General features: G+C 46.9%; 1 protein-coding gene and 1 pseudogene across 1 annotated transcript; one reads left to right on the top strand and one right to left on the bottom strand.

Moving 5' to 3' along the window:
* Window positions 1-3,816: 3,816 nt before the first annotated feature.
* On the bottom strand, window positions 3,817-4,552 carry LOC120846306 (pleckstrin homology-like domain family A member 1). Its single transcript, XM_040218028.2, has 3 exons — window positions 4,334-4,552; window positions 3,943-4,188; window positions 3,817-3,888 (listed from the first exon to the last, which is right to left on the bottom strand). The coding sequence occupies exons 1-3, from the start codon at window positions 4,508-4,510 to the stop codon at window positions 3,817-3,819; spliced, it is 495 nt and encodes a 164-aa protein (XP_040073962.1). The 5' UTR covers window positions 4,511-4,552.
* Window positions 4,553-14,670: 10,118 nt separating this feature from the next.
* Window positions 14,671-99,614, top strand: LOC115329096 (annotated as a pseudogene).
* Window positions 99,615-121,896: the final 22,282 nt, after the last annotated feature.

The following is a 121,896-nucleotide window of genomic DNA, read 5'->3' on the forward strand; positions in this document are numbered from 1 at the left end:
GCAAGCCACTGCCACAAGTGCTGTCTCCGCGCATGACCCATTGGTGTGCCAAGCTCGCAGCTTATGATTATGAGCTCGAGTATAGCCCGGGAAAGAGGCAACGGAATGATGATGCATTAAGTCGACTTCCTTTACTGGACAGTGAGGACGAACCCTGCCCGCCCGGAGACGTGCTGATGATGAGGCGCTTCCGGCATCACCGCTCACGGCAAAAAGAATGGCAAGCATAACGCTTCAAGACCCCATCCTCTCCCAGATTTTAAACGCGTTACAGCAAGAAAACTCCGACCACCTTAAGGGATAACGTTTTTCCAATAAAAATATACAAAAAGAAACTGACCGAACTCTCGACTCAACGAGGATGTGTCATATGGGGCTCACGTGTGGTCATTCCATCGTCACTACGTTCAGAAGCCATGGAATTACTACACGCTGGGCACAAGGCAGGGTGTCAATGAAAACAACAGTTAAGAGCTACTTATGGTGGCCTTCAATCGACAAGGACATCGAACGTGCACCGTCGGAGACTGCTCGATCTGTCAGGAATCCAGGCGCACACCGGTGAAGGTACCAGTTCCTATCTGGAAGCACGCCTCTCAGCCGCGGCATACGATACACCATGATTTCGCAGGACCGATTGAATAACACATGCTCCTCGTTGTCGTGGATGCATGCACCGAATGGCTGGAGGTGAGAATGATGACTTCGACAGCCTCCACAGCTGTTATTCGGGAACTGTATGCTATTTTCGCGACTTTCGGCAGGCCACAGAAAATTGGGTCAGACAATGGGAGCGTTTTTGTATCAAGAGAGGTGCTCGACCTTTACCACCGAAATTGAATAAAAGCGGCGACAAGCGCATCCTACCATCTCGCCATCAACGGCCAGGCTGAGCGCGTGGTTTATGAACCGAAACAAGCACTTCAGAAACACAAAGCTGGTAGCTTTTATTTATTTATTTATTTAGAAATACCCCCAGGGCCAAGAGGGGCATTACAGAGGGGAGTAGTGGTTTAGTACGAGGCGAAACTTCGTGTTATCTGTGATGGTGACGTTGTTATCGGGAAGGCCATTCCAGTCCACAACAGTTTCGGGTAGAAGTGAATGCTGGTGGGCTGTAGATTTGGTCCTGGCCCTTGGGTCGGGCAATCTTGCGTGTGTGGTGTGCGTGTTGGTGAGACTGGCAAGATTCCTCTACTGGCAGCATCCCACCGTTACAACCTCGACAGGGAAAATGCCTGCACTGCTTATGTTCGGTCACGAACTTGTGTCAAACGTTAGCCAACTAACACCAGAGCCAGAAGCAAGCAACCAGAAAAATAGCGAGGGAGGAAAGGAACAGACAACCTCTTCACGCCGCTTTGTTGACGGACAACCAGTGTTTGCCCTGAATTTTAGCGGGAAGCCGAGGTGGATAGAGGGAACGCTTCTCAAGCAGCTTGGCCTTAGGTCTTGGCTCCTGCAAATGACATTTGGAGAAATCCGCAGGTACGTGGACCACATCCGGAGACCATCGTCTTGTTCTACGTTTCACACGTCTGTTTCCCCTGAGTCCTTCACTAGCTGCTCGTACGAGTCGTCGGCGCGAGCAGCGTGATTCACAACCGCGGAGTCTGAAACTGCCACTCAAAATCTTGCTACTGTGAACCTGCCTCCAAGTCTACAACAGGTGTGTGACGCCCGCTGCCGGGTAATGTGCATCGGCCCATGCTACCCAGGGTCGGTGCACGACTCCTTTGCCTGGCGCTTCTCCTGGCTCCGCGACAACTTCGAGCAAGGCCGGCTCATCGACGATGGCAGGTTCCTGCTTGGTGAGCATGCTTAAATTGTTAAATTTGTGCATGTCGGCTGAGCCTGGATTATAGGCTACAATACTGTATAAACTGATGCTTCTAACATTGTTACTTGTGCATACACTGTGTACGTACCCAGGAAGAAGTTGCTGCGCAAAGGTGTTCTTGTTTGGCCTTTGCAGTAATAAAATTAAAAATAACTGGTGGATTAGTTGGTTAAACATGATGTGAAAAAAGCGCTGTATCCTGTCCCCTTCTCTTCCTAACCATCTGCGCTTTTTCACATCATATCAAACTTCCCAGTAAATAAAACAATATTAGAACATTTCTTTGTCTGATTGCGCAGGAGACAGCGGCTACGCCTTGGAACCTTGGCTCATCACCCTGTCCCTGGGGCGCACACAACTTCCACCGCCAGCGGCCGGTTTAACAAGGCACATTCCTCGATGAGGTCCGTTGTGGAGCGCTGCATTGGGCTGTTGAAATCCAGATTCCGGTGCCTGCAAAGGCACCGGGCTCTGTATTACCATCCAACAACAGCCACCACCATTATAACGGCGTGTGCAGTGCTCCACAATATATGCCTTGCATCGATGGAGCCAGAACCGGAGCCAGATGCCGATTCTGACAGTCCAGAGTCGGACTCTGGGTCGAGCTCGGACGGTTCTGAGCCGGTGGCGGGTGCGCCTGAGAAGGTGGCGGGCAGGTTCCTGCCCACCTTCCGGTGCGCCTCTCGGACAGGGGGAAGGCTCTGAGGCAAGGCCTTGTGTCCCAGTTCGAGACCTGCCAAAGCCGTGCCGTCGCGGGGCCCTCTGCAGGCCGCTCTGGCAGTTCCTTACGCCAGCAGCGGCGGCGCCACCAAGGAGTCCGTCGTCGATCTAGCCTCTCTGGCAGTCCTGCCGTCCAGGGAGGCCAGCGACGACAGGGAGCCCCTCGTCGTCATCGTCGCCACCATGCCGGCAGATCCGCAAGGGCTGAGGTGCCGTGAATACCCAAGGCCCTCATCAGCACCCTTGGTGCCAAGGGAGCTCCCCGTAGAAGTGCGTAAAACTTTTTCCAGTCCACAGGCACGACGGTTCATGAATTGCGCAGTCTCTTGAGCTCCTGCTCCTCACAGTTTTCAGCACAGTCATTGTGCCACCCTCGCAGAAGGATGGTGCTGCTTCTGAAATATGTATTTGGGGATTTTAAGTGTGTAACGGTGGTTCCAAAGGTGTACCTCTCCATAGAATAACCTTTTATTTTCCAACAGATATGAGATAATGTGTATCATGTGTCCATGATCGTAGTTGGTTAGTTGAGTTCATATGGCAAACACAGACAGGCCGCCTCGTTTTCCCCACAGCAAACTCTGTTATTTTATGTCATGTATTTCCTCGTGTGTTATCGGATATTGACTTGTGTAACAGGTATGACCAAGTAACCTGGGAGCAAATCATTTTGCCTCTTTATGAAACGATCTCATTTTTCCCTGTGCTCCATTCTTTTCTTACTTCCCAGGTGTGCCACATTTTTATGTATTCTTTGTGACTATAGAATTTCGATATATTTTTGTTGTTTACAAAGAGGGTACACATGAGTGGATTGTGACAGAGATATTCTTTTAGCAATAAAAATCTTTGCAAACATTGCAAATTTCTTCCTTGCACAAAATGCTACTACACGTTGCAGTACAAAACTATATGTGCAAGTGAAAACAAACTTCTGTTTTTTTTATGTGACAGTTCGACGAAAGATGTTATTGCAGCCACTTGAGGCACTTTCGTATAAAACAGTATATACAAATAACAGCAATCTCCAAGGAACATAAGTTGACAGTTCACGAAAGACGTTGCTGCGGCCACTTCAGGCACTGTCATATAAAACAATATATACAGATAACAACATTCGCCAGAGAACATAGATTGACAGGTCATGAAAGATTTTATTGCAGCCACTGGGGGCATTGTCATTAAAAAATATATACAAAATAAAAAAAAAGATCCCCTTGGATGTGAGAAAAAAAAGGTACAGTAATCAACACTTAGTTGTTGTGATCCTCTGGAGGTTGGGCCAGGTGCTGGGCCTGGGGCTCGGCCTGGGGTTCGGCCTGGGGCTCGGCCTGGGGCCCGGCCTGGGGCTCGGCCTAGGGCTCGGCCTGGGGCTCGGCCTGGGGCTGGGGCTGGGGCTGGGGCTGGGCCTGGGGCTGAGGCTGACGCAGAGCGTGGCTGGATAGCAGGAGGATGACCTCTCGCATGAAGGCAGCGTTTTGCTGCATGGAGAGGACCCCCTCCTGGATGTTGTCTGCAATCCGGTCCATGCTCTGCGCCTGCTGCTCCACGTGCTGCGCCAGCTGCCCCACGTTCTGTGCCAGCTGGTCCAGCCGCTCCAAGACCTTCCCCATGCCGAGCGTGATCTGAAACATGATTTGCAGATTTCTTGACTTCCAAGATCTCATACAGGTTACGAAGACTTTGCTGACACCAACTATTGGTGCCTTATGTGTGAAGTAAGTCTGTGTTTAATCATGTTACTGTGCTTCAGGGATTTGTCAACATTACCTGTCCCTGGAACCTTTCGTCTCTCGTATCGCGGCCTGCGTTGGCGTCGAGCAGGCGCTGCTGGTTAGCCACGGCCGAAAAGGCCGCCTCGTCCCGCTGCTCCTGTCGAGAGACTCGAGGGACTCGACGAGGCAGCCTTGGTCGAACCGTGGCTTGCCGTGCTCGAGGCCGTGGCATTTCTGCAGGAAAACATAGTTTAGATCAGTAATAAGTGTGGTCATGTTCATGTTGCTGACGGTTTTAGTTCCCCTTAGTCAAGTCAAGTATCTTACGTGTTGAGGTAGATGCCTCCTGATTCGCGTCCTCCTGCTCCTCCGCCTCCTCCTCGAGCACCTCCCCCGCATCCTGCGAAGCTGGGTGCTCCTCTGCCGGGGCGCCCACAGACTGTGCCTACAAGGCACATTTATCGTTACGTGTTTGCACTGCATGCCCTGTAACATGTGCAATCTCTTATGTTTTTTTATGGAATCAAATGGAGCTATGCTCCAGCTTTACATTCTACACAGGTTTGCCCCTGTAGTAACTTTTGTAGTTTGCTGTAAAAACAATACTGCAAATGAATGACTTGTGGTAAACCTCTTGTGAGCGCCAGGCAAGTAGCTGCTCCCTGTCGTGTGCGTATTACTCTATAAGAGTTGTACATGTTGCATACTATCGGGAAAAACAGATAAGTAGATGATTCATTGCAGCAGCTGAATGTAGCTGGTAGTGCTGTGGCTGACGCTAGGATGTACCACTCCCATTTACATGTCATTTCAATCACCTTTTATGTAAACTAACCACCTTACTACAGCTCTCATCAATGTTTCTAGGTCTAAGCAAAGTTGGGGCCGAACCCAGGAAAAGTATTTGGCAGTCCATGATGAATTTTGAAGCTCAGACTCCTCCTCTCCTGGATATGGCCTTGAGCCCAGGAACTATTTACATACACGTCCCATAGTTTTTAATAGTTATCGCACGTGCAGTCCTTTCAGGGTTAGCCTGTACAGGGACAAGTCAATTTTCCCTCTGTACACCCTAGAGTTGCCGGGATTTTGAAAGGGACCGATAAATAAATTAACTATTTGTTGCTCATATTTATCACTTTAAACAATGACTATGGTAACCCACCAATAAAACTATCAACAAATGTTCAGAAAGCTTAACCCAATTTTGGGACCACGTAGGTAACGAAGTGCCAATCCTGCTTTCTTCACTTCTTTCTCTGGTAAGTTCATTGAAATTTTAATGCAATGCTTCCATTAGTTTTAAAATACAGATTTAAGCGTTCACTTCATACACTTGCCCCGCCTCCTGGAACTCTGCAGAAATAAGCAATACATGTAGATTGTTGTGCTGTTCCCTGGTCAAGTACGTACCTCCTCCTCCGGAAAGTAGGGGACACGAAACCCGGGGGCGCCCAGGGCAGAGTCTACACCGACAATGCACAGGATGCGGGAGTAGGTTGATGAGAGCCGCGCCCGGGAGGAGCCTCCCCCCGTTTTGCGGCTGTGAATACAAAATATATATCAATAACTCTGTCCCGAGTATTTATCTTCTGATCTGTCTGTCTTACTGATCTTTCTAACTTACTGATCTGTCTATATATCAATACAATACAATATCAATATACAATATATATATATATATCAATATCAATATCAATATATATATCAATATACAATATATATATATATATATATATATATATATACAATATATATCAATACAATACAATATCAATATACAATACAATACAATATCAATACAAAATATATATCAATAACTCTGTCCCGAGTATTTATCTTCTGATCTGTCTGTCTTACTCATCTGTCTAGCTTACCTCTCAGCCTCGACTACTGCGCACCGCTTGCGGGCTTTGGAGACGCGGTTCATCCAAACCCTCTTCCACCGCTCTGTGCTGCGCGGCGGCCCGAGGTGGTTCAGCCGGCAGGTCAACTCGGCCCACAACCTTGCCTTGTCATCTCTGGTCAGGCTAGGCGAGAGGTCAGAGGCCCCACGAGCCAGTTCGCGATGTGCAAACATAAAATTGCCCATTTCTTCTTTTTGTAATGCATTGACTGGCTCGCAGGGCTCTTTCTCGCTTGCCTGATCAGACATGACAGACATGATTGAGGCGGTAAATTGTCGTCTGCTATCAGTTTTCGAAAAACGCGCGCGTCCGCATCCCGCAATTGTTGCCGGCAGCTTTTACATCACATAACTTCGGTTTCACTTTTCTTTTCAGTCCAACTAAAGAAAAACGTGCTAATTTCATCAACATTCAAAGTTTTTTTATTTACGACGCCGTGTAAAATAAATTATATGTGACGGTGAGCGTCGCACTCCCTTGGCTACTGTCGGCTCGATGCAAGTACAAGAGTCGTTGGCTTGGTTCGCTCGTTTGGCTTCGTGTCTTCACGGCCGTGCATCGGAAGTGTGTCGTAGTTAATTACTGCGATGACGTCATGGCGTCAGAAGGTGAGTTTCCACGATCCGTGGTGTTGCTAAGATACGTTCAGTCACACTTACGTCACTTCCCTCTCCCTAGTCTCCTGGGAGTGCAAAAAGCGCAACACAGCCCCCCTGGTCTTTGCATCAGCAACACGATGACAAAAAACAATACACCAGTTTATTGTTCCTCTCACCATTAAAAAAGTGAGAGATTTATTGAGATTTGTTTGCCTATTTTTCCTTATTATTTCAGTACCGCGTTGTTTCTTTCGCAGCTATTAAGCGTGCAGCTCAAGTGATAGCGTTGCTGAACGACTTGTCAGCACTGGGAAGGGGGAGGGGGGAGTCGATATTAATCAAATGATCTCCATCAAAAACACGCGAATAATAAAAGTAGAGGATAGCACACATTTTAAAGGCATTACTGAAAAGGAAAACCTACAATTTTTCACATTAGCACTTGTTCTGCTTTGCGAGAGAGACAGAGAGGTGACGCTTCATTAAAATATTTGGGCGGACTTAGCCTTGCCGATTAGGCCGGCATTGTCCCGCCCAGAAATACAATGAAATAATGAAATGAATAAAACTAACTGAAATAAATGATGATTGAAAAAGAAAAGAACACATTCACACACGCACACAACACAAAAAAAAAAGAAAAACAAAACTTAGTGTTTGTCTTGTTTCGAAGATAAGTCTCAAGTCCAGTCACGCACACTTCCGGTCTTTCAAGTGTTGATGGCACTTAGTATTTCATTCTATAGTCGTGCTTGTAGTCCAGTCGCCTGGAGGAAGTTTAGGAAAAGGGTCTGTAGTAGCTTTCTTTGAGCTCTTCTTCCAGTTGGATATATTAAATCTGTAATGTCGTTGATCTTGAAGTTATGCCTGTTAAGTTCTTGAGCGAAGGCCTTTCGATGACTCTCGAATTTATTACAATCACAAAGCAGGTGATTTAAATCTTCTGTAACACCACAACTGTCGCAGGAGGCTGAAGGTGCCTTACCCCATTTGTGCAAAAGTTGTCTGGTGCGAGCGGTTCCGGTGCGAAGTCGGTAAAGTAGAGTTGCCTCCTTGCGGCGTAGTATTTTTTGCCTCCGTCAAAGAGCCGAGATGTTCTTTGACACGTATGCGGAAAGCTTTCGGGTCGTCAGGTGTGTGTATTGTTCGCTCTTTATTGTGTGCGTTCGTAGCAAGGTTGTCCACTCTTTTATTTCCGGCGAGTCCAACGTGGGCGGGAATCCATTGAAAACATATTTTGAAACCGGAGTCCTCAAGGGATTCTGTCGTGGACCGAGCAGCCACCGCGATTTCCGATGTTCCTTGTATATGTTTTAGCTGTTGCAATGCACACCGAGAGTCTGTGAGCACAACTACTTTTTGCGGTGTAAATCTCTTAAGAGTATGGAGTGCTTCCACAATTGCTATTATTTCTGCGGTCGTGGAGGACACCATTTGGTCGATACGGCCGCTCCACTGAAGGTTATAGGCTGGGACATTATAGGCGGCTGTGCTACTTCTTTTATGAGGATTTACAGAACCATCCGTGTAAACTTGCAAAAAATCTTTAAATGTTGTTTCAATGTACTCCGTCGCTGTCATTTTCAGCACCACTTCGTTTGATATTTTCTTGTTTGGTATACGCGGGATCTTCTCATTGCATTTTGGGATGTATGCCTCCCATGGTGGCTTAGGTTGGTAGTCAAAACTATCTGGTCGCGCTTCTGATTGCCACCCTAGGTGTTTCAGAGTCTGTAAAGAAATGTGAAAGCGCGAACTCGTCCTTTTCGGTAGTCGTTGGAGCAGGCTCCTTCCAGTAGCTGTTTCGTGCAAGCGGAGCTTCTGTAGAAGTAGGCGTTGCGTTGCCAAAAGAGGCAGTGGCAGAGCTTGTGCCTCTATGTACACCAGGTCATTTCTGGTAGAACTGGGGACACCAAGGCTTTTACGAAGTCCTCGTCTGTGGATGCGTTCGAGAAGTTCAGTGTCGGACCGTGATAACTTCATATAAGGGAGGGAGAATAAGATGCGGGAAACTACTAATGCTGAATGGAGACGTAGCATAGACCTTGGAGAGTTCCCCCACGACTGTCCTGCCACCCTCCTAATGGCATTTCTCACTACTACTGTGGACTTTGCCGTAGCCATTGCCTGTGAGAGCCAATTCAGCCGAGAATTGATGGAGAAGCCTAGAAATCGATGCTGCCGGACATGACGAATCGGAGTTCCGTTTACCTGAAGATCTATTCATGTGCTGTTTCGATCTTTTCCGGGAAAAAGAATGAACGCCGTCTTCTCTGGTGAAAACTGGAGTCCGCACTCAGCTAAGTACTTGCTCGAGGCTTTAATCGCAGCTTGAGCAGCATTTCGTAGACCGTGATGCCTGAAGCCTGAAGTCCAAATACAAATATCATCCGCGTAAATTGACATACTAGTAGGAAGAGTGTGCTTGAGGAGTGCTTCTGGTAACTTTGACAAAAGGATATTAAAAAGTATCGGCGATAGTACACTTCCTTGGGGCAGGCCACAAAGGGATTTACGCTGCGAGCTCACTGCTCGTCCCAGCCGAACTTGGAGCGTTCGTCCAGCGAAACAATTCTTTAGGAAGACCTGTAAATGACCCGTCATTCCAAGTTGTGTTAGCTTTCTCAGAACTGCGGAATGCTGTACATTGTCATAAGCCTGGCTGATGTCAAAGAATATTGCCAGAGTTGAGTTCTTGTTGTAGTGATTATGCTCAACAGCACTCAATAGGTCAATCACACTATCCGCTGTTGAGAGGCCTTTTCGGAATCCGGTCATCTCTTTGGGTAATAGTTGATATTTCTCAAGCCACCACGAGGCACGGGAATGGATCATTCGCTCCATAAGTTTCGCTACGCATGACGTTAGCGATATAGGTCGATATCAGTGTTGCGGAGTTGCCACTCCGGAGTTGGAATGATTCCGGAATCATTCCACACTTTCTCGACCCCGGATTGGAATGGGAATGGAATGGCGGCAACGTTGAGGAAAATGGAATGGGAATGGAATGGGAATGGAATTAGATGCCTTTGCCCGGAATGGAATGGGAATGGAATGGGCCAAGTTTTTTATATTTTTATTTATTTATATATTTATTCATTTATTTACGTTCAGCTATACCGAGCCAGTCAGCGAGTCAGTTCTTCAGAAATAAAATGAGAGAGAAACTGGGGACCCGCGTAAGGCCCTAACAGACTTTTACGCGAAAAAAATGAAATAAAAAAGCGTCAAAGCAAAGACAAAGGGGGGAGGGGGGGGGGGGTCGGGGGCGAATTTCACCAGTGAAGTTCAACACATATCCAAATGCGTCTGCGCCTGTAACATTGCGCGGCGCAAGGGTACGTCATCAGCCGACGTGAACGTGACCCGCAGCTCTGGTGATCCGATACCCAGGAAGGAGGCCAGACGTGGCCTCGCTGTGCGGACACAGACTTCGTACACCTGCGACTCGTCTCGAGCGCGCTGTTTCCCGGAGGGCTCGCATCTGTGCCGGCCATCTCAGGTCGCAATCCACGAGGTCTCTGTTTGAATGATGCTAGGCGAAACTTAAAGACTGCCATTCATGCATTGGAGGCGGAGGGTCCGTCACAACAGGGATGCCACCGTATCGATTTTTCAACCGTAACAAAAGATAAGACATGTGCTTCTGCAGGATGCTTCAGGTGGTCCACTTTTCTCGAAAATTCCAAATGCAACTGCCTGCATGGTCTTCAACGAGGTAACCTATAACGAAAGTACGTATACTGTCCTTTCATACAGCAGCGTGGGTAAAGTTTCATGTTCAAGGCAACACCTACAGATACAAGAATACTAGCAATACTAGTTCATCCCACCGTGACGTCAGGTGATCAGTGCTGACAGGGGCGCCCTTATTGAACAGGGAAGTGGTGATGTTTTGATGGAATTTATTTAGAGGTCAAAGTTTTTTCGCGTCACTGGTCAGACAGACAGGATGCCAGGGAAGGGAGCGCGGTCAATCCTTGATGGAATGTTTGTGAACCGATTGAGAACTCTTCGTCCGGAACCACTACCTTCAAGGCGAAGTGCCAAGCCTGCGGGAAAGTTGTTCCGGGACAACAAAAAAACTTCCACTTCAAGCTTAAAGCCTCATCTCAGTTGGTGTCTCAAAGAAATTTGAAAAATGTATTGCATTATGGGTATTCATGTTTCTGCCCTCGCTAAGTGTATTCTTGTATTTGTATTTCGAAAGACATTTCCCTCTTTTTAAAACGTATTTCGGATACGTATCGCGATACATTTTTACAGATATATTTGAGACTTGAGTATCACTATTTTAGCAACTTTTTTCATTTATCCCAGTTTTTGTATTTTCAAATACATTTTTGAATATTTCTGCCCAACCCTGCAACGCAATGCAGCTTTTAAGTGACACTATTAACGTCCAGGAATTAGAGGAATGGAATGGAACGATTCAGCCATTCCAGGAGTGGGAATGGGCCCAGTTTCCCCATTCCTAGGAGTTGAAAGGAATAGAATTATCGCAAACTCTAATTCCCCGGAATGGAATTGGAATGGAATGGGGGTGCCCGTTCCGCAACACTGATCGATATGAAGATGATGATGTTCTCGGTTTTCCCGGCTTGTGTATAGGAACAACCCATGCTGTTCGCCAAGTTTGTGGTATGTTTCCCGTTGTCCATATGATATTGAAGGAATTCAGAAGTTCCTCTAGTCGTCCGTCAGGTAAGTTTTGGAGCATCTGATTTGTGATCCCTTCAGCACCTGGTGCACTTTTTCTGCGACACATTTTTAGTGCAGCGGCTAGTTCGCCTGCGGTGAAGAGAGCGTCAAGAGGTGATTTATTTTTTACCGCGTTGCTTTCCGCTCCAACCTCACTTTGAGGCGTCGAAAAATAATCCGCAAAGCTTTGTAGTGTGTCTTTTAGATTTTCGCCCAGACGAAGTGCCATTGAAGCATAAGATGTACGCGTCTCGCTTTTCCCCGTAAAGCAGTTCAAAATTCGCCAAATGTGGGTTCCAGGCTTGTTAGCATCGGCCGACGCTGTGCTGTCATCCCACTGCTTGCGCTTGGTCTTTTTTGCATATCGACGGATGATTGCATTTATTTTATTTAGCAGGGTTTTTACTTCACGTGTATAGATTCGCTGAAGTTTTCTTTTTACTTGTCTACGTTGCGCAAAAAGCTTAAATAGTGTCAAGTCGGGCTCGGGATAATGGCTTGGAAGGCGCATTCTGATTGTGGCTCTTTCAGCACTAATCACTATCGCCTGGTCTAGGGGTTCCGGTGATGCTGTGAGATCTTTTCTGTAATTGTCCCAGTGAATGAAGTGTCCAATGCGTTGCTGCGTTGAGCAAACGCCTGCTAACTCTATAAATATGGGATAGTGATCACTGCCCATCGTATCTAGATAGGTTCTCCATTGTATGCTGAGGTCTGACGAGTATGCCGTGATGTCTATTGCACTGTATGTGTTAGGTGATCTAAAAAATGTCGGACTTCCGTCATTTGCTGTAGCCAAATCACAATCCTCAAAAGCCTGAGCCAGTGCTTTCCCTCTAGCATCATCTTTTGCACTCCCCCAGAGGCTGTGATGCGCGTTCCAGTCACCGCATAACACAATAGGGTCTGAGCAGCGTTTGCACAGTTCGGCAACCGCACTCGCAACAGTAGCTTTGCCCTTCCCCGGACGCACATAGGCTGAGCCGATGCATAGTGGATGTCCACCTACGACTACATGCGCTGCTATCAGTTCGAGATGTTCTGTGCACAGGTCACTTGTGTCAATCCTATGTTGGGGAAGCTTTTTTCGTATAAATAACGCCGCAGATCCTTTCATTGTGGGATTTTTGTAGCATGTGTATCCGGAAATACTACCATTATTTGGTAGCCCTGCTTCACTAAATGCTAAGATTGGTATTTGGTAAGTTTGTAAATATAAGGACAGTGCCACCAATCTTACTGGGAGGCTCGCACAGTTCCATTGCATTATTAATGGCACATTTTTTTGTTTAGGGGGCACTGTTGATTGATATTTTGGATCCTGGGCCATAACTACATCCATTTTCGGATCATATCAGCAATTGTCACTTCGAAAACCATAATTCCTTGTAGTACCATTTTTAGATGGCCTGGAGGTAGTTGGGCAATGAAGCCTCGTATGGCAGAGAAAAGCAAACTTACTATGTCGTTGACATTTGATGTCCCAGGCAGATCAGTTTCTCTCTTTGGGTGTGGTGGGACATTTTCTGTCGCTCTACTGTAGAGGCGTCTACCCGTCGACGAAGCCCGGTGAGCTTGGGACACGTTGGGGTCTTGCGATTCCCTGGGTGGTAAGGGAGGAAACTCCTCCTCGAGTAGCGTCTGTTTCTCTCTTAGATTCTTACTGGCGCTGTTCGTTTTCCTATATTTTCGTCGCCCCTCCTGTGGTTTCATGCCAGATGTTGTTTGGCTGTCTGTAGGTTTTGACATGGCAACTGGTGCAACAGGTGATTTCTGCGATGCGGCCGTATCGTTGACCTCAAAGGTCTCCACTGGCTTCAAAGCCTGTCGTGGTCCATTGACAAAAGCCTTGCTTCTTGCGAGTGCTCCGAGGCGCACTTTGCAGTTGACGTAGCTTGCGGGATGGTCCCCACCACAGTTTGCACACTTCATGGGGTCTTCTCCCTTGCAGTCTTTGGTTGCGTGTGGTCCTGCGCACTTTTTGCACTTGACAGCGTTCTTGCAGTATTTGGCTATGTGTCCGAGTGCCTGGCAGTTGAAACATCGGGAGGGGGCTTCAACATAATCGCAGACCTCATGTATGGTGAACCCAAGGCTCACTCTTACTGGGCGCTCTGTGTTTGGCCGGAAAGTTAGAACAACTCGGTCAGTCGGTTTAGCCACTTCGCCAACCTTTGCGCGACGTTGGTAGAGTCGGCGGGCTGCGATCACACCAGCCGGTTCCAGGAATTCCGTTAGCTCGCTGTCCGAGTACCAATCAGGTACCCCTGTCACGAGGCCGTTGTTCCGCATGTAGGTCTCCGGTATGGTTGCTTGGACCGCAACTCCACAGAGAGAACGAACCTTCAGCAGCTTGTTCACGGTAGCAGCGTCTGCAACATCTACAAGGAGACCTCCCCGAGCAGTGAAATGATGTCTCACAAGAGGGGCGTCTGCCGCTGCCGCTATTTCTTCGCTTAGTTTGAGCGGATTCTGTTTTTGGAGTCGTTGGTCATCTTTGACTGGGGTCAGTAAAACTGGCACACCAGTTGTTCACTGACGTCGGTGTGTAACGAGTATGAATCCCTCCAGGTCACTTTTCTCCTCGTCGACGTGCATGGTAGAGTCTGATGTTACTTCAGACGCTCCTATATCCTCATCTTGGTCGTCATCGTCAGGTTCGTCGTCATTTTCTCCTTTGCGTCGCTTGACACCCTTGAGCGCTTGGCCTGATGTTTTCTCTTGGCCTGGCTGGCCGGCTTGATCTTTCGCTAATGCCGTCACCGAAGGGCCTAATTTTGGTCTTCCATCTGATGAACGCTCTCCATCGGAGTTTTCCATGATGGAAAATCCGGGAGTACCTTGGTAGGACCCAGATTTAAAGGGTCCACGTAGCTGGCGGCCTTCAGGAGTATGATTTGTAGGTCCGGGTATAAAAGAGGCTTACTTCTTTCGTAGCGAAGGAACAGATCAGGGGGGCTATGTTGCGCTTTTTGGACTCCCAGGAGACTAGGGAGAGGGAAGTGACGTCAACGACACAGCAAACGCAGATTGGGTGTTGATTTCGTTTTCTTCTGTCAACATCCAATCTGCGTTTGCTGTGTCGTTGACGTCACTTCCTTCTCCCTAGTCGCCGTGGGAGTCCAAAAAGCGCAACATAGCACCCCAGGCTCCAATCCAGAGGCGTCGGCAATCTTTCAAAAATAATGTGGAACGCAGAAAAAGGATCGACCATCTACAAGGTGCTTCTTCTTCTTCTGCTTTGCGAGAAGCTCCAGTCAAACCACAGTAGTACACGCCGAGCAGCGCCGACGACGAGGCTGACGGAGGCACGTTCCTGTAGCAATTAAGGACGAGACGAGGCCATGTCTGCTGGGCTCGCTGGGCTCTAGACATGAAGCGCGTGTGTCGCCGGCGCTTCATTCTTCTTTATTCAAGCGTCTTGCCACAGTTCCTAGGGCTCAGAACAGCAGCGCTACGGTGTCGTCTACGCGCAAAATCTTCACGCGGTGGCCGCCGCTCTTGCCGCTACAACTCTCTAGAACACTGTAGTGGCGCCGACTGTGCTATGGCGACATTTTGTTTTGGTCGATTTCTTTGTATTTTCCCCATGAGCGCGTGCTGTCAGCATCGAGTACTACAAAGGGTGGCATCACCCTAAACAGAAGGACATTGTGGCACCCTAATTCAAGCAAGCCTGCCAAGATTCCATTTGCGATAGATTTTTTTTTTTCTGCTAGAATCACGTGAACACCCCGCGGGAGTCACTGGATTTTTTCCGATTGCATCGCGCGACTCGCGATTTACTAGAATCACGCGACTCCGCCGGCAGAGTCCCCATATTCTATATATGATGAAGTCAGACGACTCCCTCACTAGAAATCACTGAATTCCTATTTTACTAGAAATACGCGACCCTCCCATGAAACTCCCCGGGATATGAAGACATCCAGCATCATGCCAGCATCTAGGATGCTGGCGTGATCCTGGATGCTGCACGGTCATCGTTGTTTGAGTAATTCGAGCGTCCGTATATTGGTCGCACCCTTAAGAAGAAACCAAACAGGCCGGGAGCCGGCCTTTGGCCCGTCGCTCTGGAGCTGCCATGAGGGCGTTGTAGACAAGCTTCCTAAAACCAACAGAAGCGTAGAAGCATGGCACCGGGGTGCTCAGTCTTCGCTCGAGTTTCAACATCCTGTCCCGCACCGGCTCATCGAGGCATTGAAAACGAGCAAAGCCTCGCCCAGCAGAAGATGTTCAACGGTCAAAGAGAACGCATTTCATTGGGTTCAAAGTCATACGGGAGAATCTCGCAAAGACTAAGGAACGTCCTGCCCCAGTATGGCACACAACCCCTCATTGGCACTCTTTTGGACGGTCGCTTTCCTACTGCATGTAAGCTATGTAAAACAAGAGTGCATCTCTAATAGCCTATTTATTTAGCAGTTCCACTAAACTCGTCAATTGTGATATTCATTCTTCGTTTGGGTAAATAAGGAACCGCCTTTGTATCGATACAAAACGCTAAAGGATTAATAATCAAGCAGTCATTAAAAATATGGCAAGCTTCATTGGCTTGCGGTGGGAAGGTCTATTACTAAACATGCGCTTCAATGGTGCTCTTGAGATTCACATCTTTTGTCCTTTCCTGGTGTTCGTACATGCATTTTTTATTATATGTTAGGCATTGATTATGGAACATTTATTACGCTGATTGTGTTTATATGTATATATGTCATTGTATAAGCAATATATATGGTTGCGATCTGTTTCTTGTTTCTTATATGTATAGTTTTGTTGTTTGCATGTACCCCGCACCTGCAGAGGCCTGTTCAAGGCCTGCAGTACGTCTAAATAAAAAACTATAAGTAGGTAGTAAAATACAACGGCGCACGTAATAGTATAAAGTTATATGTAACGATATGACAAAGCGTAACTGCAATACACGTGTTCTGCTGAACACGTTAGCAACAAGTACTTTATTTAGACGCGTGCTGCTAATAATGTGTCTTACGGAATAAAAACAGCATGAATTTAGGTGTGTGTTCTGCTGCTGTATTGTTTTAACACGTGCTCTTCTGTCGTTCTGCTGTTTTGACGCCGTGCATTGTTGTCGTGCGCTGTTCTGTCGTGGTGTCCCACATTTACCGCAACAACCTCGCTTCTTTCCCGCGCGCGTGCGCGCACTCAAATCCACATCAAGAGCAAACGCGCACGAGAGAGGGAGAAGAATACCCGCGCAACAAGTATTAGGGGTCTACTTTTTTTAGAAAAAAACAAAACAAAACAAAAAAAAAAAAACATGACGGCGTTTGCGGATTGGTTTACACCACTCGCAAATCGTGGTTGAGTTAGCGACTTTTTGATGGCGCAACTGAGCCGCCACATCTTGCGCGCCCATGTGTATTCTTAAAACGAAAAAAAAAAAAAAGACAGGCTAGACTCGCGCTTAACGCCTTCGACGAGTGCCATGGAGACAAAGGCAACTAGCTGTAGGTCTACCCAGTAACTATTCCAACCAGAATCGGCGTTCTCACATCTCCTCCTATCCCTCTGTTTCTCGGCGGATAGCGGTCACTTTTTAGGGCCATCCGTGTCGGGGCCTGTCCATGTTCTCGAAGACTCACCTGACTGCTTCCTTAGAGTCGCTTGCCCTGCCGTCTCTTCTGTTTGTCCAAGGGTATTTACCTTAGCCTGTAGCAGCACACGCTGTATACAAGGAGCGTGAACATCACCGAATGCATAAAGAAACACACGAACGTGAGAATTTCTGAACACCAGCTTTTTATTCTTTTGTAGTGTGCTTTCTGCCCTTCCGTGACATGACTGTACATGGTTCTCTACATGAGGTTAGGTCTGACAGGGTTCGTGTTAGTGAGCTGGACACGTTCGCGCGCACACACATACACACACGCACGCACGGGAAGAAGGAAAAAAAACTCGCGCCGGTTTTTAATGCAACGTTTGTGACGCGACGGCGAAGCTCTGGAAACGTTATCTGGGGAACGCCGTTGACGACACGAGGGCACGCTCGACAAGAATTGAACACATCTGGTGTGTCGACATCTAGATGCAGGCCTACGGAGAATAAAATCAACTGGACTAGAGTGCCTCAATGTTGCCTGCTAGCTGCGCCTTGCTAGAGTGGCGATCTCCTTTGGAAGGGCAAGCGCCGCTTTTTCTTTACCGCGGCCACCATTTTGCCTCCTGCCTCCAGACCAGTGTCAAAAACAAACGCATACGTGACATTGTGTGCTCTTAAAGTTACCTCGAGTCATTTCACAGGAAATAATGCTCAATCACTGTGTAAGCAGCTCACAAGCGACTGCACAAAGTGGGAAGCAAAATGGACTCTCTGCTAGCAGACACCATAGTTGTCTCTACTCCGGGAGGGCCGCCAGCCAAGCAACATGGAGGCACTTTAAATTGGGCGAAAACTAATCGTTGCCAAAGGTGGGTTCACATCCTATAAGTGGCTTGCACTGACGTCACGTGGGCGGCCGTTATGGTGGCCGTGGAGCTGAGGGCGCATCTGTTAAAGGCACGCCTTTCGCACCAGCGAATTTGTGTTCTTTGGCAAAAACAAAATACTTAAGTAGGGCCACCAGAATTGTGCGATGACGCCGACGTGCAAGCCATATATACTCACTCAATTATTGGGCGACTTACTCACAGACTGACACAGGATGCGGGCACATCAGCAGGTCCAAGACCTGAGCAAGACAGCTTCTTGGCGGCAAGGACATGCCTCAAAATAGTTTAAAACAACGCAGTTTTTTTTTTTTGCAGGAAGATGCGTGCGTGACGCCGCAAAGGCGTCATCATACCCGGCGTTCTGCAAGAAGTAGCATCATGATGATTCTCGTGGGCCGCCGCAGCCGTGTGTCTAGCAAACCACCGCACCACTCAAATTGCCTTTATATCGGTGCATGGCTCATTCACAAATGCGCTTATCGCGAGTTCATAACAACCCCCCCCCCCCAGAGAAGGGCCAAGGAAATGTGTTCGTGGTTTTCGCTGCTCATTCTTTGGATGAGCGCCATACGCAAATTAGCCTTAAGCTTTTTTAAAGCGCAGCTCTTAGGCGCCCGTTTCCGGCTTGAGCGCCGTCGCCGTCGCCGTCGGTGTAGCCGCGCGGTGCATTATGGGAAATATCCCATAATGCACCGCGCGGGGAGGAGGTGGAGGGAGGAGGAGGGGAGGACGAGGGGGAGGGGAGGAGGGGAAGGAGCAAGAAGGAGGGGGAGGAAGAGGGAGGAGGGAGAAGAGAAGGGAAGAGGGGAGGAGGGGGATAAGGAGGAGAAGGAGGGGGACGAGGAAGGAGGAGGAGAGGAGAGGAGGAGCTTGAAGGATGAGGAGGTGAGGAGGAGGGAGGAAGTACACCCTCCTCTCAGTACCCTTCCCTCCTTCTCCTCCTTAAGAGCTGCGCTCTAATTCGGCGTTACAGGGTGTTGTAAACGGCTTTCATTTTTTTCATTCGATTTATCCTGACCACACTACAATGTGAACTTTGTTGTGTTTGCGATCGCCGCATTATACAGCATCTCCACACGAATAGATCCCTGCTCCATTAATCGGCCGTATGCCCTCAAGACAAATCTTTTTAAACATTTTCTATTTGTACGAAACATCACACAATGAAAACTGTTATTGGCGAAAATAATGTGTCGCGATAATGCTGATATTCAGGTGAAAGACGGGGCGCGCAATAATGTCTAGAAGGCGTCGAGGGTTACAGACGCATGTAAAAATAAATCTAATTAATAAATATTACAGAGTTGATTCGGTGTTGGCCCAGAGTGCGCCTAGATTAAAAGTTAGTGAGGACTGTGAAGGCCTGAAATAAGAAAAATACAAACTAGCGCAGATAGGAGCGTGAACATTTGAATGCGTCTTTCTCTGTTCGTTGGCGCTTTTTTTAGTAGGTTTATTTAATATTCGACTGTACGTTACACTGTACGTTAGAAGCTAAAGAAGTTTGTTTCCCCTTGATGGGTTAGTGAGAAGGGTCACCCAATATATGTGGCGGACCAAAGTTACCACTCAATATGGACATTCCACAACTTTAAATTAGCGGAAGCGACATTTATTCTTTATTTATCAATGTGCTTATCACGAGAAAGCATCCCGTTGACGTGCCGGTTATGTCGTGTTTTTCTGGAAAACCGAGGATTATGCTAGGTTAAAGAAGCAACACTCATGAATACATCCACTGCGAGTAATTTTTATGATGTCCTGTTGGTAACAATTGCAATTCCAGTGACTTTCAGCGATACTTATAGCTTTACTATTCTGGGCAACCTACATTAACACGTAGAAACCAGTCATTGGCATCAAAAGAGATACTATTGTGGCCGAATTCCCAGAATGATTCGGATTTCCGGTGTTTTTCTCCTCCCAGAGTATACGTTCAATGGCTTGGAATCTGCTTTATATTTAGTACTGCCTAGTCGCCGTTTTAATTTTGTCACTATCAATTTTGTCACTGAGGCATTGCCTAGTTAAGACAGTAGTATGTTCAACCATTCTGTGCTAAATGATTGATGCTTTAAAGGTATTTTAAACTAATGTGGAGCGCAGAGTTACTAATTGAAGCCGCCATATTGTCTGACATATGAGAAAAAACTTCGAACAAGTTACGCTCGCCGCGTTTTCGGGTTGGGTGAAGACTTGCACGGAACACAATACACACAGTGAAATTACTTGTGACCAATTTCTGTCTGGAGCAACTTTGTAATTATTTTAATACACTTGGTATGAAGTAATCAAAAGGGCGATATGATTTCTTTTTGAAATATTAAAATTACTCGTAAGTTGTAACAGTTAATATTTTTTCCTAACCTTTCCTAACGACGCCCTTCGCTAGCACGTGTTCTCTACCAAGGAACTATCGAACCAAAAGTCTTCGACAGGAGGATGGTTTACTAAAATTGGAGGAATAAGAAGGTAAATAATTAATAGCTCGGTGATTCTAATCTAGTAATGGACAGCATAAAAGACCCGTTTTGAAACCGGCAGAAAATCCTCTCGTTTTGAAAAACTGAAGTATTGGGCAAAGTAGCGGTTATACTCTTGAAGTAATGGCCAATTACTTATTTGCTGAAGTAATAGAGTCATATAATTGAATACGTTTTAATTGAGAGTAACTGTAATTGTAATTGATTACTGTTTTAAGCAACGCGTGCGAGAATGGCCCTTGGGTGTACGGGCCAGGTCCGAAAAAAACCTTTGGGAAGTGCTGGACATCAGGCTGTCAGCGCGTCCTCTTCTAGCCCATCAAAAGCAAACTATGCTGAGCGCAAGTCCTTCTGCTTCTTTTGCAGGGGGTCGCGGTGACGTCAGAACGCCGAGCTCCAATTGGCTCTGAATGGAAGGACAGTGGGTGGATCTCAAAACAAGCTACCTTGAGGTCTGCCCACTATCCTTCCATTCAGAGACAATCATAGGTTGGCGCTCTGAGGTCACCACAACCCCCTCAAAAGAAACAGACGGACTTGCGCTCCACATAGACACTGATAGCCGAAGAGACGCAGGGCGCAGTGAGTCAGGCGCATCTCATTATCGCTTTACAGCCAATGAGATCGCAGCGTCAGCCGATCAGAATGGCGAAGGACGAATCGCGAAGCAAGAAACAAGAACATTATGATCCGTGCCCTGCGTTTTTTTGAGGTGTCAGTGACCAAAGTGTCGTTCGCTGCAACGCTGCTTTTTATGTTATTCCACACCAAAATATAAATTCTAAGCCTGCTTTCTCCTAAAGTGCACACTTTCACCGCCAAGGATCATCGTCGTGATATGTGTGTGTATCAGTTAATAAAGACACAAAAATAAAAAAAAATAAAATAAAAAGACTACACTATCGTATATCGCACATGTGTAGTTTATCAGGAAGCCCATCGATTTCACGAACGACAGAAAGACTTGGAAGTAGTGACTCTCGTGAGTAGGTTTTTAACGCTATGTACAGGTCAGCTCTCGTCGCCGTAAAGATCATCGTCGTTCCCAGTGGTTCAGATGCCCGAACCCCATGCTCTACAAGCTAGGTTATGAGTTGTTGCCGGCAGCCGTCTTTGAACAACGCGGCAGACTAGCAAAAGACAACCGCACTCAAAGGGGAAACCCAGATGCTTCGCGCTGGCTGGGACAAATTATAAGAATCTCTCGGAGCCTGAACGATCCAGCATTTTGAGACCAACACAAAGTACTCGTAAAAGGAACTCAACGACGGAAGGTCGGCGATTCGTCACAACGTAAGCTTTGGGGCAGAAACTTCTTCGGGGGCGGAGCGGAGGTGTCAATCTGAGGAAGTGTTCCTGGGTACCGGCGGCGCTCAGATGTTGTTGGAGGCGGGCGGGTCCGGCGGAGAGCCCGCCCGACTTAGGCCCAGTCTGGAAGACTCCAGAGGCCCGCCGTACCAGGAGCCCCACTGGTCCTTTGTCGCTGCAAGACAGGGAAGAGACACGACGAGTTTTAGACTCCGGCCCAAGGGAAGCTACGGAAGGCATCACCGAAAATTGGACCCTGGAAACGTTAGTATAGAGAAATACGTGGGTTCTCGCGTCTGTGGGAGAAGGTGAACAGAGTACAGAATGCAGCTGAAGTAGGTTATTTGTCTCAGCCCCCTTTGGATGTCTTATAATAGAGCCACTGAATCGGCTATTTTTTCAGAGTAACGCCACTTCAGCCAGCTTCTTACTGCTTACAATCATGGTTGTTAGTTACCTGAACCTTTATTTGAAATTGCGGAAAGTGCTTCTCCGTCCTCCAGAAATGTTCAAACTGTCCGTGGCAGAGCGAAACAGTATCGCCTGACCTTTTTGACACTGCATATCAAACTCAGGAAGTCGAATTTTCGAATCGAAACGATCACCGATTACGCCAGCTTCTCCGGGCGCCAGTATGGCGGAGCCGAGAAGATAGTTGGGAAATCGGGGTGCCGATAATCTGAGTGTAAATTATATAGTAGATTACACGTCATCTGTCATACACAATCGTCCACATTTGTCGGATTCCGTCGTAGGTTGAGAATCCGACAGGCATCGGGTACCTTTGACGGGTGGCCGATAGTGGATTTAATAATAACCTCTCTTTTTTTAGTTCTCTCGTTCCTCATGACCAAAGGGGTGAGAAGGCAGCGTCATAAGCATAGCAGAAAGTGCTCGTAGACGGCAGTGCCGATTAGACATCTCTGACTATTAGCGCACACCTTACCTGGCCGTGCCATTACCCATCCTGATATTCGGAAGTTATCTATACACCGAGCAAGCGTTCCCAAATGCGTCTTTGGCGCAGTGGAACGCCAGCAGGGGCACAGACGTCAAACATAGAGAATGCGCAGGGGGCTATCGATGACGAAGAAGCCAAGTGCATGCCGTCATTGGTCGAGGTCGGGGGGAGGGGGAAGGGGGGGAGGACGGACAAAAGCGTGTGATTCATTTGCGGGTTAAACATATGCGCGAGGTTCTATCAAGAGGCAAACGAACTTTCACAGCGTCGTAGCCTCCTGTATACTGACAAAGCATGGCAGATTGCCACGAGAAGCGGCCGCCGAAATGGAAAAGGTGGAGCGGCAGACAACGGATGAGAAAAGAGCCACGTGACGCGCCCCGCAGCGGCGAGACGCCGAAACACACCTCTCCCAAACGAACAAGTGTGTTTCGGGTCCTCGCCGCTGCAAAGCTGTGCGCTGACGTTAAGGTTCCCCAAGAAATGGCTCTTTGATGCTTTGTGCTAGCCAAGCCTCGCGCTCCAAATCTGCGCCCGGGCACTCTATGGTTCCGTTGTCGAACTGCCAGGGTTTTTGAGCATAGAGGAGTTTGTGACAGCGTATACGAATAGACACCGAGGGAGAGGAGGAACGTCCCCGCGCGCACTCCTCTTCCTCTGTTTCTGTTCGTTTACCGCATTGCCAACACACACGCAAAACAGGGCAGGATGGGCAAGAATAGTGCGCCTCGTTCACTTGCGCAAATATCCACCTCTCGAATCTAGTCGAGTCGACGTATTTATACACTCGTCCTCATACTCTTGCAAGGATGAAAATAAATAAATATATATGTTGAATTTTTTAATTTTTTTATTTCGGTCTTATACTCTTATATACTCCGGTGTTGCCGAACCTCGACCAGCTTAGGCGAAAATCGGTACCCGTAATGGGTAGGAAATCCCTTTTTTACGACTTTAAAATAAAACCTGGTCTTGTAGAGTACGTGCTGTATTGGGAGCGCCAAAAGGTTATAGGAAAAATCAAACGCAAGCCCTGCGAAACGGTCGACCTTTCGGCTGTTTTGAATGTTTCACGATTGAACGGGTTTTAATTGGGGTCTTTTATTGCTTCGCAAAGGGAGATGAGCTCCCAATCAATTCTAACCCCGCCCCCTTCCTTGCCGTTTCCAATTACGCCATCGAAAATCCCTGCAAAAGTTGTGGGCGCCACCACCGCAACGCCCCTCTCCCGACGTCCGTTCGGTTCCTGAGAATCCTATAGGCCTTCATTTGCATGTTTATAAGCTGCCTCAGTGTCCCGCCCGTAAGCGCGTGCGCCTTCAGCTGAACGGTCTCGAGCGGCTGCATCCAGGCAATCCCACTATTTTGCATCCTGACCCAACTCCATCAGAATTCTCCACATGAAAACTTTGGGCCTTCGGTGAGAAAAGAGTACCAGAGAAGAAGCGAGGTGCTCCAGAATCTGTTTGCGAAAGGAGTTTTGGTCGCAATTTGCTGCTGTGTGAGCGCGATTATCAATTTGCACACCGGTGGCGCCGGTGTGCAAATAGTTCTTCACAGTTCCGCTTCTTAACTATGGAGGGCGGTTTTCGTAGCATTTGTGGGATCAAATCTACACGTTCTCTTCGGAGAGCGGACGTTTATAGCACCGTAAGACGTAATTCATTCTGTTAGGGCGAGAGAACGAAGCGTAAAAAATGAAGAAATATAAACGGAAGCGGAAGTGTGCCAGGGTCATCCGATAGATGGCGACACTGAGTTTGTTTGCCAAACAAAAAGGGGCAATTAGTAGATATGGGCGTCTTACATGTAATCCTACTTCGTTGAGAGCTTTCCAGTAGTTTTCCTGTGAAATTGAGTTATCATAGAACGGCTCCTCCCAGTACCTTTCATGGAATCTGCATTGCTTATAATTATAGTATAGGGGCCTACCGCAACCGTACCTTGTTGCCTGCTTAGGACGTTCACACTTTCCCATAAATCATCTTAATTCGGAGTAAAAGAGAAGGGAGACAAGAACTGTGCAAACACAGCGTTGTTGGACGGAGAATCGTGTCAAATAGAGGGAAACGTAGGGACGTTCCTTTTACCTTTATGAATTGGCGCAACTGGAGCAGCAACTTATAATTTACTTTTAGCAGACCGTTACCGCATTCCGCCTGACGCATTACCGGAGCTCTTGAAGCATGCTTGTAAGCGAGCGCCCGGGTGCATGACCGCGGGGCACGAGCTTAAAAGCATGATTCCAAGACTCGGGCGGTGCGATACGCGGAACACGGTAACGGTTTGCTAAAAGCCCCCATAATGTGCGAAACGGAAAAAAAGAGGGGCAATATTTCTTTTGCAAGTTCTAAACTTGGGACAAGATTATTGTAAAAAAATGTCAGACATTTGTGACAAATTGTTTTTTAAGTACCCATTACAAATATTATATTGTCAAAAACGCAGAGTGAGTTGAAAAACAACAACTACAACAACTGGCGAATAGAGGTTTATTTCGGCGACTTTGTGCCTCTAAATAGTGAGGTATTGAAGAACCAGCGTCGGTGACAAGGTGCACATTGTCTCTCTTTCGGTAAGTCCTGGCTCTAGCTGCATCCGGCGGCGTTCGAGTATAGTCTACGTCTGAAGACGCCTCTAACTTTGTGGCGTACAGAATGTTCCAGAATCGACAAGGTGTCTCAATTTAAACCCGTGCCCAGGGAATGTGAGATGAGCGTCTACCCGCCTGGGATAGACGAACAAAACTCGTGTAGCAACATTCCGTGTCATAACCACTCCTGTAAGTGTAACGTATACCACTATACAACTTTATCAATTTGAATCCTTGCACACGTTACTAAAAAACAAATCTACCGCAGTCGATTAGTACCGAACGTCCGCGAGAAAACTGAACCCTGTTTTTCGCACCGCAAAAATAAACCAGACGTCGCGGAGAGCTCAAAATTCGTCAGAACGTAGCCCCAGCCGTTCGAGCAAGATGCCGAAGTTTCAGCACCAAACGTTATCTTATTCGAAAGATATAAGCGATTTTCTCAAAATTTCAATGGAAAATTTCGGCCGACGGAGCTTTCGAATTGATGGAGCTCCATGGCGTCAGAAACAAAAAACGGGCGGAAATGTGCCCAATTTTTTCATTGAAAATGTCAGAAATTCTCTTATAACTTTGGAATAAGATAGCGGTTGCCGCTGAAACTTTGGCATCGAGCTCGAACGGCTGGGGCCACGTTCTGACTGAGTTTGAGCTCTCTGCGATATATTAGCCCCGTGCGCGACCGAAAGCGTCGCTGTGGTCGGCTTTCCACGATTGGCCGAACGCTGACTATGACGTAGGAAAGGGGATTTATCATCGACGGAAATAAGAGGAATGAAAGAACTTTAATTTTGACGGTGTTGGCAGTGTTGCTCTAAGAGCTCAATGATTTCAAGCTTCCACCGTGCTATTTACAAACACCATCGAACTTGTTGTTTGCAAGGTAATGACGTCACAAAGGGGAACCGTAGGAGGCCGCCACCAAAACATCTCGCCGCTAATAGTTGGGGATCGGTGGACGAGTGGGCTAGCTCGGAGCATGTGGAACGAAAGCTCGCGCTGCAAAACCCCTGAGTTTAATCCCCCTATACAATCCCAACCCCTGCCCGTTTTGACCTGGATGAGCATCGTGCCCGCGTACGGTCGTGTATCACTACTCAGTGGTGCACGTTAAAGACCCCAGGCTGGTGGTTGTACTGCATTGGCTAAATTTCTCATCTACAACTGGAAACAAGTCGCCCGTTGAGGCAGACTAAGGTCTAGGCTGTATAAACATACACACTGTAATTTGCGATATATAGATTATTTGTGCTTTGCGAAAAACAGTGTTCGGTTTTCTCGCGGACGCCCAGTTTAAAAGTATTTTAGAGAAATGAATGGCTTCGAAAGCAAATACAAAATTACTTTAAAATCACGGTTTCTCTTCAGACTAAGTTAGTCAAAGGAGGTTATAGAAAGTTAGTCAAAGAAAACGTCTTTATTAAGATAAAGAAGAGCAGGAAAGAGGGACAGAGACAGAGTGTAAGAGAGAGAAAAGAGAAAGGGAGAGGGAGGGTGCGTAGTCTGAACAATGTGCTCTAGCAGGCTTCTCCATTGAAAGGAACACTGCAATCAAAAACTTTATTAGACACGTATATTAAAAAAAAAGATAGCACTAAAAATAATATTTTTAGCAATATTTACGCCGCTAGACGCAATTTAGGTGCAGAAGGTGAAGGTCGCAGCCCGCTAAGCCCGCCCCGTGCTTCAGAGTGCTTACATCTCTCATTGGCTGGAGAGACGATTGACGCGTGACAGGTGGTTGTAAATTCATGCCTCCCTGCCGTAATACTGTTTGAATCGACTACTGTTTTATGTCTTAGGAACGAATAATCTAGATAGAGCGATGAGTGTCCCCAAAGATATGCCGAGATCGCCTTTCAGTTTCGGTTTCAAACGATAACAAACATGGCAGTCGGTGTTTGCGGTGTGCTCAACAAGCGTAGCTCGTTGACCTCGTTTTTTTGTTTTTTTTTCATGAGTGCGAATCGTTTTACGTTTACCGAGGTGTTTAGAAGATCTACACCGGCCTAGTTTGCATCAAACAACTGTCGCAAGTAGGCGCCCGCGGAAGAGCTCTGAGAATGCTTGTTTGCCTAGCGGGTCTGGCCTAAACCTAGCGTCTGACGTCGACTATGTTGCTCGATCTTGCCTGATTCGTTCGTTTGCACGTGTTGATTCAGAATAACAATGTTGGTTTCCGTAAAAGCGGCCCCGCTGCTCTGTGAATTGTGCAACTGTCACGAGTGCAACCATGGTTTCCATGCCGAGAAGGTACCTACATTGAAAAGATTTTGCGACCCATTTTGGCTGGAGGCAATCGGGCGGTCTCCTCGCATCAAGCTAGTCCCGGTATGTTGCCGTCATTTTGCTTCGAGAGGCAAAGTAGCTCTCAAGTTTTGTGGCGCACCGGGCCTAAAAAAGCGAATATTTTTACGTCGCGTTTTATTTCTCCATCATGACGCTTACGCACCTTGCTCGCGGATGCCACGCGAAACAAAATAATAAGAACAGTAAAGCTAGAAGGACTGCATATTTACTTGGTCGATTTTTATTTTAGTTCTCTAGGTCGATTATTACCGCACATAAAGAGACGCCGACAGACGCTTGTATCGGACCACAGCTCGTGCATGATGGAACGATAGAACGCCGCTTTCATGGTCGCTTCTTCTGAGCGCTGAAGAAGTTTTTAGACGGAGGCGGACTAGCAGACGGACGGAGGCGAAAACGGACGCGGACGCGCAGCTTCCATGTCCGCGTCTTACGGGCATTGCAAAAGACGATAGACTGCGGTGCAATAGCGGACGATGCCGGAGGCTGCCACTGGTCTGCTTGCACGACTAGCAGGCGGTGTCAGACGCCAGACTAGACGCACCGGATGTCGCCAAAGGGAGCCACTAGGCTTGTTAGCGTGTTTGATCGAGCCAAGCCAGTCCAGTAGTAATGGACAGTGTCACTGATTTGTGGGCGGGACTTAGAGAGGGCCATGACCTCTACCTAAATTGCGTCTAAAAAAGTAAATACTGTACGTAAATATTTTTATTCTTTGGCAAAAGTAATAAAAAAATAGGTGTTTAAAATAAGATAAAAAAATTAGTTTTTTTTCCCCTTGCAGTGTCACTTTAAGGGGAGAAAAAAAGTGAAAGCCGTTTAGAACTCCCTGTAACGCCGAATTGGAGCGCAGCTCTTGAGGAGGAGGAGGGAAGGGTACTGAGGGGAGGGTAGACCTTCCTCCTCCTTCTCCTCCTCCTCCCCTCATGCTTTAATATGCTCCGGGGGGGTCACCTAACCTCGGAGGGAGGGGGTCACGTGACCTCGGGGGGGGGGGGAGAGGGGGTCACGTGACTTTGGGGAGTGGGGCCACGTGACCTGGGGGCCACGTGATCTCGGGGGGTCACGTGACCTTGAGAGGGGTTACGTGACCTTCGGGTCACGTGACCTTGGGGTGACCTTGGTTACGCCGACGGCGACGCCGACGCCGCTCAAGCCGGAAACGGGCGCCTAAGAGCTGCGCTCTAAAAGGACCCTTATCTTTTGCACTTACATATTTTGTACCTGTTTCCGGTCAATGAGAACACTATGCCACTGTATTGTGTCTCGGGTAGACAAAACTGCGGCGATAACTAAACCGTGAGCTCCGCGTGTACCAAACGTAAGGCGGAAATGCGCTGCGAGCTACGGGCTACGGCCTAAAGGAGAGTAGCGGGGTCCTATACCGCCTATCGAGAAAACTCCCCAAGCCAATTTTTATCGAGACATGCGTAGAGATGTACACCTCTAGCACTGTAACATATGGCTGGCAAGGTCCACCCATACTTTCTATTGTCGCCCAGATCCTAAGCGGGCCTATGCTCAAACATTGAGAAGGTATTTTAAACGCTTAGTAGGTATTGAGTTACTCGAAAATATTTACATATCTATACCTATCCAAATAAAGGTTGTCTAAGTAACAGGCTGTAGTTGAGCCCCCCCCCCCCCCTTGTTGGTGCATAAAACTAAAAAAAGTCAGCTGAACTTAGGGAAATGGAACATAGAGAGAGAAAGAGACAGGAATACCGCTGGACTACCAACTGTGGTTTAATACTTCCTCCTCTTTCTGATCCTTGACTTTGTGCTTTTTTCTTTCTTTATTGTTTTCTTTTTAAAACCCACATAAAACACCGCTTATATCCTAAACCTAACTAAAATAAAATTTGAATCACCCGCACTTCACCGGCTCATAAAACACCGCAAATATTGTTTTTCTTTGTGAGAAGGGGGTTGTTTATTACATTCCCTTATCGTGTGGCAAGTGTTATATTGGCCAAACTGGTAGATGCCTCAACGACAGGATAAGAGAACATGCAGCATCGTTAAAAGGCACAAATGCAGGTCATCTATCGGCACATTGCCGCAACTGTGCGTGCAGTGCAGAGTTCAACAGCGTTACCATCATTGCAAAATACAAGAACCAGTATGCACGAGAGATGCTCGAGACCTTGGCCATCGAGGAAAACGAAGCCACGTGCGTCAGCGAGCCCTTAATCAAGCTCAATACCAAAGAAAAACAATACTTGCGGTGTTTTATGACCCGGTGGAGTGCGGGTGATTCAAATTTTAGTTTAGTTAGGTTTCAGATATAAGCGGTGTTTTATGTGGGTTTTAAAAAGAAAAAAAGAAAAAAGCACGAAGTCAAGGTTCAGAAAAAGGAGGAAGTATTAAACCACAGTGCGTAGTCCAGCGGTATGCCTGTCTCTTCTCTCTCTATACTCCATTTTCCTAAGTTCAGCTGGCTTTTTTTTTTAGAAAGATTGTCTCCATTAAGACAGGCTCGGCGCACTGATTTTCCGAGCGCGCACGTCTTTTCTCCAGAGTGTCAGTGATGTTTTCTATTCCTTTGTATCGCAGATATCCCCATTTGCTATACCGACAGAGCCCACGAAGCACTCAGTGCTCTCTTTATTCGTGCGAGCCGCGAGTGTGCACAGTGAGCCCTTTAACAGCTCCGCCATCGAGCGTGGCGTATACACACGTCACAATCGCCCGGGGAGTGGTATCTTGTTTGAAGAGCTGCGTGTTTGTTTGCGTCACGCGAGAACGGGGCTCCGATCGCTTTGCAAACACGCGAGAAAAAGAACACGGGCGCGTCTTCTTGGCTCACGGAGTAACGGTCGCATTACCGGAGAGCCCTACACCCACTCAGGGAGCCCACTCGGCGTACAGAGTGAGCCGAGAGCATCGACGTGAGAAATGGTGTTCGCAGTACACTCCCTTTCGCCTTAACGATGGGTCCGCAACGGACGCTCGCGAGCCATGCCCAGCCAATCCAGCTCTGAGAACCTAGGACGCGACTGGGCGCACCAGATGGTCACGTGACCCTAAAACATCGGGGTATTGGCTCCGATCGGTCGTAACGTCCACAGCATTCCGTCGTAAGGGGAGACGAAGAAGCTTGCGTGGGCGCGGATGACTCGAGGAACGACGCCTCTCTTTTTCTGTTCACGAGCTCGACAACAGAAAATAGCCAAGAGTCAAACTTAAAAACATATTTATATGAAGTCACCGCAGCGTATAACCAGTTAATCTTTTACGTTTATTTTTTGAGGAGATGAGCGGGGTCGGAAGGCTAAAGGTCAGGCACGGGTCAAGGTCGAAAAAGCGTCGGTGGTTGTAGCGCATCGGCGAGTTTATGGGGAGCGATACCGAGGGAAAATGAAACAAAAACACGGGGAATCATTCCCGCGTTTACGGCCACCTCTATAGGCAGATAGTTAAGAGACTAAGGCCTCGTACATCGGGAGTGTTCGGCGGATAAGTGCCTCTTGCGCCGCGCTAAGGTCAGCGATACACGTCGGGCTCCGCTCCGGGTTATGCGTTCCGGCCAGCGCGTCTGTGTTGTATAACGCGAAGTATCGACGGATGCCTTTCGGCACTCGAGTTTCTGGTCGCATCGCGCTGTCATGACCCAGAAAATGCCCAAGTGGCAGAATCGCCTCGTACAGAGGTATTGCAGTCATCGAAACTGGAACGGATAGAGAAATAATGTTCAGTCAAAACACCTTCACTTTTATACGCCTGCCGTTTACGTAAGAACCACCATCAGCATTCAAAAAAAGTTAAACTGATATTTGAACCACTATGGTACTGATTGTGGTACTGACTTTCTGAAAGGGTCGATGGCAAAATGACAGTAAAAGTGTCAGTGTCGCTGGTGTCGCGGCGTTACAATGCGTAACTGCCGAACTTTCCAGCGACTGTCCAGCTGCAAAGAGAGAGCTATGGGACAACAGCCGTCTGTCTCATTCATCACCGCTGCTGGGTCACCGCTAAGATCTCGACTGTCCGCAGCTTTCCGAAATTGAGACGTCTCCAGGACGAAATTGGCACGGGGGTGAGGTTGAGGGGGGGGGGGGGGGGGGCAAAATAAAGATGTTGCAAACAGTCAGAAACTCGTTGCAGGCACCGTATACCCATCGTATCGACCGGACATTGTTGCCCGTACGCTTCTACGGACAGTCTAAAAACAGACAGAGAGAACAAGGAAAACTCGCGGAGGGCGCGGAGGCACCCCAGGAATGCGACGAGCTGATGGGAGAAGGTGGAACGGGACAATTTCGGAGGGTGATATTTCATTTGGGTCCTCGGGACAGGGCTGCAGTTCCTTCCCCATTTGCGACTTCTGAACTTTGCCATTTATGCCCATCGTTCACGGGAGAGATCACGGTGGAGGTCTTCACTTGTGGCTTTTTTTTTCTTTCTTTTTCTATCGACGCATTCCATCTATGTCACGGATGGAACAACGTGACCGATGCGGAGTGTATAGGCACCAATAATATTACTCGGTCGGATTTCTTACGTATCCTAGGCTACAATCTCTTCTTGATCCGAGATACATTCCGCGCAGAGGCTTGTTTTTTGTTTCGTGTGTGCTGAATTTCTCATTAAGGTAGTACATCCTTGACAATATATCCTTCATTTATTGATCTTCGTGGTGCTCCCGAAAATACGAAACATAATGTTTATGGGAAAGATTCACATTCTACGAGAAAAGACGTTAAAATGTTCCTAAGTTGGAGAGTTCCGCAACCCACACTTCTGCTGAATTGTAGGACAAGATCACTGCAGACGGACGTACGTAGCACATGCCCCACGGCGGACACCGTTTCAACTTGCACAGACCTCCGAAATGGACACCGTGAGTCTCTGAGATATAGTGGTTATAGTTTGTGATAGGTTAAGTGCTCAGTGCATGCACCGCCCAGATGCGTAATCCGCCCGGTTCAAGTCCCTCCGCTTTCCAACGAATAGCGCGTCGTCCGCTCCACGACAGTAGCGACATCGACGACGTCGGTTTCTGGCGCGAGCTTAGCTTGCTGAGAAATGAGCGGGAAGAAAATCTTTGCGAGGCATACACCATTTCGATATATAGAAGTCCTCAGCCCAGCGTGCGATCTCCTCAGCCCGGCATGCGCATGTTCGTCGCTTTGGGAAGCGAGCAAATCAGGCGACATACGGATGAACACTAAAATATGGAACCGGCCAGGAGGTTCTTTTTTGAAAAGGTCTGTTCGCGGTGAGAAGCCGGCTAGGAGCGATTCGGTTTACTTCAGCCCCTCCATATCTTGAAAGTAGCGCAAGGTGCGTCGATGCACGAGGCACGTGCAACGTGCAGCCCTTGGGAAGATCATGGCGGCACATCCCAGCACTGAGCTAGATTACAGACGCCATGCTCTTCCCAGAAGTGGCGCGCGGCACGTGTCTTGAGCATTTCCACAAAAATGAATGGGCCACTTTTCAAAAGATAGAGGAGCTTTGCTTCAGTATGGGTAGTGCAAGTGCTACCCACGCGGTAACGTTTTCATTTTCACAGTGTTTAGAAGCTTGGCATTGCACGTGTTTGCACTAGCAGAGGAAGTTCAAGTATCGTAACTCTGGGTTGTGAAAAAACTTCAACCAGGCGGCGATTACTAAACTTCTCGCCGCGAATAGACAATAGACCATTTGCTATGTTACCTAAGCATCAAAAAGGATGCAGAGATTGGTGTTCCACGCGCCACACGCGCTCGCCTTCCCCGTATAAAAGATTCGAAGTAAACACCAAAAATAAAGCGTTGCCGAACGCGCGGGCAAAATGGCATTTGTTTTAAGTATTTGCTTTAGAAAAGTTACTACTGCTGAGGCCAGCATGTGCGCCACATGAAACACCAATCCCTGTCGAAAAAGAGTCGTAAGCCGTGGGTGTCTCAGAAACTTCGAATAAAAATGAATAAGAAAAATGCTTTATATAAAACATTTATTGTAACAAGAAACCCTGAAAAGCTTAAAACGTTTAAAATTTATCGTGATAGTCTTACAAAAGAACTAAAGAATGCTAGAGCAAGATATTTTAGTAATACTTTGTCTTCTGCATTGCGAACTGACGTGACATGGAAAAAACTAAACAATGTTTTAAACCGTTCCCACGGTACAAAGCAAATTAATTTTTTTTTATCTTAATGGCATAGAATTAACGGAACGACCACTAGCAAATGCCTTTGATGATTATTTTGTAAACTTAGCTAGAGAAACCCCTAACGAAAATGCTTGCGCATATATTCAGCGTGGAAATGTAAGCTCGATCTTTATTTAGCCTACTGTAGAAATGGAAGTGAAGCGAACATTTCAATCGCTAAAAAACAGTACAAGTTGTGACCCTGACGACCTGCAGATAACTCCCATAAAATATGTTATAGATCTCATATCTCCCCTTTTAACACATATCTTTAATTTGTACTTATAGCACGGGGTATTTCCTAAAATAATCCGGAATGCAAAGGTCAGTGTTTTGTACAAAAAGTATGATAGGAATGACATAGGTAACTATAGGCCGATTTCAATATTATCAGTCTTTCTGAAAGGGCGTGAAAAAATTTTGCATTCGCGCCTAGTGAAATTTTCTGATAATCATGATATAATCACTTCGTCACAGACTGGATTTCGCAAAAACCGATCTACGGAACTTGCACTTTTAGAACAAAAAGATTACATTTTGCGCAGTTTTGAAGATAAAAAGATGACACTCGAAATTTTCATCGACTTCAGCAAAGCATTCGATCATTTAAACCACAATCTACTAATCAGAAAGCTGCAATTGTGCGGATTTCGTGGTTATGTCTCAACTTTAATTACATCATACCTATCGCATCAAAAACAATATGTTCACATTAAGGGCTTCTGTTCTGATGTAAAACCAATCTTATCCGGTGTTCCGCATGGGAGTATCTTGGGACCTTTTTTGTATAACCTGTATGTGAATGATATTGTAAACGTAAACCCATATATTAAATATGTAACCTATGCTGAGGACACGAGCTTATTTTTTTTCAAGCAACTGCTATGAAGAATTAGTCATTAAAGCAAATAAAACTCTTAAGGACCTAGTTACTTGGAGTAGTTCTAATTCCTTTAAAATTAATGAAAGCAAAACAAAAGCCATTTTATTTCGTCCAAGAGACAAGAATGATAATATTACCAATGATATTATCCTAAATTAAAAAAAAGTAATGGAAGTTATTTCTAGTTTTAAAACACTTGGTGTCATTTTCACAGATCGAATGAGATGGGACGAGCATGTGAATTATGTATTGGTAAAGCTGTCACACGTGGTTGGCGCGATATACCGTCACCGCCATATTTTACTAAAATATGTTAAATTACTAGCTTATAATTCATTATTTCTTTCCCATGTGAACTATTGCCATCTAGTCTGGGGATATACAACAAATGCTAATGTAAATAAAATACTTGTCCATCAATAAAAGTTAAGAAACATTTGTAATGTTCTAATGACCATCCTAGTGCGTCTCTTTTTAAGAGCCCGAGTCTGATGCCTGTGAATTTTCTATAGCAGTATCGACTTTCTGTAACTTGTAAAACACATGTAGAAAAAAATGCTCGTTAATTGTTTGAACTCGTATCCCTGACACCAAGAGTTGCCGCGTATCCTTTGCGTAACACGGGGGACTGGATGCTTAAAAATGACAAAACAACATATGGCGAGCAAATGACAGCAAGTACACCTACCTAGGTTACTCAACATACTTGACACCGAAAACGTCCACCTTCCTACCATGTCATTTAAAGACCTTCGATCATTCTTTTCTTCTAAGATGACTGTGTAGCAAATATATGTGTAGCAAAGGTATACTATTTACCTTTTAGACAATACAACCTTAAATGCATTGCCTTACTTTGTTGTATTGAGCTGTGCTTTACGTGTATGCATTCTTTTTCTGTGAATATTCTTTCACATGAATTTTTGGTTTTTTGTTTTGTTTTTTGTGCCACTTCTGCCAAATGTAAGGATGGGAGGCCGAGGGCTTGCCAAGCTGCATGATGCATGCATCATGCAGCTTTTTTCCTCGGTCTCCCTCCGTGATACACTTTTGACGGAAAATAAAGCACATAATTATTATTATTATTATTCTCTTTGATTCTTGGGTAATATAGCAATAGATCTATTCTAAGCATGGCGTCCGACTGGTGCCCATGCGTGCATGCACGTGCAGTTTGCATGTGAACATAGATTTGGCAAGCTTGCAATAGCACGGGCTTCCCCGCACGAGCAGAGATAGGGCGGCGGCCAGCAGCCTTGCTTGCAATCGTCTATTAGCGGCGAGATGTTTTGGTTGAGCCCTCCTATAGACCTTTCCAATGTTTACAAATCCACAGCTCAGCGTGCGATCTCCACAGCTCAGCACGCGCGTGTGCGTCGCTTCGGAATGCGAGCAAATCACGCGCGATACGCACGAACATTGAAAATGAAACCGGCCAGCAGCCCTTTTCTGGAAAGGTCTAGGGTGCCTTCATGTGCGCTTTGCTTGGGGTGATGACATCTGGCCATTTTGTTTCGAACGCTTATTTTTATTTTTTGTTCTCAAGCGCGTGAAAGAGCGTGTCCCTGCACGCGCTCGTGGCGCTGACTGTGCTACGACGACATTTTGTTTCCTGCGATTTCTTTGTATTTTTCATGTGAGCGCGTGCTGTCGGCATCGGGTACTACAAACGATGGCATCACCCTATACAGAAGGACATTGAGGCACTCTAGAAAGGTGTATAGGGAGTATTCACTAGACGCCATATTTGTGGGTGCTGTTTAGAGCGCATGCTCAGGACGAGCTCACACTAATGGGATGCTAAGACCGGCACTCTTGACGGTCCGGAATGCACGTTGCAAAAGAACAGTGGAAGCTCGCCATCAGCACGGGCTCAGCATTCGCGCACACAGCTATGGCCGCCAGTGAAAACTCCCTATAGTTCCCTCTCGTGACGCCATTACCTTGGGAACAACAAGTTCGATGGTGTTTGTAATGAGTATGGTGGAAGCTTGAAATCATTGCACTCTGAAACCAACACTACTAACACCGTCAAAAAAAGTCCTTAGATTACTCTTATTTCTCTCAATGAGAGCAGACGCTTTCGATCGTGCACGTCGGCGATAGGCGTTACCCATGGAAAGAACTAATACGCAATAATTATGCAAAATTTGAAATATTTGGTTTCTGAATTAGATATTGGGAAAGTACAAAATAAGTATAGACCTTTCCAAGAAAGAGCGTATGGCCGGTGCCATTATCAGTGTTCGTGCGTATGGCGCGTGCTTTGCTCGTTTTCCGGAGCGACGCACACGCGCGTGCTGAGCTGTGGAGATCGCACGCTGGGCTGTGGATTTGTAAACATTGGAAAAGTCTATACTTCTCTCGTATTGCTCTTCCCTAAGAAAACTTGGCATACTACAAAAAAGATTCCCCGAAGATATTGTATGTCGTGTTGTCGATGTTGACAGTGGGACGCGATTGCAGCTTTGTTTCACGACGGCTTTATGTGAGACAGTGGTAGGACGAGGGAATCATTGCACGAGACTGATCACGATGACAGGGCTTGGCAAAGGCACCACGTTTTACAGGTGAAAAACAAAAGGCTGCTTTGAAGGTGGTATTTCAATAAGCATCCTTCGTTTAATAAAGCTAACAAGAAAACAAACGAAGCCCCGTGAGGGAACACGGCAGTGGCGTCACTAGGGCATCTCACGCAGCGTATATACCTCACCGACAAAAGAAGTTTCACCTTACAAAAGCCACCGCGAAGAAACGCTCATTCCGCAACAATTTTGCGACATAACTTGAGTCAGGCGCAAGTAGCAGTCGAAAGAAGAGAAGCCTTTGGCACCGAGGAAAAGTTTCGGCAGTAGCGACACTATAGCCGTCACTGAGGCCATTCCCTTGATCAGGCGGGAACATCGAACGCAGCGGCGATGACACGTCCATTGGATTCTCACGTCGTCGCGCAGGAACTACAGTGGCCAAAAGTGGATCCCGGTACGACTTCGCGACGTGAAACCCATGGATATAGTAAAAAGCAGAAAGATCAGTCCGAGAAGCAGGCGTCCCTCGACATCATCCCCGTCACCAATAGCCTGCGTTGCCATATTGAAAGTCGCTCTTTCGTCACGTCGGGACGTCAGTGACGTCAGGGAATCGTGGCACAGCGATCGCTTGACGGATGGACAAGAATTTCTTTTGGGGGGATTACCCCTGAATTTTTAAACCGTCGCCGACTATGGGTATTATTCACTTCAGTCAGTGTTCACAGACGGCCATGGCTGTGTGGATTGATGATAAGACCATTTTGACAACGACCGTTGCCAGGCTTCTTTCGAGCCTTCAAAACTATACTGTTCACGACATACAATAAGCCGCCCGTGGTGACAAAGACATGTGAATACCTCCTATAGTAGGTATTCGCTGAAGGCCAATTTTGAGGTCAATGTTGTGAGCACATGCTCAGAACAAGCACAGATTAATAGGCTGCTTAGACCGGCATTCCTGATGGTGCAGAATGCACGTTCCAAATGAACTGTGGAAGCTCGCCATCAGCACGTCCTCAGTAGTCGAGCACAGAGCTATGGCCGCCCTATCTGCCCTTTTTTGTTTAAAAATAACCTCAGTGGCGCCATCTATTGGGTATCCCCGACACACTTCCGGTTCGCGTATACTTCTTAATATTTTACTCATCATTCTTTCATCACAGGAGTGAATTAAGTCTCACAGGGCAATAAGTGACCATTTTCATAAGTTAGTGCGTATATATTTGATTTCGCAAATACTGCGAAAACCCGCCGTTTAGTTCAGAACCCGAAGTGGTTGTGAGTCATTTGCACACTGGTGCCACCACGTTTCAACTCACGCGAGACAGAGCGAATAGAGGGTCACATGGCGCACAGAATAGTTTGACTCTAATTAGTTTTCGTTCTCAAAATACGGTTGCGTTTTAAAGCAGAAACTTTGGAAGTGTCATCGAAATCCACTAAACCGTTTACTTTCATGAGGATGAGGAGTACGTCCATCTCTTATCCGCATTTCCAAATGAAAACGCGCGCATACCCTTTTGGGTATGCCCGCCGCATCACTGCCGCATCAACAAAATCTTGCAGCAGCTGTCACTGCTTAAATTAGAAGCTCGCATAAGCCCCTGTTCGTGTCCGTTTTACGTTTTGACTTCATTTTCCTAATAAGTACGTCACCACCCTCGTCAAAATGTTAACGTAGCGCGCTATTCAGATATTTTAAGTGACCTAGGTGTGTTTGTGCGCGTGACGTACCGTTGAAAACCCAAGCATAATTCTAATCTCCCGGCGCGGTGAAAAGACTGTGTTGAGAAAAGGAGACGTAAAAGGAGAGAAGAAAGCTGTGTGATTTAGGATATTTGGTCCCCTAGTGTATAATTTTTTTACTTTAGCTATAGAAGTAAAATGGTATACTATTGTCTTGGGTGAATCGAAGAAGTGCGAAAACATGATCATATGTCTCACTATATGGCCTTGAGGTTGTTGCAAGCGCCGAAGGTGCTGACGGGGAAGGGGCGGTTGCTGGGGATGTAGGAGATATGGCCTCTAGGTAGGCCGGCTTGACACGGTCGGTCGTGACTACGTCACGACGGCCGTTTATGTCTAGTGTAAAGGTCTTGGCTTGCCGATCCAGCACTCTGAACGGGCCGTCGTAGGCCGGTTCCAATGGTCGACGGACCTGGTTGCGACGTAAGAAAACGTGCGAGCACGTCTCGAGGTCTTGGCTAACTAAGACGTGTCGATGGCTCCGTTGAGCTGGTAAAACGGGACGGAGAAAACGAAAGGTTTGTTGAAGGTCGTCAATGTAGCCACTGGGGTCTTCTCTTGACTCAGATGAGGGTGGAGAGAAGAACTCGCCGGGTAGGCGCAGTGGCGTGCCGTAGACCAACTCGGCTGCAGAACAGCCAAGATCTGCCTTAAGCGCCGAGCGAAGGCCCAGCAGAACGAGAGGAAGGTGGTCGGCCCAACGTTCTCGCGGCTCGTATGTGGCAAGAGCTGCCTTCAACTGGCGGTGCAGCCGTTCCACCATGCCGTTAGCCGAGGGATGATAGGAGGTGGTGTGAATGTGTCGGACACCCAGGACGGTGACGAAGGCAGCAAAAAGGGAGGATTGAAATTGCCGTCCCTTGTCGGTGGTGACTACAGCAGGGCAGCCGAAACGGGACACCCAGCCGTCGATGAAGGCTGTAGCGACTGTCTTTGCTGTCATGTCAGGGACGGGGAATGCCTCCGGCCATCGGGTGAATCTGTCTACACAGGTCAGCAAATAGCGGGCTCCCCGTGATGATGGAAGGGGTCCCACTAAGTCTATGTGGACGTGTGCAAACCTCGAGTCCGGTGGTCGGAAGGGTGAGATCGGGGTGATTGTGTGTCGCGTGATCTTGACGCGTTGGCACTGCACGCACGTTCGTGCCCAGTAACGGACATCCGCGTTCATGCTTGTCCAGAAGAAACGAGCAGTTGTAAGTTTTTGTGAAGCGCGGATTCCGGGGTGGCTCTTGTTGTGTATATGGTGAAAAAGAGCGAGACGAAACGCTGGCGGTATGAATGGGCGGGACACACCAGTTGATGTTTCGCAGGTTACCACTACCGGGGAAAAGGGGAGGGGCACGTCTGCAAACTTCAGTGATCCGGGAGAGGCGCGCAAGCGCTGGAGCTCAGGATCGTTTCCTTGAGCTGTTGCCAGCTCTTCCCAGTCTAGTGGATGGGCTGAAGAAAGAGCACCGACGCGTGAGAGTGCTTCAGCAGCAGTGTTTTCATGGCCGCTGACATGGCGGAGATCAACGGTGAACTCTGATATGAAGCACAGGTGCCGGATCTCACGTGCTGTGTGGTCGCTGTGGTTTCGTTGAAATGCGAACGTCAAGGGCTGATGATCTGTAAGAACATGGAAGTTCCGGCCCTCGAGGAAGTGGCGAAAGTGTTTGATGGAAAGGTACACTGCCAGAAGTTCGCGTGCGAAAGTACTGTATTTCTGTTCTGGGTTCTTGAGCTTGTGGGAGAAAAATCCGAGAGGCTGCCAGCCATTGACATTCTGCTGAAGAACCGCACCGACCGCTATGCTTGATGCGTCGGTGGCGAGTCGTAGCTCTGCGTTTGGAACGGGGTGAATGAGCATTGCAGCGTCAGCGAGCGCCTTTTTCGCTGAAGAAAAAGGAGACGCTGCATCTTCGTTTTACTCAAGAGGCGCAGAGGGTTCTTTCTTGGTGGCGAGAAGATCCGTCAACGGCTTGATCAGTTGCGCACAACTCGGTAGGAAACGGCGATGAAAATTTAGGAGACCTAGAAATTCGCGAAGTTTCTTCAGAGATGTTGGCTGCGGAAAGTCTCGAATGGCTGTAACTTTTGCATCTAAGGGTTTGATGCCCTGAGGTGTTACCTGATGCCCGAGAAATTCGATGGTCGTCACGCCGAAGGTGCACTTGTTCTGGTTGATGACCAACCCGTAGTCATCGAGGCGGGTGAAAAGAGCGCGCAGGTGCTCCTCATGCTCGGCCTCTGACGTGCTGGCGACCAAGAGATCGTCGAGGTAAGCAAAGACGAAGTCTAGACCTCGGGTGACCTCTTTGATGGTACGTTGAAATGTTTGGGCGGCATTCCGCAAACCGAACGGCATCCTCACATACTCAAAGAGGCCAAATGGTGTGGTGATGGCGGTCTTTGGTATGTCGGCAGGCTTAACCGGAATCTGGTGGTATGCCTTCACCAAGTCGATCCTGGAGAATATCTGGCAACCAGCCAGATTCGTTGTGAAGTCCTGTATGTGGGGTAGCGGGTAGCGGTCAGGCTGGGTGTTGGCGTTGAGGGCGCGGTAATCGCCACATGGTCTCCAGTCGCCTGGGTCTCTCTTGGGGACCATGTGCAGTGGGGAGGCCCAGTTGCTCGATGACGGACGAACAATGCCAAGTTCGAGCATATGCTCAAACTCACGACGAGCAATGGCCAGGCGTTCTCCAGACAGCCGTCGAGGACGAGCGAAAACAGGGGGCCCAGAGGTGACAATGTGGTGAGTAATGGTGTGCTTCACCGGTGACTCCCTTGTGTGTGGCCTCGTAAGGTTCGGAAAATTCGCGAGAACTTTCTCATAGGCCGTTGATGGTGAAAACGCTCTAAGTCCTGTTGCCGTGGTCGTAGAGAGCACGCCATTTACGGAGAGGCATGTCGTCAGGTCGACGAGGCGTCGTGAATGAATGTCGACGGCCAGTTTGTAGAAGTTGAGAAAGTCCGCTCCCAGGATAGCCTGCTTGATGTCGGCGACGATGAACAGCCCCCGGAATGTGCGGCGCAGTCCAAGGTTGATTGTGAGGGACCGCTGACCGTAGGTGGCGATAGATGAGTTGTTGATCGCTTGGAGCGGGGAGGTCTTTTGATTGCGTTGTCGGTCCAAAAGAGAGGCCGGTAGAACGCTGACCTCGGCTCCTGTGTCAACAAGAAAGCGGTGGCCAGCTACCTTGTCAACGACATAAAAGAGGCGGCTTTCCTGTCTACCGGTATCACCTGCCGCCGCCAGTGTCCGGTCTTCTAGTTTTCCGCCGAAGCGCAGGGTTGGGTGCACTTGCGGGCGCGGTTGCCGAAGGTACGGTGGTACCAACACCTGCCCGAGTCAGAGTCGACCTGACCGCTGTTGGAGGAGGTGGTGCGCTCTACCGAACGTGAGTGAGAGCGTGGGCGCCGGCGGGAGTGGGACCGTTGTTGGCGACGTCGTGATAAGGGTGCGAGGGTGGCAAGCTGCCGACTCAGGGCCTCGATACGGTCCTCAAGGCGCGACAGTCTAGAGTCTTCTGATGTTTTTGCGGGAGTTCTATTGGCGACAGCGCTGATGCCAGCGGCCCGCGAGTAGTCGGCGACGCGGTCGGCAAGCTCAGCGAGCTTGTCGAGCGACATGTATTCCGCGGCCGCCAGAACCGGAACCATGGTCGATGGGAGCCGTTGTAAAAACAACTCACGCAGGAGGTGGTTGTTGGGGTCTTGGTTCTGGGTTCCCAGCAGCTGACGCATTCGGTGGAGAAGCTGGGACGATTCGTCTGTCACCGAGCTCCTCGGTGTTAAGGAGTTGCTGAAGCCTGTTGCGCTCCGACTCGGTCTTTCGGTCAAGAATTGCGGCCTTCAGTTGGTCGAAGGGGCTGACCGGATCCGGAGTGGCCAGAATGTCGGCTAGCTCCTCGGCGACGTCGGCTGGCAAGGAGGACACGGTGTAAAGGTACCGCGTCTCCTGGCTGGTGATGTGCCGGAGACGGAACTGGGCCTCAACTTGCATGAGCCATACGATCGGATTTTTCGGCCAAAAAGGTGGCAGCCGAAAATTCTGGATCACTGCCAAGGGTGAATGAAGGGCGTCACCGTCAGGAGCGTTGGACGCGCCGGCATCCATCGGAGCAGCAGACCTTGAAGGAGCGAGTTCGATTCCGGGTCACCAAATCTGTTGGGAGCTGGGACGAAAGGAACCAGCTCGGACAGCGTTTGGATTCGAACTGTTTTAATCGCTCGCGCTGCACAGGCAGCTGAACCTCGTCGTCGTCGTTCATGGCGAAGGCTGGCTTTGAGTGTCGCTACAAGGTCTTTTTGAAAAGTATGACAGATAGTCAAAGGATATAACAAGCTCCCACCTCAGACTTTAAAGCACACCGATAGCTAACCGAGTTGCTCATCCTCGACAATTGCTTCCCCGAGAACCCCGGTGCAAAGCGGTTAAACCTGTGTTATCATGTTCCGCTTCTGCAGTTTTTCTCTCTGACCTAACAAGCGGTCATCATGCATGTAGTCACGATTATCTGATCAGAGAGCTTCAGTAGATTGTACGCTGCGGAAAGCGAGCCTAGCGGACACGTGATCAATCCATGCTTCGAACTGACGTCACGAGCTCCCGCTAGCAAATCAAAGCTCTAGTATACGGTTTACTCAAACTTCCTAGCATCTTGGGTGGACGGATGCTCGATATTTTGCGGCGGGTTGCAGAGTGAATAAGAGGAAGAATTAGTAATGCGAAACTACCGATATAGTATATCGAGAGTGTAGACCTTGTTGGAGCTGCTATCGATCATTTCGACAAATAGGAGCGAAACATAGTTGTGACGATATTAGGCTCGTTTGATTTACCTGCCCCTCTTGCACCGATGCAGAAAACTCTAGGGCAGTGCACTTGCGGTTCGTGTGTAGAGAGAGATACGACCGGAAGCACAGCACTTTACATACACTTTTTTGCAGCGGTACAGGAGGTGCGGGTAAATCGAGCGAGCCTAATGCCAGCCGTTCACAGGTACCGGTAAATGTCGTCCCGTGGCGATTTCCAGACCAACGAACACGCACGCACTTTGCATATTCCAAAAACAGAAAAAATATAAAAACATAGCGGTGTGTTGTGTCGTTCCTGCTACTTATAGCTGCGAGGGGCACGATTGAACTCGTGCTCCGAGAAACTCCCGTGCTTCGAGCTGCGTAAGAACACACAGACAGAAACGCTGGGTGCGGGTAGGCTTTCGAATTTTCAAGGCGTGAAGCCTTCATTCCGGAGCGAGGTCGAGAAACACGGCTGCGGAAAGGCGCAGACTCGGCCAAGACTTGGCGGACCCGTTAGAAGAACACGGAGCGGGCAGACGACGAAAGGCAGACGCTATCGTTGATGACGCTGCCAATCAGCTGCCACGAGGCGGCTCTGTGCCAATGCAAGGCGGAGCGGCGCAACCCACCCTTCAGGTGTCGCACACTCCCTATACGGCGTGCAAGTGTTCAGGAACACGTATTTTGTCGCATCGGAAGCGCAAGAAATGGCACGCGCAGGGACTGCACGAGGACGCGACAGCCAAGTCCTCGCCGACATTGGTTCAGGTCGGTAGGAGAAGGATGAAATGTGACTGCTTTGGACGGGTAGAAAAAAAAACAACAACAAAATAACAAAAACAGAACATACGGGTTCCTCCATCCGGTCAAGTTTCTAGACGGAAGTTCTAGTACTACACTTCGTACACGATGTGACATCTGGCGTGACATCTGGCGTGACAAAAAAGACCTTCTACTGTAACTGCAGTATATATAGACACCAGCACTCGATACACTCTGGCTGCCCGCACAATTTGAAACTGACACTCTCTAATTACGTTTCATACCCAGAAAATCCATACGAAGAATAATGCCTACCGCAGGATTTTGGGGAGTTGGTAGTGATTCTCACATAACGGTGACCGCCACGGCTCTCTTCAATTGCAGACAGTGTGAAGGCACTGTCTGGGGCGTGTTTCCTTCTTGTTTGCCGGTCCTGTCACATCGGCCATACAAACACAGTCTACAACACATGTTCGAACCGTACACGCGTATAAAAACAACGTGCTTCGAGCATGCGTGGGACGCAGATATTTCTGACATCGTGTGTTTGATGTCCGAGCAGCCCCACTGCGGTTCGAGTGCCTCTGTTCTGCAATAAAATCGCCTCAAATACAAAAAAAAAACAAAAAAAAAAAACATAATGAATGGGCGGACAATAAAACACACAGCGACCTGGCCTCACTGGCTTTGCAGAGCGGGATATTATTGGCACATTTTATTATTTAGGGGAGTCTGAGAGTACAAACGGGGAGAGGGCACAAAACACGTTAAGGACGGTCCGATAAGTACTTAGCCTCACCGCCTGATGGCGCCACTATCGCAAGAGAATTTACTATCGTGTAGTACATTCTCGTAGACGGCTACTATCGAAATTTCAACGGAATCGGACTCGTAGTTTTGTTTCGACCGCATGTGGAAGCGGGCGTGTCCGCGAATTTTAGAAAAATGTAAAAGAGCAATATCGGTCTTGTTTTTGGAAGGGACATCGCGCAGTGAAATCAAAAGAGCACTTGGATGCTGTGTACGGTGACTCTTCTCCTTCGATGGCGATTGTCAAAAATTGGTTTAACGAGTTTCAACGTGGTCGCACATCGGTTTTTGATGAGTCACGCCCACGTGCCCTGAAAACGGCTACCACGGAGAATAATGTGACAAAAATCCACGATCTCGTGTTGGCAGACCACCGATTGAAGGTAAGCCAGATAGCTCAGACAGTAGGCATCTCAATAGACTGCGTGGGTTATATCCTGCATGAAATTTTGGGCATGAGAAAGCTGTCGGCGCGATGGGTGCCGCGTTTGCTCACTCCGGACAACAAGCGCAACCGTGCGACCACTTCAGAGCAGCGTTTGACGCTGTTCAAGCACAATCCGAAGGAGTTTCTGCGTCGTTTCGTGATTGTCGACGAAACATGGATCCACTGGTACACACCAGAGACCAAGAGACAGTCGAAACAGTGGACTTCACCCGGCGAACGTGCTCCGAAGAAGGCGAAGACTGTCCTATCGGCCGGAAAGGTGATGGCCACCGTTTTCTGGGATTCACAAGGTGTGATAAACATCGAATACCTAGAGAAAGGCAAAACGGTCACAGGGCGGTACTATGTCGAATTATTGGGCCGATTCGACACCGAATCGCAGAAAACACGGGCCTACTTGGCAAAGAAAAAGTGCTCTTCCACCATGACAACGCACCGGCACAGACCTCCGACCTCGCTACGGCCAAATTGGTCGAATTGGGCTACGAACTGCTGCCCCATCCACCGTATTCTCCAGATTTGGTCCCGTGCGACTTCTTTTTGTTTTCAAACTTGAAATAGTCACTCGCCGGGCAGAAATTCGAGTCGAATGAGGAGGTCATCGCCGCCACGGAAGCCTACTTAGCAGACCTCGAGAAAACATATTTTTCAGATGGGTTAAAGAAGTTGGAGCATCGCTGGGTCAAGTGTATCGAACTAAAAGGAGACTGTATTAAAAAATTAATCGTCACTTTTCCAAAAAAATTTTGTTTTTCTTTTGTAGGCTAAACACTTATCGGACCACCCTATATCTGTTTCAAAGCAATAGCGTCTGGCGTTCGCCTCTTCAGACTTCGCCAACGTAGACGCTTTACAAACGAGCCAGATTCCAGCCGCCATTGCTGACCTTCTCTCGTCTTACCGGGATGCCGAGCCACTGAAACGGCCGTTAACGAGCCTTCACAAAGGCATATGCTGGGGAGAGGGATACACACGAAGCTAAAATGACAATAACCTGGCCTACTATGGTAATGATGGAGTGAAGTAAACGAAATAAAAGGAAACAAAAACTACAGGTCGGTTATGCCGGCGCCCGTGCACAGCTGCTACAAAGAGTCTGCAGAGTTCATTTTAACACGATCAAAGTGTGCCAGCTGCCCGGCTTCTTTATTGACCTTCTTATACACGCTGTTTTCGCCCGATGCCCGCCATTTGTCGTTTTGACCAAGCCGGTAGCGGAAGCACAAAATTGATTTATCCGACAATCTGAAAGCGATTGATTTTAGACCGCTTCTACGCTCGTGTTTATATATATATATATATATATATATATATATATATATATATATATATAAACGAATATGTGCAGATGAATGAACCGTGCTTAATCCAATGAATTACTCCGCTCCGCCGTTTTTTGGCTTTCGGCGGGTTCCTGAAAACTTTGATTCTTTGATTGATTGGATTAAGCACGGTTCATTCATCTGCACATATTCGTTTATATCCTCCTCGGAGACCACGTACGATGACGTGAAGTGCCCGTGTTGTATATATATATATATATATATATATATATATATATATATATATATATATATATATATATATATATATATATATATATATATATATATATATATATACTGTTGCGTAGGACGACGAAAAGTGCATAGGAAAGTAAACGTAAAGAAAAGTAAACGGAAAGTAAAAAAAAAAAAATATATATATATATATATATATATATATATATATTCTTTTAATCGGTATACATTTTTAGTTTTGGGAAATGGGCATTTTTTAAATATTATTTTTAAGTTGTTTATCCCACTCACAACTTGGAGGCTAGTAACTTGAGGGAATGGACATGCACACATTACCCGTGCTTTAGACGAAACGAAAAGGAGCGCTATATACTAAAAGAGCACTGTTGTAAATGCGAGACTGGGGATAGGGACAAGGGACGAAAACACAGGACGACATGGACGACACGGACAAGAACGACACGCCCGTGTCGTTATGTGTTTTCGTCTCTTGTCCCTCTCCCCAGTCTCGGGTTTACAACTATGCTCAAATTATACCAGCTAGTTTGTACTCCCTTACCGTTTCTTCATTACATGCTAAAAGGCTTTTTACGTTCCAACAAACGTCAGAGAAGGCCCACGTGCTTTCCTTGTCTTCGTTGCTTTGATTTTCATGTGTAATTTGGGGACGAAGTTAGCCAGCGTCACTCAGCTTTGCTCACTTGGGCAAGCGGTGTCACTGATTTCATGCCATTGGCCAATCTTTGATGAGATCAAGTTTTCGATATATTTGCGACTCCAGCGAAATCGACGCCACGTAGCAGCAAGGCCGAGAAGCCCAAGAGTGGAGGTCGTTTTGACTCTGTGGTCTGCTATCGCTGCTTGGTTCTCGTAGGCAGCATAGAAACAAACATCGTTTCCAGTAATTATTTTTATGCTTCCGCCGTGTCATTCCTACGCACTGACTAGAAGAAGGTTTCTACGTCGAAAAATGGCTTTGCTTTCAAATGTAACACTGATTTTACGCTGCAGTGCAGGAATTTGTGGTGGTCCGCGTGCTGAACGACGAAAACGACCTCCTTTCGTCCGCCCTTTTGCCTGAGCAGCGCGCCCTTTATAGTTCGCCCGAGTCGCGAATACCGAGCGACGAAATTTGTAAAGTTAAGTCATTGTAAAGTCTAAGACGTTAATTTTTTTTTAAAATTCCGTTAAACGTTTACATTTATGGGACAGCTCTTATGGCTTGCCCAATGTTGCCTCGATGACGCCAGTGTACCTTGACATTGTTGCGTCATCCCAAGGGCGCTCTGAATGCATTGCATTCATAGACGCCCTATCGCCCCTCCCCCCGCCCCCCCTCCTTCCACTTGGTCCTCTTTTTTTTGCGTTCTACTTTTGAGGTTTCTAAGTGCTCTGTGAAGTCACATAGCTCTGTGACGCCATAGTATCACGTGGCGTGACCTGAAGTCACGTCACGTGATGTTAGATAGACGACGCCATGAGATCCTGTGACATCCTAACGTCACAATGTCATGTGACGTCACGTGACACTCTGACGGCTTTATATTTTCCCAAAACACTCGCAATGTGCCCTTAGTGTTCCCGCAAAAGGAGGAGCTCGAGGGTGCCATACAAATTATATGCATTACGCTTTTAAAAAATCCTAAAGAGACAACCATTTTTTGAAAATCTTCGGGAGTGGACGCTTTGACGTTAGCCACGTGTGTCCCAGTGCTACTCGGAATCACTTCCTAACGTTAATAACCGAATCAAGTTGACCGAGAGGTTTTTTTTCTAAGAATGGCAGTCGACAAATAAATTCGAGAAGTCTTCGCAACTCGGAGACAGGGCAAGCGGCCACGTGACCTTGTGTCTACCCTACGCCACCAACGTTAATCAAAGCCACTCGCTGGGGTCGGCAAAGTAGAACACGCGTTCCGAGCTCCAGGCATTGTTAAGCCGGGGTCACACTGCTTATACATCGTACAAAAGATAGTCTGAAAACACGAGCCACGGTTGATAGTGGAGCTTGTTGGTACATACTTGTATATATATTTGACAGCTTGAACCAGGGGAAAATATAGAGAAATTGAGACAGGAGAGAATAGACAGCTGACTACCGACGATTATTTAGTGGGAACTTCTTTTTCCTTGCGTGTTTTCAGACACCAACAAAAATTATTACATATTAAAACCTATTATACTAATATAATAATGCATGTGTATGTTTACAAAATTTTCACATTACCTAAACCTAAACTAATATTTTAAATTCACCCGCCACAAGCTCATACTGCCATTTTCTGGACCGTGACGCACCGTAGATATTGTCTCTCCTTTTTGTGAATAGTGATGGACGGGGTGCTGACGCACCCACTCGCTTGTTCTTCGATAGCAAGCGCCTCGAGCATCTTGCGCGCATGAGTATTGTTATTACTGGCTAGGATGGTTATGTCCTTGAACGCTGCACTGCAGTGGCAAGTCCTGCAATGAGCTGCAAGATGCCCTGCCGACGTTCCTTTAAGGGATGCTGCGTGCTCGCGGGCTCTGTCGTTAATGCATCGGCCCGTCTGGCCGATGTAGCACTTCCCGCATGAAAGGGGAATGTTGTAAACCACTCCTGTCATGCATGGTACATATTGTGTTCTGTGGGCAATGTCGCACGTTTTTTCTTTGCCTGTTCTGTTTTTAACTCGTCTGCGCATGGAGTACGCTTTGTTAGGCGCGTTTGTTAGGCACGTTTGCTGGAGGTACGAACCCCGGTCAGCAAAAGGGTTTCTGCCGTTTACCTCTGGCCACTCAAGAACTATTAAGAGAGGTATCGCCAGCACGGCGTTAGTTTCTGCCTTAAACAAATCATGTAAACACCAGATAGGGCAGAGCTTTGAAAAACAGATGTCACGATTACGGAATTCGGGATACCCAACAAGTATCTTGGTACCCGTTTGTGAGACCATCTGCAGAAACTTGAAGAGTGCAAAGTCGGGCAAAAAAGTAAACGAGGAAACCCGAAGGAAGATCGCTGTGCTACCATACGTTCACGGGATTACGCACAAATTGAAAAAGATCGCCGCGAGGAATGAGATCCAAGTAGTATGCTCCGCGCCTAACAAAGCGTACTCCATGTGCAGACGAGTTAACAACAGAACAGGCAAAGAAAAAACGTGCGACATTGCCCACAGAACACAATATGTACCATGCATGACAGGAGTGGTTTACAACATTCCCCTTTCATGCGGGAAGTGCTACATCGGCCAGACGGGCCGATGCATTAACGACAGAGCCCGCGAGCACGCAGCATCCCTTAAAGGAACGTCGGCAGGGCATCTTGCAGCTCATTGCAGGACTTGCCACTGCAGTGCAGCGTTTAAGGACATAACTAGAGCTTATTTAGTGGCACTAGACATAACCATCCTAGCCAGTAATAACAATACTCATGCGCGCGAGATGCTCGAGGCGCTTGCTATCGAAGAACAAGCGAGTGGGTGCGTCAGCACCCCGTCCATCACTATTCACAAAAAGGAGAAACAATATCTACGGTGCGTCACGGTCCAGAAAATGGTAGTATGAGCTTGTGGCGGGTGAATTTAAAATATTAGTTTAGGTTTAGGTAATGTGAAAATTTTGTAAACATACACATGCATTATTATATTAGTATAATAGGTTTTAATATGTAATAATTTTTGTTGGTGTCTGAAAACACGCAAGGAAAAAGAAGTTCCCACTAAATAATCGTTGGTAGTCAGCTGTCTATTCTCTCCTGTCTCAATTTCTCTATATCTTCCCCTGGTTCAAGCTGTCAAATATATATACACGAGCCACAGCAATATCCGAAGTTCGAATGCCGCCTGCCAAGTTTCTCCTTGAACGCATTGCCACCCGGCACTCCAAGCAGGGATCTCGCGATGACCCGCGTTCGAATCTGTATGCAGACTCGTTCGTATAATGTTTAAGCAGTGTGAACCCGGCTTTAGAGTTCGGTTATTCTCATCACCGCAGTAGTTGGACACGAGCCATTACCCGAGTGTCCCCCGAGGCATTGATTGTTACGAGCCTAAGTCGATTGCTCTCGCAGTTCTCCTGTCGAATCTACGGGCCTTGCTCAGTTTTCGTCAGGCGGGGGGTTTCGGTCGTACAATTACGTCATCAAGCTTTGCTAAGGCAAGACTGAAAGAAATAGTCCCCTTTTAGTTTATTATTTTAAATTTCACCGCGACAAAGAAGATACTGAAGTAGTGGCGGTCCGTGCGAGTATACTTGGGCCAGACCAGGACCCGTACGTCTCTGAAAAGCCATAAACATTTCAACCCGATATTGTTTTATGACTCCTTTAAGAGGTGCATTAATGTATTCCCACGCCGAATTCATGTCTCGTTATTTAAGATGCTTTCTGAGGTTCAGATTTTCGAAAAAAATGCAACAGCAGCCTAAAAGGTTTTAGCGGCTATTTTTGTCCCTCTATGCGTAGATGCCGAGTTCCTTTTAATCCAGCTCGAACGGAACATCTCCGCATATTTTGATGCGATGTAAAACGAGAAATGGAGCATCTGAGTGGACGTGGAGCTTGGTTTCGCGAGAGCGTTAATTGCTCAAATTACTAGGAATCTGGGAGGCGGCGACGACGACAGCCTACGAAAATTATGGCTGTGGGAAGGCGGAAAAGTAAATGAAACCCGTTCGTGATGAGGAGCGGAGGCCGTGCAACAAATACAAAGTGGATTTTATTTTTAGATGTCGGAGTTTGTTTGGACTCAAGACCACGCGCGCTTAAAAATAAATTTGCCAAAATCACGTTTTTTTTAGTTTTTTTTAGAGGACGTCATCATTAACTTTGGCAGCATTTATAAATTTTTCTCTGGGATTTTATTCTTCACGCTTGGCGAAGACAAAGCTGGACGGGTATTATTCCGGAGAATAGAGGCGAAAGGACGACCGCGGTTCGAGTTCAACCAGGTTCGACTTCTTCGAACTTTCCACGTAAAGTGCGACGTAAGTTCGACTGAAGTTAAACTTTTGTGCACATGAGCGAAAGTTTTAAAACGGGCGAAGGATACGTGCTGAAGAAAATGTGTAATATTTTTGTTTGTAGATTGTTTAAATTTTTTATTTCAGGTTAATAAACTTACTAGCGCATTAAAATTGCGCATCTTTGGTTCTTTTCTCCCAAGGATTGATAATTATTTTATACGAAACATGAAATAAACCACCTTATAAAATATCTGTCTCCCGAAATTCGAAGCCGTGTTTGCAGGCGTCTGGCAACGCTGCCCCTAAATCGAACTTGGTCGGATTTTCTTAAAAGTTCGAGGGTTCGCCGAACCAATAAACCGATCTCGCCAAGCGTTCGGCGCATGCGTGACGCCGCCATAACTTTAGTTCACAGGAGGCAGACGGCAGTGCACGAGAGGGCTCGTGCCGTCTCGTGCTCTACACGCGCAGAGCTCCAGCGAGGTTCTCGCACGTGCAGAAAAACTGAGGTTCCCTCGATGCATTGCGGCAGCGGTGGCGTAGTCAAACTGGCTGGTGAGATCGGTCTATTGAACCCCGAGGTTGGACGAAAGTTTGCCGCGTCTCTTGTGTAGATGTAAATCTCTGCAGATGAGGGGCCCTGCAAGCATATTGCCGCGCGCAGGGTCATGGACTTCTAGAAGGTTCTCGTTTATCGTTCTCGTGGTGGGCACGGTACGCTTTGCGGCAGCATGTCTAACCCGCTCGTCTTCGCCTGTTTACAGGTCCTGCTTTTTGGCGCGGGGAAAAGCCACGAGCCTTCGGTGATTCCTTCGCCGATCATTTTTTCCGAGTCCGACACGGGCATAGTGTCTTTTGCCCCGTCATCGTCATGCTACATCCGCCACGGCGAGACATCGATCGCCGATGACACGTCTTTCGACCACGTTACAAGGCTGCACCAATCATCTTCAAGAACTGCCACGCCCCTGGGTGTCTTAAAAGACTGGAACGGACTTCACTGTGCTAGTGGTGGGCACGGTACGCTTTGCGGCAGCATGTCTAACCCGCTCGTCTTCGCCTGTTTACAGGTCCTGCTTTTTGGCGCGGGGAAAAGCCACGAGCCTTCGGTGATTCCTTCGCCGATCATTTTTTCCGAGTCCGACACGGGCATAGTGTCTTTTGCCCCGTCATCGTCATGCTACATCCGCCACGGCGAGACATCGATCGCCGATGACACGTCTTTCGACCACGTTACAAGGCTGCACCAATCATCTTCAAGAACTGCCACGCCCCTGGGTGTCTTAAAAGACTGGAACGGACTTCACTGTGCTAGTGGTGGGCACGGTACGCTTTGCGGCAGCATGTCTAACCCGCTCGTCTTCGCCTGTTTACAGGTAAGCAATAGGACCAGTAGCATGCGGAGCAACTGTTTGTGCCTAGTTGTCGTGCCGTGCCCCCACAAAATGCTTTCTGTGGTAGCAGAGTGTCTAGACGTGATAAGGCAACTTCTTCTTCTATGCGGTGATGTTGAGCTCAATCCTGGGCCAACCTACACGCTGGAGGAAAAGGTGTCGATGATACTTGATGGCCAAAAGGATCAGACGAGAACGTTAAACGATATAAAACGAGATCAGCGATCTCTACAGAAATCAGTGAATGAAAATACCGAAAATTTTAAAAGCCTAGATGTTAGAATGATAAGGTTGGAATCGGCAATTCACAAGGCAACTGAACTGGAAGCAGCGGTCCGAGACCTGACAAAAACTGTCCAACTACTAGTGCGTAAGGTAGATGACCTCGAAAACCGCTCCAGACGCAACAACCTCATCATATTTGGATTAAACGAAGCAGAAAACGAAACGGCTTTGGAACTAACGCAGACCGTCCAGGCTAATGTTTTTCAAAGAGTTAACGTAAATCCCGAAAGTATCGAACGCGTCCACCGTCTTGGTAAAAAGCGGCGAAGCCCACGGCCAACAATAGTACGTTTTTACAACTACCGAGAAAAAATGGAAATTTTACGCAACTGTAATAGGCTTAAGGGCACAAATATTTCTGTAAGTGAGGATTTTTCTAGGCAAGTTCAAAGTTTAAGAAAATGCCTTTGGGACTCCGCAAGAGATGAAAGAAATCGAGGCGCTAAAGTCCGGTTAGTCTATGACAAGATAGCCGTAAACGGTAGCTTGTTTTACTGGAATTTGACATCCGGTTCTCGCCGTCCATATGGGAGTGGCGATATTCTTGAAGGGGAACTGAGTCACAGAGAGGGACCTGAAAATCAGTCGTGTTCCTGATTTACTCACCGTAATCAATCTAAACGCGCGAAGCGTATTAAACAAGAGAGCCGAGTTGGAAGCCATACTTTTGGAACACGAACCTGACGCGGTTATAATAACAGAAACGTGGTTGAGCACTCAAGTTGAAGATACGGATTTTGTACCACCGAATTATGTTTGCTTTCGTAAAGATCGGGAGTCTCGTGGAGGTGGTGTCGCAGTTGTTATCAAGGAGGAGCTAGAGAGTGAGGTGATGCCTAATTTAGATGGTATTGAATCATTGTTTTGCAAGATCGTAATAAATAAGTGTCCAATCACGATCGGAGCTGTTTACCGTCCTCCTCTGACGAACGAAACCTATTTTACGAGTATAAATGATTATCTATGTGAACATGTCCGAAGTAAAAATAGCAGAATTGTTCTGGCTGGGGATTTTAATCTGCCCAACATTGATTGGTTGAGCATGTGTGCAACACATGGGGAAGTTTCCACGTCGCAAGCTTTGATCAATTTAGTATTTTCTCATCATTTGACACAAATTGTTCAACAAAGTACTAGAACGCAAGGTTCTGTTAGTTCTTTGCTTGACTTGGTCTTTTTAAGTAAACGATTTTCGCAGTCGCGATACTCGTGCGAAGTTTTGGACGGTATCTCCGACCACGACATGGTCCTCGTGACGTGTCCCTTAGGAAAGCGTGAAAAAGTACCGCCTGAAACTGTTTCCTTTCCGGATTTCTCTAAGGCAGATGATGAAAGTATATGTGACTTTTTTTAATCTACATTATGATAGCTTTAGGCAATTCTCCGCATTAAACGCGACATCTGTAGACGAGATCTGGGCAAGATTTAAAACTATGGTTCACACTGCCATCAACAATTTTATTCCCCTCCGAGTCAAAAAAATCTCCAAGCGAAACCCGTGGATAACAAAAAATATTATTCGCATGAAGCGTAGGCTAAAAAGAAAAAGGCGGAATCTAAAAAAATGCGAGACACCTCAAAAGCGAGAGGAAGTACAGGGCCTTTCGGATACCTTTAAATCGGAGGTTCGCAATGCTAAATGTTTTTATGTGGAAAATTCACTCACAAACTTTCTAAAAAATTCTCCAGAAAAGTTTTGGCGACATTTATCTCCGGCTAAGGAAACTGTTCCAGGTATTGTCGAGAACGGTTCTATTATGACAGACAAGTGGCAAGTTGCTTCATCATTCAACCATTACTTTCAGTCAGTTTTCACAAGAGACGATGGCATCCTTCCCAATTTCTACGTGCCTTGTGGCATTCCTGCTATAACTGACGTGACCGTGAACCAGCAAGGTCTGTTCAATTTGTTATTAAACCTTGATGCTAAAAAATCATCCGGGCCTGACGAAATACCTAATATATTTCTAAAAAGATATGCAGAATGGTGCTCCCATTACCTGGTAATAATTTTTAACCTAACACTTGACAAAGGAACAATTCCCCGAGATTGGAAATGTGGCAAGATAATTCCGGTCCATAAGAAGGGTGATAAAACTATCTTGAGTAATTATCGACCGATTTCCCTAACGAGCACGTGCTGTAAAACTTTAGAACATATCTTATCGAAACATTTGATCACTTTTATTGAGAGTAACAAACTTCTGGGCTCTAATCAGTATGGATTCAGACGGGGGTGTTCTACAACTACGCAGCTAATCGAAATTTTTCATGATTTGAGCATAACCGCAGATAAAGGGGGGCAGACAGATATTATATTTTTAGATTTCGCTAAAGCTTTTGACCGCGTATCGCACCCGAAATTGTTGTACAAGCTTAGTCACGTTCTTAAGAATGATCAGATAGTCGATTGGTTGAACTCATATTTATCAGGACGGGAACAGTATGTGTATTTTAAAAAGGAGAGAACAGAATCATTACAAGTAATATCCGGCGTCCCGCAGGGATCGGTGCTTGGACCGCTTCTTCTTATATTATTTATCAGCGACATGGGAAAGGACTTTGACTCCGCGGTAACTTTAAAGCAGTTTGCGGATGACACTGTGATTTACTCCAATATCAGTTCCAATGAAGACCAACTAAATTTGGACAAGCACTTGCGTAAGATAATGAAATGGTGTGCTGACTGGCAGATGGAACTGAATATAAGTAAGACGGCCTACATGAATGTAACGCGCAAAAAACAACACTTACAATTTAACTACAGTATTAATGGTCTTCCGCTTGTTAAAGTTAACGAATATAAATACCTTGGAGTGCACTTAAGAAGTGACTTAAGCTGGAACTCCCATATTGACTATGTATGTAAGAAAGCCTTTCAAAAACTATGGATGCTTAAAACAAAGTTGGAGTTCGCTAGTTCCGATGTCAAATTAATCGCCTTTAAGTGTCTAATTTTGCCAACTCTGGAATACGCTAGTCCGGTTTGGGAGCCATTCACAAATCAAAATATTTATAAATTGGAAAGAATTCAAAATAAGGCTGCTAGATTTATCTTTAATTGCTACCGGTCGACTGAGTCGGTCACAAAACTCAAGGAGCAAGCAGGCCTGCCTAGCATAAAGACCAGATTAGAAACGAATAGAATGAAACTTTTTTTTCAGATATTTCATGGTCATTCGATGTTGGATACCCGAAAATACGTCGTGATGTCTCCTCCGGTGTACCACAGAATAAAACATAGCTTAAATATTTAATCCTATCAATACTCTACGGATCATTTTAAGCACTCCTTTTTTGTTCGATGTATTGATTTCTGGAATAAGCTGCCTGAATGTATAGTCAACTCTCAAAGTGTGTCAACTTTTGTGAAGGAAATTGAAATGTTTCTTTCTTCCCATGTCACCAAGTGATGTGACTGAATTATTGAATTCTTTGTGTGTCCTTGGTATGTTTTTGGAAATATGTACCACTCCTGCCTTGGCCTCACGGCTGGCAGAATGAATAAATAAATAAATAAATTCTTGCTCCGGACATAACTTCTATCATGTATAGGCAACCTGCAATGCTGTTTGGTTTGGCGCCATCTAGCGGCTGAAGCAAGAAATATTGGGTACCCCTGGGAGCGGCGGCTGCATTGTTCAAACGTGAGCTATTACTCTGGTGGCGCCGCTGAGCCTAGTGTCCGAAGCAAGAAATACTGGGTATCCCAGGAAGCCGTGATCGCGTAAGGTGCTAGTAGAGCTGAAGCTACGGCCCTGGCGGGCCAATCGGAACGTGACTGCGTATCACCGGAGCGCGCCTCAAGTCCGAAGAAGTATCAGGCTTTTCGCTGCGTCATGCTCCAATGTGTGTGCGTGGCAATGTGTGGCTCATCGTTCGCCGTTTGTCAAGTTAAAACGAGACAGGGTATAACCGTGCGCTCTCACCCTGCTGGCGCCGCCTGGACATAGCCGGCTGGCTATTCCTGCTTTGTTGTTCTAGAAAGTGCGTGTTCATTCTCGCCCCGAGCGCGCGACACTCGAGCATTCTTCGCCTAATCTTCGAGATAGTGCCTCACTCTAGATAAGAGGCCGCCCGCGACCTTGTGGAGTCAGTCTCGCCCCAGCGTTCGATCCTGCGGTTTCGCCGACATCGACGCCCGTGACGCTCTGCTGTTTTCTTCTCTTTCCTTTTTGTTTTGGGCACAAGTTCGCCCATTAAAAGTTTAGTTTATTCAGTTATCATCGCCTCATCAATTGTCATTCGTGACAATATTTAAGCGTCTACCTTTTTTTTTGTGTGGTTTCCACGTCTCTTGGAGTTCGGGCAAGCCAGCGGGCACGGAAAGAGTAACTAAATATCAGTGCGACATATCTTAACCGGACGATGCCGAAACTTCCTCCCCAGAGCCGTATATGGGGAGAGTTTGGCCAGTCTATGATCTAGCCGCCGTAACGCTCTCCTCCCAAGTGAGCCAATCAGCACGCGGCGTAGAGGGAGAGGCATGAGCGCATGCGCGTGAACTCCCGGCTGCTCCCACCTGAGTGTGGAGGGCCGCCATCTTCGATCATTCTCCCGGCGGAATGCGTAGGATTGGCATCTAAAGCTCGATTATTGCCTTTTATATCGCTGGCTCTGGCAAGAAAATGACATTCTGTCATTCCTCGGTGGGTTAAAAAGCTAATAAATGAATATTTTTCGGCGTATGGCCACAAACTTTTCTTCAGGCGAAAAAGAAGTCGGCCCGTAGCAGACGACGCGTAGCCTCAGCAGTGCTCCTCTCCGACCAGTCTCCGACCAGTCTCCGACAGCGTTGCTCAAATATGGCGGTCGTCTCCTCTCCGCTCCCTTCTTCCTCTCTCGCTCCTTCGGCGCTCTCCTCCCTTTTGTTTCCTTTTCTCCTGTCCGGCGCCTTCGTCGCCACACCCACTGGCCAAACTCTCCCAATACACGGCTCTGCTCCTCCCCCTACGGGGGCGACCCGCGGTGCCGAAGGCGCGCGTTATGTGAAGTCTTTGGTCCTGGGCTTACTACTGGTCAGAGCCGCTAAAAGCTTCTTTTAGTTGAAATACTAAATATAAGGGGCGCGAACCGTTTCAATGAAAGTATTTTTTGTTCACTATTTTAGATCAGAAAGGAAACAAATGCAGTTTAGAAAGTACGGACACAAGAAATGACCCGTCGACATACCCGCCACCAAGCGGTGGAAAAGGCGGCGCATACTAGAAAGAAGTAGTAAGATCAAGCACCGACGAGCGGCGAGCGTAGGAAGGTCCCGGATGTACGCGGCTGTGCTACGGTTGTAGCGGGCTCGAGGATCCGTACTAAAGTGGCGAAGCGGGCGAGTTAGTTCATGATGTAAAATTCAAAAGCGCTAACAAAGACGAGGACAAAAAGGAAGCCGAACAGGACGAGCGCTTACCCTGTTCGGGTTCCTTTTTGCACTTTTGAAGCGCTCGTCCTGTTCGGCTTCCTTTTTGTATTCGTCTTTGTTAGCGCTTTTGAATTTTATATCGAGGATCCGACCGGTTCTGAGCGTTCCGAAGGCCCTCGGCCTTCGGAACGCCGCGACCTCGCCGCGACCTTCGACGAGGTTAGTTCTTTGAAAGTCGACGATCGCGGAAGAAGCGGCTGGGGTCTCTGAAGTATGGTGCCTGGAACGCGTCTCCGACTGGTGTACTTACCGCGGCCAAAAGAGTGGTCCCTCGGTTCCCGCCTGATGACGTCATAGAAGTGTCATGCTGTCGCCGGTCGCGACCCTGGCGGCGTCCCAGCAGTTGTGGTAGGAAAGGCAGACGCCTGTTCTGCTGCAGGTCGCTCTCCACTGTGACAGTTCACGGGAGCTACAGCAGCCGGAAGTTGGGACGCCTGGGGCGCCGTGACGACAGCGACACTCGCGTTCGCTCGTGCTTTTCGCCAGCATTTCTACGGCCAACCGCCAGGATCGCGACAGGCAACAGCATGACACTCCGGCTCATGTGACGTCATTTGTTGCCACATTGGGACCACTTTGGATGTATGGGCGGGATAGGATGCTAAACACACCAGTCGAAGACGCGATCCAGGCACCATATCTGAAGAGAGGGCCCACGTGAACCCACAGAGTACGTCACTCGAAAGCCGGCGTGGAGAGTTGAGAGGCACTTCGACCTTCGATCTGTTTCATTTTTTTAAATAAGAACCAGCGCTCGGAAGAAAATGCGGTTTTTTGTTCTTTGTTCCATAGATGACGCAGATTAATTTCCGCAGTTAATTGGCCAAAGTCTGAAAATCGTTTCACCGGCCCTATAAGTTACTACTTTCAGTGCGCTCATGTTCGGTGCAAATTAAATACCAGTAGAAAAGTCCTTGCAGGGCCTTTTTAACCGCTTATTTTCTCAAGGTCATCGGACGTGGTTTACCCCGACGTAGCAGACAGTTCTCGTTGCGCGGATGGTCCGTGCGAAGAAGGTTGCGTTATTAATTTCCTGTAGCTGCGGTCGTTCGCGTATTGCCACATGCCGCCGTGGCATCTTACTAGTCTTTCTTGGTCCTTTGACTGCCGAATTGTGCGCTCATTTGCGATTATTGCACCGCGTGCGAGCGTACACACGGCACTCTTGGCGACGTGAGCGAACGAAAGCGCCGCTGTGGTCGGCCCACCAGAACTGGCTGAATGCTGACTATGACGTCAGCAAAGGATGTCTCATCCACGGAAATAAGAGGAATGTAATAACTTCAATTTTGACGGTGTTGGCGGTGTTGCTTTGAGAGCGCTATGATTTCAGGCTTCCACCATGCCCATTACAAATACCATCGAACTAGTTGTTCACAAGGTAATGACGTCACGAAAGGTAACCGAACGAGGGCGCCACCGAAGCATCTCGTCGCTAAAGGCCCGTTCACAAAGTTGCGTTCGGAGCGACCACTACGCTTACGAAGGAATGCAACCGGTTGGAACGACGAGTTGCCATTACAACGAAGCGCCAAACGGTCGTTTCGTTCGTGTTCGTTCGCAACACAAGGAGTTCAGCCGGGCTGAACTTTTTTGTTACGTTGGGAAGCGACCGCAACGACAGACCAATCACAGGTCGAGGAGAGCTCGGTCGCGCGCGTTGCATGCCGGTCGTGCCAGGCTCCTTCTGTCTGCAAACATGGCGTCGTTAGTGATCGTCGATGTGGACGGCGTGGTGGAGGCTCATCGTTCCGCGTAAAAGCGCTATCCTTGACTGTGAATTTTCGTCGTGTGTCGTTATGATAACCCAGCACGTACTAAAAGGGAAGATTTACCTACTCGTGCGGCGATCTCGTGGCGGCACTCTCAAGACAGCAGAAACGCCCGCGCCGTCGTGTTTGTTTACTTAGACTACAGTGGTGCTTTCTTAGCATTTGTGTCCTCGAACATCACCCGGATTTCTTTTTTGGCGCATTCCAGGCGTGTGCTCAAGTTAAAAGCATTACTGATACGTACCGTATAAAGGTAGCGAATTTACACGCGTTTTCATCACCCGAGAAAGGTGATTAGTGCTAGCAATCCTGAACGTTCGCAACCTCTCGCTCGCGACGTCTATCTGAGCACAAAATTATATCTCTACGTTGCTATATTGCTGCTAAGATTACATCGTCTTTTATAATCGCAGAAAAGGCGTGTGGCGAGATTTGTACCGTTGGCAAAGTCGTGTATTAAAGTCATGATCGTGCAAGACGGTGTACTGCATCGTTTTTTTCTTTTCTTAATGCACTACCCTGCATGCGTATCCTGAAAAAAAAAAATGTTTGTGGTCATAGAAGACGGTCTGTCTATTTTCTCTTACGCAAGTGAGTGGCAGCGCGTCCCCTTCTTTTTAGAGGCACCGCTGAAACAACTGACGGAAAACCGTCCGCCATGTTTGTAAGCGTAGCTGGGTTGCTTCCTATTGGCTAGGAGCAAGAGCTGAAGCTCGTTCCTCATTGGCTATTGATTCGTGTGGTGGCATTCGGTTGCATGTGTGTGTACACGTCGCGCACAGTTATCGTTGAAGTCGCAGCGGTGGCATTCGTTCGTAAGCATAGTGGTCGCTCCGAACTACACCGTGCTCCGAACGCAACTGTGTGAACGGGCCTTACTACTCTGCTTCACCTTATGATCTGCCACAGGAAAGGCTACAAGAGCGAGCTCCTTGCTTTAGGGCACATCTCGGCGGCAAAAGCTCTCGTGCGTTAAAAGCAGCTCCCAATGCTATGAGCACGCGCTTCTAGCCTTCTCTGCGGTGCAACATGAGGTGAAACGGAGTATAGGCACATCATGTAAGCCCCCCCTTTAATAAGAAAAGAGCGTATGGAGGCAAAACAAAACTGAGGCTGTATTTAAATCTATAGATCAAACAGTCATACGCAAAGTACCGTTTTGTGGGGAAAGCAGTGGATGCTAACTTTAGTCTCAGCCTTCCAGGTAAGCAACGCCTTGTCTATACCGTTGCCACGTTCTCCTTTTGTACACTTTTTTATTGTTGTTTTCAAAGCTTTCGCAGTTGGTGAAGTGTTTTCGAAGCGTCTCGGAGTCCTCTCTTCTTCCTTTTATTATTTAATACTTTTCCTCCAAAACAAAAATGCAATTTCTCTCACTCTCTCTCTTTCTCTCCTTGTTTTTTTTTTTTTTTTTTTTTTTTTTTTTTTTTTTTTTAAACTTGCGTTGCGTGGGCAGTGTGGAGCTCGCCGCGCAGGTATTTGGCAGCCGGCAAACTCTCTTCTGCCGTGGCCACCTTGACACGATTCACATTTCAAGGTTAAATCAAAGTTAGCTTCACTTAACTTTGCTTAAAAACTATGTGCCGTTGTACCTCGATCTGTCGATCAAACCATCTTATGTAAAACTGCGGTTACTTTTCGACGCGTCTCTTCGTCGTCCTTTGCTGTCTTTCCCTCATCGCAACTACACTGGTAATGCACCGATGCCCAAAACGACGGCCGGGAAGCGTCGTTTGAGGAGGAAGTTATAACATTTTTACGCGAAACGTGTGTGTGAAGATCCGCAGTCAGTTGGAAGCGCAGGCGTTTGACAGGCGGTCAGCTTTGCCGCCTTCCACGTGTTTCCGAACGCCCGCCTTTGGACAACGGAAAATCTGGGCGTAGTTGTAAACCCGAGACTGGGGATACGAACAAGGGACAAACACAGAACGACACGGAGACTTCGTCCGTGTCGCTCTGTGTTTGTCCCTTGTCCGTATCCCCAGTCTCGGGTTTACAACTATGCTCAATTTACACCAGCGAGCCTGCACCCTCACCATTGGAAAATCTGGGTTTGCTACTTTTAGAATGCAATTTGTGAATGAAAAGTTACGTAGGCGCATCATCCCGACCTCTTAAAGGAGCTATGCAACAATTTTTGTACTTTGCGCAAATACCGCTTAAAACGGATCCCTAACGTTAATGACCTATGAAACACGCGTTCGTTTTTCACCCCACGCAATAGAAGTCCCAGAAAAAAAATTAAAGAAAAACGAGCAGCGTTCACCCCCTCAACTCGCAGCCAGAACAAGTGGCCACGTGATCTGGAGCCGATTATATGCCGCCAGTGTTGATCATAGCCACGCGCTGGGGTTGGCAAAGCACAGGACACGCGCTGAGTTCCAGACATTGTTATGGCTCGGCTGTTGTCGTCGTTGCAGCGATTGGACACGGGTCACAACCCGAATGCTTCTCGAGCTAGCAATTGTCACGAGCCCAAGTCGAGTGCCCACGCAATGCTCGGGTCCAATCTATGAACCGCATTCGAATATCGTCACTTGGGTGTATTACGACCCCCGAGTTACGTCATCAAATTTTGCAAAGGAGAGATTGAATGAAAATGATCGCTTTTGTCCTTGAAATTACAACGCAACAAAGGAGTTTCTTGGCCAATGGCGTTGCGTGTGTGTATCCTTGAGTCCCAGGTGTGCGAGTAAGCTCGTGTAGAGAGAAAAACATTCCAATTGAATATCGTTGCACAGCTCCTTTAATGCAGAATTGCACTCTTACTGAAGCTCACTCCGGCTTAGTCTTGAAAAGTGCAACGCGCCACGGTCGGAGACAGCTGGCCGGTTGCCGAGCACCTGCGCCATCCGTTGATCACACAACGCAACTACGGAAAAAAATGAAAAAAAAAAAAAAATAGGCAGCGAACTTTACGTTTGAAGTCCTATAAAGCATGAAACGCTTTATATGACTTTGCATTTTCAGTTTCTCCTCTTTGTTTAGTGGGAAAACAGCATTGGTGTATGTATATAGTTCACCTGGCTTCAGGTTGCGCGACATCAATTTCCCCCGTCAAATTTAGCGGGGAAACTAAATTGGTGAATAGGCCACCTGACGTCCCCTTTCCGCTAAATTTAGCGAGGAAACTTAATTGCCCTGTAGGTCTCGTGACGCCAGGTCACGCGACATCTAATTTCCAGTTGCATTTAACAAATAAACTGAATTCGTGTAATAGCTCACGTGACATCGATTTCCCCGCTAAATTTAGCGTGAAACGCACGGACAGAAGAACCATATTTTGGGAATCGGGGGTAGCGTTAAAAAAAAGCATTTCACGCTTTAAAAAAAACAAAAAAAAAAAAAACAGAAGGGGCAGGACAGAGGACTCTGAGACAATTCCGGAGTACTTCGCCAGCTGCAAAAGCTTCGAAAGATACAGAAACAAAAAATAATAACAAGGTGGACGTCGCGACGCCATAGCTAGACACGGCATCGCGTTGCTGATAGGCTGAAACTGGAACCCGATGGAGTAGAGTTAACGCCTTCTGCGAGTCTTCTTAAGCTGCGTTCTGCATATGACGGTTTGATCGAAATGTCAAACTACAACTCCAGATATTATTACGCATTTTCCTTCGGTTATGTGGCCACGGCGGGCAGAGCACTCACTTCGTCCCACGACTGATGGCGGGACGCCGTATGTAATCCGAGCAACGGCAACGGCTCAGCTACGGTATTACCGTTTTCTTTGAGAACAAATTGCCACATCCGCGAGCATCGAAGCAAACACGCAGAAGGCGGGGGATTGCGAGAGCGGACCCGACATCCCGACTTCTCCCCGAGCCCCGGTTTGGGCGTCTCCGTCGGGACGCGTTGAACCTGAGATATGTGGCGAGACGTCGCGGCGAGGAGTCGTAGTCACAAATCGGGTTTAGCGGAGGAAGCCCTTTTCGTGTTTTTTTTTTTTGTTGTTCTTTTCGTATTACTCTGCGTACGCGGTGGTGGCTTTGCCTTTGCTCACTGGTGTAACGCAGGCAAGCATGCACGCTGGAAATGGTTAATCTGTTTTCTTGCGCCGCCGACCGCACGGGGAACGCCGCTATAAATCGGAACTCCTCCGACCCGAACTCGTTACCGAAACACCTAACCAATACGACGGGTGTTTGTTGCACTTTTTTTACTGTTTAAAAAAAAAAAAGATATAAATGAGTTTGTACTCGTTGAACAACTTGTTCACTTTGTTATTTGGGTTCAAGACACGATTATTTTACTTTTGTGGTTCCCACGAACGTATTCGCGTGGTAAGAGCTAATGCCATTGTCATAAAACTAAAAGAGTAGTCTGAAAACAATAATTTCCGCATTAATATCTCGGAAGGAAGGATGTACTATTTAAGCCTACAAATATTCACGTGCGATTATAATGCCATCTCCAGTATGGTTTATTTACGGTTGAATATGCCGAAAAAACAAACGAAAAAAATCGAATCACTAGGTATAATATTTTCATGCGACATGCATTAGAAGGATCACGCGCAGCACCTTTAATGTAAAACCTGTAGAGCCCTATGTGTAACTAATAGTAATAAATATATTTTGTTGGTTTTCGTTGAACTCTGATAAAAAAAAATTTTTTTCTCACCGGAAATATGGAGGCCATTGCATAGTGTGCAACATTCGACACTCAGGAAAATGCAAATTCGGATGTTATACCGATGCGGTCAAAATCCAGATTTCTACGAAAAGCAAAGCGCGCGTATAGTTTCGAGTTTCGAACACTCTCAGCCGCAGAGCCTTCAAAACCAAGCATGTCGTGGTGATCCATCAGGGCGAACCTAACGACCCGACAACGCCAGCCCTGGCTGAGTATCTGGCAAGCGTCCGAACGTCAAGCTCTTGGTATACGCGACCGGCAAAGTCACGCGTGCTTGGGAAGACAAAAATTGAACGACGAACTTGTCACGCACACGATGACACTTCAAGCTGCTTTGGTTAGTATAGACGCTTTCAGCGAGTCAGTTACTCGAGCTGCCACCAGTCGGCGCGCCTTTCGGGCGCTTTCCGGGCCGCCATAGCCGACCTTCAGTTTCTCGCCGTTGCTCCGCGTTGTGTGCTGCACAGGCCACTACCGGAGCTTGGTTTTCGTGTTATTTTACGTTCCGCGTTGAAATCTTGGTTTTTCTTTAGGTCTTTTTGATATTTAGGACTTTCATTTAATCATTTGATATTCATATTTCGACATAGCTTTTGTACTTTCTTATTTATGGAATGGAATCGGACAGCGAATGGATCGACGATACAAGATTATGAGGCTTCAATGACCATGTAAGATCATGGCATTCTTACGTTTCTGTCGCTAATAAAGGCAGCCAACACTATTGCGACATATGTAAATTGCAACTGGCGCAGTAAGGCTATCACAGTCGTGCTTCTCGCTGCATGTGCGCGCTCGTTTCCGTGAAGCCGACCCGCATGTAAGCGATTTAGCGTGCGACGAGACGACGCGATGGAGATTTCTCACTGTCGCCCGTCGCATCGCTCGGTTTTGGGATTTCTAGAAAACGTCGCTCACTGTTTTGGTCGCTTGCTCCGTCGCTTCCATGCGGTTTGCCTCGTCGCGCGACTGACTGAGCGACAGCGAAGCGGGTCGCCGTCGCTTGTCTGGTCGCTCGCCAAATCGCTTACATGCGGTTTATACTCAATTAATTTCGATGCACACAGCATTGAACCATTGGCGCCTCGATATTAAGTATAAACCGCATGCAAGCGATTCGGCGAGCAACGAGACAAGCGACGGTGACCAGCTTCGCTGTCACTCGGGCAGTCGCGCGACGAGGCAAACCGCATGGAAGCGACGGGAGCAAGCGACCAAGACGGTGAGCGACGTTTTCTAGAAACCCAAAAAACCGACCGACGCAACAGGCGACAGTGAGAAATCTTCGTCGCTGACTCTCGTCGTTGTCGCCGTCGCTCGTCTCGTCGCACGCTAAATCGCTTACATGCGGGTCGGCTTTACGGAAACGAGCGCGCACATGCAGTGAGAAGCACGACTGCGATAGCCTTACTGCGTCAGTTGAAATTTGCATATGTCGTAATGGTGTTGACTGCCCTTTATTAGCGAGAAAAAAGTTAGAATGGGATGACCTTACATGGTCTCTGAAGCCATAATCTTGTTATCGTCGATCCATTCGCTGTCCGATTCCATTTCATAAATAAGAAAATACAAGAGCTACGTGGAAATATAGATATAAATGATTAAATGAAAGCCAGAAATATTGAAAAGACCTAAAGAAAACACGCGATTTCAACGCGGAACGTAAAAGAACGCGAAAACAAAGCTCCGGTAGTGGCCGGTGCAGCACACAACGCGGAGGAACGGCGAGAAACTGAAGGGCGGTTATGGCGGCCGGGTCACGTGACGTCAAGATGGCGGCGCCCATGAAATGTTGCCTGAAAGGGTCTATAGTTCCGGGGCACTGAACAGAAGGCGCGCCTCAACTTGTCGGCGCGGCTGGTGGCAAAAAAGGGCAACTTGGGAAAATGCCATGTCAGCGAACGATCTGACACGAGTGCGACGTCACGTTTCGGCAGGGCATTCGACGTTTGAGCCGGAGAACGGGTTCCATGACTGCGGCCGCGGACCGTATCAGGGTTGCGAAAATTCGGCATAAGGTGGCGCTACCTGTCGGTCCAAACTTCAAAAAGTGAGTGTGTGTGGTAGGAGAGGGGACGCAGGAAGGGGGGGGGGGGGGGGGGTTACGTGGTGCACAATATTTGAGAAAAAACGTTATTCGTGAGTTAACGGGTGCAATACGGCGTATCGGCTACACTGAAACTTGAGTTATGCTGTTAGTGCCTCCACTTGTGTCATAAAGGAAAGACTGTAAATAGCTGTATAACGCCGTAAGAGCTACACTTTGTTTTTACCCGAGGGTTGCCTTGAATTACGCTTTTTTGTTTTATTTCGGATGCACGAGGACCAGCCGAGATTTAAGAAAATCAAAAAAAAAAAAAAAAAAAAAAGCTGCCAGCTTTAGGTGATTTGGGACGAAGCAAAGATTGAGCGTGAAACTGAAAATAAAGTTTATTTTCTCCGTTGTTTATAATTCCAACGCGGGCACCGAGGTGTTCGCTTTATCAATTAATCGTAAATATTCTTTTGCCTTACTCTTTTGCACAAAAGAAAAAACAATAAAAAACGAAGAAACAAATAAAGCGGCCCATATGAGGAGAGAAGACGATCGCCGAGGGAATCACAACAGTCAGTCACACACCTACATGTGCCTTTACACATATTTGTGTGTGCATCGGTGCGAGTGTGCTTGTGTGTGTTTGCGTATGTGTGTGTGTACACTAACCACAGTTTGTATTTCTTAAGTTTAATCCTAATTACTTGAAATTCGGTCTTTCGAACTGTCGTTTTCTAAAAGCTTGGTCTGCTGGGCAAGTTGGTAATGGACGTTCATATTAAAAATAGCGCAAAAGAGACGGGACAAAAAGACGAAGAAGCACACAGGACAAGCTTTTGTCCGGTGTGCTTCTTCGTCTTTTTGTCCCGTCTCTTTTGCGCTATTTTTAATATGAATGTCGTTTTCTGGTATCTTTAACAGGCATTCCTCAGCGGAATGCCTGTTAGCGGGAATTCTTCAAAGTTACTTCGTTTCTTCTGAAAACGACGACAGCCTCGCTGCGTCGTCAGTGAGCCCGGTTAGAAAACCCCGAACGTCAGGCACAGCGTCACGCCGACGTCAGAAACACGAGGCACCCCCCGCTTCTTCCCCCGACAGCCTGAGTGACTATCCTCCGTTCGCCGCTGACATCCCGGTGGAAGCTACGTGCTCGTTGTACCAGTCGTACGTCTACATTTCACCGTGTGATAACGCCCTCGCCCATACCCACGCGTTGTTGTTGTAGGCAGCGAGCTGTGTCAGGCGAGAAAAGGAAGGCAATCGATTGGTCCGGCAAGCACGTAGCTTCCACTCCACTGTCACCGTATAGGGGTGAAAGGAGCATAAGCGGTCGACGACGCCTCAAACAAGACTTAAGAGCTTGACAGCATTAATCACACCCTAAATAACTCTGAGGAGAAAAGGGGGGGGGGGGGGGGGGGGTGCCGTGCAAGTCTCGATTAAAAACTCCGGTAGGCCACTGACGGCGCTCAGCGCCAAAACGCCGTTCGTTCTCTCCTTCCTCGCACAGCGTTGCTGCTTTCCCTACAACGCTGCGCCGTAAAAGAGGCTCGATTATTCCTGGGTACGCGCTGATCCTTGTCACCCATTTTCTGGACGGCACGAAAAAAAAAAAAAAAAAAGGGGGGGGGGGGTGAGGAGGGGAAGAAATGGGGCTATTTTTAGCAACAGTCTAGGGAAGGCTGATTTCACTCGGTTTCGGAGCTGACCCCACTTGTTTTCGGTGGAGAGCGGGGCCGGCTGGTGCCCCACCCCCGCACCGTGTACGTGTGCGATGGCGAACCCACGTCACGTCTTTCGTCATCTGTATGGGGCGCGCGATATTCGCCGACAGCTGGCATCGTCCGTTACACCGAGCCGCGAAAGACGAACAAACGAGAGCTGCAACCGAAAAAAAAAGCTTCGCCGACATAGTTGTATTGGGGGGAAAACGCTTGAGCCAGAACACACAGAAACAAGCCGCATCATAACGGTGCTCCCTCGCATCTTTCCGTCTCCCCGTGTGACGTCTCGCCGTCGCTTTCCACTCTCGAACTTCTTGAGCATGACGTCCCCTGCCCGCGGTTTTTCATCCGCCTGTCCTCATAAGAAACAGTTGCCTGAGAATTACTTCTGTGGTGACCGGGTGCCGACGAGGCTTCCTAAGAAAATGAAAATAAGAACTGAAGACCTGAGCAAGACGGCCGTCTGATGGTTAGAATACAAAGCCGCGCTATAAAACAAAAAAGGAAAAAAATTAAAGAAAAAGAAAGCAGTTTTATCAAAATTGTTATCACGTTGACGCAGGAAAGCCCTCTGTAATTTGAGAGCCTTGTATACAAAACTGCAAAGCGCCGGCCTCAAAAAAACCAACAGCAACAAGACAACTGTGTATTTCGTGCCGCAAGCTTTAAATCGCACAGCCGAAAGCTGAAGGCCCGTTGACCACACACCACACGCGACAGCTTAAAAGCAGGTCCTAAGCCGTCGCAAGACGCTTAAAAACCGGTCTCGTCTCATCCGGATCTACTCAGTTGCAAGTGTGTGAACGGGCCTTCAGTCTCCAGCGGAATGTGGCTCTAGCCGAATGTGGCTCCAGCGGTTCGGAAAAAGATGGCAAAGTATGCTTTCTGAACATACCTTGGCATGCATGTTGCAGTGGCACGCGTCACGAAAAACAAGAAGAAGAAATGATGAGAGCAAAAATTGTTGGAGTTCCCAGACTAGAGCTATTCATGAAATGCTATCGCATTTCAAAGTTGAACGAAGGGCCTTAGCCCCCGTTGCACCGCACGTGACTGCAAAACGCGGGAAGAACTAAAGGGGTACGCAAACTGGCACCGTGGTCCGTGAGCGTTTCACCGTACCGTCAAAAAAGCTGGACTCCCTCCCCGTTCTTCAGTTTGTACACGACAACGAGCCGTGGCAAGTCGTGTAAAGTGAGACAGGGGGACGCGATGCGACGCCCGCCTCCCCGCAAGTCTTGCCGAACGAAACCTTGACCTTCCCTCCACCCCGCTCGTGAACGTGATTGGTAGCATCGAGTGGTTTCGTCATGGAACACGTCACGGGGCGGGGCGCCGTGGCTTGCCGTGACGTTGTCGTGGTGAGCGTCATATCTCCCCGGCTTTTTTGGCGGAGTGGTGAAACAATCACGGACCATGGCGCCAGTGTGCACACCCCTTAACTCGACACGGTAATCTGGCCCAAGCAACAATACATTAACCTTCGACGTTTAGACAACGTGACGTAAGCAAAGTTTGGCGACCCCAAAAGGTCTTCAGGCGTTCCTTCTGTTCACAAACCCGTCTTTCTGTTGTTGTAGACATGGCGACGCTCACTTGTAAGGGAGTAGTTCGTCATGGTATGCCTGACAAAGCCCGCAACTATAGTGTTTGGTGTCTGTTTGCTCACCGAGGCCGGCCAAGCGGACAAAGAAGACGTCCTCGCTCACAACTCGCACATTAGGCTGTGGCCGACGGATACACGCGTGTTTCCAGGGAGACAACGGACGAGACGTGCCGGGAGGAAAGGTGGAAGGGGGCTGGAAGCGGAACTCCGTGTTGGGACATTAAACTGCCCCTAATGCGACCGCGCTCAGGTTGGAGTCGGGGAAAGGGGGGGGGACGACGACGGGAGTTCCGGACGTGAATCAACACTGCGTGAACGAGGTATCTGCCAGAATCGCGACGCAATTAGGTTGATGCCGTGTTGCGATTCTGGCCTAGCGGAAACTTTAGAGGCGCGCGATGCGCCTGATGATGGCATGTGTACGCACGCAAGATGCTTCCTCATCGGTGGACTAACAGACAATTAAGGTGGTGACACATGTGTCAAAAGGATTTTTTAATCAACGTTTTATACGCCCCAGACTCGTCAACTGAACACAGAAGTACACGTTTCTAAACAGTATAGCATATATGGCGGAGAAGGTGTCCTGAATTGCGTCAGCGACGCCTTTGCTTGTTGGCAAGGAGATGCGTTCGATCCGCAACTTGGGGCACGTAGAGCGAAAGGTCACACTGCAGAACACGGAGATCTTGGGTTCACCTTTTAAGCAACTACCCGTTTTGATCTAGATGCGTCGTGTATTTACGGCGCAATGAACGTTAAAGGGATGCTGAACCGAAAATCGAATTTCAGAAAACAACGCAGAATCGATAGGCGGGACACTAGAAATCCCATAACGTCACTCATAAAGCGGTATCTCCAACAGTTCGTCGTTTTTTTTTTGTAAAAGAAGAGCGCGCTCGCACAAGGCCGAAAATACGCGTGACCTCGCGATTCTCATTTCCTCTTCTTTTCGCTTCGATTCCGCTAGGGCGCGGAAAGGAAAGGGGAGCGAGGCCATTTTTCCTCCTTCTCAACTCTTCATCGATAAGATGACGTCAACGTTCTCCCTCATTCGCTCCTTTATTTTCCAGAAATACGGCCATCCGCTCGTGATAAGCCGATATGATGTTTCGCGGTTTATGGCGCCCGGCTGAACAATTCTGCAAGCTTATTTTGTGAAATCCGAGTTTCGGTTCGGCATCCCTTTAAAGACCGCAGGCATAGCAGCCGTGCTTTCCCAACTAAATTTGTCGTCGACTACGGAGACATTAGACCTCCATAGATCGGTAACCTCCCGTTGTCTAAACACACAAAACAATCCCAAAAAAAATATTTCGTGTTCCCCACAGGCAATATAGACCCTTTCCGGAACTCAGTGCATCTGGTGACTCAAATGGCAGTTTATCTCTTACTATACTAATGGCGGCAATGAACCTGTGGTCTGCAGTATTTAATGGGGTACCGCCACTTTCGCAAGTCAACGGTAAACGAGAATGTGCACTTCACTACAATTATTTTCCAATCTATTTTAGTGTCAATGGCGAAACAAATGCACCCAGTCGGAACGAAGCGCCAGCCCACATAGACGCCTTGATAGAGTTCTGTACGTCAAGGAGCTCTGAAGCCGAGGGACTAACCGATTGACTGGGACCGAGTTAGAAATGAACGCTTACGCAGCTCTTGCGTCCAATTCCTGCTTCACGCCTCGCTAACATCGAGAATTTATAGGCCTCGAATCATCTGCTTAGGATCATCTTCAACTTCTTCCATCATCAGTAAACAGAAGGCCGCCATCAATATAGCCAAATGGTATAGACGCTTTACACACGCGCCAGAATACAGCCGCCATTGCTGACCTTCTCTTGTTTTACCGAGATACCGAGCCACTGAAATTGGTGTGGACGAGCTTCCACAAAGGCCAATGGTGGGGAGCAAGACAGAATGAAATCTAAGATGTCAATAACCTGGCCTGCTATGGTAATAATGAAATGAAGTAAACGTAATAAGGGGGAACAAAAACTGAAGGTCAGTTATGGCGGCGCCCATGCACAGCTGCTGCAAAGCGTCTATAGCACATATACGAGAAAAGAGTCAAAGTACAGGCTAGCTGGTGGAAGTCAACGATTTCGTCGTTTACCCTGAGACTGGGTTTTTTTTTTGAAGAGCAGAAGTAACAGAAAAAACAGACAGGTCTCTTCTGCTCTTCAAAAAAAAACCCCAGTCTCAGGGTAAACGACGAAATAGCACATATGCCGTTTTCAGGTGATGATGATAGTGATCAAAGTGGTTAGACTGAATTCCGGAAAGGGTCTATTATACCGGGTGATATTTTTTATTCGAAACAAATTTATTGCAAAAAATCCGTAGAAGATGCACTAATACAGTTTGTGCAGGTGAGTTATAAGGCCAGGGGAACATTATGCGGGTGGCTAATCTTTGCAAAAGATCAGTTATTTAAATAAAATTCTTTAAGTAACTTTTTATTAGTGAAAATAGACATATGGTTTCAATTAGAAACTTAGAGAGCGTTATCGAAAACCACTAAATCAGCTCTTTCTAGAACGACTTGAAGCTTGTGGGAAAGTCGGGGGCGCGCCAAAGTTACCACTCGTAAAGCAGACGCAAAGCTAGCAGTGGCTGAACGCGATAATGATCTAATCATCCACGTTCCGCCGCTGCTAGCTTTGCGCCTAATTCACGAGAGGGAACTTCGGCGCGCCCCGAGTTTCTTACGAGCTTCAGGTCGTTCCAAAAAGAGTTAATTTAGTGGCTTTCGATTACGCTCGCTAAGTTTATGATTGGAACAATATGTCTATTTTAATGAATAAAAAGTTAATTACCGAATTTTAATTAGCTAGCCGACTTATCGCAAAGATTAGCCACCCACATAATGCCTCCCTGGCCGCATAGTTCACCCGCACAAACCGTATTAGTGCACCCTTCACTGATTGTTTGTAATAAACCTGCTTCGAATAAAAATGATCACCCGGTTTTTGACAAACTGTCTCATAACCGAGGACAAGGGATGTTCATTGACTTCAGTCTTACAGGTACTGTGTGATTCAGGTAAAAATCCCACGAAAGTTAGTCCCACCACCTTGGCCAGATTTCCCACTTACAGTGGGGACACCAGCTGTCTGCCGTCTAAATTTTCGCATAAAACTACAAACTTGACTTTTGAAAATGTCGATATTTATTTCGTGAACGGACTTCAGCTCTGAATTAGTTTGCGATTTTTAGGCCTAAAAATTACACATGATAGAGAATTTTAGTATTGCGAATAGAAGCCAACGCAAGCGCGGTGCGTTTGCGTTAGCATTGCGTGCTTCACACGGTGCATGCTCCATACGTACGCATCTCTGCGAGCATTGGGTACGTACGCTCGCTGTCAATAGACAGTTTTAGTTTACATGGCTTGCACTGACGTCCCATCGCATACTTTTGACCACCATGTAAGAGAGGAGAATGAAGCTGCTTTTGTAAGAATTTTGAGTGACGGGCTAATTTTCTATAGTCTTCTGGGAGGAAAACAGCGACGTCTGTGCAAATCCGGAAGGCACAAAAGAGCATCCTGATAAGAGGGGAGCTCCTTCTCTTCTCTGGTGGTCATCGGAGCGCTCTTTGAATGACGTCACATGCAAGCCATGTATAGCGTTGCTGGCACTTACGTACGCAATGCGCAATAGTATAGCGTACGCAAAAAACGACTCGCTCGGACTAAATTTTTACGTTTCCGAGTGAAAACCTCGCATGTTCTTCGTTAAATTTGCCAGAGTCGCAGAATCCCGCTTGCTTATAGCGCCACCATGCTCCTCAAAAGAAATATTGAAAATAAAAATCTGTCCAATCATTTTATTTCAAGTTAAAGCAAGCCGCAGCTGCCTCGTCAAGCGCGCTTTCCTGCACAAAGCCTCCGTCACTCGTACCGTGGAAACGGCACCCTTCATCAATGCCATCGCGGAATGAAATCTATGACCCACTAATGTCCCGTGCAAAGCGACAACTTCGGCGATTTCTTGAAGAGTTGTTCGTCCGTCGGCGATGAAGTGTGCGAATAGGCTTAGCGTTGAGCAGATGGCAGTCTTGACGCACATTGCGAGCGGTGAACATTTTCACTCTGCACTCCTTCCGCTGCACGGCGATCTGATTCGACCGCGGTAGTTCCTAGAAATAATTCTCGAGCTGAACACCACGCCATTTCACGTAACACTGAACTTCGAGAATACCACGTTGCCCTTGCTGCGCCAGTCGAGGTAACCGCCATCTTGAAACTGGCGCTCTCGTTGGGCCCGAGATCGATCGAGAGCTTCCCGCAAAGCCCATAAGCCCTTAAAGGGGTCATGAAACGCTTTTCCAACTTTTTCCTGTTTAGCTTTCCTCCTCAACTCATAAATTGCGCATTCCACCAAACAGTTAAAGAAGACGAAAAGGGGGTGTCCCCTCTTGCTCGCACTCTCGTTTGTGTAATCCCGGACGCATCCATTCTCCCCCTAGAACATTAGCCCGTCGCTCAAAATTCAGACAAAAGTTGCTTTCCCCACCCCGTTCATTCAGAAGCTGACAGTGCTGTTGAAGCTACGTGCTCGTTGCGCCAGCCACACTTGCCACGTAAGCGTGGCAAATGTGGCTGCAGAGAATGAAGTCAGGTGATGAAAGGGAGGTGGCTGATTGGTCCGGCAAGCGCGTAGCTTCCACCACAATGTCAGCTTAGGGGTGAAGGGAATAAGTGAGGTCCGGTTGCGTGTGACGTCAGTTTGGACCCGATGACGCGCTTTTGGGACCGCGGATGTATCACAGTGAAAAGGCAGAGAGGTTGCGAAGGGGAGGGGGTACGGAGTAGTCCGCTCTGTTTTCAAATTTTCGCACTGAAAGTCAGGCTTTTGACTTTCTACCTTTTTTCTTTTGGTCCACTGAACGATGTGCTATTAGTAAAATCCCAATCCAAAATGATTTATCCCAACCCAAATGTAATTTCATGGGCCCTTTAACGCAAAATCCCCAGCGTTGCGTGCGTACGCAATGCGCTAGCCCTTCTATTGTGTTCTGCGCATGCGCTCTCACTACCCGTGATTTCCATGCGTACGAAAAGTTCTAGCGTACGGTCCACTAAAACTGTCTAATTCTTGCGTGCGTACGTAGGGGTCCTCTGAGCCTCCGTTTCGTTGCTCTCGTAGCATGCGGGAGAGCGCGGGACTGAGCTCGGCTTGACCGAATACCGGATTTTAGTTACTTTGAACAGTTTTCGTGGACACATCTAGGTGGTGGTGCAACTGCTTGCGTAAGCGCTTGCGTTGCTCTGTACTGAAATCACTGGTTTAATGTCGTCCGCAGCATTGCACTGAGAGCTTGCTTGCGTCGTACGCAAAGCTAACGTAATGATATTTACGCTATTCTAAAACTCTAATCTTTTAGTTGGGTTTGCCTTGATATGCACACGACCCCCCTATATAAAACGGAAGTAATAAAACCGGTACAAAAGCAAATAAAAGATGTTGCGTTTCATTCAGACGGGATCTGAGCGAGTACGTATTCGATCCTCTGCAATTGCTTTCAACAGTGAATGCTACGCAAGCCAGACTTTATTCTGCGCATCGTATACGAACACTGGAATTGACTGCGCCAGACGAGACAACTGCAGGGCCAAGAGCACTTTGTCAAATGTTTCTATCTGGTGACCCAAAGTCTCCCAAAAAAGCCATCTGCAAATCTGGATGTGGGGGGGCTGCTATGGCTTTGTCGTATAGAGCACGGGTCCTGTTGCAACGCTGTGTTATTGGGCCAACCGGGGAAGGATTTTCATTTCGCGAAGCTAAATCGGGACTCCCAGGTAACCTCATTTTTTTCCCTTTTATACGAATCTCGCTTTCCATCCTAGGCCAAACGCTGCTCCAAAAAAATGTGGGGCACGCGGCGCGTACACTCGATCCTTTGTTTCCCGATATGTGCCGCTCGGATTCGGCGAAATAGACGTTTCGCCGAGCGTAATCTTCGACGTCCGACTGTACGTAACGGCAGCATTCCTTGCCTCTCTTTCCACGGACCTGGGCCCAGGACGTTGCGTCCGAGCGAAGAATAATAAAGTTAGGTGCTTTCCGCACGCTTAGGTGCACAGGTCTGTACTATACTTGGAACCGGACGGAAAATAGAGGGCGTTTTGTTTAGGCATTTGGAATACTCCCGTTTACGAAAATGGTAGCCGGGGCAATCTGACACCGCGTCGAGCCTGCAGAGAGAGATAGTCGGGCAACCCTGATTGTCCTACTTTCCTTCCTATCCACGTTATTTTGTTGCGGTAACATAAATCCCTGTAAAAGTGGGTGTGTTTACGGCGGGAAGCTAGACGTAAGGACTTGCTTTCGTTCTCTATGCAGAAGCAAGTTGGCAGAAGGTAGGGCGGTAGTTACCATGCGGTCTTTAAAGCCGCCTTCACGCTGCTCGTATACATCATAGAAAAGGCAGGACGTTCGCTGTGGAGTTAACGACAGAATTATCTGCGGGCGTACGCCTCAAGCGTGTTCCAAACATGTGTGCTTTAAAACATGTCTGCCGACAGTTTCCGTAGCAGGGCCGTCAGACAAGAAAGGCCCCAGACAATAGAGAGTTTTAGGGAACCGCTTTTGCACATCCGATACGGTAGGATGGACCACTCCGGTACGTACTGCGCATGCGCTACAGCAGAAGACTCACATAGTTCGTACCGGAGGGCCCATCGCTCCGCATCCGATGTGCAAAAACGGTTCCCTAAAGCTCTCTGTTGTCTGGGGCCTTCCTTGTCTGACGGTCCTGCCACGTCCGTCCTACGCAAACTGTCGGCAGACATGTTGTGAAGCACACATGGGGGTTCTCGTTTGCCCGCCTTGCACGTATAGCGGTGGCGTCCGCTGCCTGACGCTGCTTTCGCTGTCGACCGGTTTCGACAGCACGTCTTTTTCGTTCACAATCCGTCTTTCTTTTGCCGCCTACTTGGGCCAGCGCTAGTCCTTGGTTCACGCTCCATCTTGTAGCAGAAACCAAGGCAGACGCGCTTCGCACACCTTCAAGTTCAGACTCGCCCCAGCATCCGCGCGCGCATTGGCTGCCGCCCAGTCTTATGCAGTAACTAGTTACTAATATTCCGTTACCGATAACTAGTTACTTTTTTTAGTACCTTGTAGCTGTAACTCGTTACTGCTTAGTGAAAATAACTTGTAACTCTAACAAAGTTACGATTTTACGAAAGTAACTGTTAAAAGTAACGTCGTTACAATTACATTTCCGATCTTTGTTCAAAAATATTGCACACACGACTACCAAATTGTCTCGCAAATCGTGAGAGTCCCAAGTCCTGGTACGGGAAGGGAACAGCAAAAACTGCTACAGAAAACGTCTGGACCAGGAGGAAAAAAAAAAGTAAAAATATAAATAAACAAAAGTTTCGGTGACCCTGCCTGGCCAAGCTGGTCCCGCCGACTGGAACGATGGGGACGTTTGTGTCCGTACCAGCAGTGTATGGTACATCGACCACAGCGCACGCACATGTAACTCAGGGCGGCATCTCTAAAGGATTTTCTCATCTACGTCCGCCGGGTGAGCGAATGCTTTTTGCAGAGGACAGTTTTCGGTGATTGTCACCCCGAACGCCCGCAGGTTTGCGGCACAACCTATTTCCCGAATCTCGTTTTCTTGCCGCGAAGCATACATTTCCTTCCTCAAAAGCTTGAATCGTCCAACTTCCAGATACACTCTTGCGTGGTCTCGATTTCAGACCCATTTTTTCTCGCTACCGTTTTTTTTTTTTTACAACCCAATTACCGGCCTTGCCTCCCGTCACCCACTTTTGCCCCTCCCCGGGTCCTATCAGTTGAGAAAGAGTATTCGCCCGAAACGTCAATGTCCTTCTACTTGTTTGTGTGTTTTCTTGAAATTGAAAGACCACCCTTACCCGGGACCAATGGCACTTCGCATGAGCTGATTTATAGATTTATTAATGTCGTTGGGGACTTGCGAAATGTTCACTTCTATTTCGGGTGGTGAAATGAAGGAGCTGGTTCGACCTGGTTAGGAATTGACGGAAAAAAGATCACAACAGCCATTTGGAATTCTACACGCAGTAGTCATTTGTACCTTGACAGTGGTTATTTTGACGGAGGATAGTTGCCAGAACATTGCTCTCCAAGTTTTCAAGGGAAGCTTCGTGTTTCATTAAGGGTTGTGCGCACGCAGCAGAAAACGATTCGACCGACGATTGGATTGGAGTGGCATGAGAAAACATCTACAAAACTGACAGCAATGTATGACTTATATTATTATTGACTTCGCATTTGGCTAATTTTATTGCTTCCGCCCGATTTCGCCTCATGAAAAAAACTTGAATTTAGAATTGAGCGATTGTAAACTGGCACCACGATTGGATATACACGAGATCTGGAGGCGCGCTGTTGTGTTCGTGTGTACCTTATGGTGGTCGCGTTTACTTTCAAGTTCTTCATGTTCAATATATTTGCTATGTTAAAGTCTTGAAAATAACTAAAATCGCCTGTAATTTTGCCAAAGAAGAGACTCAAATTCTTTATCATATAGGGGATTTACTCGGGTACTGCCTTAAATTATAATCTTGTTCAAGGAGCAATTCATGTTAAAAATTGAAATTGAAAAACCAAGCATGTTAATATTGATTAATAACAAAATCATAGCTTCTTAAAATAATCAGATTCACGTGAACAACACAATGTTTTATAGAAATCAGTGCTAATTTAAAGATATATTAATAAAGGTTCCTTTTGAATGTTTTCTAATGTTTTTTTTTCAAAGTAACGACGAATTAACGGCGTTACTTTAGCGAAGTAACTGTCACTGAAACAAGTTACTCTTTGAATTTTGTAACTGTAACAGGGTTACTTTTTTCCGGAGTAACTGCAACTGTAACGCTGTTACATTTTAGCAGTAACGTGCCCATGACTGCTTCCGCCCCATGACGTCGCCTCCCCCATGCCCCTGTCCTTCACCACTCTCCTCCTCTCTACGCGGCGCGCTTCCCTTTCCACTGTTTCTTGTCCACAGACGGAAGCCGTCAGCTTTTCCCTGTCATCTGGGCACTAATGCTAGCGCATTAATAATACCTACAAAAACCAACCACCGCGCCTCAGGGCGCCGTCTCCACCGCTAACAATCCTTCAATCGACGCGAGGATCGCAGTGCTTAGTAGCCAGAAAATTCATAAAGGCCTTCCGAATGATTCCAGCCAACGGACCAACGGGGCGCAGCGATGCGTACCTTCTGTAATTGGGCGGAACAGGTCGCCATATGCCCCCACGCACGCGCCGCCTCTACTCCCCTTCGACTAATAATAATAAAAAAGCGTTGTTTTCGCAACTGCCGAAAGTCCACGCCGAACAGGAGACGGGCGTGCAGAAAGAGACCCACGCGAGCCCCATGTGTTTCCGCCCACCGCGCTCGACTCATAACGGTGGCTGCACCCCGAGCTTCTTCTTCGTCCCGACGATCCAGGTCAGGCGTAGATGACACGCAGAACTCCCGCCCACGGTCCTCATGCAGAGGAAACAAAAGACGGGTAAAAGTCAGACAGAACGGCCCGTCAGGTTTACATAAGCCAGGGATCTTCTGTCCGATGCAGTGGCCGAGCCATCGGACTGCTGCGAAGCATCATCCAAACTACGCTCCGTTCGACCTCATGATGGACCGCAGGGGATGCTGCCAGCCATCAGATCCAAACAAATGGAGTGTGAGTGTCACGTGACCTTGGAAAGAGGCAGAGCACCGCTACGCAGGGTGCGCAGTCACGTGATCAGTTGATAGCGCTGCAGTGGCTCGGATGATTCGTATCGCCTGCTGCCGTTCGTCGTAAGGGGAAATTGAGTATATATAAAGATAAGTCGTCGTCGTACAGCCCCCCCCCCCCTCCCCTACCTTCTTTTGGTGGGCAATAAATTCGAAAAATGTGAGAGCGGGCCATAAGAGGCTCATGAGTTCCTCGTGCACCACTGGAGATTGCTTTCGAACTGCTAATGGTTGCGCAAGTCGGGCGCCAGACGGCGCGGGTGCTTACGCCTACGCTCGTTTATTTCCGATTGCCCGTGCTGGAGGTGAGCTGTGTGCGAGGAACGATAGCCGTGCGCGGCGACGGCTGACGCCAGCGGATGTTGACGCGGTTGACAAACGGGGGCCGACGGGGGCGGCGTGGCGCGAGGTTTCGACGGAGCTGCTGCAGCGTACGGCAGTGCATGAGCGTGTGCGTCGGTGCGTCTCAAATCGCGCGAGTTGGAGAGGGGGGGCGGGTGTCCAAGAAGTGTCGAGGAAATATCGTGCGCGCTTTGTGACGACATCAGGAAAAAAGGAAAAGGGCAGCGAGCAACAACATTTCTGTACCTGGAAGGAAAGGACAGCACACACGCGAAGTCTCGAAATTGAGATGAAAAGGAAAGTGAGCGAATAGGACTTGGTGTTTGTGTTTCCTTCTTTTTGCCTCTATCTCGGGGTTCTTTGCAATTATGTTCGATTTACACCAGATATTTTGCACTCTTACCTTTTATTTAAAAAGAAAAAGATTTCGCATGAGATCGTTTTTTTCACTCTATGGTGGACAGTCCCTTCCCTATTGAAAAATCTAATTTGCATGAGAAATATCTTGTGCCCAATAAACGCATATGCATCATACAAGATAGATAAGAACATATAACAACAATTTAATAACTATATAAGACAATATAAGAACTATATAAGATACATAATAATATATAAGAATCATTTAAGAAACTTTTGAGAAGTTTCTGACAAGTTTCTTATATGGTTCTTATATGTTCTTATATTTCTTATATAATTATTTTATGGTTCTTATATGTTCTTATATATCTTGTATGATGCATACGCGTTTATTGGGCACAAGATATTTCTCATACTAATGGCTTTTCCACTAGGGTTTGCTCTCTATGGTTTCTATGGCCTCCGGTTTCCAGCGTTTACCAGAAGAGATTGGAAATCATATTTCTCACTTTTTAGTCTTCGCTATTCACCTTTGAAAAGAAAAAAAAATCTAACGGACATGATGAGTTTGGCCATCCGTGTACTGATATTTCGTCTACGTTTAGGGTTGACGATAATAAAATTTTTTAAGCCATAAAGAAGCTTAAACCTGAAAGGTCTACTGGCAGTGATGACATCGCTAGTTGTATTGTTCAAGGTTGTCGTTGTATTTTCGCTCCTGTTTTGTGACTGATTTTTAACTTGTCTTTTGCACAAAGTAATTTCCCTGAGCTATGGAAATTCTCGCTTGTGATTCATATTTTTAAAGCTGGTGGCTCTATTTTAGTTAATAATTACCATCCTTTCTCATTGCTATGTGGCTTTTCCAATGCTTTTGAGAAAGTTGTATATGAGCGTGCTTATTTTTACCTCAAGTCGGAGCTAACTGAATTTCAGCACTGTTCTTTGAGGTGAAAAACCTCTGAATCAAATTTATGTTTATTCTTGAATTATTCTGGCGCCCATAGTTTCTAAATGGACAAGTAGATGCTGTTTATTTCGATGTCTATAAAACCCTCGATCGAGTAATTCAACAATTATTGTTGTATAAGGTTGCCCCGCATGGCTTCAGTTCGCGTCTATGTGTGTGTTTTAATAGTTACCGGAGCTATCGCCATAAATCTGTTTATGTTTTTGGTAGTCGCTGCGATGATATGATTGCAAGTTCCAGTGCGCCGCGAGGCTCAATCTTGGGATCGATTTTGTTCCTTTTTTGTTCATGAACGGTATTGTTTCTTGTTAATCATATAATAATTATTTGAATGACGGACGATGTTAAGTTCTTTTGTAAGTTTTCTCTCGGTATCTGATTTATCCTGTTTTCATGTCTATATACATAATTTCCTTAAATGTGACTCAGAAAACTGTTCTTCACTTAACCCCTTGAAAAAGAAATACATTGTCCATCTAGAAAGCGTAATATTACTTGCTTTTCTTACACCCTTGGTGACGTTTCCATTCTTTCTCTATTCTCACGTCAGGGATCCTGGCGTCACTATTGATAGTGCACTTTCTCTTAATAATAATCTCAATATGACCGTAAATGCTCTGCTAGAGGGGTACTCCGGCAATTTTTTGATGTACCCCAACTAACCATATTTTTTTAATATCCGGCCTTCTTTCTTTCCGGTACGCTATTTAGTATCGCGGAATACATACCAGTTATTGTAAAATCGGCAAATGAAAATGATGCGAAAACCAACATTCAAATATACCCGCACTTTTCATTGCCGTAACGACAGTGGCAGGCAGGCTTGCCAGTCGAGCAAGCTGTCAAGAAATAGACTATGCCAAGCATCTGTTCCGTGCTGGTGCGCCGGTACTGGGACGAGCTTCCAAAGCATTCATTCGACACCATGAAACTGCTTGGAATCAGTGGGGAATAAATAGACCTTTTCTGAAATTCAGTTTGGCCAGTTTGATCACTGAAAAATGATATCTGAAAAATGGCATATGTGCCGTACTGATGGTGGCCTTCTGTTTGCTGATGAAGGAAGAAGTTGAAGATGGTTCCAAACAGATTATTCGAGGTCTATACATTTGAGACGTTAACACGATGCGAAGCAGGAATTCAATGCAAGAGCTGTCTATCTCGGGCCCAGTGAATCTGTTAGTAACATACAATCGGTTTAAGAGCTCTTGACGCATAGGACTTTCAAAGGCGTCTATGAGGGTTTGCACTTCGTTCTGACTGGTTGTGTCCTTTTCGCCATCGATACTAAAATAGATTGAGAAATAAATGTACAGTAAAGCGGAAGTTCTCAATTGCCGTTAACTTGCAAAAATGACAGTGCTGGCCGATAAAATACTGCAAACCACAGGTTCATTGCCGCCATTTGTACGGCAAAAGTTAAACTGCCATTTGAGCCATCAGATGGCACTGAATTTTGGAAAGGGTTTATTCCACAGTCCAAAGAGTGGACCCCTGCCTTCCACTGGTGTCATTTTTTTTTGTTAACAGTAAAAACTCTAAGTTTAAAAAAGAAAACCACAATGAGACCCAAAATTGTACTTTTAATAACTTCGCGAAAACAAAAATATTTTCACCTAATATTTGAGATACTATTTTAGCGATGCTTGTTGGTGTGTTTAGCAGAATATTAGGTGAATCCGGGACCATAAAAAATCGCCGGAGCACCCCTTTAGGAGTGTTAGCTATGACTTCACGATTACCAAAGTCAATTTCTTCTCCACTTCGTTTAATGCATTTGTATAGGCCTTTAGTTAGATCATGGCTGGAGTTTAGCTCTGTTATCTGGAATTCCGTGACTCTTACGCAGGCTGCTGGGATTGAAGATGTCCAGAAGCGAATATTCACGATTGTTTATAATAGGTACAGTCACGATGAGAGGTAATCGGAACACGGTAGCGGTGGCCCAACTGCATTTCAGCGCGTTCTAGCCGCGCTCGTAGGAACTGATAAGAGACTAAGCGCATGCTTTCATGCCGGCTCCGACAGTCCCTCTGCACCGATCTATCTATTTTTTTATTTACCGGCGGGGCAGATAATCCTTAGCCGCTTCTCAGATACAGCACTGCAACCGTGACGGCGCTGATGGCGTCCGACTGCGTTACGAGCAAGCTCCCCGCGAGCGCGAAGTGAGGAAACGGGTGCACTATCAGGGTCATCTGAAGCGGTTCGGTGCTGGTTCGATGACCCGGCAAACGCTAATGGCGTGACGAATCGATACGTAAAATGGCATTTGTTCTAGTAGATAGCAACGCGAGCCGCAGAAAATGACACGCAAAGTTGACGAAGACCATAAGTTCCAAGCAACGAACCGCGTTTTTATTTTATTTTTGTCAAGATAAGATATTAAAGAGCATATTAAAGATATTATTAAAGAGATGTTATAGACATTAAAGGGGATAGTGAACCGAACATTTCACTGTCTATAATGAGCGGAGCACTATCTTTCCATCAGTCAGCAGTCGCCGGTGTGAGCGAGCACACGCAACGCAATTGACCTTAACACACATCCCCCATTCACGCTTAAGCTCGGATGCGGGATATGATGACGTCAAAGTTGCTGCGTGTGCTCCCGCACACCGGCGGCTGCTGACTCATGAAAAGATGGTACGCCGCTTATTGTAGACACTAAAATGTTCGGTTCACCATCCCTTTAAAGAGCGCGGGAAGCGTGGCCGCTGTCTGCTATCAGCGCCATCGGGGACGTAACGTTGCGTCCCAGAAGCGGTAAAGAACGATTCGAAGCGCTGGTAAAAGGAACAGGTCGAGAGGAGCGGAGAGGCCATTGGCGCCGGCGTACTCGCATGCGCGTAGCCTCCTATCAGTTCCCACGAGCGCGGCTAGATCGCGCTGCAATGCAGTTGGGCCACCGCTCCTGTGTTCCATTTACCTCTGATTGTGACAGTACATTAGCAAAGAGTAGTTCAACCGTCATGAATCACTGCTTCACCGGTTTTCATTGCATAAGCTGTATGTGAGGAAAGTGTACAAACATTTCATATTTTTGCACAAAGTAGTTTGCAAAGATGTAAATTCAATGGGTTTAGTTCAGTCTATTTATTTCCATGTTCCGATACATGTCAGCCAGAACAGAACAAAATTTAGCCAGGTTGAATGTCCTATGCGTCACGCTTACTAAGGGAACAACTGGCTTTTAATGCTCTTCGTGAACCTAACTTTGATATTTTTATCTCCCATCAGGATTTTATTCGGCGTGCACGCGAATAGATGTCTTTCTCATAAGCATGACTACGCGGGTATACCCCTAGTTATCTACTAAATGTAAAAAAGGTAAGGCTATAACCCCAAATAATAAAGATCCCGACGTTTCGTGGCCAGCTCGTCCACTTGATCAAAGGTGACTATTTTCCCCCTTGTCGTCGCCTTTAGTCAGTACGCAAAAACTTGAAAGTGAACATTTCAGTGGACAGCCACCTGGTTAGGAATGATATAAATGTAAAAAGTAAGACTCTAACCACAAATAATAAATATTCCGACGTTTCGAGGTCAGACTGGTCCAAAAGCAGTCACCCGTAATCAAGGGGCCGAGCTGGCTTCGAAACGTCAGTATCTTTTTTTTTTTTTTTTTTTGTGGTTAAAACCTTATGTTTTACACTTACATAATTCTTAACCGGGTGGATGTCCATCACAATGTTTACTTTCTAGTTATCTACTCTTTTGATTTGTTTTCTTTTAGATGTAACAATGATCTTTATACTGCTGCATTTTTATGTGTAAAAATTCTACTTACGCTTTCTGCACCACTCAGCAGACCGTGACGTTGTTTGTGGGCACAGGAAAAATAAAGCTTATTACTATTTTTATTATGGTGGATAAAATGGAACATGACGTTTCATCTGGGTGTGTCACATTCTTGTGTCACTCCCCTTTGAGTGTGACTTCACGGACTGCATTTCTGAGGTTCGAGCAAATTTTCGGTCCGCTCATTTGTCGAGCTCTCTTTGCAATGAGCCGTAGTTAGCTCTATCAGTGCTGTACGAAAAGTGGACGCACGAGCATTCTTTTGGTTCTTGCGTCAAAATAAAACTCTCAGCTCCAATACTGATGTCATCATGTAATCAATTACGCTTTATAAATCTAGCGGCGTGTTTCTGTTCCGACATAACAATACAGATGTCCTCTACTCTGATAAGCAACATGCCGCAATTTGTTTACGCAGATATAGAGACTCTTCTAAACAGACAAAGACCAAGACCACAAGGGCTCAGGATCTTGTCTGATTCAAGAGAAGCATCCTGTCACCCAATAAAAAGGTTCGACAGTCCAAGCACAAAGGTAGGGGCAGGAAAAACTAAAACGCTCACCCCCTGCTTAGGGGACCAAGACTACCATTCACTGGATCCCGGGCCACTCCGGTATTCAAGGTAACGAAGAAGCACATCAGCTCGCACGCGCCCCTCTCACTCCTTCGCAATCAAATTGATGTGGCTCCCCCCCCCCCCCCCCCCCCCAACAACTTCAACCCCACACCCAGGCCAGGTGCTTTCGACGAGGAGCGAAAGTGATCCTCACACGCATACGGGCCGATGCCGCCTGCACCCCGAACTCGAGAAGCCTCCAGGAGCAAAGGGCGAATCTCCGGCATCTGCTAGAGATGAACCCGTAACAAGAAGGCAGATTCCTACCATCTTTAGGAATGCCCATATATTATTATGACGTCGAAGAATCACACTGACCTCCGAAAACCACCGAAATCCTGGAGAAAAGCCGGCCTCTGAGGCTTTGTTTACCAGGCGAAGCTGGGCCTATACATGTAAATAAAACACCATAGTCGTCCTCAGTGTCTGTACCAAGAGCGCCAAGACATCTAGGTCACTGGCGCCATCCCACTCTTCCCTCTCCCCTTTCTTGTACCAACCAATGTTTAGTACTACATTACGCACAGCTTGGAATTTGTGCTTTAGCGACCAACCAACGGCGAACGTGCGTCGAAGAAGCGGGAAAGGCCAGTCGAATTGAAGAGTGGTTATCAAATGGGGGTACGCGGACCCTTTGGAGTCCTAAAGGGCATTCCAGGGGTCCGCGAAGCCCTGCTTCGCCAGTCAAGCCCGGCGATGAAAGTTGTATTTTTCAAATTGAGAAGAAACGTTTTAGTTTACGGGTAAGTTTTCTCGCGTGTATATCAATCAGAGAAGTCTACTTCACACTAGCCCTTAGTTATATTCGTTTATAGAATCATTCTTATAATTAACCTATACCTTTCCCTTTCCCTCACCACAAGCTGGGTCTTACATCATCTCCGACGATCCACAAGGGGTCCACGAGGCCTGAATGGTTGAGAACCACTGGCTTAGTGTATATGCCCAGTATCAAAGCTACGTTTCGAAGTAACGACAGCAATCCTATAATTTTAGCAAGCTTATAATTTTCGTTTGCATTTTCTGCAGCTCGACCCCACATTGCGGGAAACAGTTTTCTGTCATCCAGAAATGTAAAAAAAAAAAAAAAAAAGTTTGCGACGGAGCAAAAAAGGAGATCCCTGAACTTCCTGACAGCGTTGCCGCAGTCCTACTGCTCATACATCGTACAAAAGACAGGGTATACGGAGCGCAGGTTCGTCTGCTTGTGGCACAAGTGTTGAGATGATGTGAGAACACCAAGCTTCTTATTGGCTGATCGAAAAAAAGAAATAGTGGGTAGACCTCAAGGAACCTAGCCTTCAGGTCTACCCATTATCCTTTCAATCAAAACCAATCAGGGCTCGACGTTGTTCTTGACGTCACTGCAACTCCTTCGCAAGAAGCAGACGACTTGCTCTCAGCATTCGGTGCCGACACGATGGAAAAGGTGCTGTCCCACCGAGGACCTTTTGTTGAGTACAGCGGTTCAGAGACGACTCCTAATGGCTTATGTGCAAGCGGCCGAAGAAGAAAAAAGAAAAAGATACGATAGAAAGGACGCAGAGCATCGGTTCAATATCCGTTCGCTGGCAACTCGAGCTCGGTCCAGCTAATCCGCCATTAGTCGGCACCCGACTGGGACCGTGCCTCTCCGAAGCGTCGATGGGGATTGCGGCTAATCCGAATCACGCACCCCTTTCGCGATTACTGCCACTGGGAGCAGTCGATAAGACAGTGTCATTCGGGCCCGCCGCCCGATGCATAAGCACAGTACCAAGGGTGGCCGAGCGAGGCGACAAGATACGGCACAACCACTCTGCCAAATTATCACACTTACGGCTCAGACGCGGCGAGAGTAGTGCACAATGACAAGATTCGTTTTTGAAATAAAAGTATTGGCGTTCGCCAGACGTGCGGAAGTAGATTTCAATGAGTTCAATTTTCTTTCTTTCCTTTTTTCTTTCTTAATTCATTAAAACACATAATATTGCAAAAACAAATTGAAAATGAGGAGCTTTCACCTAACAGTGAATTCAGTCTGCAGAAGCCCACCCCAAGTGACAATTTGTTTTACGAGTTAAACACTATTTCCAGGTTCGAAATCTCCTTGATTTGAAAGGTTGATAAACGTTGGCGAACATTTGAGAACGTCCGGTCAGAGTCATACCTTTGGTTATAAGAGGAAGCGTGCGGAATTTTAAGCCATCCAATGCCACCTACACAGGCACGCTACACGTACTACTCGCAGGCATTAGGTACCGGCCGGGACGCCATGCTTGCTTCAGAAAGAACTCCGAAACTGGTTCTGCCAGCTTCCGCCTTCATTCGGCTGCACAAACTGGTTTTTCGAGAGCCGAATAGAACGCCTTAAAGTTGATGATACGTCGATTTTGTTTTATATATTAGAAAGTCGGGGAGGTTAAAGGGACTGTTAAATGATTTTTCAACTTCTTCCTCAGTTCTTCTCCTCCACTCAAAAGCGAAATTAAAAATCACCTGTTAGCGACGCGCCTGAACACCGGATGCGATGACCCTAAGCTTCCACCGTGCTTTTGTAAGCACACCATAAATCTTTTCATTCGCAAGTGACAAGAAGTGACGTCGCGGAACTCACTGGCCACGAACTCAAATCTAAATATTTGTTGATGAGCGCATTCGTCCGCTCGTCTCCAGTGCGTGAGCTGGGTTCGGCTGACCTGCTTGGGCACCGCGGATGCATGCCAGTGAAAAAGCTGAGAGCTTTGGAGGGAAAGGAGGTAAGAAGTAGTCCGCATTATTTTCAAATGTTCGTACATAAATGCAGGCTTTGGCTTTCTACGCAGCTTTCTTTTAGCCGACTGAACGATGTGCGATTAGTAAAATATCAATCTAAAATATTTCATCCCAGCCCGAAATTAATTTCATGGTCATTTAACGAAGCTGAATGATGCTGGTTTGCTACAAGGAAGCATCATTAACGTTAATTAATCGACGTTCTTATAAGCCAGCATCATTAATGAGCTGAGGCATCCAGTATTAAAGATCCGCCTCTAGGGGGAAATTTCGACCTTGAACAACACTTTGGAGCCTCGTGATAAGCATCCAGAGAACGACGAAAAGCAACGAAGGCATGCTGTAAGCGGAGCTTCTACTTAAGACTGCGAGGGAAGCGTACGAGCACTGAAAGGACGAGAATGGCGGAGAGTTCTTTCAGTTGTCCCTCGAGATCCCTCGAGAGCTTCTCGCAAGGAGTCTGAGCTTCCGCAAGGGCCGCAAGACTCGCAACAACAATACAATTTAGAAGTTTCGTGCGTCCAGGGTAGCTAAACTCGTCAAGCAAAAAGTTGGGGCCGAAGTTCGCGGAGCGTGCTGATTGGACTCTCGCGACGTTGGCGTCACGCGGGACGAGATGTCAATCATTCAAGCTCTTTCGGTGCTCAAATTCCAGCGAGAATGTGAAGCACAAAGTCTTAGCGCGCTTCATCGGAGCGCGCGCGAGCAACACCGTGGGGCCAGCCGATTGAGCGGCTGCACTGACGACGTCGCGCCCGCGTGTCCCTAGAGGCCGCGTTAGAATCAATAATAAGTAGATTGTACAGTCTCCGGCGCTATGAAAGACCCACTGGGAGCGCGTGGCCGAGGCAGTGGCTGGCGGGGGCGCTACGAGCGCTCCGAGCAATTCCATTCTGCTTCGAGGGGAGGACGCTCACTCGGGGCTCAGCACAAACTGATAAGCGCGCGCTTTAGCTGAGCCCCGAGTGAGCGTCCTCCCCTCGAAGCAGAACGGAACTGCCCGGAGCGCTCGCAGCGCCCCCGCCAGCCACCACCTCGGCCACGCGCTCCCAGTGGGTCTTTCATATCGCCGGAGACTGTACCTAGGCGGGCTGTAAGTGCTCTGAACTTTCTCGTCGGAAGATCGTTCTTTGTGGAAGTTATTGGTGACGACAAAGTGACGTTCACAACATTGGGAAGGAGTCATTTGAGGCCAACATTTTTGTTTTGAAGTTGAGGCGAAGATTGCACTTTGCGATATTGTGGAGCCGTGCGCGTTGTACGCGGCTTTAGAACTCATTTTCCGCCACTGACAACGACGTCACCGCGGTCACCCACACGCGGTGTGGGTAGAGACGTCGGTAATGTCTGAAAGATGAGGAGGCGACGGGGGATGACGAGAAAATGCCGGGGAAAGGGGAAAAAGATACGACGAAGACACAAACACACACACACACACACACACACACATGCACACGCGCACGCACACGCACACGCACGCACGCACCCACACACACACACACGCGCGCGCGCGCTCACACACACACAAATAGGAGTCAGGAAGGGCCATAGAAATTGCTTGGGAGAGAGGGGTGATGGTAGTGAAGAAGAGGGAGATCCCTTACTCCGAATTTTTAGAGCGCAGCCCTCAGGCGCCCGTTTCGGGCCAAGCAGCGTCGCCGTCGCCGTAAGCGCGCGCGTTGCCTTATGGGACGTTTACCCGCTAAATTTAGCGGGGAAATGGACGTCACGTTTAGGTAAATTCCAAAACGGGAAGCAAAGGCCGATTATAGTATGCTTCAACCAGTTCAAAGTTAAAGAGGCGATTCTTTTAAGTGCTCCTAAACTAAAAGGCCAATCAGTTTCTATTAGTGAGGACTACTCCCAAAAAGTAGTCTACGCTCGAAAGCGCCTGATTGAGTATGCAAAAAATACGAATGCCACGTTCAGGCTGCGCTTCGATAAGATGTTTGTTGGGAACAAGTGCTTTATTTATGATGATGTCAGCAACAGTGTAATAGAGTGTACGCGATGAGAGACTAAACCTGCATCTCATCCACCTCGGCCTTCTGACTGTCATCGAAATAAAACGATATCTCTTAACTCTACCTCTAACTTTTCGTTTTTGCTGTGTAATTTTCGTAGTATCTTGTCTAAACAAGATGACGTTTGTTCAGTCATTGACACGTGTAGTCCGCATATAATCCTCGGAACCGAAACTTGGTTATCAGAGGACATAGATAATGAGGAGCTTGCTTTTTCTGGCGAATACAATGTCTTCCGTAAAGACAGAATTCATTCGAGAGGCGGCGGGGTCATGATCGCAGTAAAAAACGTCCTCTCATCCGACGTCCTTAAAATCGCATCTGAACTTGAGATAATTTGGGTTCGTGTGAAATTAGTATGCTCCTACATTATCATTGGAGTGTGTTATCGACCACCATCATTCTCTGGGCAGTTCTGTGATAAACTTAACGAGTGCATAAACTGTGTAGTCAGTAGTTATCCCAGATGCCCAGTAGTGTTGGCCGGAGACTTTAACTATCCAGGGATCAACTGGAGTGACTGTTCGCTTCGAGCAGGCTGCCGTGATTCATCTGAGTGCCGAGATTTTTTGGCAGTCACTCAGTCGTACAACCTTACTCAAATTGTTTTAGATCCTACACGAGGTGATTCTGTTCTTGATTTGCTCTTTTCATCACACCCTGAATGTATGTCTGCTTGTCATATATTAGAAACCATTAGCGACCATAACGCTGTTCTTATCAACTCTACATTCTCGCCGGCTAAGCGGAATATCATTAGAAAAACATTCCTAAACTTTTCCAAGGTGGACGCCAATAAACTGCAATTCTCTTTTGACTCATTCTCAAGCGAGTACCTGCAATTCTTCGACACTCGCTCTGTACCTGAGAACTGGGCGCTACTGAAGGATAAAATAACCGAAATTGTTAAGGAGTGTGTTCCGGTAGTTTTCATTAATAAGAACTTAAAGAGTCCTTGGTTTAATAACTATCATAAAAAACTTTTAAACAGGAAGAAACGGTTATTTTCTTTAGCCAAGTCAAGAGACACTCCTGACTTGTGGTCTAAATATAACGAAAGTGCAAAAACTTACAGGTTAGAGATAAAGAAGAGTAGATTCAAATTTTTGAATCGCGACCTGGCTAACATGTTACTTACTAATGCAAGGAAGTTCTGGCAAGCGGTCTCGCCTAGCAAGCATAACCCCTCACCCATTCTCCACGATAGTAGTGGAACCATTTTGTCACCTCATGACTCATCAACCATATTTAACTCGTTCTTTAGTTCCGTGTTCACGGATGAGTCATTGCCATTACCGCAGACGTTGTGCCGTGCCAGCACGAGCATGGATGACATAACATTTACACCAAACGGAGTAGCAAACGTCATCGAACGTTTGCGTGCAAATTCGGCTTGCGGGGACGATAACATCACCTCTAACTTTCTCAAAATAACGAAAGACAAAATATCAATTATCTTGTGCCGCCTTTTTCAAGCTTCACTTGATTTGTCTGAATTACCGCTCGATTGGAAAGTTGCAAAAGTCATCCCTGTACATAAGCATGGAAACCGCAATGACCCTTCAAATTACAGACCCATCTCTCTGACAAGCATACCATGTAAAATATTCGAACATGTCATCTACTCTCAAGTCACGGACTATCTTAACAACTTTAGCTATCTTCACCCTCAACAACACGGCTTTCGCAAACATCTTTCCTGTGATACTCAGTTATTTGAATTCGTAACAGATCTCCACGATAACTTTAACGACTCTTATACTACTGACGCAATTTTCATTGATTTCGCTAAAGCCTTTGATACTGTCCCTCATCAACGATTACTTCTAAAACTTTCTCAATTAAACATAAATGACAAAATCGTCAGTTGGATCTCATCATTTCTCACCAATCGTAAGCAGTATGTATGTATAGATGACACGTCCTCGCCCGCCATTACAGTTAAATCCGGAGTTCCACAGGGCAGCGTCTTAGGTCCACTTTTGTTTCTCATCTACATAAACGACTTACCTTCACTAATCTCGTCATCAGTAAGGCTTTTTGCTGATGACTGTGTACTGTACCGCCGAATTTCTCATCCTAGCGATTCGGAACTCCTTCAACGCGACATCGACATCTTGGGTGAATGGTGCTTAACATGGCAAATGAACATAAATGTTACTAAAACCAAGCTCGTTTCTTTTAATTCCTCAAAACACCACAATCCCTCGTACTCAATTTTTTGCGATCCTATTTTATCTACTCATTCATACAAGTACTTAGGTATCACTTTTACCGATGATCTAACCTGGAATGCCCATATCGAAAACATCGTTAATACATCATTAAGAACTCTGGGATTTCTGAGAAGGCATTTATACCTTGCTCAACAGGACGTGAAACTTACTGCATATAAAACCCTCGTTAGATCGAAACTTGAATTTGCTAGCACCATATGGGCTCCTCATCAACTTTACCTCATTAATAGACTAGAATCAGTCCAGAATAAGGCCGTCCGCTTCATTCATCGAAACTACAGTACGAAAATCAGTGTCTCCCAACTAAAGGTTCTTTCTAATTTAACTTCTCTTGAATCACGTCGGACAGTCGCTCGCCTTACTCTTTTTCATAAGTTTTATTACAACATGCCATCATTCATGCTCACTCACTGTAAGCCTGCCTCATACATTTCTTTGCGTCATGATCATTCCTTAAAAATTGCACCTATGTTCGGTCGCACTAATAGATACAAATACTCTCCTCTTGCTCTGTCCATTAAAAATTGGAATTCTCTCCCTAACGACATAGTCACTGAACAGAACGAAATAATATTCCGCGAAAAAACTTCGGCTTTGGTTCCATGATATGTTTTCCGCGCCATGTCTGCTTGTGTTTACTATAAATTGCACACTGTGTTCCCAGTTCTGCTGTGCCCGGTTTGTGTAAACTTTGTTCCGAATCCTGTATAGTTCGTTCTTTGTTTTTGCTTGTTGTTAATTTTTCACCTCAGTTAGTTCTTTGATTGCCATTCCATCTTGCATTTGATTGTATTTTTCTACTCCCCCCCCCTCATGTAATACGTTCGAACGAACGTCTTTGAGGCGAATAAAACTTGAACTTGAACTTGAACGTGACCTCAAAACCAATTCAGTTTCCCCGCCAAATGGGAGGGGAGCAGGAGAGAAGGAGAGAGGGTACGAAGGGGGTGAAGGGGCATACACTCCCCTCGTCCTCCTCCAGAGCTACGCTCTATTTCGACATTATAGAGAAATACTATGGTCAGGAACTGGGGCGATACCCTCCCCCCCCCCCCCCCCTCTTACCACTTGATGCCCCTTGCCGCCTCTTTCGACGCCACTGGGGTGGGGGGAGGGGGTGAATCACCCTCTTCCCCGTCATCCTGTTTCGACGACCCTGCTTAAGGGGTATTCACACGAGGGAGAAATCCCGGGGTTTTCTCCCCGGCGCGCGAGCACCATGAGACGAAAACGCGAGGCTTTTGCACATTACAAAGCTTGACGTTTTCGTTGCGGGATGCGCGTGCCGTGGAGAAATCCCCGGGATTTCTCCCTCGTGTGAATACCCCGAAGACGAGGAACAGCACAGCGAGCAATTTTCGAAATAATGGTTCTAGAGATTTTGAAGTAAAACGGTTCGCGTTCCATAAACCTACAAGTGGCCATCACAGATTTTCAAGCGAGAGGCTCGTGCCAGGGCTCGGTGTATAAAGGCGCGTTCAGTGACGTCCTTTTATAGTTCATAACCCTTGACGTCAGAGTCAGGATTATCAGTTGTGAACGACAAATTTGATGGTGCATGTTCAAGTCGACGGTGACACGTTTGGTTGTGTAGGATGAAAGCTGGGTGTCCTCGCGTTCTCGAAGCATCACCGTCAATATTGACAGCATGACATTACTCTTATTTCAGTTGATGAACGCAGAATTAATAGACCGATCACACCGGCCAGTTTGACTACGCCATCGCTGCTGCAATGCATCGAGGGATCTTTAGTCATTGTGCTCGTGCGACAACATCGCTGGAGCTCTGCGCATGTGGAGCATGAGACGGTACGAGCCGTTTGTGCACTGCTGCCTGCCTCCTGCAAACTAAAGTTATGGCGGCGTCACGCATGCGCCGAACGCTTGGTGAGATCGGTCTATTTTAGTTTGGCTAATCTTTGAAAGTCTAGCATAAAATGATTTTATTCCGCCGATGGCGGGGACAACTGCCCGGGAGCGAAATCCGCCCGAAAGTGGACAACGCTACTCGGCTGGGTGTGACCTAGCCATGTCGGGCTACACTTGATGAAATTCAAAAGGCCGAGATAAATAAAAGGAACGACAGGGACGCTTTTTAGTAAATTCTGCATTATCGGCGGAAATAAGAACGATATCAGACCATCAATATGGACGTTGCTGATTTTAGAATGCAATTAACCGAGCCTCCATCGTGCTTTTTAGAGACCATCAAACAGGTAGGTAGAAGCAGATAATCTTTGTCGTGACGTCACACGTATGAACCACGGCTGTCTCCGCGCGCTCTCTATGCTGCTCTTGTTCGGCGCCTAGAGAGTGCTAGGGATTTTTCGCCCCTTCAATGAAACGCGTCACTAAGATACGCAGATCTGCGGGTTTGTGAGAAAAAAACTTGGCGGCAATCTTTCGGCTCCTCCCCCCACTATGTCATCACACAAAGAATATTTGTGTTTGACGAGTTTAGCGACCCAGAGTGCGCTGGCATTCTTGTTGCGTTCTACTCATGCGCAATTTCGACCTGCATTTTCCATTTGTACCCAGAGCTCTTGCGCGCGGTCTACTAGAAGTGTCCGCTAAGTGCGATAGCATGCGGATACCGTCGCTACTAGGCTACGCAAACCCGAGTACGAAAGGATTGTTGCAGAAAGATGAACTCTCGCTGCGGAAATCAAGCGTTGCGAACAATCTTGTTGCTAGGTGCAAGCTGCTATGCTGAATGACGTTCTCAAAAAAAGTGGAGCTGTGCTTCTATGGTCGTTTGCTGCAGACTACGTCGAACTGCGATAGGTTTGCTTGTCTTCTATGAAGGCTTTATTCGGCTTATGAAATTGTGAGTAAAAAACAGGAAGTGTCCCGACATTTTTTTATTCATAAAACTACTTTACTTTTTTCTTTTTTATTTCTTTCTACTCTTTTACTTGTTAATGATGTAGCGTTGCCATGGCGATGGCGTATGCCACACCTCGTTGGAAGGGAAGACAAAAAGCAAATTACTGGGTACCGATTAGAGGCGATCGCACACTCCGCATACGACAACGGTCGAACACATGAACAAGTGCTCTTCATAGTATTTGTTGGCCAACGAAAACCCCCGAAAATTGGCGTCTTGCTTCTCATAGTGCGATCATCTGGCGGCTTCTCATTTTTTTTTCTCACAAGCTTCTGTGGTAGTAGGAAAGTTATTTGTTTCTTCTCCATCCCGAGCCAAATGTCTTTTTCTCTCTTCTGGAATGTATTTGGCACGTCCTCAAAAATATACGTGGACCTACTAATTACACTATTGTTGAAAAACACTTTATGTAATATTTTGAGACGGAACAACTTCCGTCGTTGACTCAGAGGCATTCAATTTAGAGAAGATTTAAGTTCAGTTATGCTAGCTCTAAAATCATAATTACCGGTAACAAATCAGGCAGCACGATACTGTACCTTTTCGACTTGATGTATAAGGTTCTGACTGAGCGGATCCAATAGCTCACTGGCGTAGTCGAGGACAGACCGCACATGAGAAAAATATAATGTCTCCTTCAAAGACGGGGGAGCCAACATAAAATTACGTTTAATAAATTCCAATGACCGGCTTGCTTTCGCTGTAATATAGTCAACATGTTTATTCTATCTTAAATCGCATGAAAAAATAACTCCCAAATATTTAGCCTCCGATGCCAGTTCAAGTGAAACACCACCAATACTGTGATGAAGGAATAAATTTAGTTTTTCTAGTGAATCTAACGCTAATACATTTAGATACGTTTAGAGGCATGCGCCATTTGATACACCAGTCATCAATTTTATCTAAATCACTTTGAAGAGCGAATACTTGAGCATCACAGGTCACATCGCTGTACAAAATGCAATCGTCTGCATATAATCGAATATGTGAAGAGACGCCTTCGACTATATCATTAATGTAATATAAAAAAGGAAAGGGCCAAGTACCGACCCCTGTGTAACTCCGGATGTTATTTCTATATAGGGGGACTGTAAACCGTTAATTAGCGCGGACTGTTTTCTTGAATTAGGTAATCACCAATCCAATTAAAAACTTCTAAATCTATGTTTAGTTTGTGAAGCTTTTTCACAAGAAGAGCATGAGGAACCAGGTCGAATGCCTTTTTGAATTCCAGAAAGATACAGTCAACTTGCCGGCCCTTATCAAACGATTGTGAAATGTCGTGATAGAACTCAAGCAGCTGCGTGGTACAAGAAAATCCTGTACGAAAACCGTGTTGAGACTGGCTAAAAAAATTGATAACACTAAGGTGTTTCATTAAGTTAGTGTAAATAATGTGCTTCATAGTTTTGCAGCACACACTTATCATTGAGATGGGCCTGTAGTTTTGTACCAGCTTTTTTGGGCCAGACTTGTGGACGGGGACGACATTTGCAGATTTCCAGTCCAGAGGCAAGAAGCCACATTTCAACGATACCGTGAACAAAATTACCAAGTAGCTCGAAATAACTTCAGCACAAGACTTCAGGACAGCGTTGGGAATTCCACCGGGGCCAGGTGCTGAACCTTGTCTAATTTTCTTTCGAAGGCTGTAAACACCGTGTGTATCAAAATAGATTTCAGACATAAAATCAGTAGAAACAGGTACTTCTTCGGAATCGCAATCGGCGTCCCCATCACAACACCCAACAACAAGCTCTTAGAGTTAGGGCTACATAACACTTTAGATGAACTCGTAGAAGCGCACACCATTGCATAATATGACAGACTAACGCAGAGCCCCACGGGGCGGCACATTCTGAAGAAACTTAACATCCACTACGAATCACGAAACGGAGTTAAGGGATACATATCAAAGAGTATCAGGAAGGACCTCAAAATCCCTCCACTGCCCAAGAACATGCACCCGGAATACCATAAGGAGAGACGGGAGGCAAAAGCTCGCAACATGGAACGAATATACCAAGGCGTCGAGGACGTGGTTTTTGTGGATGCCGCGGAATATTTAAATTGCAATGGCATGTCCGTCGTAGCGGTGGGCGCGGATGGGGAGCCACTCGTAAGCGGGACCGTGGCGACGGACAACCCCGAGACAGCGGAGGAGGCGGCCATCGCACTAGCGGTGGCCTCCACTAAAGCTAAAATTATTATAATAGACTCGACGATCGCCATCCAAAATTTCGCAAAGGGGCGAATCTCATCAGAGCGCTCAAAATTTTAAGAACGTACGGTGACCATCACCAACAGCGGCTACGCGGGACGATCCAAATTATTTGGGCACCCGCTCACTCCTCGCTCCCAGGCAACGAGGCGGCTCACACAGTAGCTCGAGGTCTTACACGCCGAGCCAGTGAGCCCGCCCAACCGGGAACGCGAGGAGACCGCGTGTTCACCTATCAAGAACTTACGAATCACTATCTACTGGGACGGGCCCGGTACCCACCGGCTCAACCTGAACTCACTAAGGAGCAGGCGGTGGCCTGGCGCCCCCTCCAAACCAACATGTACCCGAACCCAGTGGCCTGTAGCCGGTTCTACCCGGGACAATCTGAAAATACGTGTAAATTCTGTAAGAAGAAGGCGGATCTGCCACCTATCTTATGGGCATGCTCTCGGGCGGCACCGACCATTGATGGCCGCGAAATCTAAGACCGCGAGCATTGGGAGGCCCTACTGCTCAGCTCAAACCCACAAGATCAGGTCTGGGCCACCCGGCTAGCCGAAGAAGCCGCCGAGGTCCAGGCGATCTCGGCCGTTTTCTAGGGCGGCGGTGGATGAGACGGCTGCATCCGTCATCCCACTGACAGTCCTGGGGCAATACAGTTTTATTCTCTCTTCTCTCTCGGAATCGCAATAATTCCCCGTCACGATATCCGAGAAAACAGACTTGAAGTAATCATTGAAACTGGCAGCCTTTAAAGAGTCACCATCTAAAAGGCGACCTTCGAAGGAAGGGAATTCCAACGATATATTTTTTATTAGAGCGAATAAACTTCCAGAATTCCTTTGGGTTTTGCCCAAGTTTCACATTTAGTGTTGAAAAGTAGTTTGCCCGGGACGAAGTGATTGCACGTTTAAGGGCGACAACTATCTCCTTTCGTTTATTGTATGATGCAGAGTCATTACGATCTCGTTATTGAGTTAGTGCACGTTTATTTTTATTAATAAGTTTCCGTAACTCAGAGCTCATCAATGGCTTATCCTGACGATGCTTCAAGGTGATAATTTTCGATGGAACGAAAATATCAACTAGAGTCTTTATTCTATTCCTAAATATGTTCCACAGTAAGTTAATGTCACCTGTCACGCTCAAGTCCTCAAACTCCGAGTAAAATTTTTCAAGTCTACTAGACAAACCAGCATAATCACCCCTGTCGAAAAAGTACACTTTCTTTGGACGTAAGGAAGCACTGTGATCAGATGAACAGGACAAATTTGCAACAACAACCTTATGGTCACTAATTCCCGGGATAACGACAAGAGCGGAGACCGCCGGAGCACGATTACTGAACACAAGGTCGAGAACACTTGAACGGCTAGAACCAACCCTCGTAGGCTCTGTAAGAAACTGACGAAGGTCATGGTCATTGACATGTATTAACAAATGCTGAGTATATACCAGTATAGTTAGAAATAGACGGTTTCAGTTCTGTCCACGGAATATCCGGTGAATTAAAATCACCGCCAATAAGAGAAAAACTTGCTTCTACCACAGAGAAAGCGTTATACAAAAACAAAATGGAGTTTATGTTGCTTGATGGCGATCTATAGAATGAACCTACAGTAAGATTATCACCGTTAGCAAGGGAGACTCGACACTAAAAGAATTCGCACGATAAGCCGTTGATTTCCACCAAGGAACTTTTTAATCTTTCATAAATCAGCAGAACCCCCCCCCCCCCCCCCCCCCCCCCTCCGCCGTTGCCATTCCGATCCTAACGATAAACAGTGAAGTGCGGCGGGAAAACTTCCAGATCGGAGATAGACTCCTCGAGCCGAAATTCTGTTCCAATGACAATGCTTGGATTAGTGACCGAGATGAGAGCGGCAAAGTCGTCGATTTTGTTCCTAACGCTTCTACAATTGACGTTCAAAGCCACTATATCGTTCATAGCTGCATTGTTCGGTCTCGAATTTTTTAAATGTTAAGTGTCATTACTTTTTACAGAAAGTGTGATTGGATCGACGTAAAACATTCAGTCACCTATGTATAAGCGATTATACCGAAGTTGAAACTTGGTGTTTTGGGTTCTGGTAGATCCCGAAAGTTTTTTGCGTTCATTTCTGGTCTTCAACGAAAAATCTTCGTTGAGCGAGTAGGCGGTACTCTTTAATTTGGACGCGCTGAAGAAAACGTCCTGTTTTAGTTTGATTAATTTAAATTTCGCGATAATAGGCCTGTTTCTATTAGGTCGGAACGCTCCTAGCCTATGGGAACGTTCCAAAAACGAGGCATCAGACTTCGTACCAAGAGTCTCCTGGCAAAGCGAAATGACCTTAGCTTCAGAGGCAATCCAAGTCTCTCCTGAAGTGTCAGGTATCCCATAAAAAATCAGATTCGACCTCCTTGACTGACCTTCAAGATTTTCACTCTGCGAAGCCAAGCTTGTAACCTGAGAAGCCAATTCAGCTGTAGAAGTAAGGAGCCAATTTACATCATTCCGCAGTTGCGAAACAGACTCCAAGTTAGCCTCTACCGATGTGACCCTGGTTGCTAATACTGCTAGCTTTTCGTCCACCGACTTCTGGTTGCTTTGAATTGTTTTTAGTTCGTTAAAAAGCGTCATCAAGGTAATCAACCAGCCCCTCTTTTGATGGCGCCCTGGGCGATCGCCTAGGTCGCCCACTTTTACAGCCGGCCCTGATCGTAACATCTCAAAGTTCAAGGAATCCATCTTCAAGCCTTATATAATAAACATTATAATTATGTGGTATGGTCACTAAAAACTACCTCCCTTGGAAGCTGTTTGAAGCTGGTGTAAGGGCTCTCACACCATTTGCTGCGGCCGTGTCTATTCTACACACACCCTTCGAGAATAAAGGGTGTTCCAAGCAATAACCCCCAACTTTGCAATAAAAAAAAAAAAAAAAGATTACCGCACCCCCCCCCCCCCTTTTCCCAGAAAAAATAAAAATAAATAAAAGGGTGGTGAAACGGTGTAGCTGTGGGGGTCATTCTCTGGAATGCTTTTCTTACAACCTTAAGAATGTAATTTTTTTTAGTGTGTGGGTAATAATCATTATGAACTCGATTACTTGATGTTACGCTACAAGGCTTATTACACACGTTAGTTTCGGTAGAATGTATTTCTTGCGAAAGGGCATAAACACAATTAAGATCGTCTCGTCTTTTTGTCAATATTGTTTTGTTTATTACATCAACTGCAGCTCTCGAGCCACTGAACAGAAAAAAGAAAAAGGTCGATAGACGAAAGAAAACAAGATTTTATCAAGAAAAAAAAAAATAAAACACAGTTACCCGACCCACTCTCTTCCTAATTCCAACGCTTGACCCCCTATCACGCGCGTTACGTGCCAATAATGTTTTCACTTTTGAATAGACCGATCTCACAAAGCATTCAGCGCATGCGTGTCGCTGCCATAACTTTAGTTCAGAGGAGGCAGACGGCCGTGCATGCAAGGGCTCGTGTCGTCTCGTGCTCCACTCGCGGAGAGCTCCAGCAGGGTTGTCGCACGTGCTGAAAGACTAAAGTTCCCTCGGTGCATTGCGGTAGCGGTGGCGCAGTCGAACTGGCTGGTGAGATCGGTCTATTCCAGCGGTACCACTGGGCCTGAAACGTAACGTGTTTAACGAGAGGTCATTAACCAGCGCCTTGATTATTATTTCTTATTCTACGCATTCTCTATCGCATATGTGGAGTCAAGGAAAACAAATAATTTTGCTTTATATTCAATGGCGATCAACTACTATCCCCTACAAAATTGCAAAAAAAAAAAAACGGGCAGAACTATGACGCATTTACTGTGCGCGATTGAATTAGCCGTGCACAACAAACGCACAGATACGACAAGTGACGTGACACTGCACTTTTGACATTTCTTGATTGGCCTCGTGGAATCGTAGCGTAGGCGCTGCGGTCGGAATTCAAGTGAAGCAGAGTGTGCTTGCACCGGTGTTTTGTATTTTGTATTTAGACACATTTTAACGTCTCTTTTCGGTGAGGTGGTGAGAGAGCGTTTATTGATTGAGAAGGAACAGCAACCTCCTGGGGCCCTAATGTGGACATTTGGCGAGAAAGTCGGCGAGAAATCAGCGGCCGTGGTTGTCCAGCGCCGCACTTGACCTTGGCGCCGGCCAATCATAGCCGCCACATTTCTCGCCGACTTTTCCGCCAAGTGTCCAGGTTAGGGCCCCTGGTTTGCACTGAAGGGAGGCTATGCACGCTCGTTTCGTGCACGTTGGTCGATGGACTTTTTGTGTGCGCTTTTCAGAAGCCTGCGTCCACAAATACGAGTGTACTCGGTTCACCCTTACGCCGCATTTTACACTGGGTAAATTCCGACGTATTGTTATCCCATGAAGCTGAATATCCCGTTCGCTTTGCCCGACGATGTACCCAACTCGAAAAAAACACGAAAAAACTTCGATTCGACCAGTCGTGACGTCATCCTGAAATCTTTGGGCCGCTAAGCTCGTGTCGCTCGTGTGGACAAGAAATATACCTGGCAAGCTGGATTGCAAGCTTCGCAGGTATATTCCCCCGTTCTGACACCAGTCGTGACGCTTCTTTCTAACCTTTTTGAAAAGAGCTGAGTGCGCGTGCATAGTGCGTGTGGCAGGCGCTGGAGATGAATCAGATCGTAGATTTGGAAAACGCATAATACGACGACACGCCCCGGGAAGGAGGGGCTCCAGCGGAACTTATACAATTAATTTCTGCAGCCTCCATGCACCAAATTGCAAAAAAAAAAAAAAATAATATCAATATTCGTGATTCTGCAGGCCAAATAAAGACGATTTACGTGTTTTTTTCCTCAAATACAGAACCGCCTAAGTTTCCCTTTAGACAGGCAATAAAAATTCACACGGAGTTGATGATGACAACGAGCGGGTCCGCTTCGCAGTTTCGATTCGAAAGCCAGTGTGAGCGTAGCCTGAAGCTGAGACTACAGCCAATGCCACGAGCACGAGAGCAGGAGGTCGCTGCCCCGAAACGTTCCCACGCAGATCGAGCACTCGCGCTAGAAATGCGGTTCTCAAAGCTGCAGGGGCGCTGGCTAGCTCGCGCTTGTAGCTTTGGCTTCAATCTCGGGTGAACGTAGTATAGAAACGACTGTACTTGAGGAGCAAGGCCGGTTCACACATGCAGCGAAGCGCTGATGTAGCGCTGCTCACGTGTCGTCAGCTACTTATCGTCTGCCATGAGCAACAGTTTTGGCGGTGCGATACAAAGCTGGTGAACGCTCCCGTCAGCATGCGCTGAGTGCGAGGTCAGCGCTATGCTTGTGGCGCTTCGCTGCATGTGTGAACAGGCCTTTACGCCGCATTCACACCGGCGGTGGAACTGCGTTCGCAGAGCGGTTCCGAACGCCGCGATTGTTTCGAGATCCAATGCAATTTCAAGCACGTTTGATGATGAAAACGAGGCGAATGCGTTTACAACGCCTCTGTGAAGGCCCCTTTATAGGCTGCATCGGTGCCGGTGGTTCACCGTTCATCCGACGCTTTCTTCTTTCCCCGTCATGCGGATTGACTCAGGTCCTTACTATGCTCCGCTTCGACTCAAGTTCAAGGGCTACCAAGTAAGTCCACGAGGCAATGAGGCCGGTCAAGCTTCTCGGACAGCGCTACATCACGACATTTGGCGTGCCTTTTATGCGCATGTTGTCGCAATCTTTGTTGTACTCGTTACTAAAAAAAAAAAAGTAAGCGATTGAAATTAGAATTAGACTTGGTTAAAAAAATTTATTAGATTAGTCCAGTACTTGAAAAGAAGCGTAATTGGCAGTTACTTAAAAAAAGTCACTTTTAATGACTTCAGACTTTTTAAAACAGAATTTTTCTGCCGGTTTGAAGACGGGTTTTTTTTTTTTCGTACTGTCTATTGTTCGATAAGAATTATCGAATTGCAAATTACTAGTCTTCTAAATTCACCAATTTTGGTAAACCTTGCTCCGCTCGGAGACTTGATTCGAGGATTTCTTACTGGGGAACATGTAGATACAAAAGGCGTAATTAGAAAACGGATGAAAAATTAGTAACTGTTACGAGTAAGTTTAATACATAAAAAAAAATTGAATTACTCTCGCGAATAATTCCTAATAAATGTATTGATGCAATTACAAAATGTCTCCAAAAATAATCAATGACCAGTTACTCGTGATTGCTTGTACTGGCTATCGTACCAGTCTGGTGATCGCCAACTGAACGAATCATTCGCAAAGAATGCTATCACGTTTTTAGCAGTCGCGTTTCCCCGCTTTAAAATAAAAGGGAATATAGAATATTGTTTGCGCAACTCCCCCACACTATTGCCAATTCCTTTTAGGTTCTTTTTTCTCTCGTTTCTCACGGAATTCCTCCTGCGCGTTAAGAAAACATAATACGCGCCTCAGGTACTCTGAGAGCCGAGGACTTATTCCAAGAAATGTATTGACAAGTAGAAAAAAAGTTTTAGTATTCTTTTTGAACGTCCCCTGTACACCAACAGATTGCTCCGTTGGCGCGTGGGAGCTTTGGCAACTGCACCTGCGCAGGGTCCCGTCCTTGCATAGGCTCTGTTTCACAAGCGGATGCCAGTTAGAGGGGATTAAATTGACCTTAAAAACGTGAGTAGATGTATGCAAAGCGTTGCTCCAAATTTAGTTCGTTTATCGAGAGAAGCAGATTGGGGGGGGGGGGGGGGGGGGGGGGATGCCAGTCAGGTGACACGTGGAAGATAAAACTCGAAAGACGTCGGCACTTCTTTTTTTTTTTTTCTCCAATATTGTAATTTTAGGCATTAGAAAAGTGCAGGCCTGCTTTTGAGAAGATAAGCTCTGAGTGTTCAAAAGACGCGCTTAAGATGAAACGAACTCGCTTTTGAAAGACGCTTTCTGTGGTTCAATATATGTATATATAAAGAAAAAAGAACCTTATGAAATGACGGGTAGTAGACGGTATGCTATTGCAGCCAAACGCGTGCGCGAGAAGCAAAGAAGGAACATGCTAGGGGGAACCTCTCACAACGCTCGGTGACGCAAAAGCAAAGAGATAGAGACAAAACGTGTCCTTTGTAAAGCATGCGCAACCCGCTTGCGACAACAACAAAAAAAAAAAAAATATTGACGAATGGAACTGCAGCAGTTGTTTTTAAAGCTTCGGTGAGTGATCGGAGGAGGACGGTAAGTGGTACTTGCAGTAACAAGTACCAGGAGCCAGCTGGTCCATGCCGAATTGTAAGGGGCATTGTCGAAGAAACTAGGTCAAGGTTGTGGGTTTCCCCTTTGAGGGTACCACTTATGGCGAATTCCACAGGTCGTTTTGGAGCGCGCTGGGATCGACTTTTCTGGAGCGAGCATATTTCATTGGGCGATCGGGATCGAGACGGACGGGTTCCACTGGTCGTTTTGGATTACATCCCGCTCCAGATCTCGATCTGGATCCGAGAAAAGTCGCTCCGACGATTTCGGCGGATTCAACCGGAAGCCAGCCGGGCCTGCCCTCGGCGCACACACGTGACTTCCTTTCTCGAGGGGCATCTCGCCTGATCTCGCCCATCTCGCCTCAGAAGAATTCGTAATGGCCGCTTGCTCACCCCTTGGCTCGACAGCCGGTTCGTTTTCGAGGAAGGAGAAGAGAAGGTTTTGGACGTAGTACGGGCATTCCGGCAATCTTTGCTAGAAGCTCCTTAGCCATTCCTGCCGCTCGTGCGTCGAACACGTGTTAGCGCCGCGATTGCGAAAACGTCTTCGAAACGACCGCGGCGGCCGCGGAAAGAAGATTCCCGGGCAGTTGAATGACGGGAAGGCATCCGCCGATCCCGGAGCAGTGGTCATGTTTACTGGGATCCGTAGGCGGCGCGACCCCGTTCGGATCGTGTGCTCCAGTCCGGATCTGGTCAACTGATCCCAACGCGCTCCAAAGCGCCCAATGGAATTCGCCATTAGAAACACAGAAGGTTCCTTGGGTCCGGATAAAGACGTGTTTATTAGGTTAAGTGCCACACGCTTGCTTGAGGGCCAACAATGTTGGAGAGATGACGGCGTTGTCTCTTTTGATAGGATCGCCAGCCGGAGTCCGCGCTGCCGCTACTGCCGCTACTGTCAGTATCACGGAGGGGGAGGATCGGTAAAAGAAAGGAAGGCTCCGTCGAGCAGAGCCTCCCCCAGCGAGAGTCCCGCCCGTTGGATTAGGGCCGTCTTATTTAGCCTGCGGGAATGGACGCGCACGTGGTGGGTCGGACTTAGGTTGACTCCTCGGAGGGGCGGACGCGTCCAAGTCATGATCCCGAGGGGTGTGCCTTCGCAAATCACCCGAGAAGGGCGAGGGAAAGCCGTTCACAAGGGAATACGGCTTCCTCTCGCATCCAGGACGCGCCCCCACAAGGTGACGCCCCACGGCCTGTCTGAGCTAGGCCTAGATAGGGATGCGATGAGGTTTGGAAAGTTACTTTTTAGGCGAATGACGCTCGTGCACAGTTTACAATTACTGCCCCCCCCCCCCCCCCCCCCACGAAAAAAAAAAATTTCAAGAAAGTCGACGTTTTTAGAATTTTTTACATGTGGCCACTGCTCGTTCAATGCCGGCGGCCGCAGAACGTATGGGAGCTTGTCGGGGATGTATAAAACGGCAGACCCAGAAGAGCCTTTACCAGGGGCCACGCAGACGAACGACGATAAGTGCAAGGCCAATAGCACATTCTGTGAATACCAGTTCTTGTCAGCATGATCAAACTTGTATAGTAATTTTTAATCGGAGAGCTTCAGTTGGGAAATCCTACCGAAAAACCAAGATAACGTTGCACTACCTGGACTGTGGAACTGGAAATCTCTTTCTGGAAGCCTGACCTCCAGATTGTAGACAAAGGAATCATTTCTGAAACTCTGAAATCCAGATTGAATCCAGACAGACAGACATGATCCAAGTAGCGAAAAGTTATACTGGGTTCTTCGGTTGGGAAGCGAACAAGGAAACCATGCGACGATCGAGTGTTCTTGCTTTCTTTATCGCACTTCAGGTACAGACTTGTAGAAGGAGCGGGCGTGAGCTCATTGCTTTAGAATCAGCTGTTCGTTCGTGAGTTCAAATGCGCGAGAAATATGTTGCTAAAGCGAGCTGGAGGGAGGGGTGTTCTCATCACCTGCTTTGCTTCACTCCAGTGGTCCATGGCGAAAATGTAGTCAAATGAGAAGATAAGAAGAGCAGGAAGGAGCTTCGGCTGACCTACCTCCAGCGCGAGCTTTCCTACCTTCGATTACGCTTCGGCGTCTCGTGCACGCTCAACCAAAGCACGGCGGAAGGCAGGAAACGCGTGCTGGAGGCCGGGTGTTCCAGAAAAATGCCCAGCCAATCTCGACCCTTCAAGAACTATGGCACAATTGACCCCTTTCGAAAGACGGCCCTCTGTTGGTAGATGTGGAATCCCTGCACAATGGCGGACTGAGACCGCAACGTCACGGCACACTTCGTGCATTTGGATAAATTGGAAGGCAAAAAAGAACACCCACAAAAAAGATGATGGGCGCCGTGACGTTGCACTTTCGATGTTTTTGATTGGCTCTTCGGCTCGTAACGTTGGCCGCGCTCCGACGTTCGCTATCTTATGGAATGACTTGCACATTACGATGTCAGTTGTTCTGCCATTGTGCGGTGGTCAGAGCTTCTAGCAACGTTACCTTACTAAAACACTCAGTTGGGAAACTCACCTTTGAAACCTGGGCTGCTGGCGTCCACAGAGACTGAGCTAAGTACGGTAACTGCGTCACCCTTTAAAGACGAGTTGAAACATGAAAGTTGCTTTATATCGTTACTGCTAGAGTTGCTGAATGTTCCCAAAGTATCTGCATCACTGATCTCTATTGTAGTAGGCTGGATCGCGGACCGCGGCCTCGGCAGCTGGGGCCGAGTGTCACCACCAATGGCCATTGATTGACACCAGCCAATGCATGGGACTCTATGGGAAGAACGAGAAAAAGTGCCGTTTCCCCCGTTTCTAAGCTGTTGCTGGCACTGGAACTTTTTGGATGCTTTTCGATAAGCCCGTCAAATAGCTTGCGTACAAACATTAAAACTGACAGCCCTCGCAGTTCTTCTAAATAAATATTTTGTGGTTGAGAGTGACTCCGCTGTAGTGCAGCTCAATGAGGCGAGAGTCACCTAGAGTTACCGAGGAGTCGGTGGCGGTTTGGGTGAGTTGGGTTTAGCAGACGACAAGCTCCAAGGCTTTGCTACGCGGAATTCGCTCACTTCCGGAAAGCCGCTGTCGAGATGGAATTTTGTCATTCATCAACTTCTGGGCTTCTCCGAGGACGGTCTCATTAACGGCAAGTTCCTTTGTTTACTCCACTACGAGAGCAAGCTTGCCAGCTCGGCCGTAGGTGCTCCGGTATGTTTAATTTTTTTAATCGACGTTCGAACGTTTGACAAATACCGACTCGATCTCCAACACCCGAGATAAGGATCGCAGCACACCATAAAATACTCGCCTCCGAGCGCAGCGTACATGCTTCAATATTCTTACTTTTGTGCGTTTCTCCCATAGACTTGCGTTTATTGCCTGGTGTCAAGCAATGGCCACCGGTGGCGACACCGACGGGCTCCCGATCCACGATCCAGCCTACTACAATAGAGATCAGTGATCTGCACCCCCAGGCTCGAGGTGCCAAGATGGCGGCTCAATCTTTTTTCTTTACTGTGGTCACCATGAGGTTTCAGAAAGCACGTTTTGGCGTAAAAACAAACAGAGAAAGTTCTTTTTGTAGAAAATGTAACTGGACATTAGTACAAAACGACAGGAGCGTGATGTTTGCATAAAATGTTAGTTTACACGGTCTTGCGGCACAGTTAATATTGTTTTTATACAGCCATATCTCACCGGTGGCATCAGGTAGCGCGTTTCGACCTGAATGCCTCGTAACTTCGAAAATGAGTTGCGGCGCGTTCTTTTGCGCGACGGGGCTTCTTCCCGAGTATTTCGTCTTTTTTGACGATTGTTTTTCAGGCTATAGGTTGTATATAGGGAAGCAATGAAACAAATACAACGGCTTGATGCCAATGTGTTTCGACTACCATAGTTGGACTTCCCTTCATTTGGAGTAGCCCTGCAACCATTTCCATTGTATACTTTCCGGCGCCAAAATGGCAGATTAAAGTCAAAATTTAAGAAAAAACAGAGGACACTATCGAATACAATACTCCGACTACTGCGAGAGGGCGCCACCGGCCCTCGCGCGACTCGACCTGAACGAGTACATGCAGCCGTGCAGTTCCGTGAGTTGCCGTTGCGGGATTAATGGCGGCGTTGCGATCGCCATTAGTTCGGTTCTTAAGAACGGATCCACAACACTTTTTCAGGGTATGCTCTATGGCAGTTTCTCAACCGAGTTGTTCTAGTAATTACGTTGCCTTCTAGGAATCGGCACGTGACTTTCGAAAGGGTATGTAATAATCAAAACTGATACACAGCATGTTCCAAAGCAAAAAATTACCATGTTTTATTTATTTTTTTCATCTCTATTTTAACGTATGCACCGCCGAACGCTCATTCTCCGCCCCAAAATGTAGCGCTATCGGTTTGAACCAGATGACAAAGATTCAGAACTGACCTTCATGTCATTCAAAAGTTACACGTAACTTTTTAAAAATTTCAATGAGAAATTCGAGTTCGTTTGCGCCCATTCTCGGTTCCTGGTTTTATTCAGCTCCTTGGAATTCGAGAGCTCTGTCGGCCGCCATTTTTCTATTAATTTTTTTTTTTTACAAAATCACTTGTAACTTTTTTGTAAAAATAAAAAAAACGCTTAGTTCTTTGCACTTGGTTCGAACTTCGGACGGCTAGCGCTACGTTGCGCGGACAATGACAGTTGGCAAAATGTACTTTAATTTTGCAATTAAAAATAAATAGATGCGTTTACTTTTATGTTAGGGATACCCTGTACAATCCGCCAACAACTGCTCGCGCCAAGCAGCGTCACCGTATTTGTTGAGATCACGTGATCTTGAGATCGGTCAGCAGTTGGTGGCCGTATTATTAAACGCTGCTCGACTCCACCTCCACCTCCCCTAAGTCCAGGCGAGGAGAAAAAAGAAAACAAAAAAAGAAACATCCTCCACTCAAGAAGCGTTTGGGTTCCCAGACTCACCTTGACGAATCCTCCACGGAGGAATTCCACGAGATTTTGTACACCTCTCCACCGTTCTCGCGGGCGCCAGGAGTCAGGATTATACCATCATGTTTCTTCTAAAACTAATGTTTGGCGCAAAGTACGAATACATGTGTTCGATATCTTTGAAGCAATCTGTTTTACAGGTATTAAATTGGTGGATTTTAAGCTTTTCTCTAGCTGCAGCGTGAATGTTTTAGTTGTATCGTTAAAATAAAGACAAGCGCCTTCCAGTCTGTCAACAGTGATGAAAAACAAGTGCGGCCAGCTTTTCCTTGCCCGAATTCGATTAAGCATCCAGCCTTTTTGTGGGCTCGTCTCCTAGAAGAGGTGCTTTTTTCACTGCGTTGTATTAACTGGAGCTTTCTAGCTAGCCCAGCTCTTTCTTCTTTTTGGCCTCTTCCGAAATGCAGCCTTCACATTCAGAGCAAGTTCTGGTGCCACTTGGCGACGGCTAACATTTCTTATGTATTTGTGTTGGCGTGAAACTAAGTAATTTTATGCAAAGGGCACAATGAACCTGCCAGTGTCAGTGGAACCCACATATTCAGCACGCTAATTTCAGTGCGAACTTCCGAAATTTTATTTCGATACTTTGTACCTGCGGGATCGAAAGCTTATGCATGTCCGTAGAATAGCTGCTGATGATGAACCGATTAAACTGTTTCCACTGCTTTCTAAAAATACACAGTCCCCCAAACAAAGATAAGGCCTGCACATAGTAATGTTCGACTACGTTTTCTTAACGTTACGTCTTGATACAACCTCGAGTTACCTGGACACCCATGCTTTGAAATCGGCTGCAGAGCTACTCCTTCAATAGGTTGCCATGCCCAAAGCACAGATATCCCAATGTCTCGGGATCGTAAGTGGACGGAAGCCCTCATAACCTCGATTGAAAATACGTTTGTTGATGCGTGTAAAACAAACCGTCCCTCTTGCCAGAGGTAGTCAAGGGGTCAAATGCTAGTGTGTGGATGGGCCTTTGTCACAAATGCGAATTCACCTCTTTGGCAAGTTTCGCTCATAGGTTGTCGAACAAGAAATTTTACTGCATAAGTGGAGTTAATAAGAGTCTCACGTCACGAGGTCCATGTCCGGCGCGCTCCCCAGGAAATCGCCGAGACGGTGGCACAACGTCCTGTCGAAGAGCTGTGAAACTTTCCCAACGACCCGGCACACTGCGGATTTCGACATATTTACTAGATCGCCGGTTACAGTGCACCTGAATGTCCCAGCGCCGTTGAAAGCCTGCAGCGCTGTCAAGAGCTGCAGCACTGGAGGGACCGGCAGACCTCGACAGTTCTCGTACTCCTCCAGCGACTGGGACTACGGGAGGCTCGCCACCGTCACTTTTGTGAACCTGAAGCGCGCACGACATTCGCGATCGTTGAACACCTCCATCGCGTTCAGCCGGTTCCTAAAATGGCGCCGTGGCACTGGAAAGCTCTCGTATTCGATGCCGTGCAAGAGTTCGTCTGTTAGGATGACAAAAACGACGAACTAGGTGAACGATGTGTTTACCTAAAAAACGACTTTAGTCTCGAGGTAGCACCGAAGCTACCTTAAAGAGGAAATTGACATGTATTTCTTCAGGCGAGCGGAGGTTTGAGTCGAGTTGGAGCCAAGAAGCGCAAAAACCGACCTCAAGTAGAGTTTGAGTGCAGTTTCGAGTCGAGTAGCGTGTATAAATTCGGCCGCCAGTTTTGTGCTGTTGACCGCTCTCCCAACGAAGTACAGTTTATATCATATCTTGTAAACATGTCTGCCGCTAATACAATGAAAGACCAGCTTCCTGTGAACAGTATAACACCCGACCAATAGAAAAGTTTGATTGGTTGTAGGGTGCGGATTGAAGGAATTTCCGACACGTGCTGAATCTGTGCTTGAAATGAAGGCAAGATTTTCTGCTAGCAAGGCTAAGGTGTTTTAAAAGCGGTCGTATGTAAAACGAAGGCCGAGGCTTGGTCCCGGTGCACACGGATGCCGCATGCACTCTAGAAAAAAGGGTATCATCACCTTACACCCTTTTGTCCCATATAATGCACCCCAAAACTTCAGTTCCACGTATAGCGCCCTATAGTCGAACAGACGGCCCCAAATTTTATGAGGGGCTTGATAACGGTCCGATATAACTTCTTAATTAGATAAAGTACGTATCAAATACCACAGAAAGAAAACACTGAGGTTTTGCAGTAAGGCCAAGACAAACTATTTTTTTTTAGTGAGTAATACGTGCACTAGCTATTATAATAAGTTGTAACACACGGCTATCAAGCCTCTCGTGAACGTTAGTACCGTCACATCGACGTCAGTGCGCGGTACGTCGAACTGAAGTTTTGAGATGTATTATAAGAGACAAAGGGTGGGTAAGAAAGAAGACACCTTGTTTTCTGGGAGTGTGGTTGCGCCTTGGAGAGGTGCGCTGTAACCGTCTCCGGAAACGCAGCGAGCGAAAGCGTGTTGGCTGCTATTGTTCCATCAGCGCGAGGCGGTGCGCAAATATAGCCCCCCCCCCCCCCCCCCCCCCCCCCTGTCGTCAAAATGCCTATCGCATACGGCGGAGTTTTCTTCGAGGGGTTTGTTCGCCCTGGGGATCGCGCGGGCTTACTTCTGAAACCCGTCAGGATTTCTCGGTGCTCGAGAACAAATATAGCTCATCCCTACACGACTTGTATCCTCCATCGAACGCCGGTACGAAACACGAGCGTTGCGTTTTTTTTCTTTTTCGTGGAAGGCATGGTCTCCCACCGCGAGAAAGCCGAGTAAACACCGATGCGACCGTAAGCTTGACAGCTTCTGAAGCCACGAATGATGTGTTCTAGAAAGAGTGTAGAAAGATAAGGTTTTCTAGAACACCCTACCGCGGAGCAACCCGAACGCTTGCAGCGCCCCAAGGTGTAGCGCCACATTTACCCCTAGCGGCAACGACGCGAGGAGGGAAAACACCGCCGTACGGGAAAGGGACGCGCTTTTCACTCCTCCCATCTTGTATACCCTAGCAACGCATAGCTTTTGCGCACTACCTACAATAACTTAAAACGAAAGAAACACACAATAGGACCAAACAGACGACACAGCTTCCGAGCGTGTCGTGTCCCCAATAACTGCGAAACCAGCGTCTCGGCACAATCCTTCTCGGATAGAACGCTCTTGTGGAACCTTAAAGTCGGGATCACACGGCTAATGCATCCTACAATAAACTGTCTGCATACATCTTGGAAGCATTTATGAAGCAAACATAGGGTGACCGTATTCCTCAAGGTAGAAAACGGGACATCCTCGCGGTGGCGGTGGGAAGAGGGGGGGGGGGGGGGGGGCGTACTAAAAATTAAGATTAAGGGAAAAAGTTTAATGAAATAACTGCTCTTATTTCAAAGCGTTACCATATTGCACTAAGCCCTAGGAAACAGTCGCACTCGTTCAGTTGCATGCACTCATTTGGAAGGTCCTGCTTCGTGTCCTTCGATGGTGTAAGCGAATTTTGACGACGACTAAGGTTTCCTAAGCAGGACTTTATCCTGCAAGACTTGGTTGTAAAGTCTGCGCACTTATATGGGAAGTTCAACCTCACAAGTAGCATTGCTCGCACGGTTGAGACAAGCAGGCGAGACTTCTAGCATACCCTATGGAGCTCATTATTGAAAAGACGCGCTCCACTGGAGCCGTGGCTCCAAAGAAGCACAGAGCCAGTTCCACGACCTGGGAAATCTCGGCGCAACATACATGTTCTGTTTTCACAACTTTAAAGATTTGCATCATCTCTCACAGACTAATACCTGAAGATTTCCAATCTTCTAGTTTCGTTTTTAATGTTCTTATTGACAAGGGTCCACCGGTGAACACACACGTGCGTTTCTTCGCTATTTTCGAAAGAATAGTGTAGTGTTGTCAACCGTGATCCTACATGTGTGCTATATCTGGTAACAAAAAAAAAATTCTACACGGGCGTCTTTGCGGGAGAAAAGGTGTTTGTGGGCAAGAACAGTTCTAAATTTTACTCTCTGTGTAAATATTTTAAAGTACCTACGTTTTTTGCCTTTCTTTGTCAAATATATTTGTAACGAGTAGGCATATTTTCGGCTTGCTTCAACTCGCTTAGTGCCAATTCCGAAACTATGCACTGATGCGAAAACTGGACATGATCCATTATTGGGAAAAAAAGACGGGACGGCAGAAGTGGACCTCAAGAACGGGACTGTCCCGGCCAAAACGGGACGTCTGGTCACCCTAAGCAAACATGCTTAATGGAACATGCTTGGGGTGTATCCGAAAATAATTATTTCATAATGTCTGCGGAGAAACACCGCTTCTTTTTGTATGATGCTAGAGCAGTAAAACAGCGGTGTTTCGGTGTCTAGGACAATGTCGTGTGTATATTCCCCCTATGTAAAACGTCCTTAAATGTAGGTCGCACAGTTCTGACACAAATTGTTATCCAAGAATATCTGCATTTCACGCTCGGAGAGTTCAAAAAGTCAAATTAGACGTTTAGTGATTTATACAGCGTAAGGTCGGTCTGCCAGGATGGGGTGACACTGGCTTACACTGTAGAGTGTAGATGAACAATTTGGACAGTGCAGTACAACCGCTAGCCTGGAGTCTTTAACGGGCATCACGCAGTAGTGGTACACGACCGCACGCCGGTGCGATGCTTATCCAGATCGAAACGGGCAGGGGTGGGGCTCGAACCCAGGATCCCTGGATTCTGCAGCGCGAGCTTTCGCTCTACGAGCTCCGAGCTGGGTGTCCGCTTTAGCCCACTCGGCCACCGGGACAGGTACTTTGTCCTTTGGTGTCGGGAAGAAAAATCTCTCTTTCATCAGCCTTATCGTTACTTCGATGGACTGGCACGCTGGCGAAGTTCAATATAAGTACTGGCCCTATCCGCAAATTCAGATGTTCTTTAACAGCGGCCGAAGTTTGTCATTGTTATAAACATATGTTGTTGTTTCCGAGAGATGCTATGTAGAACGCCTTTCGTTCTCTTCTTCGACGTCTACTTCAAATGGAGCGAAGCAGAAAAAATTGCGTTTTGCAAAAGTTAATACAAGTTTTACAATTTCTATGTGAGCGCTAAAAGTAACAAATAAGAGAAATAAAAATATATGCATACATAAGTTTGTTGCATAATAAACGAGTACATAAATAAACCAGGCCCCCAAGAGCACGTGTGTGCTTGTGGGCGGAACACATCTGCAATGGTAAGGATGGTATTACTCTTACACAAAACAACGTACCGGCATGCTTCCTGCCTAAAAACAGAAACAACAACAAAAGAAAACTCTGAGTTACGTGTTACAAAACCCAACAGTTTGCTAACTTCATAAATGTAAATCTTCAAAAATTACAAGATGCAAACACTTATACAAAACAAAACACCCACTTACACCCAACTTAAAAAAAAAACAAAAAAACAACGACTAGAGGTTACAGTCTTGTTTTGCATCAAGACTATCGCACCACTCTCTCAGCTCTTTCTTAACAATCCCAAGTGACTGCGGTTCCAAAAGTCGATCTGGCAACATGTTATAATAATGTGGAACGTAAAAAAAGCCGTACCCTTTTACCGCAGTTTGTGAAAACCCTTGGCGGAACGAAACGTTTTATTTTCCTCAGGACCCTTTGCTCTTTTGTGGCAGCTTAAACCTGTATTTGTAGTAACTGTGTACTAATTTGGTATAGATATACAATTTGTCAACTGGCAATATCCGAAGCGACCGCATCTTTAGGTCCAGTTTCGAGTTCAGCAAATTTATATTCATACGCAATGTTTCTTGTCATTATTCGCAAAATAATGCCAAATTTTCATTTTTCTTATAAAACAAGCCGGAACCTTAAACCGTTATATAATATCGTAGTATAGACTTCCGGAGTGCGTGATATGTCTTATATTTAGTGTGAACATCGGACAGAAAACGCAGGTGGTATATATAAGGAGGTACCGTTCGTAGGCGTTTCGCCATGTGGTTGACATGTGCTCCCCATGACTGATGTTCTTCGAAAAGCACGCCCACATACCTTGTAGACAACACGTATTCTAGTGGTACGGACATGTCGTTTTTAAAAGTAGATAAGTGAAAGGCTAAGGGGGCCGAACATTTCCCAATTTTGTCCGCGTTATAAAAAACAAAAAAACAAACAAACATTAGTCTCGTTTTATTGACGTTTTCCAAAATTTAGTTGCTGGTTAACACACCATTTGGTAGAATATTTTATTTTGAGAAAATGACGTGCCTTCGAATTCGTCATTTCCAGACAAAACTAAAACGGTATCGTCGGCGTACTGAAATACCCGCGAGGAAAAGTAAAGCTTCTTAATTTTATTAACGTAGATGTTAAAAAAGAGAGGTCGTGAAAGAGATCTTGGTGAACACCATACCTAAGTGTCAATAACTTACTACCATAAATTAAATAATAAAGATCGATGTGTCTAAAATGATTTTTAGGGAGAAAGTCAATCGAAAGGAAAACAGGGAAGACAGCGATGTTACAAGACGAAGAACTAGCTATGGCGTTACCAGCGGGATTTTTTGATTGTGCAGTATATTTAAGTAGGCCTTTGTTCTTAAGTTAGGAGTAACGTCTTAGAGGTGAAGTCCGTTCTTGAGGTTTTGTTTCCTTACCTTTGAAGCGAGACGACGGCAATTGTTCTTGTATAGGTACCTGTGTTTTTTTCTAGTAGATAAAAAGGTGTTTGAATACAAGTTAGTACTGGAAAAAGATAAAAATTTAATGCATCTTTCTTATATCTTTTTTCAATAATAATTTTGAATACTTAGATTATTGAAGCATTGTAGAACTTTTGAACTTTATAAAGCCCACAAGAGTTAATGAAATTTGCTCTATAAACTATAAAATTTTATACATTTGATAAGATGAGGAAATCAAAAGAGTGAAAAAACATATATTCTCCTCGATTGGTACCTTGTGGGTATGCACAGCCGACATTAAAACCAATTCAATATAAATGAATTGGATCCTTGGATTAAGTGGAAAATTCACCAAAAAGCCAAATGGGAACTGATCTAAAAAAAAAAAAAAAAAAACTGGGCCATACTAAGAAACTGTTTAGGGAAGACCGACAGGGAGAAAGGACCCCGCAGAGCCCGAAACCAGCCCAAGTCCGCAAAGGGGCACAAAGGGCGACACCAGTGGGTCGACCATGGCCGAGGGCGACAAATGCGCCAACAACCACCGCCGCAGTGATATTTGCTTTTTCCCCTCTTCTCAAGGAGGAAGAAGTCGATACAGAAGGAGGTAGACCTTTCTGAAATTCGGCTGCACACCAGGAGTGGGTACTGTGAAGGAGTAACTTAACCAGTGCGGTCCGCGTTCGCCAACCTGTAAAGTAATGCAACGTACTCCACGCGGCTGTGAGAATGCGACTGCTCGCCGGTACGGTGCCCGCCCATACTATCTCGGAATGCCCTCGGGTAGATGATTGTCCGACAAGATGTGTGACGCTTGCCTCAGGCTAGATCCCCGCAACACCACTCTGATACTAAAGTCATCGATGATTGTCATCAGTGTTCAGAAACTAAAGTATGCCATCATTTGTTTCATCTTAAGTCCAGACGCAGCCGACGCTACGAGCTTATGGACTCAATCAGACAGCGTAAAAGCGCACCATCATGGTGTTCGTGATGTTTCTGTACGTGTTCTATCATGTCTGAGCCAATCTTAAAGAGAAAAGACCCAGTGACTTCATGGCTCTTGACGCTGCTTGCTGCATCCAACTTCCTCGTAGCGTCGGCTGCTTCTGGACTTCAGCTGAAACGAACTATAAACGAATACGTGCAATCATCGTTGGGTGTAGCTTAATCAATTAATTCATTACCTACCGGCGCCCGCGGCACTACGACAAATCTAATACAACAGGATCGGGGTGTCGTTGACATTCGTGCGATAAAGTCAACACGCCTAGAAGAGCTCGTACCGTACAAACGGGGTCTGAAAACTGAAGATGTATAGAGCTCACCTTAGTAAAAGCGAGAACGTTTTGCAACTAGCGAAAGTAGACAGGCGAGTTGTTTAGGAAACGTCCTAACCTTAGCCCTTAGACAAGGAGAAATAAAATAATGATCAAGGCGGCACGGATGTATTTTATTTCTCCTTGTCTCAGGGTTTAAATTAGAAAAGAACGCATTTTTCGCTATGAGATGAACGAACACACAGGGCAGTAATTGAGTTAGTTTTGTAAATCGCCCCTGTCAAGGTACATATATATTTAGAAAATGCTTGCACTACGTTGCCTGATTATTACGACCACATTGTCATTCCTGTGAAGTAACACTCGCCTGTTGAAAGGCGTTCGTGATGTTTTATATTTCCGAGGTCGCGGCGTCAGAAATATGAGGCGTGTTGAGATATATCGCACAGCGCTTGTGAAACACTACGTGGCTTTCGACGCATTGCATGCATCGTGCGCCGAGCCGTCGTGTCGACATTTTGTGGCATGTGACAGAAAAAAAGAGTTAAACATATCGCAGGTCTGTAGAGTTGCACCGGACCGCCGTCCCCAACAGTTTCGCAAACGACGTTGACGCTCATGTCAAGATATGGTGAATTATGCGACTAACGGCGCAAAACGCCGTTTTAACCCTCGACCTTCAGCCGGCGTCCCCTTTGTTGCGTGTGAGGCGCTCATAATCAGTGTCATAACCGTGCTGGAAACACTGGTACGGTCAGAACATCTGGACCGGCTGAGATCGTATGCCCTGGTTTTCGATCTTTGAAGATAGCGGGCGAAACAAATACACAGGCGTAACCCCTTGTATAACACGCTCTGAGCCAGACGGAAATGGGCGGTACCACGAAGCCACCCTGCACTTCTGGACAGCCGCGTACCGCCATGCTGCTGGGGATTTTATTCTGTTCTCTCGGTTTGAATGCAGACGATCGGTATTTTGCGTCATTTGGGGTTTTGATGAACGTCAGGATGGCCGGGAGTCTCCGCCGACAACGGAACCCTATGAGCTCGATCGAGGACACATTTCGACGCCGCAAAAGTTTGTGAACTCCGTGTTTTTTTCTCAGTCAATGTCCCGGCGTATCTGACGGGAACATATTAGTCAGATACTTGCCAAGCACCAACTCGTTTAAACTCCATATTACCGCCGGTATTCACAGAAATGATGTACCAGTCCTCTGTTTTGTTGTCGTCGAGGCCGATTGGCCTAGCCATGATTATGGTGTAAAGGACTGCTGGGCGAATTTGAGCGAATTTAACAAGATGAATTCGCGCGATAGTTTGGGCCAGGAGTGAGTCACGTAAAACAGTCTCAGTGTAAATTGCAAACATCGGGGCTGGGTAAGACTCAGGGTGGCAAGTTGCATGTGGCAGTGAAGAAGGAGGCGGAGAGCAAAGGATCAGAAATGGGAAAAAGAAGACACTACACTGGTCTTGTTATTTTGTGATATAACGAGGGGGGGGGGGGGGGGGGTTAAAAGAGAGAAAGAAAAAGAAGGAAAAGACAGAATATATATCATATCGAAGAAAGGGTATGTGCACAGCAATAAATACGCGGAGTAACTTGGTCTTCTCAGGCGTGTTACCTTTGGGAAGCACGGAATAGATTTTGGCTTTTATATCTTTGTAGGGCTATGTCAGGCGCCGAGCACTTTTGGTCACGGGAAATGGTTGATAACGAAGGCTACTGCACTCCACACTACCCACAAAGTGACTGCGCCGTTTTCCCAACGTCATACTCACGCGATACACTTATTAAACGACAGCGTCTATTGAAATTGACGTGGCGTCTCTGCCCCATCGGAGCTCCGACGTTGAGCAAATTGAGCAGACGTTTCGTGGGGGACCACGAGACGCGCGCTGAACCTTGCGAGAGAACCCTTTGCGTGAGGTCTACTTTCTAGGAAAGCTATGGGATACACCTTGGGTTAGTGTACTTTTTCTCTCTCTCTCTCTTTGTTTCGTGTATTAGAGTGGGCAGTCCCGCAAACAATCGATCCTTACCCATGCACAAGCCTGGAGACTGGGATGTTCGGACAAGTCCAATGCTGTGAAGCGACAAGTTTTTGAGTGGTTCGCCGGACTTGGCAGTCTCCGTTAGCGAGCCTTATTTAATAGGGAGTTTTCATAGATCATCTCCGCTGTCCTTCTCGATCAACCTACTATGGGATTTGGAACTCTACAGACAAGGCTAGCGGCGCAGGTAGCGCGTTCTGGTTGCTGAGAGTGTAGCGGAGGGGGATACCCGGCGCACGAAAACTCCCTGTTAAGGCTCCTTCACACACATGCAACTGAGTACGACCGAGAAAGACCAGACCTGTTGAAACCTCTTAGAATTTCTTAGAAAGAGAGAACACACTGGCGCGCTGGCGTCATCTATGCGGTGACCCTGGAACTGCATTCCACAAGAGCGAAGGCTTTGCGGAATTTTCGAGGCCAAATGTGCGTAATACCCATGAGAAAGGCTCGTTTATAACGTTGACAAAAGTTCTTCGAGCCAAGCAAGAAAGGATAATGCGTGAGAAAAAATATAAAATATGCCGGACCGTCAAGTTTACACTGCTACACAATAGATGGCGCCAGTGTGTGCTCTCGTTGTAAGAGATATTAAGAGGTTCCAAGGCACTCGGTTCTACGAGGTCGCAAGTGTGTGAACGGGCCTTGATCGCGATTTTTTAAGAGTAATTTTTTTGTACGTCGTTATCTCTGGGCATTTTTGCTGGCATCATGAGATGGCTCACGAGTTTC

The sequence above is a fragment of the Ixodes scapularis genome, unplaced genomic scaffold, assembly GCF_016920785.2.
Source record: "Ixodes scapularis isolate PalLabHiFi unplaced genomic scaffold, ASM1692078v2 PGA_scaffold2__306_contigs__length_199485367, whole genome shotgun sequence".
NCBI lineage: Eukaryota > Metazoa > Arthropoda > Arachnida > Ixodida > Ixodidae > Ixodes > Ixodes scapularis.

Coding starts and splice junctions, on each gene's coding strand:
- LOC120846306 (XM_040218028.2), bottom strand. CDS start 4,510: ATGCCACGGCCTCGAGCACGGCAAGCCACGGTTCGACCAAGGCTGCCT. Junction 4,189..4,333: donor ACGAAAGGTTCCAGGGACAG/GTAATGTTGACA, acceptor ATCATGTTTCAG/ATCACGCTCGGCATGGGGAA. Junction 3,889..3,942: donor AGCCCCAGCCCCAGCCCCAG/GCCGAGCCCCAG, acceptor CCCCAGGCCGAG/CCCCAGGCCGAACCCCAGGC.